Source organism: Desmodus rotundus, chromosome 13 (genome assembly GCF_022682495.2).
Source record: "Desmodus rotundus isolate HL8 chromosome 13, HLdesRot8A.1, whole genome shotgun sequence".
Lineage (NCBI taxonomy): Eukaryota > Metazoa > Chordata > Mammalia > Chiroptera > Phyllostomidae > Desmodus > Desmodus rotundus.
In genome coordinates, this window is record NC_071399.1 from 15359933 (window position 1) to 15504111 (window position 144179).

The window sequence follows — 144179 nt, forward strand, 5'->3', positions numbered from 1 at the left end:
TACAATTTCAGATTAACAAAGACTTTTAACTCCTAGTCAATGAATCTTTGACATCCTCCTATAAGCAGAATGCTGGGCTTGGTTTGTTTTCTGTTATCAATTGTCGTTGTCAGCGAATAAGCTGTTCTAGCCCTTCTGTGAACAGTGTATAACCCTGTGTTGTGTGTTTCAGACATCAAAAACCTGGCACCGTGCTGGGCAAGCACAAGGCACATGTCTGGGACGAGTTTCCCAGTAGTTGTTTTTGTTGAGTCTGTCTTCCTGAGAAGTCCTGTATGAGTCTGCAGTCACACCCAGAACAATGCCCCAGCCTCGAAACAGCACGTTCCAACGACAGGCCGTGAGAGTAACTTAGGTGCTTTCTGTTTGCTGTTTAGGGTACATACTGATTCATAAGCATTTCAAAAGCAAGCCTTGGACTTACTCTTAGGCTGTTGGAACTTGTGGAGCACTGAGAAAGCAGATACGGAAGCATTTAGTATCACCGCTCTCTCCTTTGGGGTGCGGGGCGAAGTATGAAAGAGCTGCATTTTATTTGCCCAGAAAAAAGAGTTCTCAAATACAGCTAGTCCTACTGGATCTTCATCTTCCGAGAAGATCTCAGGAAAGGTGTGCCTCCCGCTGCCATCCACGTTCACCGTCTCTATGGACTGAAGGATTGGAGAATGTCATGAGAGCAGGGAAGCATTGGCAACAAGTGCAGGCGATGTTAGCGCACCTCAGTTTCTTAGACACTAATTCAACATCTTCACATGATATCAACATGATAGGGGTGGACTCATCAGAGGGATTCATGGAGGTGAATGCCATGGAGGCAAAGCAGTGTGGAACTGCTTCTTGTACAAATGTATGCTGTACGAGAAGCTACTATAACTTACTGTCTGCATCCAGACATTGTACCACCCCCTTTCGTGATAGTCTCCAACTGCCCTCTGAGGTAGGATCCGCTCTCTTTTCAGAGAAGGTAATGAAGCACCATAAGTAGGCAAATCACAGCCAGCAGGAATAGGCTTAAAAACATGCCTCCCAAGCCTATGCTTTAGCCACCACGTCCTATAGTGTGATGCTTCCAAAAATGAAACAGCATGAACTTTAGTATTTAGAACTAGAAATATGAGTACAAGGCACTGAAGTACCAGAGTGACTGCATGCTTTCAAGAAGTGGTCTGCCACCTTAAAAGGTTTGCTATCCTCGCTACAATGTAGAATGTGACCTATACCACGAGGAAACTTCAGTGCTAAGTTTGACTGTAGAGAGTTTAAGAGAGCCACACTAGGACTCCCAACCTACATTGATCTAGTCTAGATCTGCACAAAATCACCGGTCAATTGCAGCTTGCTCTTCTCAGTTTTCATGGCCAGAAGATGCTTCACAGAGCTGACATAAGACTTAAGAGAATTTTGTACTTACCCGTAGTCATTCCAAGCCCCAGCCAAAAGGCTTTACCTTTGCCTCCGGAACTCTCTATAGTACCTCTTTATATTTACTGATCCAGTACAGCCTGCCAGTCATGTGGTCAAGTGTGAGTCCTACAGGCTCCTCCGTGTTTACAACTGCAAGCACCTTCCTATCAGAGCCATCCATCCCTGCAGTCTCAATGGTCCTCAGGCCTCTCTGACCTCGATTTACCCAGTACAAGTACCTGAGAAAAGCCAAGGCACAAGGTGTTAGAGAAGCCCTCAGGTGCACATACACTGTTCTGAACAGCCAGGCCCCCTCGGCTGTCTCACTCAGGCCTCGTGTCTTTGCCCTGCTAGGAACGCCAGAGATTTCTGCTCTTAGACTTTGAAAAGTTTGGCTCCATATGTTTAATTTAGACTTCAAAATTGAGAATTTTTTTAGAGCAAATGAGACCTAGGTTGAAAAGGTTGAAGTGTTCTCTTATCAACTCAAATATCTAAGGTCACCAATGACTTTGGATATACTCCAAGAGAAACACTACTTACTTCTTTGCAGGAAACACGATGAGCTGCTCTGGCACAAGATCCTTTTCCAAGATCCTGACGTAGCCTCTGCCATCACTTAAACCCGCACAGATGACCCTTGCAGAGCTGCTGGCCCAGTACAGCTGTCCCGTGTGCCAGTCCAAAGAAACACTGTTCACCGTTTTAAGTTCTGGGGACACAGGAGACAGTATTATGTTCCTGCATTCTTCTGCCCCCATCTTAGCTTGAAAACTGAGACTCAGACAGGACTTTCTATAGCTTCTGAGTTCCAGCTATTCAATGAGGCACAGAGGACACACAGGGAGTGACTGCAGGTTCTTCCAATGCACACCGGGCAGTAGGAAGAGGAAGACCTTAGCAGAAGCATAATCAAGGAATCCAAGACAGTGCAGCTTCAGGTTGGGGCAATAGAAGTCTCAGGTGAATTGTCACAAACTCCACCTCTTCACTGCTATCACAGGACTTCCTTGTGCCCAGGGCTATGCTAAACAGTTCTTTACAGGCACTGTCTAGTTTAACCCCCACACTTACACAGTGAGGCAAGTGCTGTTGGCCTCATTATGAGGGTGATTCAAAGGCATTAACAACTTATTCAAGGTCATAGACCTAGTGATGGGGCTGAGCCTAACCTTGGCCTGAGCCCAACCTTGGCCTGAGCCCATGTTTCAAAACTTCATTTAATTCTACAAAGCTCCTGTAGAGCATACAAACTACGAAGTCTTATCTTAAATCGGGATTTTAGGTACTGCCATGATTCATGGTAAGTGAAACACAGAAGAAGGTATCCAGATGAATACGTATGTTTTGTACACTATGTTTAAGTAGCTTTACGAAACTAAGGCTCTTAACATCAAGAAATATGCCCTGGCTGGTGCGGCTCAGTGGATTGAGCACCAGCCTGTGAACAAAAGGGTCGCTGGTTTGATTCCCAGTCAGGGCACATGCCTGGGTTGTGGGCCAGGTCCCCAGTACGGGGTGCATGAGAAGCAACCATACATTGATGTTTCTTTCCCTCTCTCTCTTTCTCCCCTCCCTCTCTAAAATAAATAAATAAAATCTTTTAAAAAAAATTTTAAAGAAATATACCTGGATAGAGAGGAACAAAGTTTGGCTTTCCAAGGACAAACACATTTAAGACTTCATCTACCCAAAAGTACATGCTTCGCTCAAGGTCATAGGCAACAGAAGTAGGCCTTGACTTTATAGGTATCAGAGTCTCATAGATGCCTGTTCTTCGATCCAGGACACCGAGCTCTCGATCTGCTGCTATCAGAATTCTAACAGCACCATCTGCAGTAGAAGAGAAAAGGACACATTACCTTGACACTCGCTTTCACACCGTTCTCTTTAACTAAAGACACCCCATTTCCCAGGCCAACATCTATTTATCCCTGAGGCCTGGACTAGGGCATATCCAGAGGAGATCTCACTGATGCAAGTCTCAGCTCCTCCTCTGAACTCCAGCACATTAAAACAAAACTTTGGAACTTTCTGCCTTATTTCATTTCAGATCCAGCCCTCCTCCTCACCTAGACAGAAGTCCACTCTAAGCTTTGCATGTAGCAGCCAAAGTAATTAAGGGTCCCGTCATTAGAGAAGCACAGGCCAGAGTAAGATTGCACGGATTGGGTTTTTGGAATGCTGGGGGTACAGCGGATAGAATGACTAAGTCATTTTAAAGACCCTTAATAGCAACTGACACTCAGATTGGCCAAGGAATGTTATAATAGCAGCTTTTTTATGGGAAGAATAAGGTCTATCACTAGACCTTAAAGTGAACCCTCTGTGTCACTTTTACCTATAATTACTGCTAAGAATGGCGCAGGGGAGAGGCTTTGCTTTGGGTAATGGAACTCACCTATAACTCGACAGCTGGTGCCATTGGAAAGCTGGTAACCTTGAATACACCCACAGGAGTAAGAGCCTGGTGTATTATGACACAGCTGGTCGCAGGGACTGTACGCCATAGAGCACTCGTCTACATCTAGTGACAGAGAGACAAAAGTTAGAGAAAGCCCAGAAACCCACGTGAGGATTTCTGTTCTTTTGGGCCACTTTTCAGAAGCTCCCTGGATATTCATTATGTGGAAATCTCTATGCCGTGTGCTGGAGTAGACAGCCCCTGCCTCCATAGAATCCCCACGATTATAGCTCAGTAGAAATGGCAATATAGGGACCCTAGTACAGAATACTGATCTGTGTTCCCCTAGCAACATTCTTGGGGGTGTGCCACTTGCCAGACCAGCCAGAACCTAATTCAGAATGACAAGTGTTAGGGCCTACTGTGCCATGGGATGTCTCCTGCATGGCGATGAAAAAGGCTTACGCCTCACAGGTGTAACTGGCAGAATTTAAATGAGGTGCTGCTACTTCCCCAAAGCCAGATGGCAGGAACCCTTAGCATATGAGTCATGGGACTAGGAGAGCTTGCTTTTTTTTTTTTAAAGCAGGAAGGAAAATGGTTCTTTGAAGGCACTGCCAGGAAAATGTTGTTCCTCCAAAACCATAGCATCCTAAAGTAGAAGCCTGCCTTTCCTAGCCCAGAAGGAGAATAATCCAAATATGACTGCAAGTCAAGCTCAATCACTACAACAAGCTGTAACCCAAGAAGGATGCTGCTGCAGGAGCCTGCGTGTGTGTGAAAAGCCCAGACCCCCCAAGGTCATGACCAGAAAACTGACTTCATACTTCTAATGAAGAATTAATAATTTAGTTATGTTACCTAAAATAGGCTATTGCAATTCCTGATGAATTCTTAATGGAAAAGTAATTGTTGAATGTAACGCTGATCCTGTCTAGTAAACCTGGGCCTCTCCTCTTACATCCTTTCTACCCAAGTGGCTAGATTGCCGGCGGAACCCATGGAGAGAGACGGCGGTCAGGGTGGCGGGATTTGAAAAGGAAAGGGATTTACCAAAGGAAAATCCTGCTCTTTAGGACAAAGCATCAAGACAATTAATGTCTACCCTCCTAATCAGATTTTAGCCTAAAATACTGCCCTATATTTTTAGGGACAGGTGCTGTGAAGTAACCACCATAACCTTTTCAGATTATTACTGAGTAGTGGTGCAGATAACGTGACATTTATTTTACTCACTCTGGCATCATAATCCCATTCACAAAGGGCAAAACTGACACATGAAGGACTGAGTAACTTATCAGCTAGAAGGAACAAGAAAGGATAAACACGAAATGGCTCTCACTTTGGAGTCCGCCCTGCCACGCATGCCACGGAAGACAGGCGTGGCCACGAACTGACAAGTTATTTACTCCATGGCAGAAACCCCTAAGCCGCATAAAAGAAACATGTTAAATTTAACATTTTCTCATTAGTCACCTCCCGTAATTCCCCCCAAAAGAGGATGATAACAAACATCGGCAAGGATAGAAAAATCGAGACCCTTGTGCATTGCTGGTAGAAATGTCACACGTACAGTCGCTGTAGGAAACAGTATGGTAGTCCCTCAAAGAGTTAAATTGAACACAGAATTTACCATACAACCCAGCAGTTCCTTTTCTGGTTACTCCCAGGTGTTGTGAACTCAGATACTTGTACTCCAATGTTCACCGCAGCATTATCCACAACAGCCAACAGGTGGAAACAGCCCGAGAGTCCGTGAAGATGAATGGATAATGAAATGCGATGTATTCAAACAATGGGATATTATCGGGCCTTAAAAAGAAAGGAAGTTCTGATACATGTTACAACACGGGTGAATTTAAAGACATGCTAAGTGAAATAAGCGAGGTACAACAGGACAAATATTGACTCTACTTATACATGGTCCCAGACTATAAGCAAACTCATAGAGACAGAAAGTCATCTGCTGAGGTAATCCGGGGGCGGAGAAGGGCAGCCTGAGGAGTGGTTGGTTAATGGGTACAGAGTTTCTCTGGGAGGATGATGAACAAGCTTTGGAAATGGACACTGGAGATGGTCACACAACATTATGAATGTACAAGACGGCACTGAACCGTATGCTTAAAGATGATTAAAGTGGTGAACCTCATGTTATGTGTGTTTTATGCAATACAGACTTTATTAAAATAGATGAGTCCAATGAAATCGGACCTCCACAGCTCTGGCCGTCGGGCTGTAGCTGCCACCCGGCTGCACACGAACACCGGACCCCCCAGCGGGTGTCACTGCACGGCCCCTCACAGCCCCCGTTGGCCAGAGAGCAGCGTTTACCTGGTAGAGAGAGGACAGTGATCAGTACAGGCGAAGCAGAAGGGATCAAACGTTTTATAAACCATATCGCGTCATAAGCCTCTATACTTGTCTGAGAATAGAGACTAATTAAGAATAATCTCTGACCTTGACCTCTTACCCATGAGTGCGGAGGCTTTGGGGGAAGACCATAGAAAAGGGGACGTGAGGAATCATGAAGCAGGAGTGAGGACTTTCTTTCCAGGCCGACAGTCTGGACAATGCCCAGTGTTGGCATCTTGTCCACCTACTGAGGGGCCAGCGACCTCCTCTCTATTTTCTCAAGTTTATGGGCAACGGGAACCCCTTACTTTGGGAATGGCTATGATCATTGACTAATCCCAATGAACTGTCTACACAGGACCAGAAACCTGAACTTTGTTTCACTGTTTATGTTCCTAGTACGTCTTTGTTCCTTTGGCAAAAAGCTTCCTTCGCAGCCTTGACAGCACTAAAGAGGCTTCATGATCCACGTCTAAGACAAAATTTGGGGAGGCTGAGGGAGACATGAGAAAAATGGCAAAATGACCTGGGGACAGATGCCCATGCTCCCTCGCCCCCAGCTCGAAGCAGTGGTGATTTTCACAGTGAGAACCACGTGTTTAAAAGCCGGACCCGCTCACTCAGTAGCCTCCTCACCTGGAAATGGTCTCCTTCGGTCTTGTCTTTGTTAAATCCTTGGAGAATCTGCCATTTTGTCTTGTATAAATGCTTTGCTTCTCGGTGGCTAAGTCTTTGTTCTTTATTCCAGAATTTTAGGAGCCACATAATTTGAGGTGTTTAGTTAGTCTGTTTCCCTAAAGCTACACCACGAGAATAACCCTCAAAGTTTTGCAGCTCAGGTGCCATTTGGTCACCCACAGGAGACCAAGGCCAATAGGGGGCTTGTAAAATGTAAGGGACCCATTGCTGAAGGACAATTGCTTGCGTAGGAGGCCCAGCATTCTCTCTCAGAGTGGACCCCCATGATAACTAAGGCACGGAGTCACTTAACCTCACTCTCCCTTCTCCCTCGTAAAGCCAAGCTATTGGCTTCTTACCACAGGTACCGGGCTCATCAGTTCCATCGGCGCAGTCCGCTTCCCCGTCACACATCAGGGGTTCCCCGACGCACTTTTCTTTATCACATCTAACCGTGCCTTCTGGACAGGACACTATGCAGGAAGGAAGCGTTCGTGTTCATTCTTGTTTAATTACGCGGGGAGTAGAAACAGAGAAGTCTTAACCATGGGTGAGGTGGCACTATTTCTACAACCCAAAGCAGGTCTAGGTAGGAGAGAAAGTTTTATTTTTTTAAGCAAAGTTTCCAGGGAATTGGGACTTAAGGCATAATAACAAAGATGTTAAGACCTCTAGGCACTGGATTGAAATGGTATTAAAACTGAATTGAAGTAGTATTAAATAGATCTAATTAAAATGGAATTAAAATCAGTCAACACTGGCCCTAAGACATATATGTATTCTCTTAAGAAACCCAGTTTATACTTTATTGTGGAAATGTTAGGGTCTGAACATAGTTGATACTGCAGAATTAACTCCAGAAAGGAAAGAGTGGATGGGAGAGAGGTTCACCAAGAAGTTGGAGATTCCTCCACAGTGTGCATGTGGGCAATGGGAAGAAATACGGCGCTCGCCAAGTTCTTCAGGGGTTTTCGCCTTTACTGAGGGATTGTCCCCTTCCATAGTTCGCTACTCAGGGTGGGAGGCTCTGGGCACTGGCCATGATTGAAGCGTGGAAACGTGGCAGGCACTGCTCCAAGTGGCCATTGCAGAGTTACTATCCGAGCACTGCTTTATGTTTCCACGGGTAACTAACTCTTGGCAATTGCTAGGAAACACCCTGTTTTTAGACATAGGATGTTAGTCTCAGGCACAGGAATTAAATAGCAACTTGCAGAAAGCAGCTCCCATGGAACAGCCTTCCCTTTTGTTTCCTTTTTTTTTCTTGTTGTTCTATTACAGTTGCCCCAATCCGCCCCCCACTGTTGCTCTCCCCTGCCCCATTCACACCCCTGCTCCCACAGTCAATCCCCACCCTGTTGTCCATGTCCATGGGTCATTTACACCTGTTTGCTGATTACACCCTTCCCCTTCTTTGCACCCTTATCTCCTCCCTCCTTCCCCTCTGGTCACTGTCAGTCTGTTCCTTGTTTCCATGCCTCTGGTTCTATTTTGCTCATTTGTTTGGGTTTTTTTTTCATTGGGTTCCTCTTATAGGCGACATCATATGGTATGTGTCTTTCACTGCCTGGCGACCTTCCCTTTGAGTGAACGGGGGAGGGCAAGACTCACCACAGAGGTCCTCGTCGGAGGAGTCACCACAGTCATTGATGCCGTCGCACCTCGAGCTCTCCATGACACACACCTTGTTCTTGCACCGCCACTGCCCGGCCAGGCAATGGTCCTGGGGGCAGTGTGCGTTGTCCAGCCCATCCTCACAGTCCCCGCAGCCATCACACAGTTCCCAAGCATCACAGCACTCAGAACTTCCTGGACACTGGACTTTTTGGTCTGGACATGCTGTCACCATCTCTAAGAGACAGGGTTGCTCAGTGAGACAGGAATGACGTACTACGGCCTTGTTTATTTGGGGGTTAACAGTTTGCTCAAGGACTTCGTCCATAGAAAGTCAAGACTTGGAACCCATGGCGGTCATTGGAGATACAGTCCCAACTGTGTACCCTGAAGTTTCACCCCAAAGAAGTTAGAAAAAAATAGTCAATTAAATTAATAATCTTTTTTTATTTTAGGTAATTTTGGAAAAATGGAGAAGTGGGTAAAAAAGTCATCTGTCACACCAGAGACAAGCGAACCTCTGGGTTTCACCCACATGGCGTAAGGCTATTTAGTGACACGCTTGTTTTGCCTAATGCTGTGGGTACTAACCAGAGCCCTTAAAAACAGCAAGCGGGCTAAAGACAAGCACTGTACATACCACAGCCGACCTCATCGGAGCCGTCTAAGCAGTCGCCAACGCCGTCACAGCGCCAGCCGAGAGAAATACATCTCCCGTCGTCACACTGCCAGGCTCGCGGGTGTCCGCCACACGTTTCCTCTGGGGCCAGCGGCAGCGTTGCAGGAGAGGCAGAAAGGAAGAGGAAGAGGCGCTTGTTAGGACACCAGCAGCTTTTAAATTTGGGCTTCATCTTCGCCACTTTCATCAGCTATGGAATAAGTAATTCCCGATTTGCCACAGGAGTCGGCCCCAAACTGGCCACTCCTGTCCATGTTACCCCTGACGATATCACAGCACCCTTACCGTACCAAGGGACGATCACCTAGCAGGTCAGGAAAGCTGATCCCCCTGCCCTCATTCTCCCAGACACTGTCGTCCAGCACCACTGTTGGTGACCATGGAAGCGTTTTATATCTGTGCCGTCCAAAGTGGTGGCCACTAGTCACACAGGGCTACCGAGCACTGACAATGTGGCTAGGATGACAAAAGAGCCGAAGTTTTATTATTTTATTTAGTTACATAAATTTAAATCATCACGTGAGACTAAGGGCCACCTTTCGTAGTTGATTTCTTTGACCCCTTTGATGTTTGGGATTATATTAAGATCGAAGACAACTGGGGAACTGTTAGTTTTGGGTTTAATTAGACCCTCAAATATTTCCACCGAAGTGTGCCTCCTGGCGAAAGCTGGGATATAAATATAAATATATAACATAAATATAAACCTGGGGGACTGGGGTGAGGTGTATGGGGCGGCACAGCACAAGGCATTTCTGCAGTATGAACTTTCATTCTAACCTGTAACTATTACTGACTTCAGTATCAAAGGTTTCATGTTAAATTAGTGTCAGTAAGTGGCCACCAGGAATACGTACATGGGGCATAGCAAAGGAAGGCAACTCTCACCAAGCACTTGGGGGTGTCCTCCTTTAAGGAGGAGTTTTCTCCCTCCGTGTTCCCGGCGCAGGCTGTGAGGCGCCTGGCAGGAGGCTGCCCTGGTACACCGGTGGGCGCGTGTCCCTCCTGGGGCTCTGAGCACTTCCGGCACAGAGGTACTTGAGCCTTATTTCCACAAGACATTTACCAAGTCTCCCAGGATGCTTAGCTTTCTTTGCAGTCATTTTGCAAAGTTGTTTTTTAGTGGTATCAAATGTCTAAGCACATAAAAGGTGAACTAGTTCCCCATACAGGACAGCAGTTGTGCGCACTGGGACGGTAAGGGTTTCCTGTAAAGGAATGTCTGCGATATCCCAGTGTGAGCCTCAAGTTAAGGTAAGGAGGCAGATTTTTGCTGGATTTTCCATCCCAACTAGCCTTCTATTTGTTTCTTTCACAGTGGTACCAACACTTAGAGAGACATTCCTGGCCTCACCCACTGAGTGCCTACAACAACCCAGAACACTCAGTAGTATTTCTGGATTCCCTTAAGAGGCTAAAACCACAAGAACTGACAGAGTCCCTGTCGGCCAAGTGCGTAGCAGTCAGGATGAGTCCCCGGTAGAGGAAGTGCTCACCACACTGCTCGTCGGTCCCGTCGGGGCACTCTCGCTCTCCGTTGCAGAGCCAGGCCACAGGGATGCATCTGTCGCCGCACACGGCTTGCCTCGTCCCGTTACACCGGGCTTCATCTGCATTGGGCGACAGAGAGCAGAGTGATGAGAGCTCCTGGCTTCTGTGGATACAAGAAAGCACCTGTTCATGATACGCTGCAGTCGAAGGTTGTTTTGGAGGATCTCCCTTCAGCTAATACCCAGGAGAACAATAAGAGGGCTCAGCACCCTAAAACCCACATGAGCTGGACAGTGTGGATCCTTGAGAACCATGCTTTCTGGTGTTTGGTGTTGTTGCTGAGAAGTGCCATTTGCCTCCATTTTCCTATCAGAATGGGCGGACTGACACTTGTTTAAAGAGACATACATACTTCTTCCAGCTCTTGTGCAGTCTTAAAGACTCCCAGTATGAACAGTTGCAAGTTCAGAGGTCTAAGCGCAAACTACCTGACTCTAGCTTACTTTTAGACATGTGTAGATGCATCTTAAAATGAGATTAGAGTTTTGGGTCCTACATACCATCTTTATAAGAATGTCTGTCATAGCCTGGTTATAGTATTTGTAAGTTTTCAGTTATTTGCATGGGATTGATTTACACTATCAGTTTTATTCAAGTTGTGAACTTATGTTTATCAACCTTGAATGATTAATGGTCAAAAAATAAGCCTGTTATAGAATATGACCCTCTAAGGGAAGCCCCAGGAAAGCCTGACTGTACATAATTTACTATACTGTCCTTACTTTCAAAGAGAAAAAAAACCAATCCTTGGTTCCTAGAAAACATAAGCCACATGCCCACACTAGTAGAAGTCTCTGCAAGGTGCAGTGAAGACCCGGCAGTCCTACTCCCGGGGGTAATTTGTGCGTACGGAATGGAAAGCCGTGTGCAAAGGTGTGTAATGGAAATTGACAATGGGAGTCTATTGTGTAGATATATTCCCTTGGGTAACGGACCATGTCTTAGTCTTACCTGTATCCCTGTAAGATAGTGCTTTTAGCATAATTACTCCACCTTTAACTTTTTAAGAAAGATTTTATTTATTCAATTCTAGAGAGAAGGGAAGGGAGGGAGAAAGAGAGGAGGAGAAACATGGATGTGTGAGAGAAACATCAATCAGTTGCCTCTTGCACGTGTCCCAGCTGGGGACCTGGCCTGCAAACCAGGCATGTGCCCTGACTGGAAATTGAACCAGAGACCTTTCGGTTCACAGGCAGGCATTTAATCCACTGAACCACACCAGCCAGGGCTCCATGTTTAACTTTTTAAAGGCTTATAAAAACATTTTAAACAAAATATTCAGGACATATTGGTTATTCATGGATAGCTATTAACTCTGCCATCTGCTCACATACCACCCAGGCAATCTCACCTAACGTGACCAAAACCATTAAACCGAGAGCAGATGACATTACCAACCATGAACATGGGGGCACCGGCCCAGTCGTCAGGCCCCCTAAGCTGGGGTTCTGGTCAGACCACTTACTAACAGCATGGCCTCGGGTAAGTGCCTTTCTCTCTCTGGACCTCAGTTTTCTTGTCTATAAAATGAGGCTGGTAAATGAATAATCCTAAAAGGAAGGTTCAAGGATTAAATGAGCACAAAGCCACTTGGCATAGTATCTACCACATAAATGCTCATAAAGCATTAATTCTGTTGCTTCCTTTTCCAGAGGATCCTTCCAGAAGGATTGCAATCATCCCTCAAAGACTCACTCTGCAGGGGGGTCACACCTTGAACATTTGAACAATATCTTGCCCTGGTGATTCTCAGTGTGGAGACCAAATGTGCACACACACACACACACACACACATTCTATACATTGTCTGCAGTAGTATGGACCTCACATACTACTTTCCAAATTTATGTAGATGCTTGCTGTGAATAAACAAGAAGCTTAGTTATAAACATAGTTATTTATGTATTAAATTTATGATAGCTTTCTCATAGCCTGTCAAAGCGTGTGCTGTTCCAAATTAGACAATATAAAGATGTCTTCGTAGGAGAAGACATTGGAATGCGCCGCTTAGTAAAAATACACGAGTAACTCGAATCCGATTTCAGAAATGGTGCAGGCAGACCCCACAGAGCAAGGGCACCCAGCCAACAATGGGTAGTTAGCACCCCTCCTGGAAAACAAACGACTCAGATGCTAAGTGGCACCTCCTCCAAACTGCTTAACAGCCCCTTGACTCAGAGAGGGTCTGCATACGCTGTACTAAGTCCGGCCTTCCAGCCATGGGGCCCAGTCAGGAGCACCTGCCAGGAGGACTGCCAAGGCTGCTGGTCAGGTGGTCTGGCCAGTGCTGGGCACCTCCTACACTTGGCTAAGTCACCAGCCACCGACCTTTGGGAGCTGTGGGTGTCTCAGTCCACCCGGGACTCTGATTCAGCTCTCCTCTGCTTTGGGTTCTGCCTAAACCTGAGTGGGATCAAGCGCCGATGGATGTGACTCCCTAACCGCACTTCTCCCCAGGGTCTTCCGGAGTGAGGCCCCGCTTCCCGAGGTCCCCAGTCTCCAAGTGGCTCAGTTTGCTGCCTGGGAAACCCCAAGCGGCGAACCCATCAGAGACCAGGGATAGGAAGCGAATCCCACTGGGCCTGGACGTTGTGGACAGGAAGAGACTAAGAGGGCGGTGTGCCCCAACTCAGGTGTGGCGTGAGCGCCCTTTCCCACTGCTGGAGCACGGGTGGGGGAAGACACGGAATTCCTGCGCTGCGCTCCCCGGCCTCCCGCCGGCAGGAACAGGAGCTTAGAGAGGGGGCCACGCGACTCACCTGGCGGCCCCTCGGAAAGCCAGCCTCGCGCTCCTAGATAAAGGGTCACAGAGGACGGGGCGGGGGCACACACACAGCTAGGGTCCCCCAAGCTCTCCTCTGTCTCCAACCCTGCAGCACCCCGCAACCCGCACCCCATGCACCCTGCAGAGTGCGGTGCGGTGCCTCCCCGGGGCGCTCCCGCTCACTGTCCCCACTCACCGGTCCCGGAGCCCTGGAGGCTGCCCAGTGCGGCCAGCACCGGCAGCAGGAACAGAAGGAGCGCCTGGAGACCCATGGCCGGGGAAAAGACAGGACCTGGGGACCCCACGCTGGGCGCCGGCGCCTCGGAGCTGGAGCCGAGCTCGCTTGAGGAAACCCCAGCCGGGGAGGAGCCCGCGGGCGCCCGAGGCGGGCTTTATTCCGGCTCCCGCCGCTCATTGGGGACCGCTGGGTGGGGGTGGGGGGCTATCGGCACCGCGGCTCCTCGGGGATCGTCGCCTGGGAAGGAGCGGGGGCTGCAGGGACAGCGCTGCGTCTCCCGTCGGTCTCTCCCAGGCTCCTTGGTGACGAAGAGGGGCAGGGGCGCCGCGCCCCTCCTGCAATGGGACAGCAGACTCTCAGCTATTTCAGGGGCTGGCCCTTGCCACACTTAGGGGCAAGTTAGGGATGGTCGGCGACACTTACCTAAAGGCTTCTCAAACTTGTGTGTGCCTCGGAAGCACCTAGAAACCTCCTTAACAGGCAGGCTGCACTCGCAGATCTGGGGCAGGCGGGATCAGAGAGCCTAACAACTGCCTAGGTGATGCTTTGGGTGCTGGTCCTCAGGCCGCACTGTGAAAAGCAAGGGCTTAGTAGCTTCCCAGCTGAGAGCATCACTGTGTGTGCCTGCAGGTGGCTGGGAACCTCTGCCCCTGCTTTCCCAGCAACCTAGGCCGAATTCAGCCTTCCTGACCCTGGGTCTGCAATGACAGCTCCCGGACATCAGTCCTCTTTGCTTGGTGATCAGCAAACTGTGACCACAAAGGATAACATCCCCGAAGCCCTGAGAACACCTTCCCCCTTTCGGTGTGAATCACTGCCAGGCCTGGGCTGCTTCAGTGAACACCTGGACTCGGACGTGCACAGAATCTGACGGGCCCAAACCGGGGTCAAATTTAACCCCTGCAGCGCTGTGGACTTCTGGGACCGGAAGAATGTAGAGGTCCTGCTGTCCGAATGCTGCCGTTTAGGGCTGAGACAGACGATGGACGAGAGCGAGAGTCTGTGACACGTTTGCACAGGCGCAGGCCGCCCTCCCACGCCCTTACTTAGCTGAGCTGTGACATGCCTTCTGTCCCCTACACCAGGAGAAGGAAGTGTCAGATTCTTGGAGAGAACATGACAGAGTCAGAATTTAGAATGTAAATCTGGCAAGGAACATTTATAGTGCTTGGGAGTGAAAGGCAACAATAGAACACCAGGGGAAATGGAAACAGAGACGTGAATTGCGAAATGCCTCCTCAGACTTTATTTGCAACACAAGACTCCGACAGCTTCCTCTGAAATCATGCCTCCTCTCCATGCTCACCGCTGGTCCCGTCTCTCCACCCTGTGAAGGCAGCAGAGAGCCATATGCTCCGGAGTTGCCTTCAAATCCCTGTCTGCTCTGTGCAAGCCCGAGGAGCCCGTCTGCCTCGCACAACTCTCCTGAGAGAGCATATTGACTTCCGCCGACGTGATGCTGCTTTGGAACCGTAATATTTCAGCTCCTCAGTGGTGTTCAGTGGCACAAATCGAGCAATTCGGTGTTATAGGAACATACACTGTTTTCCTCAGAGGGAGGAACTGAAGCTAGTGGTACGTACCTGGGTCTGGGCTATGAGAGACCTGGGTTCAAGTCTCAGCGAAGAGCGATTTTATGTAGACATACGGATGGCAGGTTTATACTGTCATACACAGTCAGCATCACTAGGTGTGTGTCAGGTGGGATTTAACCCTTCATGTGTTGCATGTCTCACCACTATGTTGTACTCCTGAAGCTAATATAATATTGTATGTCAACGGCCATTGAAAATAATGTTTTAAACTGTTAGCATCAGTTCTTAATGACCCCTACCACCTGAAGAAGCTACGGACATGAGTTATATAAATAGTAACTAATTCAAATAATGTTCGACCTTATTCTTTCTTAGTAACATGTGCTCTCTGTCTCTCCCCACATTTGACATTCCATCTTTTAAATCGACTGTGTCCGCCTGTTGGTAAGCAGGGTAACACCGGTCCCCCCGAAAATTCACATTCTGGTTCCCAGAACCTGTGACTATGTGTCCGTACAGGGCAAAAGGCACTTCGTGGGCATGATTACATTCAGAATCGTAGCCTAGGGAGAGTCTGCTGGGTTGTTGAAGTGGACTGAACGGGACCACAGGCATCCTTATGAAGGAGAGTGGAAGGCGAGAGTCGGTGAGGAAACTGTCAGGATGGAAGCAGAGGTCACAGTGATGCAGTCGGGGGCAGGAGGTCAGCAGCCGGAGACCTTGGGAAGCTTCTAGAAGCTGGAAAAAGCAAAGAAAGGAATTCTCCCCTATAGTCAGCCCCCAGAAGGAATAGAGGCTCCCAAACACCCGGATTTTGCCCCGTACTGCCGCTTTCAGACGTCTGATCTCCAGAACTGTGAGGTAATAATACATCCGTTGTTTGAAGCCACCGTTTTGGTCACGGCTCCAGCAGCAACAGGGCACTAATACAGATCCCTGCGACCTTATCCATGTCCTTCTCCAAGGTCACTGTGCCCTCCTCTGTTCATCACACTTGTCAGCAGCGGCAGAGTCGTGGAAATGTGTGTGTTTAGGGGATCATCATGAGAAAGAAAAAAAACAAGAAACCTGTTCAGAGTGCTTGTCTGGGCCCCCGTGCCTAACAAAGCCTCACCGTCCTCGCAAGACCTGACCATCTCCCATCGTCCATGGAGCCTCCGCCACAGGCCTTACCTGTGCTCCGCGTCCCAGCACTGAGGCTTGGCCTTGGAATCTGGGCCTCACAGCAGTGGGTCTGTTCATTTCTTCCCTGGGCCTTCGTGAACGCGGCAAGTATCACACACCTCCTACGTCTCTCTCACATCCTCTTAATCAAATGTCGTCATATAGCATAAAAATTCACTTCCTTGAATTCATTCAGCAGCTTATCCAACACAGCCTATGTTGTAAGCACTGTTCCAGGCACCGTGGAAACATCAGAAAACAAGACGGTCAAAACTGTGTACCTTCCTAAAGTGTACCTGCTAGTCATGGTAGTTGGGGAGAGTGGGGGGGAAGACGGATGATCGACAAAAATAAGCTAGTGCATCTCAGTTTGTAATAAAGTAATAACTAACTCTCGTGAATCACTAGCTCGCACGGAGAAAAACAAGACGGAAGAGAGAAACGCGGAGTGCTGGTGAGGGCAGGGGGAGAGGCACAATTTTAGACAGCTGTCAGGAGCGAAGGTTTAAAGCAGAGAAGAGAAAAGCTTTGACTCTGACCATGAGGAAATAACGGGCTTTGGAAACACCCGCCCACCATAAACTGCTAGAAAATTGCACGAAATGTAAGAAAGAATTATTGGAGATACTAGACAACAGGAAAACTCGCCAGGAGAGGGGCAACCAATGACATGAGCCCCATGATTGGCCAGACGTTCGGCCTGAAGGCAGTTTCCAGGCTGGGGCTCACACAAGGGAGTCGGGGTGGGGGAGGGAGCGAGGGAGAGAGGGGGCGAGAACAAAGAAAGTTCTGCTTCTGTTGGTGTCGTGAGTGGGGTTCCTAGGGTTCATGGGTTCACCCTTTCTCAGTGAATTGAACACGTACGAGTGGGAATTAAAGCGTGGGAAGGGACACACAGGCAGTTAGTTGTGTGGGTCGGCCAGAGCTTTCTAAAGTGAGGACCTTCATGGGTGGGGCAGCCTAGCCCTTTATCTGGCTGTGTAGCTGGCAATGTGTTGGGTTTTTTATTTTCTAGATAAATGTCTTTGAAGTGGATACCTCAGCAACCAAAAGCTTCATGTCAGGCACTTACAATTTTAAAAAAAGTTCATTGTCAGGAATTTACAGTACAACCAACCTTGCATTCCTGAGATAAGTGCATCCCACTCAGTCATAAACGTAAATTTGTACTAAAGAAACAGAGTGTGGCTAACGAAACACACAACTGACCCGTGAGAACACAAGAGCGTAGGTAGCACAGGACATGCACCAAACAGTAGTGAGCACTGTGGTCCCTGTGGATGTGTGTGCAGGCAGAGATTCCTGATAAAGGAGCTGATAAACGGCGGGGTAAATTGCTCTAAAGCTTTATGCCAATGTGGATACTAAAATTGTTTTTTGGTGTTATATGTATTTTATTTGCTAACTCCGTAAAAATTGCTGACTTCTCTGTGTTTAAGGATCGTGAGTCTCCATGAGTGAGCTGATTCACCGGCACCTCCTCTCTGTTGGGCGGGAGAGCGGAGGACTGCGTGGGTGCCCGCGTGTGCAGCTAAGAGCCGAAGGGAATCAGTGCTGAATGGTGACTTGCCAAGAGACACTAGCCAGGAAAGATTTCACAGAAGAGGTAAAATTTCAGCAGCAACTGGAAAGAAAAATGCTACAGAAGATCATTTAGGTAGCAAGTTGTGTTCGTTTTCCTCGCCGTTGCTCGCCGTTGCTCTGACCGTGCGGCAGCCTAATCTCTTCGGAAGGACCCATCTGTGTGAGTGTGAGTACCAGAGAGCCCATTCCCCAGGCTTCCCTTGCTGGTGTCCATCTAGGCCACCTAATGCACAGACTGCTGATATCATCTGCTGTGACAGGAGACCTTTAGAAAACTGCTGGGCTTGTGCCATCCTGAGTGACAACCCACTTGGTCACCAATGACAGGAGCCATGTGTCTTGGGGAGTCTCCACTTCATGGAGTCATTTGTTTTTGCTCCTTCCTCAAATTTGTGTCACTTACGATTTCAGTTTAAAATATTTCACTTTCTGTTTCTCCAGAGCCGTTAAAATGAGTCACCCTAACTCCTTTCGGTGTGTTTCTGCAAAGAGTGTGTCCCAGGACTCGATCTGAGATTTGAGTAAAAGATCTTGAAGTTACAGAGCAGACAAAATAGTGAGAACCTCATTGGTGTTTCTCGGTTAGTCTTTACTTTCAACAGAGGAGTGCAAAGGGCAGCATGAAATCATCACCAGCTGGAGCCACAGAAATGCAACCCAACGGCTGCAGACCATGACCGTGTCCAGGTGTTCTGTTTACATATTAAGTTTCTAACAGGAAAAACAGCATTTAGCGAATTTCCTCTGTATGACACTAACCACTAGTTTAATCCGATGTTCACCTGTGATCCCACCTTCCGCCCGCTTCCTCTCTCTCTCGAAGCGCCCCCTCCCGTCTGTCCGCTGCACCCCGCCCCCACCCCCCCCACCCCCACCCCCCAGCGCCAGCCCTCAAGCTTCACACGCACCTCAGCAGTTGGAGCTCAGCACTAAAATGTTCCTGAGCCATCCATCTCTCTGCAGCTGCTCTCTGATAAGGGTGCAAGTTGTCATACAATCCCTCGCACTTAGTGAAGGACACATATTGGTTTACTCGGCAATATTCTCTCTCTGCTTCTTTTAACCAAATACTGCAAGATCGTAGCTAAGAAAAAGATAGAACTGTTCGATTTTATTAGACTTTTGAAAGTATGCTGGATAACTTATTTGCCAGATTGTGTCTTCCTTCCCCCTATCCCACCCCCTTTCTTTTCTCCTTCTCTTTAAATTATTTCTTTTGTGGTGGTCATTTTTGTTGTCTTGATTTGGTTCTGGTTTAGGTTTGTCCTGCTAATATTTGAGCATCAGTCCGCATCTGTTTATAGAACAATAACAAAAACCACTGCCCAGTAAGACCTGAGCAGCGAAGTGGAATAAAGCAGAGGCTAGAAATGAGGAGATCTGGGTTATTTTTCTTGCCTTCCTACTTATTAGCTCACTGACATTTATTAAGCTTTTTAATAAGCTCTTTCATTCAGCTCTCTGGACTCCAGATAACAAATCAGAAGGTGGAAATGTGTCTTCTCTCAGATCTTCTAGGAAGAATGGAAAACAAATCCTGAACACTTTTTGGAGGTTTGCTTATTCTCACAGCAGCACAGACAGAGTCGATCTGGAATGATTTTAGATGTAGTAAAGCACTGAGCAAACAACTAAACACGCTGATATGTTCTCAGCCACGTTCTCGCTGTGGAAGAAGAGACATGCAAACATGACTTTTGCCGTCAAATCTGGCACAATTTGAGCGCCAAAATCATTGACAGTGCATTGCACTGAAGTACAAACCACTGAAAACAAGGCTTCATGAGCCAACAGGTTAATGATAGGCAGATCGGTAGATGACAGAGAGATAGATACGGGTGACAAGGGAGGGCTCTTGCTTACAGCAAAATGCCGAGAGCTGACTGGCAGATGTGCAGGGCGTGAAAGAGCTGGGAGCCCAGTGCGCTGCAAACATCGTAAGCAGTGACTGGGTCACAGAACCGTCGTCAGTGGTTGATATTGTACATCCAGGGGGGTGGGGGATGATAAGGAACAGGACGGTCGCTTGCCAGTAAGGTGTATCACTACAGGTGCTTATTAGCTGCAAGGGAGAAGAACAAAACCATCATCAAACGGTGGAGAACCAGACAGCAGCCTGTGCAGGTGGCCGAAGTCAGCATCACCATCAGCGGCACATGGACATCACCTGAGCGCAGGGCCGATCTCCTGAGGGGAACAGGCTCAGCGGAAGCAATGAGCTGAGAGGGCAAACGCTGAATCTGAGCTCAGCGGACTCATCAGAAAACCGAAAATAAATGACATTCTATTTTTTAAATGTCAGGGGGACTCTACTGCTCCAAAAATGTTAATGTCATAAAATGCCAAGAAAGGCTGTGAGCATTCCGGACTAAAGCTGGCTAAAGAAGCGCAACTATATGTGGTACCCACACCCAGACTGCATCCTGCCCGGGAGAGAGGCGGAGGGTGCGCACAGGACATTAAGCCAACGACAAAACGTGACAACGGACCACCCATTAGGTTGAAACGTTACAACAATATCCGCTTGTTAAACGTAACTATGCTGTGGATATGTAAGAGAATAGCATTCTTCTTAGGAAACATACTCTAAAGTGTTTAGGGATCAGGACATATGAGGGTATATATGCAAGTTACCTTCAAGTTACATCTATGTGTGTACAGAGAGAGAAAGCAAAGGATAGAAGGAATCAGGGTGAAATGTTAACAGTATGCAAATCTGAGTAAAGGGCATTACAAATGTTCTTCGTACTGTTTTTATTTTTCTAATTGTCAAATTGTTTCCAAATATTTTTTCTTAAGTCATGACTACAAATACTAATTTTATGAGGAAAGTGTAGGTATTAGGAATGGAAAACGAATCAGGAAGACAGCAAACACATCGCTGAGTCTCAGGGTAGTGGGAGGGAGGGTCGATGACGTGGAATATTCAGGGAGTTAAGTGACTATAGGATCTTTATTGAAACAGACTTCTAACTTTAAACATGAGTCAAAATATAAGAGCAATATAGTAAACTGTGTATGGCTTGAGAGGAAGGAGGGCAGGGAGAAGAATTTTTAAATTAACATCCTGATTAATTGGAAGCAAGTGGGAAAGGGGGAAAGCATGAACACCAATTGCTTCAATAAATAGCAAACAGAAAGTAAGAAGAAGGCGGGCAGGAAATCAGACCTGTCGGGAGAAACGTGGCCAGGCTGCTCTCGGCCTCACGGGGTAAGTAAGGACTCTCTGCTCTCCAGCCGAGCGCTCTCTACAAGACACGTATTTTTTAAAATTTCACGGCAAGTTTAAAAATGAAGGGATAGGTGAAATAAATCAGGCCTAGGGATAGGTGAAAACCGAATAATATCCCAGGAAATGAAAGACAGAAGCAATGGTCTTGATGTCATCTCTAGGAGATCCAAGGGGTTCACGGTGACGAGGAACCCTTCCACAGCTCCCGGCTCTGTTCGTCTCTAGGAGGGTCTGTCCCGTTTCCTTGGCAACACAGTCAAAAGGGGAGAATCTGGTCTAGAATAAATAACATTAATGATTGATGATGGCTGTCACAGGCTCTCATAATTTCAAAGCTCTCTGTCATTAAGTGTTGATTAATAATAATGTCCTGATACTGAGAAAGACATTCTATATATATTTTTTACATAAAGAAACGTGACTACACGATTCTTTAGAGTTTGTACTCGTGATATCAGATATCTTCGCGCTGAAGAACAGACAGGATGGTTTCAAATGGTGTGTTGAATCCACTAACATTATGGCTGCTGAAATCTTCAGGTCTTTCTGTAAGTCGCTGGAATCAGGCGGAGGAGACCCTAGCACGGGGTTGCTGGGAAGGATCGGCGGTTCTGCACGATTTGCGGTCGGGCTTCTCTTTCATGCCCGGGCTTCTGCTGCCACCTACAGTCTCAGTCTGGAAACAGCACCCTCCCACACCCCTGTTCCCGCCGTGGCTCAGCCAGCACGTCCCCGGGGCCGCGGGAGCCCCGGCGCAGACACAACACGGAGCAGAGGCTGCGAGGACGCGGGCGCCCCGAGGCTCAGCGGGATGCGTCATAACCTAACACCGTGGGTCTGACGTCAGCGGCTGCTCTTCCCTGTTCAGACTCCTCCTTCACCACATCGGTCTGATGTCTTCCTCAAACTACAAAGAACGTATCAGGGGTCATGCAGACCTTTCTTTTTATTGCTATTCGTTTCAGAGTCCACGTTTCCTTCTTTTTTCCATTCACCGTATATAACTTCAGCTGCGTTCATGTGATTACGTCACACACTGTTGAAGGACTTTTCTGGGCAGCTTCCTTCTTCTCCTCTGTTTGGCCTCTCCCTGTCTACCTGCCCCTCCGCGCCCTTCTCGATAGCCCCACTTAATTACAAATGTTCCCTTTCGCACCCCTGCTTTTATAGTCACATGTGGGCGTGTATGTGTACATACATACCTTTTGGGGGAGAAAAACTTCTTTATGTGTGTGCCTATAAAGTTTTCAGGCTGCTGTTTGTTTTTACCCTTTGCACACTCAGCGTCCAAAGACTGGTGGCTGGAAGGGTCCAGAACTGAACTGCTTTAACACCTGCCCCTGGGCAAGAGCTTGGAAAAGTCGCTGGTTAGATTACTCTCTTCCTAAAGATCTTCAGGATCAAAGACTTGGTGACAGACCCAGACAGTCGAAAAAATTTCTGTATCTTGTCTGCGAGAACAGGCACAAAGATGTGTTCTTATATCTAAATATCTCTCTCCCTCCTTTTAAAACCCATTTTACAGAATAAATACTTATTGGATCCTCTGTTCTTAAACTCCTTAAAACTCATTTGAGAAAACAAAGCCTGTCCTAAGGCAGAAAGTGATGTTACTCCATGGGGATTCCAGTGGTGGCAGCAGCACAGGCTCTGAAGTCTCACCCAGAACTTTGCAACGCCAGCTCCACACCTGCTGGCTGTGTGGCACTGGGCCAGCCGCTTCGCCTCGCTGAGCCTTGTGTCCTTACGGACTTTTTGTCCTGAGACTTGAGACAATACATGCAAGGCACTTAGCAAAAGCCAGCCCCTCCTCCCCAGCCCTCCCTCCTCTCTCCTTCCCCGCTGGAGTCTGGGCCCCATCTGGTCTGCAGGCTCCCTGCCCACCCCCACTCTCTCGTCCATCCTTCACACATTCCCCCCACCCCCCATAAGTCTCTTGCACATCACATACTATCTTGGTGTCTACTTCTCACAGGCCCCCAACTGACATAAGGGTCACTGAGGGCCAGAAGGGACATAGATGGCTCCAGGGAAATAGACGTCACTGGCCAACCCGAGAGGAGCAGGAGTCCTGCAGACCTGTGTCACCTCCAGAGCAGCTCTGGGTGGGGGCTTTGGACCATCCATTCAAGTCGGGGGTCAGACTGCAGAGCAGTCAAAGAGGCTGGGTGCCCTGGAGCAGTCAGTGGGGGCTGCTGGGGGGCTTGTGCCAGAGGAAGGGGAGGGGGTGAAGGAGCTCAGGAAGTTCGCCCTGCCAGCTTTATCTTTCACGGTGCCATGCAAAACCCTGTCTTCTGTCAAATGAATTCTAAGCTTTAGCAAGTGTTCCAGGAAAGGTACCTCATCACACCTAACCGAAGGCTGATCCCAGACACGTGAAAGTGTGATTGCCGCAGAGACGCCCAACTTAAGAAAGAACCTGTAATGTAAAAAGTCCGCGAGGTTTAATTGGGGAGAAGAGCCCGATGATCAGGACACTGAACCCATAACGGAGGTAAGACCGGCGACCTCTGAGATCCGCTGAAGCTCCGCTCACCCATACTCCTCAGCGTTTCTGAAGCGGGAGTGGCGGCGAGACTTCAATCTCTCATTTCAATCCCTGCAGACGCTGGGCTAGTTTTATTTGGCCAATTCTTGACATCCCATCACCAAAAAAGATTTATAAACAAATTTGTCTTTCTTGTCCTATGAGCCTTTCCATTTCATCAGCTGTAAATAATTGCAGTTAACAGTTTATACTGAGGAGTGTTTGAAGAGTTGTCAGTAAGATGGGCACTTTATTGATTTTTCATCCCTGAGCCTCATGACCAACAGGTAAGAGCGCAGAGGCTCAACCTGAAAGGAGCGGTAGCTCCCAGCTCCCTGGCCTCGGGCTGCAGCGTCCGTGGCTTCCCTCTGATGCTCCCACGCGCAGCGATTACCAGGGGATGCGGGGCAGCGGTACAGACAGGTTTAGTTGCTCTCTTAGTAAGTCATCAGGAAACCCTCAGAACAGCCACCTGCTTCTTTAGAGATGATTATCGAGCCCCCCTCAATGGGTAGAATGAGGTGCCAGATTGAAAAATAAAAGGAAGTGAAAATCCGCGTATTAAATCATGAAACACGTGTCGCCCCGCCCCTTCCTCTGCCCGCTGTATCCATCTGCAGGCAGACCTACCGACCCCCTCTGGCAGGAAGCCAGAGACATGCATCCTTGTCTGGAGGGATTAACATCAAGGGGTCGCCCCATAAAGCAGTGAGGCCCCTTGTCAGTCAAGCTGCAGTAAAGCCCGCCCGGCACCAGCCTCACGAGACACACGACTTACAGTCAGCTCAGAAATGTGCCTCGCTCATAAGTGTCAGGCATGACTTGCCAGATATATGAGAAGATCTCACACAAAAGTAGAACAAAAGAGACCAAAACAAACACATGGAGCCAGAAGTTCAGAAGAAACAGCGACCGTTGTGCAGGGAGCAGAAGGAAAAGCGATGCACGTGCTGAGAGAGATAAGCAATACGGCTTCGCTGAAACGAGAGCACCGTTAAAACAACAAAAAACAAGGAAAACTTTAGAAATTAAAAACTGCCAGCCAGTGTTTTTTATAAGAGTTGAAAAAAAATCTCTCAGATATTTTTTTCATGATGACAGGAGATGATAGATAAATAAATTAGAGGACCATTGCAGGAGGCGCAACAGCAAAATAATCCGGGGGGGGGGGGTGAAGGAAGGAAGGAAGGAAGGAAGGAAGGAAGGAAGGAAGGAAGGAAGGAAGGAAGGAAGGAAGGAAAGTTCGCACAAAGAAAATTATCAACAACAGACAGAAGAAACTTCCCCAGACTAAAGATGCAGTTCTCCCGATTCTGGGCCCACTGAGCTCCTGTGACAATAAAGACTCACAACACATCCCCCATAAACTTTAGAACTAGGGATAAAAAAAAGCTAAAGATTTCCAGAACCAGGATATAGATCTTAAAAAAAACCAACAACAACAACAACAAAAAAACAGGAATCCTAATGGCGTCAGACTTAACCTCAGACTCTGGAAACAGGAAAACAATAGAACAATACCATTACATTTCTGAATTAAGGTGACCTTTCACCAGAAACCAAGACCCAGCCAAACAATCAGTCAAGTGTGAGGCTAAGGGCAGTGCAGTGTGGCCTCGGGCTCCTACCAGTGAAAACAATAGAGAGGCCACAGCTACGGTGAAATAAAGCACAGCTCCCACCCGCAGGCCACTAACTCCCTTACAAAGCACAGACTCGGGGATGCTGTCTCATCGTGATCCATTTCTAGACTTTCTGAGTTACCTGGGCTACTCACTGCCTTCCACATGGCAGATATCAACAAATAGTTTTTGAATAAGTAACCAAGATTTGTAGAATGACTTTCTAAATGATGACATGTGGGGCACTTTATATATAATAATAATAATTTAGAATATATATATATTACATTAGAGAGGAATTAAGTATAGCATAGCCAAGACATAGAAAATTGTGTATTCATGAGGCCAAGTGGCTACTTGTTGGGGCATCAATATGCTGATTAACGTTTAGAAGCCAAACCTGGAAATCCTCCCCACTAGTTAGGAGTTTGGGTAGGGATCTCCGTGAAGGACAAAAATCTTGCTAACTTGTTAGTCAAGTGCCTGGGAATTTATCCTAAAGGCCTTGGTACTACATGAGTTAAATTACCCACTGGAAGCCTAATTAGTAGCTGAAAATTCTAGTGGGTAAAGAATGCTCCCCACCTGAGAAGCGCCCTTTAACTTGAGTGCAAACAGCTGCAGGGAATGTAGCTATTTCTAGTTATAACCACTAGATGGCAGAGCAGACCGCAAAATTCTCAGCAGTAGCCAGCAACAGCCACCCCCGCCCCCCCCCTTCCTTGGCTGTTAATCTCCGAGAGAAGTTTGGTTAACACCAGAAATTTGTCTGGAGGAGAGTTCAAGGTCAACCGCCATTGCGAGAGTAACTCAATACCTTAATTTCACCCTTCTTTCAATTTTACACTAACAAGTACTTTTCAGAAATGTATTATCTGAGAGAACTGGCTTTTGAGAGCCAATTGTATTTTCAGGAACTAAAACAAATTTTTAAAATTACAATTAGATTATATAAATGTATAATGATCTCTATTACATTTAAACCCAAGACAATAAACATTTGAAACTCGTTTTATTACATTTTATTATTCCCTGTGCTCTTGTGGTTACTTATACGCCTACGGTAGCCATACAATATAAACCCTGTAAAACGGGTGCTACTGCAGATCACGTCCCAGCTCCACATCCAGGGGCATCAAGCTGACAATCTGAAATTGGCCACTTTGAACCTGGCTGTGGAAACTGGCAAATGCTACAAATCAGCTCTTTGGGGGCTGGTTGTTAAGCATTTATCGAATACCGGTGGGTGAGGAGAAGGGAAGCTGCCGGTAAATGGTGCTGGGAAGCAGGGAAAGCAGTTTGGCCTGACAAGTTGCTTCCACTAGTAATTCAGACTCAACAAGATGCCGTAGCTCACAGGTGGCAAACACCAGGCCCGCGGGCAGAATCCAGCCCTCCACCTTGTTTCTACCCAGCAGCAGTGCCGAGCTCTCACTTAACTGTTAAGGAGTAGTTACATTTATACAGTCCTAAAATTACATTCGTCCCTTTGAAGGCAACGGCGAGGCTGACGTGGCCCCCCCAGTGAAAATGAGTTTGATACCCCTGCCATAGCTGAAACCGTTTACTCTGTGGTCAGAGAGAGGCTTTGCGTCTGTGCTGTGTCATTTCTGTGCCGTGGGCCTTGGGCAATTGCCTCTTGGTGCCTGTCTCTCTGTGAAAGGATCTAAAAAGTACCTACTTCATACAAGTCACCCTAGCATGTGTTGGCTCTTATTATTGCTAAGAGGCAATGGAAGTAATTATGATGCGAACAGCACAAGCCTGCCTGAATTCTAAGATCCGAAAGCCGCTTACCAATCGTGTTGTATTTTTACATTTATGTCATTTCAGTTTATTTTCTGGAAAGAGATGCGAGACAATGCCACAATTCAATACCGAATAATAACTGCTTGCTATCACACATTCCCTTTTTAACTTTTGGGAAGTAAATTTAAAATCTCCAGGGTTTCAATTCCAAAGGCTTTTATCCTTTCTTAGATATTTTGTAAACATGAGAAAATTGGTTGGGTTTTCCCAAAGAGTGTACCATTAACCACGAGTTTATTTTGCATTGTCTGAGTCAAACAGAAAGGCAGCTCAGAAACTGGGTCACTAGACACTTTTTGTCTCGTTCCTCTAAATGAGGGATCATGATTTTTTCCCACAGTTAGTTGAGTGTGGCAGGCTTTGGGAATAAATTCAGGGCATTCTCTCTCCGAGTGACCAAAGGGAATGAGAAGAATCCAGACTAAATACACAAATCACAAACTACACACTCAGTGTTGTGCCAGGATGAGCGGGATCAGTGAATCTGGGTCACGAGCGGCACAAAATTGAGGCCATCTGTGGGTCCTTGGTTGACAAATCCCTTTGGAGCACCTTGGAGCACAGTGGAGAACCGGGCCTGCTAACACGTCTTGTCTGAGGCCAGAGGAAAACCCAGAGACCCACGGAGGTCACGTGCAGCCGGCAGAGGCTGTGAGGTGCCTGGGGCTGTCAAATGCGTTGCACACTCCAAACGTCAGAGCCCGGAGGGCGGAGTTTTCTGTGCACACTGGCCCCTCCCAGCTTTCCGATCCCTTTTCGATCAGCCAGTGAGTCTGGTACTCATTGGCTCTAGTATTGATGCCTGACGCTGCGAGAAGTGCTCCTTCAAATTTTGTTTTTAAGAACTATTACTACACAGAAAAGAATACTTTTCCAAGGCACCCAAGATGGTCCATGAGTCTGTACCAAATAATATTTGCTTTAAAAAAATCAGTGACGCCTGGACCATGCAGACAGGCTCCCTCAAATTCATCGCTCTGGAACGCGTGTGCCCCTAAAAAATGGCAGGGTGTTCCCTCGCACATCGCCGTTTTTAGAACTCCATCTGTCGTGTGATGTCCTCATCGCCTCCGCGGGGAACGTGTCCCGTCCGAAGCCGTGGAGACTACAGCTGTCCTACAGTCAGCGTCCCATTCGGGACTATTTCGGCACTGCCGCAGCTGCGGGTACCGCCCGAGGGTGTGACCTGCCCGGGGAGAAGCGTAAGGACCAGGCAGCTGGCCCTGGCAAGGTGCCATCCTAACGGCCCGGGGGCCACCGCCCCCGCTGGTGCTCTTAAGGTTTTAAATATACATATATTATAAAAATAAATACGTGCTCGTGTATGTGTGAAATATAAAAGCATAGAGATTGATTTTATTTTTAAACTTTCCTCCCAGCTTGATAGAGATGTGATTGACGTTTAGCGCTGTATACGTGTAACAACACAGTGATTTGATACAAGTTGCGCCATGATTACCAAAGCAGGGTGGTTAACGTGCCCTCCACCTCACATACTCCCTCCGCTGCGCTGGCGCGGGCATCTCCCATCTCCTGCCCCAGCGACGGCAAGTCCACAGCACGCGCTCGTTGTTGCCACCACACTGTGCGCTACAGCCCGAGAACTTACTTACTCGCCTTTGGGAATAAAAACTGGAAGTTTGTGCCTTTCCACGGCATCTTCCCATCCCCCCACCCCCAGCCCCGGCACCCCTGTTCTACTCTGTTTTTGTGAGTCTGTTGTTTTAGATGCCACATCTAAGCGAGAACGGACAGTATTTGCCTTTCTCTGACTTACTTCACCTTGCTCTTTTAGCTAATTAAGCGAACCAACGCTGGCTCAGGACGCAATCCAGCCTCCCCTGCGGCTGTCAGTCTCCTCACCCTCTAATCTGCGTCGCTCTGGGCCTTTCTTATCTGTCTTGGACGTTTTTTGAAGCGCACGGGCCAATGACCTCGTAGGGCAGTTTTGAGTTCATTGCTTCTCCGTGAGCGGAGTCGGGCTGGACACCTTTGGCAGGGACTCCGCAGAAGGGAGGCAGTGTCCTCAGGGCAACGTGGCAGGAGCCCACGACTGGTGACCTTAACTTTGACCAGCTGCTTAGAGCCCTGTCTACCAACGTGCTCTGGTGTGAACGAGACTGTTTATCCTTTGTGACTGAAACTGTCCTGTGGGGACACAATGTGAACACTATGTAAATGTCCAAATAATCGTCCAATTTTTACCTATTATTTTTATCACCCTTCATGATGTTTGCCTGAATCGATTACTATTGTAATAATTCCAACCTGGTGATTTTCTAATTCCATCATTCCTTTGTGTTAGTTTGCATTCTACTCTGAGGAAGTGCTTTCCCTCTTTCCCATCTGTTTACTCACTTATATTAGTATCAATACCATGGATTCTCGTTTTAGTTTGAGTTATAAGCTATTGGTTTCTCTCTCTTTTTTTTTGGTTCTCAAGTTGCCCCAGACGTGGTCAGTGGGAGCCCCATCCATCTGGACCCCTGTGTCTTTGGGGTATGTTCCATTAGCCTTTGAGCTCGTCCTTATTTGCATAGCAAGCTGCTCCAGCCCCTGGAATCAGCCAATTCTCCAAGGAACTCTCTCTCTCTCTAGTGGAGCATGGTATGTAAAAACCCAGTCCATTGCTACTGGGATATCATTGCTTTTAGTCACTCTCAGCAAACAGCTAGGAATATATGTCTGTGTCCTGAGATTCACATTGATTTCCATATCTATATATTTAGAAGCCATGCATTTATACTCATACTTCAGATTCCAATACAGCACCTCCTTTTGTGAATTTGGAATTACCACTGTGGAAAAAACAAACTTAATAACTACCATAATTGCCAATAGTTTTTGTCTTTAGCCTGAGGGTATAAAATCAAAGTACTGTGTTTAGAAATTACATGGTTGGTTCCCTATGCACCCTGTCTGTGTGATTGTTGTTTATTTAAATAGTATTAGGGTTGTTTGCTTCTTTTCATTTATATTTGCAGTTTTTATTCCATATCCTCATTGATTCTACTTATTAATTCTTTTATTTATTCTTTGAGTATGCGAAACAAAAACATGGTCTTAAAAGTCACTGCTTTTTTCCTTTAACAGTATATCCTGGAAATCACTCCATATAAGTTTATGCTAAGACCTCCATTCTTTTTCATAGCTGCATAGTACTCTATGGTGTGGGTGTATCATCATTAATTCAACCTCTCTCCTGTTATAGCCATTCAGGTTATTTCCAATATTTTGAAATTACAAACAAGGCTGCAATGAATAAACTTGGACATATGTATTTTTGTTTTGCTGGAGTTGTATCTTCAGGGTAAATTCTTAGAAGTGGAATTGCTGGGTCAAATGGTAGTTTTATACATAGAGATGTAGCTAGTGTTTATTGGTAAAATCCCTTCCAAAGGCGTTTCACCTGTTCTATCCCACCCAGCAAGGTATGAGGATGCCTGCTTCCTGCAAGTTCTCTAATGGAATGTGTTGCCACACTTCTTAATTTCCACCAATCTGATAGGTGAGAAATGACAACTCAGTGAAGTCGTAATTTGCATTTCCCTAATTTTGAGTGGGGTCGAATATTTTTCACATTTAGCCTTTTAAAAGGTTTTTTGATAAACTATTTGTACCTTTTAATCTTTTATGATCTAGCTTTTGATCTTCTCTTAATTTTTAAAAAGTTTTTATATATTAGGGACATTATCCCTTTATCTGTGATAAATGTTGCAAATATTTTCTTCTAGTTTATCAGGTATAGTTTGATTTTGTCCTTTTTGGGGGGCAAAAGATTGAACTTTTCTCTTTTTTTTTGCTTCTGTATGTTGAGTCTTAAAAAACCTTTCTTCGCATAAATGTTACGATAGAATTTATCTCAGCTTTATTTTAGTACATCAATGATTTTATTATTATAAAATTCTGAATTTTGTATCCTGTTTTCTAAAGGCGACATTATATATGAAGGCTTTCCTGTATTAATAAAAATTCTTTAAAATAAGGTTGTAAAATACTGCATTTTCTTTGAGTGGATTGACTATCATTCGCAGGAATCCATGTGGATAGCTTCTAATGTTTTGCTAATGTAAATAGTGCTATCATGACATCTTTATGCACGGGTCTTTGAACAAATCTCTGCTGGTTCCCTTAGACTACAAGTCTAGAAGGTAGCAGGCACGTTCCTGCCTGTGTCAGGTGAGTGGGGAAGTAAGTGATGGCGCCCCCACCAGCGAGTACCACTCAGACACACGGCAATGTGGGTAAACCTCACAGTAACTATGCTGAGTGAAAAAATAGAGACCAGAAAAAAAAGAGAGAATATACTGTATGATTTAATTTACACAAAATTCTGAAACTAGAAATCGATCTATAGTGACAGAGAGCCCAGCAGTGGTTACTTGGGGATGGAGGTGGGAAGATGGGGAGCTCATGAAGGCCCACGAGAAAGCTTTGGGGCCCTTCTCTTGATTGTGACGATAGCTGCATGGGTGTGTATGTGTGTTAAACCCACCAAAGTGTGCACTTCACAGACAACTTCACAGATAGATCAATAAACTCTGTGCTGTTTACTGGATGCCAATGATACCTCAATAAAACTGTAAAACCAAAAAGATAGAAGGCCAAGTGGTCCTGGAGGAAAAAAAAAAAAAGCAGGCAGACCCTTAATACCTATTGCCGTTGCCCCCGGGCCAGCCGGACCATCTTACACTGTACATAGGTCGGGTGTAGAGGTGATTTTCCACAGTCATTGCTAGTTGGTCTGCACAATCATAAGATTATTCTAACATGCATTGTATTAATAATGCAGCCTAACATTTTTGTATGTATATTTGCTGCTTGCATTTCTTCTTGTGTAAATTATCCAAGGGCATCGATCATTTTGCTAAATTCAATTAACTTTTAAGATTTCTTGTTGTAGTACACCATCTCTTCACTTTTGCATGTTGCAAATATTTCTTTAAATTTGGCTTTTACTTTCTTATTTTCTCTGTGGTATTTTTAGATGGACAGAACATTTAAAAGATGCGTATAATCAAATGTGGCGATCTCCTTCGTGGCCCTTGTTAGAAAATCCAACCCAGTTCTGAAATCAAGTAAATATTCACTTTGTTTGCTTAGTGTTGATTCAATTTCAATTTTTTACATCAAATCTCCTTATTCCCCTCTGGAATTTATTTAAGTGTATGCTAAGAAAAAATAATCTAACTTTTTCCCCCCATAATTGGTAAAACATATTACACTTTTGGTGATATTTCTAAAGAATAAATAGGCATTAAAAATAAGGCTTCCTATTTATAATGTCCTGGTTTTCCTATCTGTAAGCTAGGTATAAGGATTACCATCTCGTCATTGCATCAGACACGGAAAACATTAGCCCAAGTCCTATCAGGCTATTAGTCCTTACAGGCAAAATGAGCATTTTGAGAAGAGGAAATGAAACCCTGAAGCCCTGAATGAAGGTACCAACAAGGGCTTAAATGAACTATATCTGCAATCCATCTGGGGCAAAATGAAGCTCTCTGGGGCCAATGTTCTCGCTGGCGGCATTCTCGATGCTATTCCTGAGCATCTTGTTCTTCCCTTTTCCAGGCCCTGGATGGACCATTCATCAGACACAGAGGAAGACACATCTGGTCAGCTGCAAGACAAGGAGAGTACGAGAAGGAAGTGGGTAGTAAAAGTCACCAGGTTAAAAAAGAAATCTACAAGTGATTTCACCTGCATGAATTTGACTCGATTTCCCCCTCTACATGCCATTCTCCTGTTTATTCCTTAAACACACACATTTGGGTTTTTTTTTAAATGATGTAGTGATGTACTGACCCTTACAATTTATTAAATATTGTAGCTATAACCCTTGGCACCTAATATGCAAAATTTCAAGTTTATATAAAATATAAATTAGAAAGTATGCTCCTGCAAAATTTTCTACTTTAAGGTCTTTGCAAAGAGTTAGTTCTGATACATTTAAACTCTGACCCAGTTGACCAAATGCCATGTTCAAGGATGCAGATAATGGTGTTCATGTCATTGTTTGGCTTTTAGTCCATACACAGTTGAACTTCTCCTCAGGGAACACTGTGATATCATCTTTTTGACCTTCATCCGGAGAGCATGTGGTCTGTGGCCTTACTGCCTTAATAATATAGGAGCCCTTTATGACATTTTATGATCACAGGCTTGGAAAACCACTGGTTACATTAGGCCCTTATAAAACAGTCACAAACAGGGTCACTGCCCCTGTCACAAAGGCGCTACTGCACATGACCAGCTTTATTAGCATGTCCAGCCCTGTGGCCCCCGGTCCTCTTCCTCCTCCCATGCCCAGATTTGGAAGGCTCCCCGGGGGCTGATGGTGCTGATGTTATCACATTTGCAATCATCAGAGCAGTAAATTCTGTGCGTTTGGTTTTCTCATTTGTGGTGTGTCTGCAGGGAGAAATGACTGGTGGTACTAAGCAGGGAGACGAAGCCATCTCAAGTGAGGGAGGGGGGATTGTCTACGGGACACTCGGGTTTCTTGTAATGACATTGTAATTTCAAAGTAAAGCTTATTGTAGGTAATTTGAAAAGCAGAGCATAATATGAAGGAGGAGGGAAAAATAGGTCACCCATCCTCAAAACCTAAAAGTAGCCTCTGTTAGTATTTTGGATATTTATAGTATTAAGAACCAAACGAAAAAGACATTTAAACCAAGATGAAATATCTTCCCTCTAATCTTGAAAAGTCACAGCCACAGGTCTGCTTGGAGCAGATCTCGCATCTGGGTGCTGTCATTTCAGCCACGTGTTCACGCAGGAAACTTGCGTTTGTCTTCCTGCATAGAACACTTTTTTCACATGTGAGTTTTTACAGGGCGGTTGGGAAGTTTGCGTTTGAGGATGGTGACCTGTCATCTCATCTGGAGAGGCTCGCTCTCGGGCTGCATTCCAGAGAGCTGTGTGATAGGACCTGAGCCTCTGTCCCTGAAGTGCCGGCTTCCCTGCCCTCTGCGTGCTCTCTGCAGAGCGGGGGCCGGGTGGCGGGGAGGAGGGGTGGCTTCGGTGACATTCTCATTCTGTGCATTTGTCCTCACATGTGTTGAAAATACATTAGCTATAAACCTTGCAGCTTCGTTTTTCACCTAAAATTATAACAAAGATTCCTGTATATTATTATAAACCATCCTTCAGGAGCATTATTTTAATGATGTTTCCTATTATAAGTTTATACTTTATGATTTTCTGATTGTTGCCTTAAACTTTTATGAGAAGCATCCTTATCTTGACCATAACTCAGTGACGTTGGGATAGATTCCTGAGAGTGGGGTTACATTTGGACACACGGGCAGCTTTTGGTGGCCATTCCTAACCGGTCCCACTCCAGTGCCTCCGTATCGGCACACGAGTGCAAACGAGGCAAAATGGAAGGGCGCGTTATCTGGGAAAGTTCTAGTGCTAGATGGCACAACTCATCAAAAATAAGATGGTTTACTGACATGATCCCTCTTAGTATCCTGATAAATAAGCACAATTCCATTTGGGTTCCATCTGCGGAGTTTGGTCTCAGAAATGCCTCACAGGCCCTGTTTAAAAACGTGGGCTCCAAGAGCAGCATCCTCGAGGCACCCTAGGGAGTGAACATGTCTCCACCAAACCCTTGCACAGAACATGCATCATCACCCAACCTGTCCACTTGAGAACCTGAACATTCAGCTCTTTTTGCTTGCTTTTACAAAGAACACTGTGATAAAATCCTTGAAGGCCAGTGATCCCACGAATCGGCTCATTAACTATCTCAAGGCCTCTGCAGCTAAGACCATCCCTAAGGGATCTTCCTGATTCATGTGTGAATAAAAGGAACCAGTGCCCCGTCCCCATCCAAATCTCCCATTACGGCATGGCAGACACAGGGTTAGTCCCAAGGAGAACCAGGTCAGAACATGTGTGTGGACCAGTACAATTAGAAAAACAACCCTAATGTTGACAGGTCAGCTCCAGTAATTTCGTAGACATGGGACGATGGCCTTATGAACCGACATGCATTCTATTCAACTGTGGAAGGGATCTTGAGCCATCCCTGGGTACACGGAGGACCAGTCTGTGGCCTAATGAAGTCCAGTGGCGTGGGAAAGGTTCTGTGGCTAGTCGGTGTCTATCTGAGTCTCTACCCAGGACATCTGATGGCAAGCTCAGCGCTCTTTTGAATGCTGCAGTAGCTGTGTCTCTGGCCCCTGTCCAGGGGGACTTGGTAAGGTCAATGGCATTTGGCAGAACTGGTGGAGTAGGAGGCCTGGCCAAGTGAGAAGACATCACTCTTTATTTATTATGTTGCTACCACCTGTACGTAAGTAGTGGTATTTTCTGGTGCAGCCCAGACACAGAAGGTTATTCACTTGTATTCATTTGTATCTCTTAGGAGGTAATAAAATTCATTTAAGAACTCATTTTCACAGCCCCTTATTTATAGCAAGCCCCTTATGCATGAAGGAACCACTCCAAATCAAGATTCTTTCCCGATGAGACGCAAACCAGTCTGCAGTGAAACATGTAACCAGGGAACTGTAATTTCCTGACCTCAACATCATTAAACCTCATCAAACCATCCCATTAGCTGGTTTTCATGTAATTGTATAAACACAGTTTTGCCACTTCAAAGCACTTGGAAGTATTTCATTTTGCCTTCTTCCTAGCTGGACAACCCGGACCACATGCCAAGGCTGAAAAAACAACCAGCTCGTCTGTCAACTCGTGATGTTTTGGGCTTGTAAGAAGGCAGCTGGACCAAAGGCTTTAGACATACATCATTTCTATTTAACTCTAGGAGACAGGGTGATAATGGGGAACTCAAGCTCTTGGGCTTGGATGTGGAAGCTGGGAGTAAGGGAAAGGGGTGAGTGTCCTGCTCATTTCTCCCTCCCTGGCTCCTTGGAGGTTGAATTCAGTTCAGCTTAACCAATATGTATCAAAGGGATGCCATGTGGAAGGTATGCCAGCATGGCAGACGTGCGAACTCGTACAGGAAAGAGAGGTTTTGCCTGAGAAGGCCTACAAGGAGGAACACACTTAGCAGGCAAAGCGAATTCTATGGAAAGGACCCACTCTGCACAGTGTGAGTCAAAAGCACATAGGCAGGGGCTGCAAGCGCAGGGCACGGGCTGGGGGTGAGTAAAGCCGGGTGAGCAGTGCATGTTATGGTCTCTGGCCGTGTCTGCCTTACCTAGTACTGCATCTCCAGAGCCCGCTCATTGAGGGGAGGAATTCCTAGGAAAGAGGTGCTGCTTCAGCTGGGTATTTTTGGTGCAAATGCAGGGATCCCTCCAGGTTCCCTCAAGCAATGGGTGGGGCTCAGGGGAGGTGGTCATTTTAGGAAAGTATTTGGACTGGAACAATGGAGGCAACTCTAGGGACCTGTTTCCAGACCCACTCACAGCGGGGTGGTCTCCAGGGTACCTTTCTGTGTTGTTGAATCCTCCGCTCCTCGCCAGCTTCCTTGGTTTCATCCAGGTCTCTGTCCATCTTAACTTTGTCTGGAAGTGTCCCTAAGGGCCACTCTGACCCCTCTCTGCATGTCACCACATTCTTCCTACTTCTGCCATGGGTTGTCTCCGTCCTTCCCATGTCTAATCCTAGGAGTGGGAAACTTTCTGCCTGGACAACTTTTGCACACCGGGCCACCGGTGCCCACACCTACTTTGGCCAACGATGTGGCACGGGGAGCGGGAGCAAGGGTGACACCCTTAGATTTGGGCATAGGTGCACTCATAGTCTCAAGTACCCCTGTAGACGGAATAGACTTCACTTAGATTTATGCCAAATGACCAAGGAATTGACCTGCATGCAGGGGGCACTTGTGACCGGCTTTTATCAGGGCTGCTGGCGCTACTTCTTTCATGTCCTCAGTCTCCCGTGACATTGGCCAGCAGCCTAAAACCTCCTTGCCCCCAAATAGCCTCCTTTATTTTAGTTTTGTAATAAACAACTTGATGAGTCTTTTTGCTTGAAAGACTCATCGCTCCTTTCTCAATCTGGCAGCATCACTCTGCTCTTGTGCTCTGCGGCTTTCTAACGCAGGCCGTGCCTTCAGCTTCGTAACTGCAGGTGGGCCTCATCCAGTCAGGTGAAGGCGCGAACAGAACGAAAGGCTGATCCTTCCCCCGGTGAAAGAATTCACCTGCTAAACAGCCTCCAAACTGGGACATGAGCTCTGCAGATTCTGGACTTGTTGCCTCCCCAGTCAATGAGCCAATTCCTTACAACAAATCTCTCCCCAGTGCATGCTATTCATTCTGTTTCTCTGGAGAATCCAGCCTGACTCACTCCCCTAAGAAACCCTGCGCCCACCAGCAGTCATCCCCACCCCTTCCCTTCCAGCCCTCAGCAAACGCTCTGCATTTGCTCACTCAGGAAATTTCATAGAAATGGAGCCCAATACTGTGTGGTCTTCTGTGACTGGCTTCTTCTACCTGGAATAGTGGTTTTAAGACTTCTCCAAGTGATAGCATGTATCACAACTTTATTCCTTTTTATTGCCAGATAACATTCCACTGTATGAACAGACTGATATTTTAGTTCTCCATTCACCGGTGCATGCACATTTGGTTTCTTTCCGCTTTCCGGCCACTATGAATTGTGCTGCCGTAAACATTCATTGACCAGTTGTTGAGATAGACACTTGCCTTCATTTCTCTTGAGTATGGACTTGGAGCGCAGGAGGAAAACGTTTAACATTTTGAAGAACTGCCGAACTGTCTGCCAAAACATCTTGACCATTTTAGCAGCAATATACAAGAGTTCCAATTTCTTCACGTCCTCATCAACACGTGTAAGTCACCCCTGCGGGATGACACCTGACCAACTAGGCCACACTGGCCAGGGCGATGCACTCATATTTAATGTCATTAGTGATATGGTTAGATTTACATCTGCCATCCAACTTTTGTTCTCCATGTCTCATACACTCTGTTCCTCCTTTCCTCCTTTATTGCCTATGTTTGTATCAAGCAGGTATTTTCTAGCTTAGCATTTTAATTCCTTCAATGATTTCTTAAATATATTTTTGAATTATTTTCTTAAGGAGTGCTCTAAGTCTTAACAACATACATCCTAACTCACCAGAATCTACTTCAGATTTATACTACAAGGGTCTTCTAAAAAAGCATTAAAGTTTTCATAAATCAAATCAACTTCCACACTCAAATTTCAAAATATCTTTGACTGTGTTAAAACAACATTTAAGGGTACAGCAAACTGCCTTGTCTGGTGTGGCTCAGTGGACTGAGTGCCGGCCTGCAAACCAAAGGGGTACTGGTTTGATTCCCAGTCTAGAGCACATGCCTGGGTTGCGGGGCCAGGACCCCAGTGGGGGCACGTGAGAGGCAACCACACACCGATGTTTCTCTCCCTCTCTTTCTCCTTCCCTTCCCTCTTTGAAAATAAATAATTCTTAAAAAAAAGAATACAGCAAATGTATTTTAAAATTTAAATTTAAGAAATACTAGTTTTCCAGTAATATTTCTTCTAGAATCTTCCAATAAATTTTTGTGGCAGGAATTTTTAAACTGGGGGGAGTACCTTTAAAAGCTTCTGGGTCCCTCGGGCTCAGTGGAAAATCACCTGGTCTCTGCAGGTTGAGACTGTGTCCCTCCATTACCCAGGCGTTCACATACCCTTGTCAAAATTTTTGCCACATGTTCACAATTTTTCTGTGTACCACCTGCACTTACTACTTAAGATTTTTCTTTCTAATGTATTTTAAGTATTTCTTTCTAAATGTATTCCTTTTTAAAGCAAACGTTTTATCACTAGTGCAAATAACCAATTAGAAAATACGATGTAAACAAAAATTGTTAACTTGCTAGATACTGTCAAAGACACAGAACTGGAGGCCTGTTTTCTAAATTTAAAGGGAGAGAGAGAGAGAATTATGCCAATAAGTAGAATAAATAAGGTTAGTTGTAGCTGGTCTGTGCTCACCAGTGCTAGGCACTGTAGGAGGTAGACTGTTCCCCCCACTTTACACACGAGGAATCGGAGGCTCCAGGTAAAGAGCTGACGGAGCCAGGACTCTCGTGGTGGCAGGTTGGAGTGAATGCTCTTAGCCAGTGTGCCCCCCCGGAACATAACAGGCCTGCAAAGAGAAGTGGTTCTCTATCAGTAGATGTCACAGTGGCCTCTCGGGCTGCACTGGCGGGACACGTCCTGGTATGTCTTTAAATTAACATCTGTGTCCTACAGAAAGCCTATTTTTTAATCCAATCACATGATCTCTCTTTTGATTGCATTGTTAAAACTCATTCACATTTGATGTTATTAATGATATGGTTAATGCAAACCTCGTGGGGTACACTTTGGGAATGCTGGTCTCAGAGGATGTCCACAGACAACTCCTGGGAAAGGATTCTCCCCACACTCATGCACGTGGAAATGCTTCCCCCACACTCGGATACACGTGGAGATGCTTCCCCCACACTCAGATACACGTGGAGATGCTTCCCCCACACTCATGCACGTGGAAATGCTGCATTCCACCCCCTTTGGACACTCACAAGTTATATCAGCATCTAAAAGGTTCTGAGGCCTGTAGCAACAACACTTACACAATTTATTTAATGCAGCATTTCTCAAGCTTACTTGATCTTAGAACCCGTTGGCAGAAGAATGAGTATTGGTATCTCGGGAGACACGAATGTTTCATGGAGCAGTTGGGGAATCACTGCTCAGTGTTTATAGAATGAAACTGATGTCATTCAAAGTTCTTTCTTGTATATCAAGACGAAGATCTTTCCCTTACTTGTGCTTAAATATTCAAATAGGGTTTCTGTTACCAGGTGACAGAAACCAGGTGAATCTCCTCGTGCCCTCATATCCAGATGATGTCAAAGGGTCATCCACTTCCTAACACCTCTTCCAGGTCCTCTCCCTGCTCAGGGCAGCAGCGGCGGCAGCAGGTTCTAGCAGGGGGTGTCGCTCTTGGCTCCCAGGACCAGGAGGTAACATAAGCAGGCACAGGCAAAAGCAACCCTGGGCTTCTGAATTCAGCGCCTGAGCAACCACCTGGGTACTCAAGCAAACCTGGAGTCCACTTCACAAAGTTCACAATTAAGTAGGAGAAACAGACCTGGGAGGAAGCAAATCAGGAACTTCGAATTGTCACCACAGACACATGGCAACCAAATTTAGAGAACTCCACAGGTTCCCGGTAAAGGAGAGCCAAGCCCACAGTGGTGGCTCTGATCACCAGGAGAGACAAGGGGCCGAGCACTGGGCCCCACTCACCTGGACCAGCGGGTAAGGGGAGGCCCGTCCTCTCCTGCCACATGGGTTAGACATTTCCACTGGCACAGGTACACTTCGATTCAGGGCTTCCAGTGGCTCCACCTACCTTCTCAGGGGTCTCACGGTGAAGCTTTCCTGGCCGAGGGGGCCCCTTCTTCCCTGTGTGCCCCCATGTCCCAGAACCCCAGGGAGGGACTTTTCTGCTCTTTGTCCCTCCCTAAAGGTGTGGCTTCAGCAGGAAGCAGCCACATGCCTTTCCTTTCCTTATCAACTCAACCGTCCTTTCAAACACAGAATAGAGCCTCTGACCCTGGTACGGGCAGGCCAGCTCTTCCAGCCTCCCCAGGCGTTACAGGGAGGTGGTGAGGATTTCTGCTAAGAGCCCAGGGAAGGGGAACTTGCAAACTTATCATACATCCATAACTTTGATTTAGGAGTAGCACAGATCACTGAAAAAAGTATCTGATTTAAGAAACCAGAGCCAATATGATATTCAAGAGTTGAATCTCCAGCCTGGAAACAGAGGGCAGAGACTTAAAGTTTTCCTCTTCAGGACTCAAACCCCAAACAACTGCCACCATCCACCTCCCATAGCTCAAAAGTGACTTAACTAAACATATAAAATAGTTATTCCTTAACTGATAAAACTAAAACTAAAAAAAAAGAAAGACAAAAAAACCCAGAGATAACTAAATTCTGGAACTATAATCACTTGAACATTTATATTTTTATTGAAGTTTTGAAATTTTTAAAAAATTTCTGCCCAGTTATGACAATTAAATAGGAAGCCATGATTACAATTCACGAACTGTGGCCTGAAAAAGAACACACACCCCATCAGGAATGACACCGAACCCTTTTCATTTTATTCATTCAAAAGCGTCCACGGCGCAAGTGTCAAGCATGAGCACTGTCATTTTTTTCATGGAGGGGAAACATTTATTCTGGCAGCACTTTCACAATTCCAGGAAGTGGTTTGATACCACAGGGTGCAGGAATAGAAACCATAACAAACTTGGAGGGCTTTTTTTTTTTTGCAGGCCAGGGACTACTTGCTGGAAGACTCCCCTTGTGCTTACCGAACCTCCTGTCCGCCTCGCTGGCTGAATCTTCCTGGGCGCTGAAAGAGGACAGACTTTCCCACCCAGACTCGAAAATTCCTGTGGAGCAGAGTGTTTTCTGTGTCTTCAACCCTCCCCCCAGCCTGAAGCAAGGTCTCAAGCTTTTCTGGAGCTTTGGTCACATGACCCTCTATCACGATGACTTTTACTGAACCACAAGGGACACCAAGATTCCTCCTCGCTCTGCTTCTCTAGGGTTCAGATGACAGCACAGAACATCACTTGTCAAAAGAACGGCCGAACTTAAACTAAGAACTAAGAACTTAGAACTTATGCCCACAGCACCAGCACTCACTTTGCAGGGCACGTCACCCACAGGACACTCATTTTTTCATTTAATATGGTCCCTTGGAGAATCAGCTCAGAGTCACACACGTAAGCATCTTTTCAAAAGACAGGTCAAAATCACTTAATTTGACAGTTTAGGACCTGTCTCCGGCCAATTAAAAAACTTCCCTGCCCGACGGCCTAGGGGTCCACAAAGCACTGAAAGGCTAGCATTCGGTTCACACTTACACATCTGCACTCTCACACGCACACACGAGGACTGCAACAAAAGGACCAACCCGGTTATTCCGTGACCGTGGTTCCAAAGACAACAAAATCGTAAATCGGAGGCGTCGTCTTCAAGCGTTTAAAAGTGGAGAAATAATCTGATTCCCTCTGACTTTCTGATCCTAAGACATCGCACTTCTTGAACTGCAGGTTCTGGAGTTAGGAAAGTTCCCTCCCGGGGCACAAAATATTCTACAAAAATCACTTTGTGATTTTTTGCGGTGTAGCCGCGTGCTTGTCATTTCTTGTACAAATCTGTTGAGGCTTTGTATGCTGTGGCATTCCAAGAGGCAATACTTGATAAGAGAACACCACCAGCTGACTCACTTTTCCTGTCTTACACTGGGGGGAAACAGCCTCACACATTTGCAGTCAACGCGCAGAGGAGGCGGGTGTAAACAGTCCCTCACATCCCTGGGACTACAATGTGTTACTCCTGCAGCCCGTGCCGTTTGGCCCCCTTAGGGGTCGAAGAGAAAGCAGTATGTTTAGTTTGCTTTTTAAGTTTTGCTTCATGGAGATTTTAAAACAAGGCTTTTACTGGTTCTTGACAGTAGACTGACCAATCAGAGGTCCTGTATTTATAAATGACCAACGGGGGATTATGCTCTCCAGTTTGGCTGTTCACTGTCTTAGGGTCTGACAGCCAGATGTGGAGGGCTTTCCAAGTGCTCTGCTAAATTGGACAGACTCTGTTCTTGGGGGAAAAAAAAAGAAAGTATTCATTATCAGAGTTCTTTGCATGTTTCAGAACTGACTGATTATCTGAAGCTATGGAAAGACTCAGGTTTTCCATGGGCTCAGTGAGTCCTTTTGTCCTCCTCTGCTGAAGAATCCCAACACCAGCCCTCGATCTGTGAATCACCCAGTGACAAGGCACAGGCAGCAGGGAAGCCTGGGGCAGGGAACACTCTGCTCGGCAGTGACATATGTATGGGCAGAGAAAAGGAATAACCCCCGACCTTGCCCAACCGGCCCCGTGCTTTACGGGAAGGGTCCTTTCATTAAAAGAAGGAGAGGAGGCATTGCCTGAGGTGCATCTTGAAGATTCTTGCATATTATTGGCAACCTCTAGGAACCAACACTTATTCCATGGGCAGAGAGAAATCTTTTTTTTTTTTAAATCTGAAAAGGATTAAAAAATAAAGAATGAACAAATAGGTCTTATGCTAAAGTAAGAAATCAGCCCCATCTTGGCACAGTTCTCATGCAGAATATTGCACCCAGTGTTAACTAATGCTAGAAGCTTCGAACTGTATAAATTTAAATGTATTTGCATATTATAAAAATAAAGATAAACATATACATATTTTACACTCGTTACGGAACAGCAATGAATGGTCAGTCGACCCCTCTTTCACATTTAACAGAACTGAAATGTGCGTACTCTGGACACTGCCGCCTGTACTGGAACTATGGCTTGTGTGTGCACAGAAAACAAAATCCCTGAGAAGCCATTCGACTTTTTTTCTTTCCTTTTCTTCAAGTAGCCCTCTCCTTGGAGGATCACAGTTCTGAGGTTCGGGTTGTGAAACATTTGCTCCATGTTCTCTCCCTTCCTCCCCCCACCCCTTCGTGACCTCGTCTGCAGGCCAGGTGTGCTCCTTCCTCTGAAAGCACCTGGACACCGCGCGTTTTCAAGTTCACGGAACACACTTGGGAGCGTGGCAGGTGTACCAGGAAGGAAAGATGGTCCGGGTGAGTTCTGATGCTCTCTTTTCTCCACGGAAATTCCATGGCCAGAAAGGTCACTGGTGTCTGTGCTTTTCGCCAACGTTCTTCCTGTGTGGGTAGATGAGAGGAAAGCCCAGAAATGACCACAGGTAATGATTCTCACTTATAAGGACAGGGGGAGATAGTCTGCATCTATTTTTGCAAAGATTTTTCATTTCTATTTCTAGAACTCCTTATAAAAATGGAAATGCCAGGCAACTAATGTTCCTATAAAGGAAAGAGTCTTCTTACCGGAACCTGTCAAACGTTTCTGTTTGTGACATGAGGTTCAGACATACAGACGACACCGACTAGATAGAAGCACTTACTCCACTGTGGTCTCACCCAAGGTCAAACCCAGAGCTGCATCCCTTCCAGAGACTCACACAGACACATAGAGGCACTCCCTAGATAAGCCTCCAGGAGTAGGAATAGATACTAGAAAGTACGGCTGGATGTCTATCCGGACCAAACAGCGTGATTTTGCTTCAAGTATTATAAGCAAGGCTGTCAAACTCAACTCTGGAGTTGAACGAATAAAAATGAAGAAACTGCTGTGTCTTCAGCTAACTAAACAAAGTGACATTCAATTCAGACAAAATGATTCCAGGAACAAATGGCAAGTGTCCCCATCCCTTACTTCAGCTTTCCTATAATGAGAAGCAAAGTGACATTTTAAGAACTGTTTTAGCAATGTTGAATAAAACATACAAAGACATAAAGAGTTATGATCTGCTTCCCTCACCCTCTGCCCTCCATCTCTCCTAAGGCTACTTGATTTGGGGGGAACTGATAATTTAGTATCTACTTAAGACATCTCTCCAGCCCATAGAAGAATCTGCTGTGCATAACATTAATAATAATATCACCGAAAATAGGCACCTCCCACTTACTGATGACTTACTACATGCTGGGAATAGCGCCATCCACTGTCCTGCGTTATTTCACGAATCATCAGCTCCTCTTTCCTACCAGGCAAGCGCCACCTTCCTCTGCATTTTACCAAGAAGCAAACCAAGGTTCCAAGAGGTTGAGTCCCTGGAGGGTGCACCCCAGAAAGTGGCAGAGCCAGGCCTTCAAGGGGGTTATCTGACTCCACCCCCTGTCGACAGTGGGAATATTCTGGTCCCCAAGGACGGTGCCCTGTTTCTATGGCCCTCAGCCAGGAGGACTCTTTGAAGGCCTGTTAATATAGCAACTTCACAGTGGAGAAAGGCTTGAAGACTGCCTCAAATTCAACTAATAATGTAATCCATCTCACCGTAAAGAGGATGGCAGCGTGAAAGCACATGGTACAGCCAACCAGTTACCTTTGGAGGTGGGATATGCGGGCTCGTGTGAGGGACACACTATGTAAGTGCTCTTCTCACTGACTCTAGCAACCTTCAGAAATGCACAGCTTGTCCGGCTGTCTGCTCCCCTGAGCCACACGCAAGACTGAGAAACACAGGACACCCCGACTGAGGGCGCCTACAGGGAATATTCCAGTGTGGAAGGGCGTAAAGGAAAACTGGTTTGAATATCCTGCCACATTAATACCACTTGTCACGTTTGGGCTCTTACAGAAAAAATATCTACCAGGTCACTACCCCTCACCGCTTCCCCATCTCAATATACTTGTCCTCATCCATCAGTCCAGATCCACTCAAATTCCTCGACCTTCTCCTGGTTCTGGCTGGTAGCATTCTTGTTGTCTCTTCTCTGTGCCTACAAGACTTTGGTGATACCTCTGTCACAGCAGGGATCATATTTTAGTTGTAATTACTCACAGGGTTGTTTGGCTCTATCTTCGGTTCTCATTCTCCCCAAGGAGGCTATTCGATTCCTGAGGACAGGGTCTACTCAGTTATTTCTGCATCCTCAATACCTGGCCCGATGCCCAGTAGAGGGCAAATACTCAGCAAAGATCTGCTGGGTGAATTATTAATAAGATGTGATGAAAGAGTCATAGGTAAAAAATAGCCAAGCTACTATGAGCTCATTACTATAATGGAAATGTATATATAAGAAGTACTGAAGAGACATGAAGAGTGACCAATTGTAATTAGAAGGGCTGGGGATGGCTTTTCAGGAGGTAGCCCATGACCTTGGCCTTAGGAATAATGGGCCTTCACTGGGTAGGCAAGAAGGAGTGGCAGCCAGCTGAGGACTGAGACCCAGCCAGGGGCGCAGCATGGCTGACGCCGCCCACAGTAAGACAGTATTGCACGTGTCAGCAAGGAGGCCAGGGTCTGATTGGGAGTCGTGCCACGATTTTGAACTTGAGACTATAATCACTAGGATGGCATTCAAGATTTTAAATAGGGAGAAAAGGGATAGGGTCTGAGTTGAAAGATAATATTGGTTTGAAGGACAAAAAGACTAGAGAACAGGAGGCCAGTTGAGACTCAACCACAGGAATCTTGGCAGACAGGTGGGAAGAGGGAAAGTGTGGAAGCAGACAGGCTCCTAACTTCATAGGTGGGTGCAAAGCACAGGCTGAGGAAGAGCTCGGGGGGGAGGAAGACAATAGTTCGCACCTATGAAGCCTACAAGACATCCAAGGGGGCTGCCAGGTAGGAAGCTGGAAAGACAGGCCTAGAGATGAAGGCAAAGGTGAGCTTGGGGGTCCCAGACCCAAATCCTCTCAGGCTACTGAGCATGCGTTTCTAGGATGCAGCAGAATTGTTCAAGGTATTCCGAAGCTTAGGCTGACACTGAAGCCGTACCTTGATGTACTGACCAGTTCTTTTATGTCCTGCGTTCTGAGGCTTTGGCATCCGGGGCCCTGCTGCCCCTGGAGGGTCTGCCCTCCCAGTATTGGCCGCTTCCTAGAGACAGTCCAGCGTGAGCACGCCTCTCAAATATTGTACAAACCACTGGTCCAGAGCTCACGCCCTAGCCACCCCCTTTATCAGCCCTCACACACCTGCCCTAATCACCCCAAGCGCCTGGTACCAGCAACCAGAGATAGTCCCTATGCTCCGGAGCCCGCCAAAACTATCCAAACTGGCTGGTCCTAAGCCTGTTCCCCCTGCCTTGTCCCTGACTTACCACAGAAACCACAATACAAGCTCTTGCCCACAGTTCCTCCCTCTTTCTCTGCCTCATGATGGTCCCGGTGTTTCCCCATGTAGCCCCCCCACCCCCACCATGGCACATCGGTCCTCTAAGGACATGTGAGTAATAAACTGTCTTTTCAACAGCAGCCACTTCCTGACCTGTGGGCCTCACTGTACCTCCAGCGTTCTAGTAATGCGCACGGTAAAACGAAGGTGAAAGGAAGAACCTGCTGTGCAAACAGCACCGACCTGGAGCCACGGCATGGATTTCAGGCCGAGCTGCGCGCTCAGGAGCTGGGGCTGTGGGCACATGGCTCTGGGGCTCAGTGATCCCTGCGCTTGGGACTTGTGGGGTTGCTGGGAGGAGCAAATGAGTCGGGGGTCCCCTCTGAGTTTATCCAGGCACAGCAGCCACATGTGACTATAATATGACAGAAATGCTACCACACGTCTCCTCCTTAGCTCATGAAGACTGAGCCGGGGGCTGGTGTTCTCTGAGTGACTGGAGGCAGCCTTACCCACCGCCCTTCATGGGCTCTACCCGGACCCCTGCATGGTCTCAGAGGGGCGTGCACGTCGACACCCTCCCCTGCCTGTCTGTCACTCACGTGGGCCTTCCTTGGGCAGGCACCTCACTAATAAGCTAAACACTGCTAGTAAGTCAGAGGGTGGCTTTTATTATGCAAGTATCTCTATTTGCATTTTGAAATTTTGTTTTTTGTTATTACTTTTGTATGTCATTCACAGTGTACACCACTAATAATTCTGAGTAGCAATGACAGCACCTGAATTTACTGAGCGCTATTTACTCAGTGTAAGGAATGATGCTACATGCTTTCCCTGCAGGAGTCTCTCTGATGGCTCACGGTGACCCCACGAGACCAGCGATTCTGTAACCTGCACCTGGCAGGTATCTACCCCACAGCGTAACAAGTCGGGAAGCTCAAACTCGGGAAGTTAACTCCAGAGCCCATCAAACTGCCTGGAGAAAATAAATACAAACACTGCTTTTAGAAAGCTATTTGCTGTGCTAACCAACTTGAGCTTTTCCTGCTGTTATCATAGTCTTGCATAACATTTGAGTAATTTTTTAGATGACAATTTTCCTGCAAAGAGCTGATTACTGATATATGCAATATAGTAAATTAGGCAAAAAGAATCAAGCATAAGGATAAGTTCTCTTATCCTTAATTCCCAAATGCTTCTTGATTCTGGATAAATAAAAGATTTGTCATCTGTCCTGCTCTAGAGAATCTTTTCACCCCAAACCCTACCCCGCCCCGTTTTCCTAAACTCTTCAAGTCCATAGGGAGCCCTTACCTATTTAAGAAACCCTGTCTGCTTTCCAGAGACTTACCCTTAAAAACTGGTGCTCCCAAAGTCACAGATTGGACACAGTAAAAACGATGGCATGGGGGAAAGTAGCACTATCTTTTCCACTTAATTTCCTAAGAAAGTATGGAGATACCTAAGCAGAGAGGGAATAAAGTCCAGCATCAATGCGGCTGATGGGGGGCTGAGCGATCAAAGAAACCCTCCTCCTCCTCACCTGCGCAAGCGGCAAGGCCACGAGCCCCTTCACTTTCTGCAAAGGACAAGCCAATCGATGCAAGTCCACACGCTGCACAGGCCACGGGGGGCAGCCTACCCCGCCCTCCACGTTTCAAACGTGGTCAGTGAAAAAGCCTCTGCTGTGATAGATAAAGCCACATTTCTCTCACTCCGTTGTTTTAAAATTTTCTTTTATCAAGTTCGTATTAATCTGAGTGCAGTTAAGCATACACTGCCTGCTTATTTGGTGAGATAAAGGCCACCAAGTCTTCATCCTACTTTTTCCTACAAGGCGATATCAATAATATCCGCATGTCACAACAATGTAACTGCCAACCTTCCTATGCGAAGTGACCACCATACATCTGAGAATACGTAGAGCAGGCAGAGTGGGGACTCTGGGGGATCCTGCCTGAGCGGGAGCACCACCACGTACACACAAGGACCCCGGGTAAAAGGGCAGTTTTGAAACGCGGGGTCTTGGCCTTGCCTTTGGTTACTAGCAGCACTTTCTGGGAAAGGAGGAAGCTTAGCTTGACAACGTTCAACCCAGCCCCCCCCCTCCCACTTTTTTCTAATTCTGTAACACACAACCTGCCAAAATCAGAATTAAGTTCCTTTTTCAGCCCCACCGCTCCACATAAGATGGAGCCCAGACAGACGTGGACCAACCACACGAGAGAAATGGCAACTGTCAGGAAACAAAAGTGATATATTCCCATTTCCTGAGTGTTCGAGGGTCAGGCCATTGAGAACCCACATGGAAAAACGCGGGCTGCATTCCGGTGTGCCTTTAGGTAAAACGTTTTCATATGCTCACCTGTTGCATTCTGTCTTCTAAATGAAAATCAGCAGCTAATTTGAGTACCTAGCAGTTTTTCAGAATATATACTTTAACTGGTAGGAGACTGACTTGTTCTAAACCTCTTTGGAAATGAGAGAGAGAAACATTCTACAGGGCACCTAAAAATGAGATGCGTAAGCTGCCCTCTACCCAACGCTCACAACTTCCCTCGGAGTTGGAATTTTAAGTGGCTCGACCCGCAGAGCAACAGGATGGAGACAGGAATTCACACATAAACATTTTTAAATAAAATTTTAAAATCGTCCTTCTACTTTCTCCTCGCTTTTCCCACTGAAAGTGTATGTTTGCCCCTTACGACTCCTAAGGTCCAAGGCTCAGCATCCCTGCCTTTAAAGGCTGGGAACTGGTGAGGCTGCCATTCAGGAGTCCTGGAGGACAAATAGAGGAGGGGAGGGATGTGTTCATTCACCAGGTGGTAGAAATCCTTTCACAATGTACACATGTGTGAAATCGCCGTGGCGTACACTTTAAGCATCTCACAGTGTTACCCGTCAGTTATTTACCTCGTAAAGCTGAAACGAAAAGGATCAGTGGTTGCTCGGGGGTTAAGGGAGGGGAATAAACAGAGCAGCACAGAGGACTTTCAGGGCAATGAAAATCTTGGGGACGACACTGTAACATGCGTGATATACATCGTTACACATGTGTCCAACCTCACGGAATGGACACCCCCAAGAGGGAACTCTAATGTGAACCGTGGACTCTGGTGGTGATGTGTCAGCACAGGTTCATCAGCTGTGACAGATGTCCCACTCTGGTGGGGGTGTTGATGGTGGGGAGGCTGTGCATGTGTAGAAGCAAAGGGTATACGGGATCTCTCTGGACCTTCTGCTCGATTTTGCTGTGAACCCAACTACTCTGAAAACAAAGTCCATGTTTGAAATTGCTCTCCCTGTAAGCAGTTCTAATTCCCCTGTATTGTCCAGTAAACAGGGGGCTGCCAGTGGGGGGCATGAGTCAATTCACTGCCGTTTGACTAAACTGGGCCAGGATTAACAGTGTAACAGTGTTTATAAGAATTTCTTTAAAACTACAGCTCTGTTTAATACCCACACAACAGGCAGCAAAACCATTCCCGAAAGCGATACTGAAAATGTGCCCTGACTGCAGGGAGCTAGGTGTCCTATCAGACACAGTGACTACAAGTGGCCAGGCGTTTCTCTTTGGAGCAATGAAAATGTTCTAAGATTAGATTGTGTTGACAATTGCAAATATGTTAATAATCATTGAGTGGGCCAGTGTGGACCTCAATAGAGCTTTTAAAAATGTATCGAGGTCTGCCTGAGTGGCTCGCTGGGCTGGAGCATCGTCCCATACACCGAAAGGTTGCAGGTTTGAGCCCTGGCCCAGGTGTGTACAATCTTCAGACCAGGCAGGTACAGGACGCAACCGATTAATGCCTCTCTCTTCCTCCTTCTCACTCCCGTCCCCTCAAATCAGTAAGCATGTTCTCGGGTAAGGATTTGTTTTAAAAAAAAGTATTGGAGTCTATATCCGTAAGGAAGTCAACATTTTTTAGAGCAACCCAGCAAATCTGCTGCTAGATGAATTTTCATCTCATCTCCAATGCAAATATCCTCGAGAATCAGCCCAGGATAGCCAAAGTATGGAACTCACTTACATCTCTAATCTGATACAATCAGCCAAGGGGAGGAGAAGCCACTCAGCACCTCAGTTTCTCCCTGGAGGGTAAGGTGCAGGAGGAGAGGCACTTCCTTTCATTCAGGACGTGTAACCTCTCCCCAGGGGAACATCTATACAGACCTCAACCACCAAACACTGAGACAAGTTATGAGAGTAAATCCCATTCTCTAAAAAGTCACTACTTACTCTTTATTCTCTGTCACGCCTGATGGGGGAATAAGACACCTAGAACGTTTAAAGAATGAGCAATAGAGATGCTTAAAATCCATGAGGGATATCCAATCAAATAACAGCACCATTATTGAGTGTGTGATCCAAGGCAGGCACCTGAATGACAAGCCTCTAACTTGGCCTACAGAGGAGAGGAGAAAACTGGTCAAAGAGGAGCTTTGTTTTAAAATGTCGTTTTAAAAATGTCATTTTAAAAACCACCCTGAGACCCAGATCAGTGACCTGAGAGCAGGGTGACTAATCCATGCTCCTGGGACAGTTCTGGGTGATGTCCATCATCCTGGCATAATAATTATGAACAGCCAGCCTGTCCCTCTCGGTCCTTCCCTGATTCGCACAACAAATTATACGTTTGGCGCTCAAGGTGTACTGCAGGTGGGACGGGTCCTGCTGATCCCAGCAGCGTGGATCGGCTTGGATCAGCTTGGCTCGGCGCTGCCAATTGTTTGTTGCCCAGAGAAGCTCTCCAAGGCCCCCTGGCCAGGGAGCCCGCCCTTAGAGTCACCCGTCTGCACGTTACGGAATGACATTAGCCAACGACCACTCTACAGTGACCTGCTCCAGTTAACTTCGCCGGGGTCGCAAGGCCAGGGCAATAGCCCCAGTCTCCCAATCTCCTGTGCCTGCTGGGACCCCAGTCTAACTCTCAGGCTCAGACGTGTGGCGGTAAGACCACCTCCTGCAACAGCTTTCCTCATCGGTCTCCTAAATCTCCTCCTTCCAATACGCTGTCATCTGCTTGTAAGTTAGACCTCCCCCGGGGCCTGGCCTGGAGCTGTTTGTTTCCACAGATATTGCTTCGTTTAGGTTTGAGACCTACACTCCAAACCTGCCAACCATTGTATGAGATTTTAAAAAAATCCATTTCAAACTAAAACCATTCACACAGCTCGGTCCAAAGCAGTTCCGTCCTAAAGGCGTTCCCTCCAGCATCTATCTCGATGTCCGAGGCTAGGTGGCTCTGATTAGCCGGGACTTCAAAGACTTGTTCGTTTAGGTAGAATAACCTGTGTGTGAGAGAGAGGGGCCGACAGCGTGTTTTCAGGTTGGTGCAGGTGTCTTTCTGTGGCAGTACAACAAGGAGCCCACGGGAACACACCGATGACGCTGTGGTGCAGGGCCACACCGCCGCCATTTCTGTGCAAGTGGATACGGTTAAGTCCCAACCCTATCTTGCCTAGTAAATGCCACGTGTCTACGGCAAAATAGGGTAACGTCTCTCCTGGCTCAGGAAAATTCTACACCAAATGCAAAGTGTATTGAAGATCTGGTTCTTTCCATTCCACACGCTGCTGTTTCTGTAATGCCTCCTTGTCCTCACCCTGGGGTATGTGCAAGAAAGAGACCAATTCAAAGAACAGCATGGTTTCTGTTGTTTATATATTCAGGGCAGGGAGTTTTCTGGTTAACGTGAAGTTACTATGTAATCCTGCTTAATATTTAAGAAGCACTTCAACATTTGACAGTGTCTTTGGGTCATCGTCGTGAGGAACTATGGTATTTACATTCGCATTAGCTAAAATAGTATTCTGGACATGATGGCACGAGGTAAGAGTTTCCTCTGAGTGTTCAGTGATATTTCCCAGGAAAGAGAGATTAGGGGTGTTTTGTCTAATGAGTCACCCAGTTTGGAGAAAAGGGACAGCAGTCTGCTATGGCAGTTGCTGAGGAAGGCCTCCCCCCACCCCAGCTCTGCAGAGAGCACGCAGAGGGCAGGGAAGCCGGCACTTCAGGGACAGAGGCTCAGACCCTATCACACAGCTCTCTGGAATGCAGCCCGAGAGCGAGCCTCTCCAGATGAGATGACAGGTCACCATCCTCAAACGCAAACTTCCCAACCGCCCTGTAAAAACTTACACGTGAAAAAAGTGTTCTATGCAGGAAGACAAACCAAGTTTCTTGCGTGAACATGTGGCTGAAATGACAGCACCCAGATTCGAGATCTGCTCCAAGCAGACCTGTGGCTGTGACTTTTCAAGATCAGTGGTAAGATATTTCATCTCAGTTTAAACATGTTTTTAGTTTGGTTCTTAATAGTACAAACACACACACACACACACACCAGGATGAGTTTTATCTATAATACTAAGCTAACGACATATCCCAAAGTTGGTTCACACATAAAAACATCCTCGGTCATTTGGGGGCAGATGAGAGCAAACAGCGCAGCCTCCTATGATCAAGGACTGATAGAGAATCAAAGATACAGAGAAAAAATAATCTACCCAGATTTTCTGTGAGCTTGTTTTATTTACTGGGCCCTCACTGTTCCTTGAAGTGGAGGCCCACTTACTTCTGCAATGATCAAATGAAGACTCTCCATCAAAAAATGCTCTTTTGTTTGGTTGTGTATATCTGCCAATATACTAAGTGGTATATGGTATATAAATGATATCTCAATAAAGCTGTTAAAAGTGCTCTGGCTTTTTTTCAGCAAAAGTTTTTAAAAAATCACAAATAAGAAAAAATTAAAGCTCCTTGTTTGCTACATGAGCCATGGAGGTGATTTCATCCAGATAACTAGGTCCGCTCAGGGTGGGGATGGGGTGAGGGTGGGGGCCCTTTTCAAGGTCTGCTGAGATATACTTTAACTTGGCTTTTTGTTATCGCAACTACTGAGGCAGGATCGGGACTGAGGGACCGGGGCCGCCACGGTTGGAACTCACTTGGAACAGGGGCTGATCACAGTCGGTGTAGGTGGGTAAACCAAGGCAACGTTCACTCGCTCACTGCCGTTCTTGGGGCAAATGATCTCTGCCACGCCCTCCGGTCTGGGTTGACTCAGCAGCTCCCCTGCAGGAGGAGAGAGAAAAATGCATTAATGAGATTTGCCTTCACAATGGGACCAGATGACAGAGAAATACAGAGCTGGGGTTGAAGGAAGCAAGGAGAGGGCAGGTAGTGAGGAAGCGTGGGGTCCACAGACAACGGGGTCCACAGACAACAGGGTCCACAGACAACGGGCCCCAGAAACAAATGTGCAACCGGAACAGCAGCCTTGGCTTGGCTCCCACACTCACTGCCGAAATGCTCATGGGCATCACCATGGGGAACATCCCAGCGGTCATGGCAGAAAGGCCCCTGTTCCAGACAGAGACAACACCTGCCAATATTCTCCTCACCTTGCTTTTCACAGACTGACTCTGGACACCTTTATCTATATGTCGGGCAAATGGAGCCAGGGGCCCCAGAGCCTCGAGGAACACGGGCTGCCAAGGACGTGGATGGGGCAGGTGGGATGTGGGCCTTTTAACAAAGCCCTGCAGGAAGGACCTGGAGATGCAGCCACTAAGGTGTTATCCAGGTAAACACCCAGCTCCGCTCCGTCAAGAGGATTTCCTGGGGAGGTCTGTGTGCGGATTTGAAAAGACCAAACAATCCGATCTCATTGTCACAGGGTCTAGTAAAAACGGTTAACTAGCATAATGGGTTAACTACCACAACGCTGCAAGGAAATCTGTGGACTCTACATGCCCCGGATAGAAGTTCTCTCCAACTAGATCATCAAATCCCTAAGAGCAGCAATGACTTCCGTTTGTTCCTTCCTGTCCGCCCTCTTGCCCAGTGGCCCTTCCTCTCTGGCCACAGCCAGCGTGGTGCTCTCGCTCCAACAGAGCTCAGGAGCTTCTGGCTGATGACGGTGCCCATTATTGCCTAAATTCGCCTCCTTAAGCACAGGAAATCAATAAACCAAACCACGGACACAGAACGCACGCTGACGGGAAAGAGACGCTACTGAAATCAAAGCCAACTCCATGGTAGCCATCACTTGCACCGCCAATTAAAAATTCTAGGGGCCCCACGGTTTACACCAACATGCGATGACACGAAAATCCTCTGCCTCAAAACCCCGTGTCTCTGTACGCCTCACCTTCAGCAGAACTCACAGTGACAGTCTCTTACGCCAGCACTGAACCAAGAGCTTGAAATGGACTCCTCTTTTCATCTCGACCACTTCCCTATGGGGTTCACCCCCACTTTACAGACAGGAAGCTAAGGCTCAGGCAGGCTATGTGATGCACCCCACGCCAAGAGCTAGCGAGTGGCCGACCTGGTATGTGACCTTGGGGACCCATCTCACAGGCGCTCACCCTTCGCTACTCCCTTCTAATCCTCCCCCAAATGTGGGCAGCTTTTTTATATCAAAACACATCTTTCCTGGAAGAACAATCTAACAACACTATTTTTAAATAATGAACTAAGCATTGATGTGTCTTTTATGAAAGACATTTATTTCCCAATCTGAGCATTTTTACATGGCTTTGCACAATAGGAATCAAATGTAATTTGAGTTCCTTAACCAAACTCCTGCAAACACCAAAACTTACTGCAAAATTTGATTTACCACGACTAGCTCAAATGATAGATATCTGAACTATATCAGAACTATACTCCAGTACCAGTTAAGAAAAGACCCCAAAATGTAGAAATGCAAGTTAAAAATGTAAGGAGTAAATGTTATTATCTAAGTGGAAAAAAGAAGCCACAGTAACAGCATGTTAGAGCTGGGCTGAAACTGGGAAGTCATCCAGTCCAAACAGCACTTTACGAGTCGGAAGCTCTCCGGGTTAAACAGATTTGCTCCGAGGCCCACAGAGAGAGCAGTGCGTCTTTACACCAGCCAACCCACCATTGGCCACAGAGCGAGACCTGCCACAGGAAGGTGCTCTGAACGCCCCAGGCCTGCTAACAGCCCTGTCCTGGGCTGCCCTCCCCTGATGCCTCACCTGATATTTTCAATCTGTACTTTCTGTCCCAAGAGTGCCCACAAGGCCTGAACATAGCCTGGCTGGACCTCTCTGGTTGCCTGCGTGCCCAGGGCGCAATGCAGGTGTCAAGCCTGACCCCAAGCACCTTCCCTGGCATCAGCCTGGCTCAGTGGGCTTCCTTGCTGGGCATGTTGTTGGTGTTGGCGAGCAGGTCAGATGGCAGAGAACTTAAAATAATTTGTAGTGCACTATTAAGCATTGGTTATTCATTTATATCACACCAGCAGCCTTACTGTCCCTGCCCCCACTGCCCAGACCCCCAGCCAGTATCATGCAGCACCAGGCAGCTGGTCTGGTCCAGGTCCTGTACCTTGGAGCGTTGCCAGCCACCGAGACAGAGCACACTCGTCGGAGGCACCACGAAGTTCCATGTATGTGAGAAATTCACCTGGCACTATAGAAAACTGAGCAACCAGCAGAACAGGTCACAATCTCCGGTACAACGGTGCACTCCGAAAAACTACTGCGTGCTGACAGTAATTTGGGGATTTAAGAAATGTGCCCAACTGCTCAGTTAAGAAAATAACAGAAACAGCTTTTTCCTTTCCACACAAAACCTATCTTATCATGAATACAAAGCATGGTTCATAGCATGTAAAATAAAATAGAAGCTCATCGTCTCAAATTTCTTTAACAAAACTTTGATTTTGAACTACAGTACAGCTACGCATTGAGTTCTACCTAGGGAGCCCTTTCTGGGTATGAGGCGCTGCAGACAATGAGGGATGCAGGGGCCCAAGGGAAGGTCTCGGAGGTGGAAGGCCTCAGCCTCTGCAAAGTCAAGTAAGCAAAAAAAAAAAAAAAAAAAAGACCCTCAGTCCTGCACCAGGGGTGCCTCCCAGGAACATTGTATGAGATGCTAGAGAGGTCATGAGAAGGACAGGCTGATACTAATTTGTAGGATTGGAAAAGACCTTGAAGTGGGGAATATTGACTCAAAAGACCCAGAAACATTCAGATCAGAATGGAAAATAATATGTGTGCTTTGCACTAGGACCGTGATGTCGTGCAGATTGACTTGAAAACACCAATGAACCTCAGAAGAAAAAAATAACCCCAATAGCAGCTAGTACTTACTTATTGACCATTTATTATGTGTTTTTACCATTTACCATAATGTATCATGTCAGTCCTCATCACAGCCCTCTGAAGTAGGTATAACTATCATCCTCATTATAAACAGGAGAAAACTGAGGCTCCGAGGGGTCACATATTCAGCGGTGACAGTCACAAGGAGGGAGTGGCAGTGTCCGAATCTGAACCCAGGACCACGTGACTCCACTCTTATCCTCCGTTACTGAGTAATGTCCTGTAGCTGGAATGTCGTGATGATAAGTTTAGATAACACGTGGAAATCTCAACATTGTATCTGGCATGTAGTATATTCTTGACACTATTATTACAGTGATAAGATTTTGTAAAAGATAACTGTTCCAAATGTATAGAGAATTCCCATGAATATGTGATTAGTACCCAGATTCTTAGTGGTAAAGCGATACACAAGGATTAGGCCATAAATTAAGTGCAAAACACCACCTCACCAGAAATTTTAAAACTTCACATGAAAAAAATTTAGAACTATTTACATGTCTCACCACTAGCAAGTACAAAAGATAAATCCCTAAGTTACATTTACCAAAAGAGAGACAGAGAGAGAGAGAGAGAGACAGGAAGGAGTATACATGTAACTTGGTATATTTCCAGTTTCAGGAACTTGCTTCAAGAAGTAGGCCTGGCTTTCTGACAATAATTATACAACGACAACTCATAGCAACACTGTTTATAAAACAGTGAAAACTTGGTAACCCTCCCAAATGTAACAATGGGGAAATGATTAAACTATGACACATTAATCAGATGGAATTCTCTGTCATCATTAAAAATTATAAGACTGACATTTCAATGTGGAAATGTAAACTTGCAAGTACATTCTAATTAGAAACATAAATTGACAGAGCAACACAAATGAATCTAGAGTGAAATGGGTCATTCCAGATGAAGCGGTCCTGAGACTGTTGGTTCATTTTTTGTTTGAGTGAGTAATAAAAAAGGCTGAAGTATGCCAGCGGTAACTGCTGGCGCTTTCCCGTCTGCTGGAGATTTTCTGTTCACACGCAGCTACAATGTGACCAATCTTCCTGATGACCCGGCAATGTGGCCGGGGAAGCACTGCCACATTAGCTGAAGCCGTGTTAGGTCCCTGAACGGTTTTCTTGTGCCGATTAAACGTATGGAAAACTGGTCTTAATTACTCTTGCTCAAGATTTCCAGCATGAACATGCTAGCAAACTCATCAACTATCCGACCCCAACCTGTGAAAGAACACGCAGTTCTACTATGATTTAAAAAAAAAAGCAACCAAAGATAAGTAAAACGAGCTCAACTTTCTCTGCTCATCATCAGAACTCTCAAATATTAGACACATGTGAAAGTACTACAGACTTATCACACTGATGACCCAAACCACAATATTAAAAGCCCCAAAACTTTCTTTCCAGTGCCAAAAACCCCACTTCCTACTCCAGGATAATGATCTCAGTTATGGCCACCCCTCCAAACAGCAATAGTAGTCTTGAAATTAAGACAGGTATATAGGTTCTATTAAATAAGGTATCATCTAGATGTGCTAAGGCCTCTTTCAGCTCTAATATTCTAAAGCTCACGCCCCTCCAGCCCGAAGTGCACTGCTGTCTGTTAATTGAGTGTGACTCTGGTTGTGGCTCAGATGAGACACCAAAAGCACGTGTCCCAGGCCTCCTCGGGGCAGAGGCCACATCCTGTGGACCCGGGGGCAGGAAGGTCCCCTACTTTGCAAGCCCAGCAGGTTATCTGAGACAGCAAGGACAGGAGAATTCCTTGGTCACCTTTATATGGAACAGGAAAGCCAGGTCTAGATAAAAGGACACTTTGTCTTCAGACAAAATAAAGTCCAGAAAGTACGTATACACAGGAGAAGTAAACACTGAACATTTAAAAATGTGCCCCTGGACCCACTTAAGAGCAGAGGCAAAGGAAGCAGAAACAGCGCAATGACGTGAGACCTGTTGTTAGAAGACCTCTGGCTGCTGTGCAGAGAGGCGAGCGGAGGGCAGGGACACCATCAGGAGGCTCAGGCAGAAGCGAGGACAAGAGAGGGTGGAGACCTGGTCCGGAGAGGCACCGGGGAGATGGAGAGACCCAGTGTGTTTTGTGGACAGGCAACAGGTCTTGCCAATGAACTGGATGTGGGGGGTCAGAAGCAGAGAAGAATCAATGGCAATTCCAAATCTTTGGTTTGGGAAACTGGCAGATGGTGATACTATTCGCAAGACTGAAAAAAAAGGTGGTTTGCGGGAAGGGGAGAAATGGAGAATGACTGTTAGACAGCCATGGGAATAGGTATTGTGTAATTACATGTACTATTGTGAATTTCCAGGAGAAGGTGAAAGCTAGAGGTAGAGATTTGGGAGGGATCGGCCAATTAGGTGATATTTAAAGGCATAAGAGTAGATGGCATCGCCTAGAATAGTGAGTAGACAAGGAAGAGAAAGGAACCGCAGACAAAGCCCTGGGGGGGCTGAAATTTAGAAGCCAGGAAGCGGGAAAGAGACCAGCCAGGAACTACCAGGGGGCAGAAGGGAAACAAGAGTGTGGCTTCACAAAAGAAAAAAAAAAGCAATCGGCTGTACCAAATTCTGCTGAGCAGCCCAGCAAAATAACCACAGAAAAGGGAGTGCTGGGTCGTGAAGTCCCTGGAGGCTTTGGTAGAAGCAGGCTCAGCAGGAAGGTGGGGGTGAAGGTGTAAATGAAGAGTCTGCTGCCTCAGTAAGGAATGGGAAGTGGATGGAGACCACAGCCAGAGACGCCGCTTCAAGACCTTGCGAATTATGTTGTATCTGTCGCCTGTACTCTGTGAGCTCGGGATCCCACCATGGAAAACAAGAACTAGGAAACTGGACTTGTTCTTCTGGGTTTCCACCAAGGCTCCGTGTGTGAACTACCAAAATGAACGGGCGGGCAGATGGAGGCGCGAGTGAATGAATGAAGAAGGGAGGGACGAATGGAAGATCCCGAGACTCAGGAGACGAAGAAGACGAAGGACCCTGGCAGGCGATGACTGGACCGTCCACTCCTTTTCTGTGCTGGGCTTTATGAGAAGACAGCCATCTGCATGGTAGGCGTCTCCAGTTTTAAAAATAGTAACAGTGAAATAACAACTGTTTGCTACTTAAAATAGGTTTTTATCAAAAATGTGAAAGCAAACTGAAACCCTTTAATCACACTAACCAACCTGACGCACTTGCTGGGCCTAGAAACAGTAGGACGTAGAGGACTCTCGGGACAGTTGGCCCTAGCTTCACTCCTGATGAGATTCATTGGCTGTGCAGGTGAGTCAGGGTCTCATCATGAGACAGAAGGCACGGGGGAGGCCTCCTCATACAGGTCTCATATAAACAATTAGAGACTTTTTCACAGGAAGTTATTATCCAGAGGAAAGAGCACTCTAAAGAATATCCTAAGGCTGAGGCGGACTATCTAAGGAAGAAAACCTTGGATGTGGGGGAGCCCTCCCCAGACCCGGTTGGACAGGGCATGGCACAGCCCCCTAGATGGTGGAGATGTCGGCTGGGTTTCCCCAGGCCAGACCAGTTCACAGCCACCCAATGGAAGCTAGCAGGGACCTGTCTTCTGGGGGCCAACAAAGTTCCCAGGAAAGCTGGGTGGGGTGCCCACAGATCCAACAGGAATCTTCCAGGTGGGCCGCTGGGAAGTCAGCTGGCACGCCCATAGATGTTGTCTGGAACTGGGCCACGTACACTCTTGGGGAGTTCTGGCATTTAGGGAGTGGTCCCCCAAACTGCAGGGATGCTGTGTTCTCTCTGTGAGCAGAGTTTGCTGTCGGTTCAATTAGTTCCTCTTGGAAATGAGTCAAACTGATAGGACCTCTTCACTAGCCATATCCTACGGGATGAATTCCAAAGGCAGCTGCAGAAACGTGCACCATCAGAAACCATGAGCCTTTTCTAGAACTGCATTTTCAGTTTCACCACTCAGCCCTGCAATTCTTCAAAAGGTCAAAATCCAGTGAGTTCTAAGCAATTTACCAGTGTCCAACCATTGGTAGAATTCTCAAGTCCAGTTTTGATTCTGAATGCTGGGGTTTCTTTTTTAAAAACACTCGGAAATGCTCTTGTGTGCCGTGATCTTTGGGGACAGTTTGTAAAGTCTTATCAGTAAGACAGTATAATCTATAAGCCAAACAGAAGCAGGCCAATGGGGCTCTTAAAGACACCCTTGAACTAGGGGCAGAACTCAGTATCTATCTTCTGTGAGTTTGCACAGCCTGGTCATCAGCTACACTGTAAACAAACTAAATTTGAATACTTTGCTTCAACTTCTTCCCAACATCCTCCAAAATGGTGGTAGTGGAGACAGTTACAGGCAGAAGGAAAGAAGAAGATCACACTTCGACTACCTCTATGACTTACAGTGATCCCCACCTGCGAAGTCCTCGGACTCTCCCGATGGATAACGCAACTGACATGCCACAGGCCCCACGTGGGCACAAATGACAGCTTACATTTTTCCTCCCATGGCATCTGCGGTGAAGAAGCTGAACTTTTCCTCGTGCAGCCCAGTTCCTGACAGAGACGAGGGTCCTAATAGTAACATCTGCTTATCATTACATAAAGCTTTCTTGTTGTCGTTGGTCTGAGGGACAGAAGGTGACTGGGTGTCTCAGGTACGCTAAGCCAAAAAGAGTGGCGTTTGGTCCATGGGGCGCCTCCCTGATCAATAACCACTCAGGTCTCTTCTGGATCAAAAGAGTTGCAACCTCAGATCAGAGCACCTCTTGCAAAGCATCTGACTAATGTTCAACCCAGGAAAAGAAATCTGCATGTTTAGTCCTGTCCTTCCTATGATAAGCTGACACACTGCTTTCCAATGTCTCTTTTTGTTTGTTGGTTGGTTTTATTTGCACACATCCAACTTTCTTTCCGACTGCTACCTTGTGCTTGGCTATTTGAAATTCCCTCTCCTGCAGCCTCTCCCCCTCATTCCAACACCTGCAGTGGAACGAAAGCCTCCCCCATGCTGTTCTGCCTAGACCCTCTCCACCTGCTGAAGAAGCCTCAGATCTCTGTATTTTCTGAGTCCCCCAGAAGTTTCCTTCCCCAAATCACAGCACTGGGATGAAGAGAAACTTTGGGAAAATTCCATTCTGAAGTGTGAGGCTCCCACTGACAACAGAATGAGTATCCCTGGGACCAGAATAAACAGCCAGGACAGCAGGTGAACCTGGCTCGTGTGGCATTTATTAGCATGTAGGAGAAATTACTCCAGGGAAGCTGCAGGAAGCTAAGGCGCCTACCAGGAAGGGTTTTGCTTTTGATTCTAAAAAAGGGAACAATAGCAAAATAAAAGGTTTCTGGATATCAAAGTTCTTCCTACTTCCTGTTCTCAGCATCTTCATCAGTTTCACATTAGACCAGATAATATAAAAACTGCAATAACCACAAAACAAGAAATCCTGTCTTTAGATTCTGTATGAGGTTTTTCTAGAAGGTCTAAAAATGAACCACCCTGCGTCCTACAAATATAAAATCATGAGGCATCACTTGAAGCTTAAATGAGGTGGTTTTATGACAAGAACGCCTTCGTATCAACGGCAAACACGCTCTCAAAGCTCACTACCCAAGAGAGGTGGGGAGGATTAGCCCTAAAAGGTACAGACAAATCCATGCAAGTAAATCAAGAGTGGGTCACGAGGTGAGAAGGGAACGCTTCCTTCTGAGGCTGAGTCAGACACAACATCCAAGGCCTCCTACGACACTCTTCTCTTAGTAATGACAAAGGAATGAAGTGAATGAATCATTCCCATACACACAGGGCGGGGCAAAAGGAGGTTGACAGTTGTTCGTATGAAAAACCATACAATAATTAATAGTACAACAGAAAACTCTGTGTCTCACAACTGCCAGCCTACTTCTGCCCCTCCCTGTCCACATATCTCACTGGGGGCAGGGCCAGGAGTCAACTGACTCAGCCTCCGTTGTGCTGCGTTGATCCTGCACATAGGCACAGCCTTCAGAAAATGCATGCAGGTCCTATGCCACCCTCTCCCCACTGACCCCTGAAAGGTCAGACAGCATCTGACCCAAGTCCAGGGTGATTCAGGACAGAGGGACAGACCACCCTGCCTCGTCCCACCATTCATTCGCTCCACCTCGCCTCCCCTCAGATGCGTGTGCCTGCCACTTGGACCCATTTTCATTGCTAAGGGTTTATATAAATACAAATCCACCCAAGAAAGGAAAAATATTTCCCTTTTTCCTGCTCTGGATAAAGTTCCAGCAGACTTGGCCAAGGATTAGACATGCTTCACAGATCAAAGTGTGTTTGGGAGAGCAGGCGGGAGGGAGATCAGAGCCCAGGCCCAACCGGGCCTTCCCTTTCTCGAAATGCAAGTCAGGATTAGGAAAAGCCCAGCCGCTGGAATGAAGTGCTTTCAGAAGGCCACTCTGTATTTGGATGGCCTGTCACCTACTTCTTACTGGAAGTGGTTCCAGGCTCGGAGACGTTAATGCAGACAGCATAAAAGCATTCAGACTAAAACTGTCTCCCTCCAACATTAGTTTTCTTTTCAACTGAAAATGGAAGGAACTTTTATGACCTCAACTGAAATTCGAAACACAGCTCGAGAGGCCTTATCAAAAATCTGCCTGATTCTGAAATACTCAGGGAGCCATTGGAAGTCCTGAGAAATGATCAGAAACCGTTTATTTTCTTCTTGTCTCCTAACAAGGAAGATGACAAGAGTTTCTGCAAAGTCATTTTCTCTGAGGAAGGGAAGGAGGAGGAAAGGGGTCAATGTCGGGCTGGGCAGGGGGAGCTCAGGAGGGCCAGGCAGATGAGAGAAAATCCACAGAAGGGAGAGTCGGACAGGACAGCAGAGCCTTAAGGCTGCAGGGAATCTTGTGATGGTCCGGCTTCCTATTTCGCACGTGAATAATATCTATTCACGCATGCATAGCCCAGCAGCACAGGGGACGTGGTCCAGCTGCGTCCTCTCCCAACAGGAGGTTTTCTTCATCTACTCCCCCACCCAAGCTTCATTCCCAGAAGGTCCGGCCGGGAATGGAGGCCACTTTCAACAAGCAAAAAGCATCTTGGATGACCTGGAAAGCAGTACATTGCATGAACAATCAAAATTGAGGTCTCCTTAGCCTCTCCAGCCTCTTAAAGGTTGTAATTATGTACAAGAAAGAGTTCTTTGTATGTCGCTTGCACTCCACCTGTGAGCCGGTGCAGCTGGCTTCCAGACTGCAGCCTACACCCAGACAGACAAAGAGAAGGGCACAGTCACGACAGCATCAAAGCCCGTTACCAAGTATGCGAGGGCCAAATAGGACCAGCTTCATCGGAGGCAGGAGCAGTGCCGCAGGGGCCGCTTCTGGGGGCCGCTCAGCACACAGCGAAAGCCCCACCTCACGAGGCCATTGGCCTCGCCACAGCCTCAGTTTACCTCCAGTCCTGAACTCTTGCCAGGACATTAGACTGAGATCAAAAACATCCACTAAACATCGCCACCTGGATGTCAATGTGTCTGATCCAAGTTAAACTCTTCATGGCCACTGGGCCCGTCCCCCAAAGTGAGTCCTTTCCCAGGATCCCCCACACCTGAAAACATCCACTCCCTTCTTCCAGTACCTTTGGACAAAAACCGCAGAGTCGGGCTTCCCTCCACCTTTCTCCCACAGGCACACCGAATGCTCAGCACGTCCTGCTGCTCTGCCTTCAAACCCACGCCGCATGTGACCCTCCACCAGCTCCCGAGTGCACACGCAGTCCGTCTGGACTTCGGCCAGTCTTCTGGTCCCCACCGTCCCTTCCCCACTGGAGCCAGAATGCAGATCAGGTCACGTTATTGCCCTTCTCAGAACCCTCCAACACCTCTTTTGCCCCTCAGAACCACCACCCCGGGCCCACAGCAGTCTCCAGGGCCCAGTGTCAGCTGCCCCTGCCCACCTGCTGCCCTCGCCCCGTCTTCATCAGGCCCCAGCCTCACGGGCCTCCTTGCGCAGCACAGTCCGACCTCAGGACCCATCCAAACACTTAGCCCGCACCCCACTATCCACCCCCCCTACACTTCACTGAGACCTCTGCTCAAATAGCACCACCTCACACAAAACTTCCCTGACCACTCTGTATAAGGCAGCACTCCGTCTCCGCGTCAGTCCACGTTCCATCACCTGCTTTTTCTTCCTAGTGCTTGTGTCCGCCTGACGTAGATTGGTTGACAGCGTGCCTCGTCTAGAATGTAAGCTCCACAAGCGCGGGGGTTCCCTTGTTCGCTGTTGCAGCCCAAGCATCCGGAGCAGAGCCGGGCACACAGCAGGCGCTAGATAGATGGCAAATAGTGGAACTGACCATTGCATGTCGAAACAGCCTAAATGCCCATCGTAGATGAGTGGATTAAAAAACCGTGGTACATTTGCACAGTGGAATACTACACAGCAGAAAGAAAGAAGGAGCTCCTACCATTTGCAATAGCATGGATGGAACTGGAAAGCATTTTGCTAAGTGAAGTAAGCCAGTCAGTGAAAGACAAATATGATATGACCTCACTTAGACCAGGAATCTAATGAACAAAATAACCTAATGAGCAAAATAGAACCAGAGACGTGGAAACATTGAACAGACTGACTGCTGCCTGAGGGCAGAGGGTAGAGGGATAATGGTGGTAAAAAGGGGAAGGGAACAGTCAAAAAACATGTATGAATGACCCACGGACATGGACAACGGTGTGGGGATGGGCTGTGGTGGGGGGCTGGGGGGAGGAGGGCAAAAGGGAAAAAATTGAAACAACTGTAATAGAATAACAATAATAAAAAAAATTAATAAAAAAAGAAAAAATAACCCACTAAAGAAAACTAGGTGAAGGTCTGAACAGACACTTCACCAAAGAAGGTGTGCCAATGGCCAATCGGCACAGGAAGAGATACTCAACTCCATTAATTATTAGGGAAGAGCAAACGAGCCCGCGTGAGACACCACTCACACCTACGAGGAGGGGAAACCGCCTGCACCCAGAGTCAGAGCGTGTGGAGGGACTGGCACCCCACGCTGCTGGCGGCACTTCTTAGAAAGTTGAGGTATACACCTACTAAGTGGTACGGCTCTTTACTCCTGGATATTTACCCCAAAGAAAAGAGAGCATAAATACCTCCTACGACTTATACATGAATGCTCACAGCAGCTGCATTCGAAGTGGCCCAAAACGAGCAGCAACCTAAATGTCCATCGAGGTGAGCAGGTACCCACCTGTGGTGCAGGGTGCAATGAAGTACCGCTCAGCAACAAAAGCATGGACTGTGGGCAGGAATGACGCAGTGCATCTGAAAATTGCTGTGCTGCGTGAATAAAGCCAGACCCAAAAACAGTCCATACTGTACAACTCCCTTCTATGAAACTCTAGAAAGGGCAAGGTAATCTACAGTGACAGAAGGCCCATCAGTGGTTGCCTGGGGTAGGGGTGGGGACAGAAAGGGACAAGGGAGAGGAAAGACAGGAGTGAGCGAGAGAAAACTCCTGAGGGAGACGGAATAGTTTGTTATCTTGATCGTGGTGACGGTGTTACGGGTACATAAAGATGTCAAAGCTTAGCAAAGTGTATACTTTCCGACTGTGCACTTCACTGTAGGCCATTACATCTCCACTATGTCTCAGCGCAAACCAGACGGAGCCCTACAGTCAACCAAGAACCCGAACCATCACTAAGAAACATCAACTGGTGTCACAGCACGGGCATCCTTCCCAGGCAAACGAGAGGCCTGACAGATTTCCAGGAGGACAGATACTGTTACCATATCCAATGAGTCTCAGGCTAAAAAATCCGGGCATCTCATAGGTCAATCCACAAAAGGCAGAAATGCCACAGACGCATATATGTTTGCTGAGATACTTTTTTCAACGTATGATTATTTCATTTGTGCCTCACTGTGATATTTATAAAAGGGAAAAAATATATTCTTTTAGATGAAATTCAAGCTGCAGCTATACTCAATCACGTAGAAAGTTCCAATATTAACAATACTAGATACTACCTAGTACCTAATAATAATTGGTAGGTGGTGCTACCTGCTAAGAGCTATTGAATTAGTAGGCCAGAGTAGGCACAGAAAATTGGTGGTTATAAACTTCCAGGGAGCAGCAAAGACACGTAAATGCCCCAATGACCGCCTCTGAAGGACACCATGTAAGACCTAACACTTACGGCGGGGTAAGTCAAGGTAAACATACTCCCAACCAGCTCTAATCAGCGAGAGACGTACAAGCGTGGCTTCTTCCTCCTCCTCGTCCTCTTCCACTTCAGGAAATTACTCTCTGCCTATTGCAAGGTTGGAAGTGAGAGGTAAGTTATAGTTCATCCAACCCCATCCCACCAAACATCCAGACGAAGACAAGGCTGAGGGAGAGAAGAGACAAGGACACTGGTCCCTTCAGTCTGGAAGCAAAAAGTAACCTAGTGGCCACCTCACAAGATTAGCTCAAGAGGGCCCCATCTTCTCTCCACCCAGCCTGGGAACCATACCGCTTTTGATAAAACGAACAGACCATAATAATCCCTATCATCTATGACAAAATTTATCCTGGCTTCTACTGGAAGAAAAAAGCTCTTTGCGTCTTGAGCTGAAAAATGGCACCAAATCACATCCAAGTTCTTTCACCGAACCTGATGTGTGTCAGGGGCTATTAGTTTAACAAAGCCACTTGAAACCAGAAGTGGAGGCAGTTGCCAGCCTACATACATCTAACTTTTAAACGTAGTAAGTGGCCCATTCCCTACACAGAGATGTCTGTAACACCTAGGCAAGCCCTCTGTCAACCTTTGTCCTGTGTCCTCGGTCCCAGCCGCCAGCCTCACTGTAGCCATGTCCCACGTAGTACAGCTCTTCACTCTTCAGTATTTACCCAAGAGAATGTGGGAGCTCTCGCCGCTCCTGTTTTCCTTACCGCTGTGGCCCTGGCCCTGTGGACCGAGCGCACCGAAGAATTATGGCCACTGCCCTCTGTCAGAGCATCGTGGGTCATATGTGCCCCTGTGGCTCCATCCACAAGCAAACGCGCCTTCACAGCCCCGCTGCTCTGGGGCTGTCTTCTCCCTTACAGGTAGTCGACAAAAAGGAACTTCTGGAGCACAGCCCTTTGCAGGTTAAGAACCATCCTTATGATCCAACAGCAAACTTCCTCTTTACACCCTGCAAAGGTATTAAGTGGGACTCCTGAGGCACAAGCAATGTCAACGTGATAGGTCAGCCATAGGCCTAGGTCACGGCCCAATGAAGCCCCAGGTTTCCCGCAATGCAAGAGCCACAGAGATTTCTAATTGAGAGAGAGAGAGGAAAAGAGAGAGAGAATGAATCAAAAAGAGCACGAGTTCTTTGACAAAGTCTGAAATCTGACTTTCCTCCCGGCATATGCACTGTGTGACCGAGGGAAAGTTACTTAGCCTTGCTGAGCCTCCTGTTTGTCCCCTATGAACTGTGGCTAGTGTGTCTACACACACACAAACACACACTTCACAGGAGTGCTGCAGGAAGTCAGTGATGCCATCTGTAGCTGACCTAAGCCTAAGCCTAAGCCTGGCACATAGTAGCATCTCACTAAACGTTTATTTTTTCCTCAGCTCCTCCTTCATCTGAAACAGAAAACCAAGGTTGAGAGATAAGTGCCCATCAGGGGAGTAGCAGGAAGGCCCTGACGTTCCCCATGCCTTCAAGAGTCCCCGTCGCCCAAGGCAGAGCTGCTTCTCTCGGGAACACTGGTCCTTTCACTCACTTCGGAAGGAAGTGCGCATTCTACCTCCCCTCTGGAGAGAAACGTGACAGTTCCGCTTCAAGATATTTGTCCTATGGACATACCATACATGTCAAAGGATACAGCCATACGTACTTCCTTCAGTACTGTTTCTAAAGCAAAAGACCAAAAAACAACTCAAGTGCTCATCAATAGGAAGCTGGTTCAATAAAACCAGCTTATGCAACAGAATACTATACAACTGGTTAAAAAAACCAACCAGACAGCTCTATATGTATCAGTATATGACCCGTGTATAGTTTCAATTTTTTTAAAAAAGGATACGAAACAGTGTTTCTATCACGTTACCATTTTGGAGGGCTCTCTCTTCTCCACTGATACATATGAATACATATTTGTAAAAACATGCAGCATCTCTGCAGTGTCCCCATGAATCTGGCTAAACTGGCCGCAGGAGGGCAAGGGGACAGCTGTGGATGGAGAGGAGATTCCTTTTCCCCACAGAGTCTTTTGTACACTCTGAACTCTGCGCCGTTTACACAGACTACCCCTTAAGCAGAAAACGAAATAATCTGCTCCAGTGCGAATTTCAGTCTTTCCCCTTTTTTCCTCCCTAAAATGGCTTTCTTGTTCTTTTTCAAATCTTACATTAAATTTATTTATTTTTAATTACAAAAGTCAGCATGTGCTCATTTGAATAAGTAAATTGATATAAAACGTGTAAAGCAGAGGTATAGTCACTCGCCCCTTCTCCCCTTGGCAAGGATGCAGGGCGGAGCTGGCGGGCAGCCCTCCCTACCTTCCTCCTGCTCAGACATACTGGGAAAGTGCGTACCCTGTTCTTGCTTCCTCTGCTACCGGGCTGACTCATGCCACAAGCATAAGTGCCACATTCTTTTCTTTCATCAGACAGTAAGTTATCTGGCAGCCATCTTAGAGTGGGAACTACCTTTCTTCCCAGTTCCTTCATTCCTCCAATCTTAGCCTCTTCCTCCTCCCTGAGACTCCTCTGCCCACACACACATACACACAAACAATTTTATATAAATGGACTCATGCCGCATGTTAATTTTTTAATAGGGTCCTTTCTTCTGTTTGGCTTTTACTACCAACACCCCCATTTCTAAACAACCTCGCATCCCCTGGGAGGGTGAGTCTGGTGCCCACACCCCACCTGACCTGCTGGTCCTCGCTGGGCCTGCTTCCTCCTCTGAGGGCGGCTGAGGGCCAGGGTCGCCCTGGGGCACACTGCGGCCAGCTGGCCCACCAGGGAAACTGGGCTCTGGCCACGTGGGAATTGTGATTCCAGACTCAAGCCGAGGAGCCCTTTGCATCATGGAATTAAAGGATCTAAAAGGAGAAGCCACAGGAAGCTTTTCATAAACCAAAATCACACATTTGATTAAGAAAAAAATAGCACAAGTGGCAGAGAAAAGCTCCTCGGAAGCAAAGCCTCCTAGTTTCGGCATCCTGCCCGACCCATCTTCCTGGAAAAGCCAACAGAGATGAGCGTCCGATCGGGGAACTTACTTGGGTTCAGCTACACAGGCCACTCACTGGGGTCCAAGGCCACTCCCTGCCTGGCTTTGGCTGTGACTGGGAGCAGCTGAGGATGGAGCCAGAGTGAACTGCCGGGGGATTAGCGGCTTCTGTGCAGTTTACCGGAGGCCCGCAGGGCCCTGTGGCAGGAGGTCAAAGCAGCAGGAGGACAGGGAGAGGAAATGAAAGCTCACTGGCTGCTAAGCCCATTTCCACCCTGCATTTCTTGGTTCTTAGATTTCATCACAGCAAATTTCATGGAATGCAAAACAGTACTTAAAATCTTTGTGCACAAGCAAGATGCTGCAGAAACGGTGACCTCCCTCCCGAACGGAGTTCCAGTTCTTCTGTCGTATGGTCTTCAGGGACGGACACCGGGGTTACAACAGATATGGGTCAGTCACTGCTAATTGATCAAAGTTTGATTGATGACAGAGCTTCCTTTTTCTTTAAAAGGGGTGGAGGGGATGTTTCAAAACCAGCTAGTGAGGTTTAAATGTTTAAACCTTACTTTAGTATTTCTAAAGGACTTAAGCTAAATCCAAGAAATCCTCCTCAGACCCCAAGCATGTGAAGCTGTTAGTAGCTACCACGCAGGGTTTCAAACAAAGTTTTCATAAAATCCTACTAATCTCAAGCCTGAACTGATAGCTCAGGCGCCTTAATAGTAACTTCCACACATGTGCCAAAGGCAGGTGGGCCTCCCCAGCATCAGAGCACCTGGGCTTGTCAGGAGTACCTGACTCATCTCCGGAAAGCTCAGCCCCAGGACGATGGTACAGGGCTCACATGGTGGGCTGGCTCCCAGCGCCACCACCTCCCGGCAGCGGGACCCGGAGCTAGTGGCCCTAAGGGGGCGAGACCCAAGTTTCCACATCCCCAAGGTTGTTGTGAGGACTGAATGAGACCCTATACAGGAGCATTTCTCACAAGACTGGCTGCCTCTCCCAGCCTCCTACAGCCCCTGTGCCCCTGCTCCCAACTAGACCAGGACGGGCCACCTGGTCGTGGGCAGCCAATTCCAAAGTGTGGCAGGAATACACTGTGTGGTGAGAAAAGGTGAAGTAGGTGGACCAGAAGGCTGCCCTGGGAATTGGAAATGGGGTGAGAGACAGAATTAGTGTGTGGGAGTGGCTGAAGCAGAGAGGCTGGTCTGAGGAGACGATGAAAAATAGAGCACGTCGTTAGGGAGACACAGAAATGGCACTGAGAGGTGACCACACCTGAGGTGGAAGGACAGAAGGTAGGAGGGAGAGTAACTGGGAGACGGGGGACTGAGGTAGGTACGGGGGACAGAGAGACAGAGGACTGGGACCAGGTCAGAAGGGTGGAGCTGAGAGCCAGGGTGACAGACAGAGAGAATAACAAACAGGACAGGAGATCTGGGGCAGGAGACGCAGACAGACCCTGGGAGAGAGGGACAGAGTGACACAGACCAGTCCCAAGTTCCAGTTCACATACGGAAAACCTGCACTTTGCTTCCTTTCCTTGGACTCTGGGATTACTCACCTCTTGACATAATCCTGCTTTTTCCCCCTTAAATTAGCTCAAGAGCTCTGACTAGAGCATAATCATTAATAAATGGCTTTTTATTGAGCATATCCATTTCTCCCATTAACTATAAATTATTATTTGCAACTGATTATTTGCTCTAATAAATTATTATTAAAAAACAGCTCTTAAAACCTTGACTTTAACAGTTAACAGCGAATTTCTCCGTATCCAGGAAAACGCTCTGCCACGGCTGGGTGAGCGTGTTTGCAGGGCAGGAAAGGGCAAGGAGCAGGTGTGGAGTCCTGGGTCCAAGTCCAGGGCTGCGCTAGCTCCCTGCAAGGTCCAGACAAAGCGCAACTCCTCTGGGCCTCAGTCCTTCAGCTGCAAAAGGAAGAAGCTTGAACTGGTTTATCTCCAAGGTCTGTTCAGCTCAAAATAGGCTGTTCCAGCTTAACTAACATACTGTGAAAATGTGTTTTCTACTGAATTTTCTAAGCTTCTCAAGTTAAACTCTTTGCAAATTTAGCATGATTGTAAAGCAATCTCTTAAATAGGCCAAACCAACATGTCCTGGGTTGTCCCCGGCCACCCTTCCGCCACTTCCCTGATTCCCCACCTGGACCTTGGCCCCAAGGGGCTGCATTCACATGGCACCCAGGAGAGTGTCACCCGATCCACTTGTTCTAGAGATGTGCATTTTCTTATGAGGTTTGTTTTAAGTAAGGCACAAAAACTGTAATGTTATATGTAAACTTAGATATTAACAAGTTTAATGGCATGTAATATTTTAAATGTCTTAATTTAACCCTAAATAACTAGTACTACTAATAAAACACAGGGCACTTACAAAGCAAAGCTCCCTAACAAAGTTGATCAAACCACACAGGTAACATCTCCTTAAGGATCCTTGTTACAAGTAGCGATGGCGGCTGCACGAGGATATTCCTTTTTGTCGTTTCATGGGAACAAACCCACCGCAGACAAAACACTCACTCACTCCCCTCAAGTAACAATGCAGGAGGCAACAAGCTAGCAAGGACGTTGTCGGACGGCCAAGTTGAGAACCCTTACTGAGAAAGGGCAACGCTAAGGCCCAAAGCGTTTTCAGTAGCTCACTCGAGGCTGCATGGACTGAACAAGGAATAAGAGGCCCCTGGTCCCATTTCTCGTGGCTCCACCGCGTCTCCCTGACCCCGATGACACCACCTTACCTCATATCCTCCCTGTGAACAGTACAAAAGCCTTGACCTTGCTCCTCTGATCCTAGACATGTCACCCTTCCACTGCTCCACAGTACCAGGAAACACGCCATCCTGCTTTGGCAACCCTACGTAAGATTTCCTGCATTTGAAGAAAGAGGGGTGTGTATTCTGTATCAGTGCTGGAAATAAAACCTCTCCTCCGTCTCAGCAAGGCATGCAGTTAAAAATAATCAAAGCCGGGTTGTATGATGAAAGAGGGAAATGAAGAGCAAAGCCATGTGAGAGGGGGGTGTAAGCAGGCTCTTCTGTTTCAATGACTGATGGAAGTAACAGGACAGGCAGACATTGGGTTGAAAGGGCTGCCCCGTAGGAAGCACTGCCCACCCTCCCTACTTCTGAGCCTGTAATCTCAGAGATCAAGTTTGAGATATTAGCACTTCCTCACTACACAGTAAAGCATTCAATTTCAAAACGACTTGGGAGGCCTGTGTCATTCCAATTAGAAGCCCGTCTCCTACAACTGCTAACCGGCGTGGTCCGCAGCAACAGCACCTCGGCCCCTGGGACTCCGTTAGGAATGCAGAACCCAGGGCCGCACCCCAGACCCCCTGCAGCCACAGCCATTGGAACAGGATGCCCAGGGGACCCCAGGGCACAGACCTGGTTGGGGAGCACTGACTGAATTCTGGTTGGCACTTGCTTTTCACAAAGAAATCCCCGGATGCTGCCTTGTATGTGTTCCCAACGCATGTTCTAGGACATAGGGCCACTCAGAACATTCCCCGTTGTCTCTCAGCTTTCTCTTGTATTTTGGAAATTCTGACTTACAAATTAGGATGGTCTGAACCAATATAAAAACAAGAAAGTAGGCATCTGGTTTGCATGCAGGAACGTAAGAGAGAAAGGGGGTGTGTGTGAGAGCAAGAGAATTAAAAGGAGCGAAAGGTGGGTAGGTGCAGGGTAGACGGGACAAGGCAGAGAAGGGGAAGAGGAGAGAGAAGGGAGGGTAGAGGTGTGGTCATCCCTCAGCCCTTGGACTTGAAGACTTCACCGTATGCCCCCTCCCTGTAAACACCAGCAAGGTCATCCATATTTCATAGACTGAAATGAAAGACTAGCGTTCCTCTTGAATTTAGCTTTTACACTGAGGTCAGTGCTAATGAACCAAACACAGAAGGGAATTCTCTCTCTGTTTTATCATTATCTGAGGCAGAATTAAATTAAATAGCAGGAATCTATTTTATAAATGATTGTAGGATCCACTCACTACAAAAACCTGCTCTTCCCCAGACTCTGACTGCGTGGATGGCATGCCGAAAGCCGTGGAGGCACAGCTGCTAAGCAGCTGGAGAAGTGCGGCGACGGAGAGGAAAGGAAGCCTGGAGTCAGAGAGGCCGGGGCTGCAGTGCCAGCCGCCCGCTCACCGGCAGGGCAACCTTGGGCTCAACTTGTCAGTCTCAGCTTTGTCATTCAAAGAAACGGGAGAAGTCAGACCCGATAACTTCCAAAGGTCCCTCCATGTCAGCCCTAATAACCACAAGATTCTAAGTCATATACTCTTTGTCCCAATGTTACTACATCTCTTTAAAAAGGGGAAATAGCCCACAGATGTTTTCACCAGATGAGGGCTTCAGATGTGTTATTTGTGCAGTCTGGGAAACAGTACAGCCCTCTTCAAAACAGGACTCTGTTCATGATTAACCAGATTTCTTTACAGAAATACAAATAAAATATGCATGGGCACATACATCACTCCTGTCATTGTTTGAGATTAGCATGACTCTGGCACCAGCTTCCTATCCAAAAAGATCTAAAACGACACAATGCGGCTGGCTGCCACCCACCGTCTCTATCATAATCCAGGAGGCTGGCGCAAGGTCAGGTCTCAGCCTCGGGTGCCTCCTGTGCAGATAACCCCACGCACCGCCCCTCACTCCCTGCCCTCTGACTAGATTTCCAGACCCTGGACCGAGGGGGGCCGCCTGTCTCTCCTGCGTGTGCGTGTCTCCTCAGTGCCCGGCACACACAGGTGCACCGCAAACACCGCTCCATAAGCACATTTAAGTTCCAACACCTAAGAAGGCCCAAATACTATCAGCATAACAAAGCACCTCTTGGGTAGAATTAAGAATAACAACCACTCCAAAAGATAGAGATAAAAAGAGAAAAGAACTCATTTCACTTGGAATAAAAGGAGGACCCTGATGGCATTCAACAGACTAAGCTATAACCTCCCTCAGCATCTTGAATGCAGATACGTTCGTTTCCCCTTAAAGCCAGGAACAGAGGTTTAAGCTGGCTGCTTTCATCCATATGCAAAAAAAATGACGTGGTGTTTGTTGCTGTTTTTTACGTTGTTTGAACTGCCTTTCCTTCTCAGGTGCAATCGGGTGAACAAATAAAGCTTTCCAGGCTACCTTTGTGTGGAAGTCAGAAACAGCTCCGGTAAAAAAGAGAGAATAGAAAAGCTTCGTTTGCAGTGAATGCAACTTACTGGCAAGATTACAACTGACCGGTGACACACCCGAAAGCCATATTCCTTTGTGGCGACATCAGCCTCACCACACAGCTCGCCAGGTAGCCACGGCCAAACCTGGGTGCGCACGCAGCCCGAGCCAGACACGGGAACAAGGGCTCATCGAAGACCCCTGTGAGGCTGTCGGGGGGGAAAAGGTTCCCAGTTAGAAACCTAGAGTTTAATTAACCTGCCTGGTAAAAGAGCCTCCTGCTGGGGCCCACATCCTAGTCCTGGGGTGGGGGGCTTCGCCCAACTAGCCTTTTCTGGGCTTTACCGTGAGTTTTTCTTTCCACCACTTCATGTTTCCATATCCACAGTTAGTTTTGCCCTGAGATTTATTAATATAAGCACACTGATTCCTTCTTTTGGAAAAGCACTGGGAAGATTTCATGAGACAAGAAGAGCTTTTAAGAACTACCATAATAAAAAAAAACTAGACAGGTCCTACACTTGACTTTTGCTTTTCCCCTCAAAGTCTCCTCTCCCTGTCTTTCACGGCTCAACAGATGGCAATTCCAGCATTCTGGTGCCTCAGGCCAAAAACCTTATGTCTTCCTTTACTTCTTTTTCTCATAACCCAGAGCCGACCTGTCAACAAACGCTTTAGCTCTGTCTTCCAAACAGATGTAGAATATGACCACGTCTCACCCGCTCCGCTGCTAGTACGCAGTCATTCCCGGGGCCAAAGGTCCACGCCTGGACTCCATGCCTGGACTGTGGCACCTGCCCCACCTCCCCTCCCTGCTTTCCCCCCACCTACCCACCACACACCCTCCACGGCCTTTTAAAAATATTTAAAATTTTCTCAGCTCAGAACCCCCCCCCCCACTGGCTTTCCAACTCTCAGAGACTCGGTGAGAGCACAAGCGACTCTTAATTTTCTTTCTGCTTTTATGCGCTGCAATAAATATGTTGTACCGGCCCTGGAAGGAAGAGCCACGGGGTTTCCGATCTTTGTTTCCAATGAACTCATTAGAAATGACGTGAGAGAAAAAGATTCTTGGGAGTAGAAAATTTGTTTAAATTACAGAGAGAAAATATGGGCTAGAATAGGAATTCATTATTGATAAGACAGGTAGTGATTATGCACTGAGAAATAGAACAACCTATATTTAAAATCGTCAGGTATTAACCACCTGAATGAAGACTCCTCATCACATAGGAATTGTGCAACCAATTTTGCAGTCAATTCCTTGCACATTCTAGACCTTGAGAACACGTGCGTTGATTAAAATTCTGTCGTCATAAATGGTGAAGAGAATATTTCCATCCTCAACCACTTCACACAGCAGGTGTCGAAAGTCAAAGGAGGGCATATCCCGCTTAGTATACTAAGGACAGCAATACTCGTGTAGCTGGAGTAGCTGAGTAACCTCAACTTCCCACCACATTCATGCGTAACAAACAAATTTGCAGACGTCGAGGGCGTGTATATCGGGCGTGGCACAAACAGGTACGGTATCTAGAAAGCCTAGACAGATATCCCTTCCCATCTGGGGATATTTTCCCCCCTCCCGACAAACGGTGAGAAAGGACAAAGCACAGCCCAGACACAGGTTTAACTGGACTGCTCAGAAATTCACCTGGGGTGCACGCTGTCGGATACACTGGCTGATCCCTTTGCCTCTCCACCCCCCGGGGCTGGACTCAGAGGGTGTTCCACGTGACACCAAGAGGCTTGAAACGGCCACTTGTGTCCTGCTGAACTCTTATCTTTAATAATTTCCAGCACATTTATCCTCACAGCACCCCTCCTATGCTTCAAAGAAAGGATTATGACCCCAGTTTACACACAGCTGAACATGTTGGCCATTTTGAGGGAGTGACTCTACTTTTCATTTTATAAAGAGCCAGTCAGGCTTAAAAATGAAAAAGAAGCCATCCAATTTCCTTCCCTTCACCATCTCAAGCAAAGGAATAAAACTGAGAGCCATTGATGTAAAGAGACACAAATATAACAGCAAATGGAACTCAAAACGTCCTCGTTAAATCTGTGAAATTGAAATATTAAAATATTCATGAGATGAAGGAAGCCTTCTGACTAATAACAGAGCTGGAGAATCATTTTGAAACAATAGTAAAATATTTAACAGAGAACTGAGGATGCTTTTTGGTCCTTAGACTAGGATTTTCTTTTTTTTAAGCAAACAAATGAAAAACACAGACTACTATAGCAAGCCACCAGCCCACAGGCTACGTTAAGTATTAACTTAGAAATGAACATCCACAGAACTGCTTTTACCAAATAAATCACAATGTCAGCTTCCACCCAGAAGAGTAGTTTTGGAAAAAAGTGCTTAAATCAAACAATCATTTTCTTTATGTGTGTGTTTGGTGCAGGGAGATTTCCTTCTGATTTCAAACCACCCTTATACTGACTTTCCTCTTCAAGTGCTAACTGATTGGTTTTACCACTTCCCCCCAAATACCACAGTGAAGGCACAGGGCCGAAAGTAGTGCAGCGTGCTGGAACAGCTCCGAAAGTTAGCAGTTCAGTGGCGGTTCTCTCTTCATCCACCCACACGTGAATGTGTGTGTACATTCTGTGAGTACTATTGATTACTACAATGGCATAGTAATACAGCAAAATAACATAGAGTAATATATTAGTAGTATACATGGCTAAATGGTAATATTACATATTTTTTCTATGTCAGGAAGAAGAGTGTGGGTTTACTATAAAGACATATCCAGTGGCACATTCACACCTTCCCCGTGCCCTCAGAGCTCAGCCCAAGGCCGGCACCAGAAGAGGCTCCCGGGAGCTGCAAAGGCGTCTCCTGGACACAAAGCAAGGGGCGGCTTTCCTGCGGTTAGGGGAGCTGTGCTTTCTATAAATAGACTTCCCCTTTCTGTAAACTGCAAACAGGTAGGCATAGAGAAGCTTCACTTTCTAGTAAGAGCAGCTGTTACCTCCACTCCCTTTCTCTCAAAGGGAACCAAACCCTGGTACAGCTCAAAGTCTCTGCTGTCTGGCACGACCCACCCAAGGAGAATTGCATTTTGGGAAAAAGTGCTTTCCTTAAACACTCTGAGGCACAAAGCAACAGGTCTCTGAAGGAGCCAGTGGACTTTCTCGGGATGGTAGAAACTTTCAGAAAAACAAAGCAAATTAGTTCATTAACCTACTAACGACAGAGTTTGAAATCCTTACCTTGTGTAACCCCGACAGCTGAAGAACTATGCCTGCACCAGTGAAGATAATTGTGTACGAACCATCTATGCTTGACTAGGTTTCAGGCAACACAAACTAAAAATCAGATTGTAAACTTTTAAATCTCGGGGCTACTACCAGCTATTAAGCTAGTTGGCACTTACAAACTATTAACTCTTGACTCTACCTGTTGGTAAATGCCCACAGTCACTTAAAGTTCTTTTTCATTTACTGAAATGCAAACACTTTAACATGGGTGTGACAATACACACTAATAACTCCCCACTTTTTTATAAAGTGCTAATAGCAACAGGAACTCTAACCTGGAAATACTTCCCACATTAGGGAGGTAGACTGCGGTGCTAATATTCCTAGTGTACGTCCAATTGGTAGCAGAAGTTTTGAATTGAAAGAGACTCTAGAGATCACTTAATCCAACCCCTCATTTTAAAGATCAGGAGACGGGGCCAGAGAGTTTATTAGTAGAAATATCAAAAGACCCTAGCGTCCTAGGCCATCGCGCTCCACACCAATCTACACAACCCTGCACCACCCAGGCAATTGCAACAGAGCTCTTTTCTCTCTCGTCCGTCTCCAACTTGCCACTCCCTCTTCCAGAGGGTTCCATACACATCCCAACAGCCCCATCGAGGGTTGTACCGCCCTTGGAACCAATCACCTACAGCCGATCAACTTGGCCTTAGAGTGAACCTCCTCTTCTTCATAATTTAGAAGTCTGGCCTAAGTTATGTATATATGTCTCCCTCCGGGGCTGAGAAGAAAATTCCAGCGCTAGATGAATTACTGAAAATGAAAAGTACAAAGTCTACTGTCCTACTTTTATGAAGCTTGGGTTGTTTTCAAGCTAAAACTCTACCAACAGGAGTCTGCACCTTTCATCTGTGCCAGGATTTAGACCTGAGTGTCTGAATAATGGGAACTGGATTGTGCCATCTGATCCCAAATGTTGATATTTAGTATTCTTCCAGTGCTTCACAGTGGCACAGTTTCTGCCACTTAAATGAGTAGGACTCTGGCAAGTGAGGAGGACACCAAGTCTCACGGGGACACGCAATGTCAGCCAACAGCTGCTCCATGGACGCAGGAACAGGTGCCGGAGAAACCTCCTGAGAGGGAGGTCCGGAGGCCCCGGAACGGCCTCCGCACACTCCGCATCTGGGCTTGTCATCTAAGCAAGACACCTGATCTGCTTGGCAGTTTAGCCAAATCCATCACGTCACATGGTACCACAGAATGGAGTTTTAATGTGCTCTTAAAGGACCAGAAAATAGAAAGTTTACAGGACTTAACTACTGTTGCAAAATAGATGGAAACAAAACTGTTCTTTAATATTATACCCCTCCCCTTGCCTTATTTTTCCCTTTCCATTCAATAAGGAACACTTTAACCAAAGAATGCACTTCACATAAAAACAAATACAGGAAATGAATCTGAAGAAACCCTAGCAGTGATGTTAACATAAATGGGAAATAGGAAGTTTCGATGCCTTCCACAAAATAAAGGCTTTCTGGCCTATGAGACTTCAGGACTCCACATGACCTCCTTTCTCAGTGATAGCAAATACTTTCTTTTTCAATTTTATTTATTTTTAATATGCATTTTTTAAATTATATTTTATTAATTATACTATTACAGTTGTCCCAATTTTTCCCCCTGTGCCCCCCTCCACCCATCACCCGTCACTCCCTCAGGCAATCCCCTCACCTTTGTTTATGTCCATGGGTCATGCGTATTGTTCTTTGGCTACTTCAATTCCTATATGTACTTTACATCCCCAGGGCTATTCTGTAACTACCTATTTGTATTTCTTAATCCCCTCATCTCTTCACCTATTCCCCTACACCCCCCTCCCATCCGGCAACCATCAAAACACTCTCTGTATCCATGATCCTGTCTCTGTTCTTCTTTTTCACTTAGTTTTTTAGATTCAATTGTTGATAGATATATATATTTTTTGCCATTTTATTGTTTACAGTTTTGATCTTTTTCCTAAATAAGTCCCTTTAACATTTCATATAACAATGGTTTGGTGATGATGAACTCCTTTAGTCTTTCCTTGTCTAGGATGCTCTTTATCTGCCTTTCAATTCTAAATGATCACTTGGCTGGGTAGAACAATCTTGGCTATAGGTACCTGCTTTTAATGACTTTGAATATTTCTTCCCAATCCTTTCTAGCCTGCAAAGTTTCTTTTGAGAAATCAGCTGACAGCCTTATGGGAACTCCCCTGTAGTTAACTAATTTCTTTTCCCTTGCTGCTTTTAAGATTCTCTCTTTACCTCTAAACTTTGGCATTTTAACTGTGATGTGTCTTGGAGTGGGCCTCTTTGCATCCATCTTGTTTGGGACTCTCTGGGCTTCCTGGACTTGAGTGTCCATTTCCTTCACCAAATTAGGGAAGTTTTCTTTCATTATTTTTTAAATAGATTTCCAATTTCTTGCTCTTTCTCTTCTCATTCTGGTACCCTATGATGCAAATGTTGGAATGCTTTAAATTGTCTCAGAAGCTGCTTACACTATCCTTGTTTTGAGCAATTCTTTTTTTCTTCTTGTTGTTCTGATTGGTTGTTTTTTACTTCCTTATGTTCCAAATCATTGACTTGATTCTTGGCTTCATCCACTTTACTGTTGTTTCCCTGTAAATTGTTCTTTATTTCAGTTAGTGAATCCTTTGTTTCTGACTGGATCTTTTTTATATGCTGTTGAGGTCCTCACTAAGTTCCTTGAGCATCCTTATAACCAATGTTTTGAACTCTTCATCTGATTGATTGCTTATCTCCATTTTGTTCAGTTCTTTTTCTGGAGTTTTCATCTGTTCTTTCATTTGGGCCATGTTTCTTTGTCTCCTTGTTTTGGCAGTCTCCCTGTGTTTGTTTCTATGTATTAAGTAGAGCTGCTGTGACTCCTTGTCTTGGTAGCATGGCCTAATGTAGTAGGTGTCCTGTAGGGTCCTGTAGGGTCCAGTGGCACAGCCCATTGTGTGGGCTGAGTTCATCCTCCCCTGTAGTTGAGCCTTGATTGCCATTGGCAGGTCAATGGGAGGGATTTACCCAGGCCAGTCAGCTGCAAAGACTGGCTGTGACCACTGACCACCAACCTCCACCCTCTGTGGAGGATAGTTGTGCAGGGGCAGGGTGGTGGTGCTCCGACAAGGTCTCTAGCTGTCCACTGAGTGCACAGGCTTTGGGGTTTCCTGGGTGATGTAGGCCAAGTCCAGCCCCCACCTGTGTTTTGCCCAGGGCCACCCTGCCTGGGTTATAAAGCATTGTGAGATGGTTGTTACTTATGCTGGACTTGGAGAACCCCAGGTGAAGCCAAGCTGTGAATCTAGGCTGGCTGCTGCTAGTGCTGGGCTCAGGGCCACTTGGTAAGAGGAATGAGGGCTGGGGACACACTGAGCAGCATATAGTTTCTCTGGGCGCAGTTGAAGCTTACGTATAAATCCCAGGTCACCAAGGGCATCCCCACAAAGCATTGAAAGCTCCTCTGAAGCCCCTGCAGAGCCCAGTTTCAGAGGTGCAGGGAGCGGGGTGGCACCAGCTTTCTCTCGAGGAGAGCCAGCAGCAGCGCCAGCACTATGTGAACCACCCCCCACCAGTCGCCCTCTCCCCCAGGGAGCCAAGGTTCAGAACTGCCCGGCACGTTACACCTGTCATGACCCCTTAAAACATATCACACAAGGCTTTGTATCTAGCATCTGCTGGTTTCAGTGGCTTCAAAACCAATGGAAACATTTTGTTTCCTTTAAGTTCTGTGTCCTCCCTTCACTAAGGCTGGGATTCCAACCTCTGTGGCCACTTGCCACCAATGCTTTTAATCACCACACATCGATTTGGTTCTGAAGTCTAGAGAAAAAGCTTTCTATTTTTGTTTACTCTAATAGGGTACAGGCAACAGAGTGCACAACCCACCATGCAAAGCTCCAGTGTGACTGACATCAGAACGAAATCTGTTAACTGGCTTCTTACATTAGGCCCTTGTTGTTTTTAGTCCTGATGAGACAAATTACATTCCGGAAAAGGGCATGGGTCCTCATTTCCAAATACTTAGTTTGTGGATGGGAAGATGACCCAGCACCCCAAAGGAGGGGAGGTCCTGAGACTACTCTCAGCAGCAGCGACTGCCTGCCTCAGCCAGCGGACCTGCTCTCAAGCCCCTGACCTCACCCCTACAGCTCCACCTTTTCCTGCTGTCAACATGGGGATCGTACCACCCACTGGTGCTTATTTAGTTATATTGTATACATGTGCTGACCCATGCAAACACACCCACACACCCCACAAAAAAACAGAAACTTAAAATACCCCATGCTGCTGTAGCTTGCTCTGAAGGTCTCTCCCTCTAACTCAGCAGATGACAGACCCCCGTCCTGCTCGCCCCGGCTCGCCTTTTGGGGAGGGCAGGGAGCACTGGAGGGTTGTACAGAGAGAATCAGGAACCAGAGTCCCATAACCCCAGACAACTCTGTTATCAGGTAATATGTACAACGTCCCAAGATGGCTGGTCACTGCTGGATGAGGAGTGCCTGGGTCTGAGGGGGCAGACGCACTAGCAAACCCACAGATCGGGTCCTCACTGTGCATTTGTGTTGTCCAGGCTACCCAGTCATTGTGGGTGGAATGGTCCATCTTCACTGATACTGTTGGTGAAGGAGGTAATTACTCTATTTGCAATTCCCATCCTACGTTCCATGGAAGAAACCAAGCGCAGTGAACACCTTGGTTTGCTTTAGTTGTGATCACATTATATGATTACTCCATATCGTTCAAAAAAAAAGTTTCCAAGTAATGAAGTCTATGTAGGGTTACCCGATTTAGCCAATATTGTAAAAACACAGAATGACCAATTAAACCAGAATATTGCATGGGATATATGTATATTTATATTAAAAAGTGATTTGTTGCTTACCTATTCTAAAATTCAAACTTCACAACATATGTATAAATGGGACAAATTTAGGATAAAAGTTAGTTGATGTTTATCTGAAGTTCAAATTTAACTGAGCGTCCTACATTTTATCTTGCAACCCTATCACTGCAGAAGGACCTGGGAGAACAAAATGAGTAAGACGCGGCCTCTACCTCCTCTGGCTGGTGCGAACCAGACCTGAATAAGAACAGCACAGGTTCCAATGGAGGGTCAGAGGTGCTTACCAAGTGCTTTCGGGTACACAGGCAAGGGAGCCATCAAATCCGAATTCAGAACCTGAGGTCCCTATTCTTCACAGTGAAAATGAACATTATGGAATTTCTTGTTCTAGAATTCTCTATATCCTACAGATTCTATAATCCTGATTCATGCACTTGCTAGGTGTCCTAAGTGCTCTTTCCTGGTGGAACACCATCCCCCTTCAGGAGTAACAGCCACCGCAAAGGCGTTCTCTGACACTTGCCGAGTTAGGGAGCCCTCTCCTTACCCCACAGCTGTGTTGGTAACCCCACATGAGAGCAGACAGCCATGTGGTCTGCACGCAATGGGTGAGGGTCATCTCAGGAAGGGTCATCTGGGTAACAAAACCGGACTTTACTAATGCCGCGCATCTTCACACGTAACTGGGACAATTGTGAAGATCGTTCATTATGCTTTCTGCCACTGTGTCCATCTGAATCAAGTGACTGCACGGCAGTCTGAAAGGAGTAAGAGAATACCAGCCACAGAGCAGATAAGCAAGGACAGGTGAGAAAATGCACGGACTTGTGTTCACTGCCACATGGTCCGTACTGGCATGCTTTGAGAGCCAGCGTGGCTGGAGAGCTGGTCTGTTCAGGATCCAATGCAGAGGAAGTCCTCACCATTGCTGCTGAGATGAGGGATTCCCCACATACTCCTCATGTGCATAGTTCTGAAAGCAAGATTTTGGGGCCCATATTTGGAAAACTAACTTTCCTTTTATATCTGGAGCTCTTTTTTGAGCCAGTAGCTAAGAAAGAGCCGGGCAAGGCACAGAGTGGACTGGTCAGGTGAGGCCAAGCTGGAGAGACCTGCCCCAGGCTCACATTATTCTCCCTTCACGCGCTCGGCCAGGCGTGATGTGCAGAGCTGGCACGGAAATGGCTCTTGCCTGAAAATCACCTGAACCATCTCATGAAGAGCTGCCTCATTTCCCCATGATTTCAAGATCATGGGAGAGAAAGCAAAAGGGGGGTAGGGAAAAAAGGAAGCAAGGAAGCCAAGGAATAGGTGGTATGGACCCGTTCTCTTCTAGGACTGCCAGAGACCACAGAAAAGAGGGCATGGCCACTGCCAAGTGCATTCGGTAAGGCTTTGGGACCCATGGTGAGAAACCTAGGACATATTTCATATCAAAGACATTAATTCAAAAACTTAAAATTGGATCATTAGCCGAATATTACTTAACTTACAAGATCTCAATGTGCCAGTTTTAAAACTACTAACACTTTCAGGGTCTGGCTGGTATGGCTCAGTGGTTTGAGCACTGGCCTGAGAACCAAAGGGTCACTGGTTCGATTCCCAGTCAGAGCACATGCAGGCCAGGTCCCCAACTGGGGGCATACGAGAGGCAACCACAAATTGATGTTGCTCTCCCTCCCTCCCCTTCTCTCTAAAAATAAATAAATAAAAATCTTTAAAAAGAAAATACTAATACTTTCAAAAATAAAATTGGCCTTCCATTCCTCTCCTACTCAAGTCTGCACCCCCAGCACTGAGCGCCATCAGGTCACTTAGCGCCCCCATGATGTCTGGCCAGCTGACCAGTTAGTGGACGGTGTCCATGAACGTTCGATCCTATGAGCCTCATTCCCTACCATGGGCACTCGTTGGTTTACTACTGCACACAGGAAACTTGGCAGCCACACGGTTTTGTTTACACATTTTCCTAACAGCCAAGGGGATTGTCCAGGTGATGCAAAGAAATAAGTACACTCAAATTCTCACCTTTCACGGCCCAACATTAAACCTTACTCAAAACAAGACGCTTTTACACGTCAGAAGAGTAAAAACACTTCCACAATATATCAACATCAACAACAAAAAGGCTAACCTGGTTATAATTTTGTTTTCAGGGCAGTGCAGAAGAAAATATTTTGAAAGCATTGCCAAATTCTTTTTAAAAAAATTGTGAAAGGCCCAAAACTAAAAATTCACTCCATTAAACAAAGCATTAACACACACACACACACACACACACACACACAAAACCCTGTTTCAACGCAAGGCAATAACGGTTTAGATAAAAAGTTCATAAAAGATTAACAAGTAAATTCCAGATATGGCCGCACTGTTTAACTATTAAACAGTCAATCCAACACAGGACAGGTTCACTTCTAATTTGATATCCCTGTCACGCCTCTGACTTTACAGTGAGATCTTCCAAGTCAAAATATGCCAACGATTTCTGCCTTGAAATAAATAGGTGAACTTTCTGGGTGTGGGTGCTTTCCTCTTCCTATCATCCAGCCACAAATGCCCTAGTCACCTCAACCACGTTTAAGAGTATATGTATGTAATGTACACATAAAAACATACATCTGTGTACAGCAGCCCCCCCCCCGCCCCCATCCACGGTTTCACTTTCCATAGCTTCAGTTACCCGCAGTCAATCGTGGTCCCAAAATACTAAATGGAAAATTCTAAAAGTGAATAATTTGTAAGTTTTAAATTGCACACTGTTCTGAGGGGCATGATGAAATCTCGGGGCACCCCGCTGCACCCCACGTGGGACATGACTCACCCCTTTGTCCCGAGTACCCACACTGTACACACTCCCCACCCACTGGCTACTTAACAGCGGTGTCCAAGAGCTTGTGTTCCAGTGCCCCCGACTTTACTTAGCAATGGACCCAAAGCGCGACAGTGATGATGCTGACAATTCGGACATGCCAGAGGAGCCGTCAAGTGCTTCCTTTAAGTCAGGGGTGTCCAACCTTTTGGCGTCTCCGGGCCACACTGGAAGAAGAAGAGTTGTCTGGGGCCACGCATTAAATACACAAACATTAACGAAAACTGAGGAGCGAAAAAAGGTCCATGCATAATTTTCATGATATCCACCACCACGAATAAACAAAAAGTCCTCACATAATAACCCTACTTATGCACTGACCCTCTCAATAATCTTTTAAAATCATCGAGCAGGTCCCAAGTTTGTGATCACTAGTATAGAAGATGTATATATCTGAGCAATAAAACTAAGTAAACTAAATTTACAATTTTGTGTTGGGCGGCATTCATAGCCATCCAGGGCCATATGTGGCCCAGGGGCCAGGGTTGGACACCCCTGCTTTTGTGATAGTGAGTATAGTATGTAAAATAAGGTATTTTAAGAGAGAGAGGGAGATCACACTCACATAACTTCTATTATAGTACATGTTGTAATTCTTCCATTTTATTATTTGTTGTTGTTAATCTCTTACTGTGCCTAATAGCTAATGGTAATTAAAAATTATCAATTACTACACTTTTTTAGCTAACAGGTTAAAAGCCCAGGGATGTGATGTGGGCTGAAGAAGGAAAAAGACCATTTGTAACTTCCTGCACTCACGGCAGGTCTTTCTCATCACTAACAAATGGAATTCTAGTTTCTCCGAGACCCAGGCAGTTAGAAGGAGTCTCTCTCTCTCCCGAACCCTCGTGGCACTGTGTCTAGATTCATTGGCAATGCACTGCAGCTGCGCACGAGCTTTCTGGACCGAGGACCTTGAGGACAGGCTCTGAGTGAGACTCCCACTGAAGCTCCCTTGGCTGGAAGACCCCAGTAAATCCCTGCCGAACAAAGACAGGACTCAGCAAATCAACAGCTGCTGCCTTGCCGTGCGTGGACTCTAAATGTTATCCCATCTCTTTACACTGCATGAGGGCCGCGTGGTGTCTTTCAGTGAATAATATCGACAAACTGAGTTAAACAAGTTTTCCGGCAAAGATTGTTTCTGTCCAGCTAGTATGAGCTACAACCAGCCCAACATTTCCAGCTGACTGTGAGCGGGAACTCTGATGTGAGAGGCAGTTCTCGGCAGACTTGGACTTCCCAACAGAGGTAGCCTAGGCCTTGGATGCCCCTCAGTCCCAACTGCTGGGATCCTGACCTGACCATCCTGCAAATGATCCTCTTAGGGAAGATAACACAGCTTGCCAGCCCACAGTGCAATCCAAGAGAAGCCCTTCCTAATTAATCCGGATGGGCCAGGCGTGACCTCTACCTGGGAGGCTCTTCCCTCATGAAGAAGGCAGTCACGGTCACTATAGAAATAAGCAATGTTATAAATGACTAAAATAAGCAATGTTACAAGTGGCTTCCACAGAGAGTCATCATTACTGCAAGTATGAAATTTAAACAGTACCTTTGGTCTCATACTCAGACCCTAATGGAATCTTCATGGGAGGGGGAAAGGGGCAAAAAGGACACATTAATTCTCCGCTGCATCCCATGTTTTTAAATCTCTCTAAAGGCAGCTAGAGTCCAGAGAAAATTAGTGGGAGCAAACATCACGAGCATGTTCTTAACCACTTATTCCAATGTATTTTGTTTTACCATGATTAGGTTAAAAAGTAGCTAAGGCTTAAACTGTTACTATGCAGATGGCGTAAATATCTTCCTGGGTGCAGGGAGGAGGAAGAAGGGAGCAAGAAGACAACTGCTTTAGAGCTCGGCGGGGGGTGGGGGGGGTGCAGGATGAGGTGTGCCCACGTTCTGCCAGGTCATTAGCCCAACCCGCAGCTGTTAACACCCCGGGGGCGGCTCCTCCCACTGCCCCCCCATTCTGCCCTGAGGCAGACCAATCTGATAATGAATAAACAAAACCAACTAACAGAATAGGGCGGCAAAAAAGGACCTTCCTACACCAAACAGATTTCTTTAATGGATTTGCTTTGACCTCTGCTTTTACAAGCACCACCACGGAAAATAAGCTAGAACAAAAGAGGACTCGATAAGCCCAGCCGTAAAGAACTCCAGGGCGCACCGCATGCATAATTCAGGAGGCAAAGCGAGCCGACATCAGCGTCAGGCACCTCTCAATATTTTAAAGTGGTGAAAGGTTACCAGATATTTATAAAGTCTCTTAATGCTTCCACACGACCCTTCCAAATTTAAGAAGGGGGGAACTTTATCATTCTGCAAATGACATTACTTACAAACGGGAGGCTATAAATCTGCTAGAATTCACTTGGAGTCCATTATAGGAGGGCGGCTAAGCAACCCTAACAAACCAATTAAGTCAGCAGGCAGTATAGGTCAGCCCTGTAGAAATGAATCTTATCAAATCACTTCTGCTTTCCGTTTTAAAAACAAGAGCCCCAGATTTCTTTCCACTGTGGTTAAAATTCATCCCACCCCATCCACGCATAGACAGGACTCTGAGGCCCAGAGAGGTTCCTTGGCTGGTCCAAGCCCTCGCAGCCAGGCAGAGGCCAGGACTGCTCCTGCTCAGCGTCCGCCAGTGCTTCTTCCGTCCCCGGGACCCGCCCTGGGCCTGGATCAGGAACTGTGGGAATCATCTCAGGTTCCAGCCGATCTTCCATGCTGCCGCCCTCAGTGTCCTAACAAAATGCAAATTGTATTTGTCCCCACTTAATCCTTCAATATTTCCCTCTCACCCGAGGAAAAAAAATCAAGTCAAAATAAACATATTTTAGCTTTATATAGAGCTGCCAAGAGTTCTGTTCTGGACAAAAAAAAAAATGTTAGCTCACAGGGTAGATAGGCTAAAAAGTATCTACATGGAATGTACACTTATGAGGAAAATTGCTGATTCCCAGTAATCCGGCTAACCCTCTTCCCCTCACCCCTCCTCCATCAGTTCAACGGCCCTGGTGGTTGGCAGAAGGTCCCCTAGCATCCCTCTGCTTTGCTGGAGACCGGCTCCTATCCATCCAACCCCACCCACCGGCTCCAAGAGGCTCCTTCCTCAGTCCTCGCCTGGCCCCTGAAGATCGTTTTATCTCAGCGTTTATTACCCAGCCGTGCAACTGCAGGCTGCTGCGTGCTCCCTTCTCTAGACTGCAGCTTCCCGGGGCCAGGGCCTGTTCGCCCCGACTCTCCGTGGCCTGCCTGTGCCTCCTCATTGCAAGTTTCCAGTTAATGTCTGCCCAGAGTTAAACACATGCCTTTCACACATGCCATTCTGTTTTTCATTAAGCCAACCACCCAATTTTGACAGGTAAAACACTCTCGTTTTCCTGAGAGGCACTATATACAGGGTGCTATCTAGAGGACATCTATCCTCTGTCCCCCTCCACAGAAAACTATGTACACTCCTTGGGGTGCAGACGTGTCCCATCACAGAAATGAGCTGTGTTTGAGGAGGAGGAAGTGGGAAGCTATTCATATGTTAAGTAGTGCACACACCCAGATTCCAAGCATTATCAACTTATCTGTGTAATTCCTGTCATTTGTGCACTTGTGTCCTTAGAAGGCCACGCTGTGTGTCTGCACGGCCCCAAACAAAGCCACCAACACACCACCAGATTCTTCAAAAGCAAATATTGATCTACAGCTGAAGACACAGGATTCTTTCCTAACAAAGAACAACGCGGGCCGTTTCAGTCCCGATTCTCCTTCCTGGTTTTACGGGGATTGGGGTGGGGGGCCGACTTTAATGGAAATGCCCCCACGCATTCGAGTGAACATGCCTTGAGTCACAAATGGCATGATAAATCAGGAGATTTATGAACTGTAAAAAGGGACAGCGGGCATATTCCTGCCTTCCTGGGAACACCTGGGGCCAACTGCACAGCCCTTGATCACTTCCTGGAAGCAGTACCTGTTTTTTTTGGCTGGGAGACAGTATTGTAACAGCCCTGGTAATCAACCAGATGCTGTCATCCCTGCTACTTGGTAAGCTTTTCGAGCCGCCCCCTGTCGCACACAGAAGGCTCAGAGGGAGGCAGAAACAGTTCTCCAGAAGTGGCCAAGCGGTTCACACAGCCCTAAGGAGCTCTGGCTGGCTGCAGTGAAGCCTGGCCCAGTGGCCTCAGATGCAAACTCCTGAAATGACCACGCAGAAACAAGTGGATGCCCTTCTGCCTACACCGAGAGAAGAAGATGGAAATACTGCAGCAACCAGAGAGGATGTACATTGTATCAGAATGACCAGAGGGTGTGCAGGTGTGTTTTTCTTGGGGAGGGGGAAAGGCATACACAGTCACAGATGCTTAATAAAAGAGAAAATTCAAAAGAAACACCTGCCCCAACTTAGAGGGCCCGCCACCTGGGGGTAAGGGGTGTCAGCAAGGGGACAGATGCCTCCTTCGGGGGCTTCGCACCCCGTATTTCGTTACTGTACTCTGGGCACAGAGCGACCCCACTCTCAGCTGACCACGGTGCCGTTTCGGGCATCACCGTGTGCTGGAAAACTCACGTTTCCCTGTCGTTCTTTCCCACGCAATTCTTGAGCAACAAGCCCCCTGAATCACAGGCACCACAGCTTTCCCACGCAGAAGTGTGGCCGAGGTGAATCAGGAGAAGCCCAGCAGATACATATTTTTAATGCCATGTTTGGAAACGTGGCTTGCTCTTTCCTCCTTACTGCCTGCCTTGCTTTGGACGTGTAGTATGAGATGGAAGCTTCCGAAGCCAAACACTTCCACGAGCTCTGTGAAACATCTCTTTCTCCAAGACCCTCTTGGGTGAAATTGTTAACTTTAAACAACATAGGCAATTAAGTATCTTTTAAACACAAAAGCCACTTGAACAGGATTTAATTGTTTACTTTTTAACAGGCCAAACACATCTGAGCGTGCTGAGTTAGACAGATTCTTTACTCGTTACACTCACAGAAGAGCAAACGGTGCAGACAACCTCTTACATTTTGAGCGCCTACTAGCACCAGGATGCATCCAAGGCACACTTCCTGAGCCTAGCTCATCAAGCTGCGGCAGGGGGCTCTGAAGGCTGGTCGTAGGGCAGAAATAAAAAGCGCCCTGCTGGCCCAGGCGGATTTTCCTTTACCAGACAGTTGGGGTAGAAAGGCAGAAGCAAGGTTTCGAGTCAATGAAACACAGCTCATTAGCAATTGTTTTTCATTAATTCCTCACATCAGCGCAGCATTATTCTATGCCACTGTCTTATTTTAACCAGTGGTGTATTTATTGGTACACATGTAAGATTTGTAATTATCGCTATTTCTAAACATTACATCACATTATAATGGACGAATTAAGCTGTGAAATGCATAATTACGCTGAAAAGGATGCTTTCAATATGCATCACAAAAGCCAATTACAAACGATTACTCTTATTTTAACTCACAAAGTTAAGCCTTTATAATTCCCAAGCCCCTGTTTAAGCCCTACCGTTCTGACTCAGACATTTGTCTTTTTTCTAATTGCATCTCCTCAGTGTTCTGAGCACAGAGAGGGAGGGATTGAAGGAAAGAAGACTGAGTACTGAAAGGGACTGAAGGAAAGAAGACTGAGTACTTCTCCAAATTCTACGAGGTGGAGACCTTAGCTTAATATCTGTAAAAGAATCTGGAAAGAACCAAAAGTCTGTTAATGTAGAACTAACTAAACAGTACATCCATTGGTAAAATGTGACATATATGTGTGTATATATAGATGTATAATTACATACAGGTTTGTAATTGTTCACATAGAAGTGTCTTCAGAATATCTGAAGTGACCAACAGCAAGGCACAGAATGGTGACTACGCATGATCTCTTCCAGGCTAGAATATAAGCAACTATGTTTTTCTTCCTGAAAGAAATTCACAAGAAATACTTCACAGACGAGAAGACAACCTGGGGAGGGGACCACGAACGATGGGCTTTTGCTTCTGCACCTACCGCCCAAGAATGGATATTATTTTTTTATTGCCAGTCAAGTTTACATGGGTAGAGAGATTATGGTATACTGTGTGATTCCTTTTGCTACATCTTTGGATTTAGAAAGATAATAATAATATTCTATTTAACCACAAAGGAAGCTACCAATAAATTGGACTGATGAAATTTAAAACTTTAAAACATGTCTTTAAACATCAAAAAGGCAAATAAGCTAGAAAATACCTTACATATGATAAAGGCTATCATCTTTAATATGTAAAATGTTAATAAAAACTGAACTCTGCGATTATAGGAAGTAATCCTATAATGTGATTTAAAAAGTACCACTAAGATGATGTCAAAAGACACTGTCACACAGCTCAAAAGAAGCAACCCAAAGAGGCAACATTCACGGAGGAGAACATTCACTAATTAAAATCTGAGTCATCTGTAAGATACTGCTTTCCATTCATTGTTAGTGCATTTTTTAAAGGTTTTATTTATTTATTTTTAGAGAGGGGAGGGAGGGAGAAAGAGGGGAAGAGAAACGTCAATGTGTGGTTGCCTCTCGTGAGACCCCCAGTGGGGATCTCGCCCACAACCCAGGCAGGTGTCCTGACTGGGAATCAAACCAGTGACCCTTTGGGTCACAGGCCTGTGCTCCGTCCACTGAGCCACACCAGCCGGGGCTGTGCGTGCAGTTTTTAATGCTGGTACCCAGTGCTGAGGAATGCAGGGAAATCAACCCTGTGTGCTCTGCAGGTGGGCGTGTCACGGAAGGCAACGTCACCGTGGACTGGGCCTCACACAGGCTTTGCCTTTGACTCGACGACTCCGCTCCGAGGGTTACTGCCCAAATTAGAGAGAGCTTCGATGGACAAATACACTCATCACAGAATCACTCTGAACAACTAAAACTGGCAACGACCTAAGGGTCCAATGGTTGAATAAACAAAGGTAAAAATCCCTTGATGTACTATTTTTTAAGCATCTATAATTACTGTGAAGTTACTAATAACATGAAACCATATTCATGAAGCTTAGGTTTAAAAAATAATATTTACATTATTTATACAATACTGTTATAATTACATATTTTACTAAACCTAATCTTAAGGGTAAAAAATTAAAAAGAAATAAAGCTGTACATGTACTTATGTTATATACCAGGTACGAGTGGTTTTTTACTTCCCTCTTTTTTTTCCCTTTACCCTCCAAATTTGTATTTGTTTTAATGATCAAGGAAAAAAGCATTTTTAATGATATCTATAAATAGGGATCACACTGTACTATTCTGCTATGAAAAAACAAGATATTTTATCCATAAGTTTATCAGATTTCCAAATACAGAGAGGGACAAAAGTAGGTTTATGGTTGTTTGGAAAATAATACAATAATTAATAAATAACAAGAATCAACTCTGTGTTTTGCATGCTCACAACTGTAAACCTACTTTTGCCCTACATTGTATATGTTTAAAGCTGAGCTTTCTGGAATAATTGTAGGAACAGCAGCAGCTAACGTCTCTTGGGCGCCTGCCATGTGTCAAGCATTGTTGTAAGCCATTTACGTGTATTAACGCAGTCTTCATGACCTCCGCATGAACTAAAAACTATTAGGATGCCCAAAGTCACACAGCTAACAAGTGGTGGAACATGGATTTGAACCCAGCGGTCTCCCTCAAGAGCTTTTGCAACTAACCACTATATGATAATGTTTCCATTTCGAAATGCAACACAAAATCCCAAAGGTTTCAGGTCAACCTATAAAGTAAATATAAATAAAATATAAAGTAAAAATGTAAAGTATCTTACACTTCCTAGAATTTCAATTACAATGCAACTAAGTATATTTTGATAAACTTGAGGCAAGGGATACAAGAAAGCTCTCATATTGTGGTAAGTAGGGTCCACATTAATGAAATGAATAAAAGATGGTGCTTCACTAGTGCAAAATTAATTTTTAAAAAACAGTAATTTTAGTCAGTCTGTGGTATCACAAAAAAAGCATGGGGTAAAGACAGTGAAACTCAGTCTACAATTAAATGCTAATTGTCTTGTAGCCAAATTCGCCTTAATCACAGGATCAGTTATGGTTAAAGCATAAAGGAAGGAAAATCGAGGTTCTTGGATACATTCCCAGGGATTACAGAGGCATGCGGCCACCTGGCTGGTAGAATAACCAACACTCCTCTTCTCCCCGGGCTCGGGCGTGGAGGAAATTTCCAGCGGCACACTTAGACATGGAGCTTCAGGACAGGTGCGCCGTCGGCCCACCAAAAACTTGAATGTGAGTCTGAGCAAAGCCCTTGACGCTACCCTTATGTGCTTCCAGCCGTAATTCTCTTCCATCGTCTCAACAGAGCCCTGCCTGATGGGAAAGGCCCAGGCTAGGACACGGCTTCCACAAGTCTGGTGTAGGAGCCAGCAGTGGTCACTGGCAAACTTTTACAGTCCACACATGTAACTTAAAGAAAGAAGCCTCTTCCTTATGACACTGGCCAAATGCTGAAATGCTTTTATGCACACATGCCCACCCCTAGACAGGGTACGTTGAACTACCTGTAGCACTGCTCCCCCCACCTTTTAAAATGCCATTCTAATTTGAAACGCCTTTCCCCCCTTCTCCATGTGCTTAACTAGAGATCACCCTTTGACACTCATCTGCTGGGTGGCCCTTTCAGAAACCCCCTCCGAGACCCCACCTCTCCCCTGCACCTGACCATGACCTTCACTGACCTCCACATGGGCAGTTCCCATGCATTACCAGACCCAATGTGCCCAGCACTCAATGATATGGAACAGACACATCTAGGAAAATGCGGGGGGCAGGGGTTGTGTACATTGGAAGGAGTAAGCAGGGCAGCACGGTTGGTAGGAGCAGAGGGTCTGGGCTCTAGTCCCACGGTGCTCTAATTCTGGGGAATTCACTTAACTTTCTAAACCTCAACTTCTCCACCCCAAAATGAGGACAATGCTAATGCCTAGCGCCTGGGTTTCCTGGGAAGATTGAGAGAGATTGCCCATAAGAAGCACTTAGCACTGTCTCTAGAACAGGATGAGAACTCAGCAGTCGCCACGTTCATATTTTTCCCCAACCCTCGACTCTCAGCAAGACTGGTGTGATGATTAATACACTAATAACCCTTATGGCATGAAAAATGAGAATCTTACTGAAACAATAATAAAGTTGATAAGTCAAACAACAGTACCTAGGAGAAATGACATTTTCCTGATTGTATCTCTTCCTCCTCCATTCCTTTCCTTTTTAACCCCCTCTTTTCAAAAAAAAAGAAAGGAAGGAAGGGAGGGAGGTTTGTTCTTCTACCCCAAAATTCACTAGCACAGTAACAATGAACTAATACGATGTTAATTTATGTGCTTCATTTTAGCAGTGGGGAGGATCTAAGAAAATTAACCCTTTGATTCACTCAACATTTAATGTGCTAAGAAGGGAAAACCACCCCACTGACGCGTCCGTCATCAAAGAAGTCTCTAAGTAGCAGCCATACAGTTTCGCGATGACAGTGTCCAATTTAATTTATATGGTCTTTGGAGTCAGCGTGCACTCGGCCCTGGGGTTCAGGAACCACCGATGGCCTCAATCCCTCTCCAACAAAGGCAAATCCATAAACAACTCCAAGAAATGTAAAGCTTCCTGAAAGAGGAGGCATTTTTTCCATCAAATTGCCGATTGGTTTTGGAAGTTGATAGAAATCCTGAGAGGCAATGCATGTTCCTGTTTCAGCATCCTGCCTTTTAAAGATCTGCCTGAGAGTTCTCGCAAACAAACGATCCACACTGCAAATCCATTGAAAAGCATGACCTGGGCACGGCTTTCCACCCAGCTCACCTGCATCAAGCAAATTCAAAGCTGTGGCCGGTTTTTCTCAGTGTGATCATATTTTTTTCCAGGAGATTCAAAAGTTTTTTTTCTTCCAGAAGTTACTCTAACATGCGAATGATTTTCTCTGTATATGGTCAGATTTCATATATACAAGATTCAACAATTACATCAACCAAAGTCCCTACTCAGCTCCCCGTGGCCAAGGCTGTGTGTTTTATTTCATTCTTCTAAAACCCCCAGTTAAGTACAGACCTCTGTATACAGGTGTTCAGCAGGGAATGACAGAACCCAGCTATAAATGTATGGTACACTGTGGTCTAATTTGGCAGTGACCTCATTTTGAATCAGTGCAACCTCCAACCCCCTCGTCTCTCATGTCTGCCTGTGGCTTTGCCAATCTCTCGGCAGCTGTACTCAACATTCAGGTGCAGAAAAGCACGGTGCAGGTGATAGCGAATGCACAGTACTTGTGGCTGCTTCTCTTCTGTGTGCTCTTTAGGTGTCAGACTCCCATAAATCACACAGGCCATAGGACAGACCAGAAGCCCCACGTCCTACCTTCTGCCTTCTCACCAACACTAAGAGGACTCCCTTGCACCCAGGTAAGATGGTCAATGATGTGGCATCTCAAGGCCTAGTCTAAAAAGCCCTTCTCTCCTTAAGCCATGCCCAACAGCGCTGTCCAACCCACAGCCCTGTCCAACCCACAGCCCGTGGGGCCACATGAGCCCAGGATGGCTATGAATGCAGTCCTTGCGCCCAACACAAAATTGTAAATTTACTTAAAACCTTTGTTTGTTAGTGTTGGTGTATTTAATGGCTGGCCCAAGGCAACTCTTCTTCTTCCAGTGTGGCCCAGAGACACCAAAAGTTTGGACACCCCTGCTTAGAAAGTTGTCACAAAAACTTTGCAAAGAATTCCCAGTCAATTCGCCCCAGGCAGGAAGCCACCCACCTCCTAGGCCCGTAGCCACAACAGGCGCTCTCTCGACTGAAAGGTGCGGTTGTACAGCACTGTGAATGCACTAAAAGCCATGGAGCTGTTGCATTTAAAAAAGGTTCAGCTGATGGTATGTGAATTTCCATAAAAGGAGGAAGAAGAGGAAGAAGCAGCTGGAGTAGCAGCAGTAAGCCACCCCGCCCAGAAGCAGAACAGCAAACACGCACCAAAAACCAATCTTGACCCAACCCGTTTTCCCTTCCTTCTGGCCCTTCTCTCAAGTGCTCTCGGGCACAGGTTTGTAAAAGCAAAGGAAGCAGCTGGAACAGCCTGGGTGCCTGGCGCTGACTGTTCCTTCCTGAGACGGACAGCCTCTGGGCTCCCAGTGCCCTGAGAGCCCACCCCTGGCTCCCACCATACCCCAGGCCTCTGACCTAGGCCAATTCCTCCCTCCAACTTCCTTTCTGCTTCTGTAGTCTTTGCCTTCTCTAAATCTACAGCTAAAAAAAAAAAAAAAAAAAAAATTGGTGGTGACATTTTTGTGTGGCATGGGGGGGGTGTTGTTTTAGTTTTTACTAATTTACTCTTTAAGAAACAAAGCTAAGAGGTTATGTCAAGGGAAGAAAATGAGGAAATGTTTTCAAGCATTCGGTGACAAAAATAAAAAGTAACAAAAAAATTTCCCCTCGCCCTTTCTACAAATGAGTCAGCCCTGCTTGGAAACGGTGTCTGAGAGTTGTTCTCCACAGAATACAGCCCGCATGGAACCACCTCCAGTTCAGTCCAGGCAACAACTCTTCCAGCATCTTCCATGAGGGCAACCCAGCAACCTTCACTCAGTAGTTTCTAGAAAGCAACGGCACGTGGAAGAAGGGAAAACAGCTGGCACAAACCATGGAAAACATGTTTCCTGCACCATCACCATCATGCCTTCATCCTCTTCACCATCTACAGTTTCCCTCTTTGAGAGGCCAACGTCAAGGATGGAGAGGGGTCAGGAAGAATAAGCTATGGAACATCAAGCTTTGGGGAGGGGGAGTGCGAAGGCTGTCTGTACTAGGGGCACTGAAGGCTTGAAAACAGTTCCTCATTTCCCTTCATTCCCCTGCCGGCTCATGTGCCCGCTGCCCAATTTCTGGAAGAGTTAGGACTTGGACACAGAGGGCAGGAAAATATGTACCAGAAAAATCATGTGGGAAAATTATATATGCCTACCTTAAAGTACATACTTTAAGATGAAGATCATAAACAATGCAAAAGGCACTTTGCCAAGGAATCAATTAAGAAACACCAGAATGTCCTGAGTTCTTTAAAAAACAACCACTGCACTTTGAGCCCTTCCCACCCATTCTGCCCTGCTCCAAGCAGACCCCACCTGGGGTGCTTTCCACAGAGCCTGGAAACACCAAGCGACTCTCCTCTCCACCACAGGCACAGGAGGGCCAAGGATGCAAGAGACAAGAGAGGGCAAGAGATGAGGACAGCATCTGTCTCTTGGTATTAAAATAAAAAATAGATAAATAAAAATAAAGGACACTAATGGAGAAATGCTCAGGCCCTCACAGAGAGAAGGAAGTTAGTGGGTGGAAGGAGACAGCAACCAGAAGTGGTCACTCCAATACCAGCCTCCACTCCCCACCTCCCCACCCCCCATATGATGGAGCAGAAGGCCCTCACTTCCATACAAACCCATGGGGAGTAACCGTTTTTCTCAACACATTCTCTCACCTAACGCCTGAAGGAACCCTGTGAAGTACACACTGTAAGTGTTTTAGGTGTTAAAACGAAGTCGGTGAGTAAGAACGAAAAGAGTGAGGTGAGGTTTACTGGGGAGTAAGATGCGCAGGCAGCAAAGTATGACATAAAACCTCTGTTACCACAAATACCTCCTCTAGGCGACCTCAGCTACCTGCCCAGGGATGGACTTGCGATTCTACTCTGAAGTTTAAAGAAGAGGCACCTACTACTTAGCAGAATTTATTCTCCAAAGGCCTTTCTCCGCTTTGAATTCTATCATTCACAGTACTTCTTTCCCCCGACTACATGACTAGGGTTTTGATTTTTATAGGAAACAAAACCCAGGAGAGTTCAAAGAGGATTGTTCACAAACCTAAAAGCCAAGAGGCATCAATATTAATAAAACTAAACTAAAAAGATATTTAATAACTTTTGTGAAATTAAAAACGATGACTAATTCGATCCAAACAACTAGGGCCATGCTGAAATGCCAGCAAGTCTAAAACTGAGCTACAATAAGACAGGAATTTTGCTTTGCTTCCGTGGTCAAAATGAAGGGCCTATTGGAGGAAAAGAGCAGTAATGCAGTGACGATGGGAACACTTGGGCATTCGGGGCAAAGGGAGAAGGAAGTTGGGACACAGGACAAAGCAAGGCCATCACTACAGCAGCACCTGAGAATTTGACAGAACATGTGAATAACAAGGAAGAAAGACATTTCTCACAGAAGACTAGTCCTTCAGCCAACATCTGAGACCCTTAGAGAAGCCACAAAGCCTCGGGCATGTCTCTCACTCAGAGGAAGCAAGCGAACAACCTAATCAAAGAAAAACCATGTCATACACTAACACCAGCAGAACAATGCGCCCAGTGCCTCAGAGAGGAACACACGTGCAAGACCCCGAACTTGGGCAAAAGACGTCAAGTTAATTAGGGAATGGAAGAAACCGTCTACAGACCACATACCGATTCTGTGTCTAATGCTTTGGGTTGCTTCCCAATTATTCTTAGAAAGAACCTTTAATAGCCCTGGCCGGGTGTCTCAGTTGGTTGGAGCATCATCCCATACACCAAAAGGGTGATTCCCGGTCAGGATGCATACTTAGGTTGTGTTGCAGGTTTGATCCGAGGTCAAAGCACATATGAGAGGCAACCAATCAATGTTTCTCTCTCTCTCCCTCAACCTTCCTCTCTCTCTTTCTCAAAAAAAAAAAAAAAACCCCCCCAAAAACAACAATAAAAACAACAAATAACATTTAATAATTTGGAGAGTAGGATAATCCATGGAAAAACTACACAGAGCCCAAGTTCAACTCGCTAAGATGCACTCTCCCAATTTAAAAACACACAGCATTCATTCAAATGCTTCAGTGGAATAGCAAAGTACTAAAAACTTGCTCCAGGCCTCTGGCCTAGCCTCCACGGCTTACTCAATAATCCACATATCCAACCTCAGGAGTACTCAGCTTTTCTGGTTTAGATGCTAAACTGATGGAAATGAACAGAAACGTAAATATCGCACAAGAAGAAACTTACTCCAGAAGATCCAGACAAGGAAGGCAGAGGGAAGCCTGGCTGTTGGGTGCTGGCAGTATGGTCAGTTCGGGCAGAAAGCAGACGAAGACTCACACACCTGACCTTTAGGCTCTTTACAGGCCTTGCTTGAATTTCCAAAAGCATCGCCTGTCACTCAACCCATTTGTCTTAGATGAAACAAATCAATAATCTCTCTGACAACATAATCAGATATCTTTTTTTTTTAAGAACTTTTAAAACCAATTGGTCATCAGCTGAGGATTTTCCAAAACATGGCATTTTTTTCATTAATCAAAATCCAAAAGGAACATTCTAGCACCACACTTCCCTAGGCCAACCACACTAGTGCGGCCCAGGCTAGGTTCAATGTCCTGTTGGCAGCAACAGGGCCGCCACAAACTTCCCACCAAATAGGGTTTAAAAATATTAATTCAACTTCGCATTTCTTCTGTACAAAATCAAGGGAAGCAGTAATTTGCTTTTTACTCTCCATGTCCCAAAAGTGAAAAAGAATTTAAATTCCAGTTTTTCACATTGTATCAAAATTGTTAGTTAACAGGGGAACTTGACACTTTAATAAAACATAAAACTAAGTAACCAACTTTTTCAATGTTTCTAAAAAGTAACTTGTTTTTGTGACTTCTTAAAAAGTTACCAATTGATCAAAGGTTTCTGCCAACTTAAGATATCCAGGGTGTGGCAGAAGTAACGCCCGCGCCAGTGTGGTTGGTAGGGTAATAATATGGGTGTGATAATTTATAGTTTCAATTTGAACATTTCACCTAAAATGTCATATGATGTGCTTGAGTATGATATTGTGATGTTACAGAATTACAGGCTTATGATTTTGTAATAAAAGATTTTGTAATTAAAGAGGGGCATTACTTGTGCTGGACTCTGTATTTTAATAATCTAGGGACTACATGAACATATTTTAAATGTATGCCCTAATTGAACACACAATATTATAATTCTGTTCCTACATCAGTTTCTAATTTTTAAATTATTTTAGCTGTTCCAAAGTCTCAGAAATGTGGCAAATACTAGCAAATGATGGCTATCACCGAAAAATATGAACAAGGAGAATGCACCTTTTTTCCCTTGTGTCATTGTGATGAATGTACTATTCACATATCTTTTTCTACAGCTTTTGTGCTCTCTGCTACTTTTAGAAGAAATAAAATTCTAAGCAAAGCAAAAAGATAACTTCTTTCTCTGACAACTTTAAACAGAACTGTACAGTGTCTATGGTACCAAAACACCTGATACCTTATTCCTATTCAACAATTAAGATAATTTTACCATTGTCAACCATTTATGTGTTTGTTATGTCGAAAACAAATCATCTCTTCCTTAGAGCTTGGGCTGCAAACCAGGTGTGCCTCCTTTGACAGGCAAATAGGCCCAACAAGAACAAGAGAATGGACTTGTTTGTGGAATGTATGACTATTAAAAAAAATAAACAGCTGAGGTTAGGGAAAAATAATTCCAGTCTCATTGTTTACTCTTCAAAGTTCTTGGAATTCCTCTGCACAGATCTTTTCTTGTTTAATAACCTATGTTTTCCTCTTTGTTGCTAATAACATCCGTTTCATTAATGTTCCGTCTGGACTAAGAATTGCCTTTAGGTAGCTCCTTCAACCAGCCACTCTGTGAATATGTAACTCTCCACCACTTTATTCCATTTAGTAACACAATAAAGAAGTGTCTGCTTGCGTGAAGAAAATACAATGGCAAATATAAAATGAACTGAAGCGCCTGCCAAGTCTCGGACTGTGACGAGCCACCAGACAATCGTACAGAATGGACAGCTCAGTCGGCTGGTAACTGAATATGGTGGCCTTTTCCAAGCTGAAGAATTAAACTCAGCCGAGATCTAGGGCAACGGGAAGATGTTACCTTCGGAAATATGGGTGTCTGATTCCTCACTGATACGGGGACAAAGATCGCAGTGGTGCGCACAGTCTTCCATTTCTCTCCTTCTCAATGCGCCCTGGGGGTGGGGGACCGAGGGGAGACACTGGCAATGACACCATCGTTAGGCTTGTCCTCAGGACACTCGGAATGCTGTTAACTGAGCCAACTCCACAAATATCTGAGTTGTGTAAAGAATTGCTCCAAAGAATGCCTTTCCACAGGGGAAACGGACACATAACGGAGACGCGGGATTCCAATTAACCAGGCTCAAAAGTCCCGGACAACGAGTCCTGGAGTTCGCTAGCACCAAAAAAACAAACCTTAAGCCATCTGTGAAGCACCAAATTGCCTGGAAATACCCGAGGAAAGTCCCCTCAGAGATCTTGTCTGTCAGAGATTCGTGCCCACGAGTGTGGTGAGTGAAACGGTGATCCCAGAGCTTAGTCATGCGTGAGACTGAAAGTTCCATCTTTACTAATCCATCACCAACACCAGCAGCATTGTCTTTACTAATCCAAACCCAGTTACGAAACGTTCTTCTCTGAAATTTCTTAAGAAAAGTGAGCAAGGATTTTTACTTTATGACTACACTCTGAATTGAAACAACAAACATAATGTATGACAAAAGACACGTCAAACTCAAAGCATCTCAAACCCTTGGAGATGTGTCTAATAAGAATTATAGCCCAGGCTCAGCAAGAGACTAAGGTCAGACACCATCTTCTGTTCAACTACCTGAAATTTCCTCCCATGAAAGATGGGCTAAATTGGGGAGGGGGGAAAAAGGAGATCCAAATGTCTTAACTAGAACTCACTCTGGAAGTCTGAATCTTCCTTGTAGGAGAGTGTGAGACAGGGGCCTGCATTTCATATTGCTTGCGTATTACTGCCTTTTGCTTGTCCCCAAACACCCCCTGTATTTACCTGGAGACGCTTTCCTGGGAAGCCTGTGAGGTTAAGCAAATACTCTTACAAATGAGAGACAAAGATCTTTTTTTAAACAAATGCATCTTAAATCACAGCACAGAAGAGCCACCTCCCTCTCTGACTTACCTGGGAAAGCATGTGGATTGGGCGACCCTCTCTTAAGGCACTTAGAACAGAGAATGTGCACGGTGTAGTGCAGTCCAGGCCATTCTTGAAGGAGGACATTCAGCTCCTCCACCAAGGGGGTTATGGCTTGCCATGCCGTCCATATATTTGGTAATGATGCGTGGCTGGCAATGGACAGAGTATCTGGCTGCAGGCCCCCCTTGGCAGGTCTGTAACTCACCACCACAGGAACTTTCCCTCTGTATGCAAAGATCTGAAGTTTCCCGTCCGACCTGTGCACCACATGGCTGTTGATCTGGACGCTGTAGCGTGCAAACAACCCAGGTGGAAAGGTAAAGGGAAAGCTGTATTCGATCTGCAACTGCTCAGCCACAAAAGACTGCCCGGCCAAGTTGGTCCCGTTAATCCAGGCCTCTGCGTGGGGCACCTCGTTCTGCACATAGCATGGGAACTTGTACCAGGCAGTGGACCCGTTCAAAGGCTTGCCCTTGGGTTTATTGAGGCAGTAGCAGAGTCCCATCTTCTCCAGCAGCTCCAGCAACAGCTGCAAGTCCTGCTGGGCCTGGACATGAGGCTTAAGCAGCAACCGAATGACATGGGCCGGCAAGAGCCCATGAAGCAGAAAGCCCTCCACGTAATGATGGAGCTGAGTGGCCCGCAGCAGGTCCTGGCTGGGCGTGGGCAGTGCCATCACGAGGGAGTTTTCGCCCTCACCCTCGCCCTCTCCGTTGGTCCCTAGGAGCAGCTTATGCAGCAACAAGGAAGGATCCCTCTGGAAAAAGACGTTGAGGATGTCAATGAGGCGGGTGAGGTTGTGGAAGACGTGTTCCTTGAGGGCCGGGCTGTCCTCAAAGTAGAGCAGCTTGCCGCTCTCGTGCAGATAGGACAGGGCGCTCTGCAGCCGGTCCTCCGTCAGCCCTGCCTGCAGGCCCAGGCGAGCCGAGTCCCACCAGCTTAGCCAAAGCCGTTGTGCCTGAGGTGGCTGGAAGTGCAGCTCCTCCAGCACCTGCCAGGACCGAGGCAGCACTCTGTGTAAGTTGGGGAAGATGTCCCGGTGCTCAGCTACCGACAGCAGCTTATCCCGAAGGCGCTGTAACTGGCGAGGGTCCCTGCAGCTCACGGGCAACACGGGGGACAGGATCTGCAGCCTGTGGTTGAGCAGGTACTGAAAGTGGGCCTTGCGCCGCCGAAGGTTCTTGTCTGAAACACCATAGTAGGCTGCATGGGGGCTGGCCGAGCGCAGCTCGAAGTCCCGGGCCAGAGCCTCGTCCACCACCTGGGCCAGTCGGCTCAGCCCCTCAGCATCATGCTTCTCCTGCAGGGAGATCTGGCGGTGGATGTCCAGACACTTCTCCTCCAGCTCGCGCTCCCCACACAGGTCTGCGTGCGTGCCCACAATGCACACCACCGCGTGAGGCACCCGGGCCCCCACCCGATGCAAGAAGGAGCCCACCGTGGTAGGAAATCGCAGGGGCTCATAGGTGGCCAAGTTCACCACCAACACATAAAGGGCCCCTGGGGAGAGGAAGAAGGGCTGGATCACCTCATAACTCTCATCTCCAGCTAAGTCATACACAATGAACCGCAGGCCCCGGGAAGCGTCGGCTGTCCAGCTGGTCACCTCTATGCCCTTGCTCACAGGAGTAGGTGAAGGTGGGTAGCTCTTGTCCTTGTCCCCTCCTTCATTTCCCTCCACTCTGTCCTCAGTGAGGCAGTGCCGGAGCAAGGTCTTCCCTGCAGCTTTGTGGCCCATCAGGAGCAGCTTGAGGCGGGGCTGCACTGCCGGCTGGGAATGGGCCAGCTCCTTCTGGTAGGCTGCGATATAGGGGATCCCCTTCATGCAGACCTCGTAGGGGGGCTGGATCAGTGGGTTGTCCTTGATCTTCCACAGGCCCACCCGGGAGAGCTGGCCAAAGTTGTCCGGCAGCACCGCGATCTGGTTCCCCTGCAGCACCAGCTCCTCCAAGCCGCTCAGCTCCACAATGGAGTCCGGCAGGTATCGGATCCGGTTGTTATCCAGCCACAGGGTGAGCAGCCGGCCTAGGCCCGAGATCAGGGATGGCACTGCGGTGAGCTGGTTGCGACTAAGGTAGAGCTCCTCCAGACCAGCCAGGGGCAACAGCGCGGCAGGGAACTCCTCAAAGAGGTTGGAGGAGAGGTTGAGCATTTTGAGCCTCTGCAGACGGCTGAACTGGGTGGGCAGAGCCTGCAGCCCGTTGTTGTCCAGCATGAGGCTCTCCAGGCTGGCCAGCTCACAGAAGCCGTCGGGCAGGGTGCCAAGCTCGGCCCCACTCAGCCAGAGAATCTTCAGGGCACGCAGGGCACTGATATCCTCAGGTAGGCCCCGCAGCCGGTTGCTGGACACGTCCAGTTCCTCCAGGGCCGCCAACTGCAGCAGCTGGCGAGGAAAAGCAGTGAGCTGGTTGTGGTCCACGTCGAGAGTGCGCAGGCGAAAGAGGCAGGAGAGGGAGTCGGGCAGGTGCGCCAGCCGGTTAAAGCTGACATCCAGCTCCTCCAGGTGGGCAAGAGCGCCCAGTTGGTCAGGCAGGGCAGGCAGCTGGTTGTGGCTGAGGTTGACTTTGCGCAGCTCGTGCAGGCTGCTCACCACCTCCGCGCCCAAGGAGGTCAGCCGGTTGTGACTCAAGTCCAGCTCCGTGAGGTGGTGGCCCAGCTCGGCCACCGCCGGTGGCAGCCGGGCAAAGCGGTTCCTACGCAGGACCAGGACGCGCAGGCTGCCCAGCGCCAACCCCAGCCCGTCGGGCACCTCCTCCAGGCCGTTGTTTCCCAGATTCAGCACCTCGATGTCTCCAATGTTGGCCGGCAGCACGAGCTGGGGGGCGTCGGGGGAGTCGATCTGGTCGGCCGCATCCCCAGGGCAGCCCCCGGCCGCGCTGAGGGTGAGCTGGCGCAGGTTGCCCCGCAGCTTCCTGGCACGCAGGGCGGCGTCCCGCCAAAGCCTCACTGTCTTCAGGTTCCCACTGTCCTTCCCAGCCATGGCGGGGCCCCGGGCCGACACCCTCGCGCGGGCGCGGGAACCACAGCTACATGCCGCGCTGCGCCCGGGCGCGGGCCGGTCTCCCAGTCCCTCTCGCTCCTCCCTCCCCAGCACGCCTCGGCGACCAGCGGCTGTGGTTCCTAGCGCAGCCAGCGGCCGGGCGCCCGCAGCTGGGGAGCGGCGGCGACGCGAGCAGCTCCGGGGGGCGCCGAGTCCGCGGCGCGGGGGGTGGCGGCGGCGGCGGCCGGCGGGGAGTGCCGCTCGCATTCTCCTTCCTCCCGAGCCATGGGCGCGCCGGGATGGCAGGGCTGCCGCCCGCTGCGCCGGCGGAGGGTGCCTGCTGCTCCTCCTCGCGCTCCGCCCGCCTCGCGGCGCCTCGGTACCGACTCCGGCCCCGCTACCCTCGCAGCCGCGGCTCCGCGGCCCGCAGCGGCGTCGCCTCCGCCAGCTCCCGGAGGAGGGCGGCGCTCGGCCCCGCGGCGGGCATGTTGCGAGCACAGGGCCGGGGTGCAGTCGGGAGGAGGGGGCGGCGGCGCCTCCTTGTCTCTGCTTCCCGGGGCCCGGGAGGGAGCGCGAGCGCCGCGTCCCCGGCACTGGCAGGTCGCGGTCGGGAAGCGACAGCGCCGCCCGGCGGACCGGCCCCCACGTGACCAGCGGCGGCCCCGCGTGTGGCCGGCACCGCCCCGGGGGCGGACGCCGGGCGCCCGGCTTGGGGCCACACGCCGGGTGCGGGCCCGGGACGTAGACGGCGATCGGCTGGGGGCGCGCGGGGAGTGGGCCCGAGGCCCCGGGGCCCTCTCGCTTGGGCTCTTCTTTGTTGACCCTACGCCTCTGAGGGTTTCTTTTCTTTCCCCGGTGCCAGCCTCGCTGTCTTCCCGTAATCCTTCTTTACCCGCTTCCCCTTCCACTCACCCTGCGTCCACACCGCAGTGGAGCCGACAGAATTCGGGGGCCTGGGTTTCATTGTAGGAGCTAATAACTGCACAAAAGGAGAAGTACAGGCAACCATTCATTCATTTGATAAATATTTACTGAGGCCCTATTTTGTGCCAGACCAGCTGGGACGCGGTCTCGGCGCCCCCGGGGAAGGCTTTGAGCAGGCTCTCAGCAGGCCTAACTGGGGGTGGGAGAGGGGTGGGGCGCAGGGTGGGGGACATTGTTCATAGCACCCTGTCAAACAAGGACCATCTCCCCAAAATGTACAGGGTTCGTTATGCTGTAGGCTCAAGAACATGGCAATTGTTTGAGGCAAAATTCACAGTCCAGCGCTCACTTATAAGGTTGCTATTTTCCGCCTTGAGGTCACATCTATGCTAAGTAAATAATTTCTTGAGAACTAACCAGAGCCTGAAAACATATTTAATCTCCGGTTATCGCCTCCATCACTGCCTCCAGATTACTTAATAATGAAGTAAATACTTTGCAGAGATACAAAACTGTGTTAATTGCTTAAATCCACCACTTAACACATTATGGCCAGCCCCCACACAGGACCTGTATCCTGCACTGTTATTTTATAGCAATAGTTCGTCTCTTCAAAGAGAGCAACGACACATCTCAGCTGGAAATCTATGCCCATGATGGTTATCAAGCCTGGCTCTGCATCCTTCAGCAGGAGGATTAGGAGATGGATGCTCTCACCCACAGGTGGGTCCTAGAGACCAAATGTGGGCATGATTCCAGGGAGAGCTGAGCTGTGTTCACCCTAAGGACTTAGGGTGGGCAATCATATTACCTTAGGGTTCCCTGGCCTCCCATCACAAGAAAAAACCTAAGTCATCTAGGCTGGCCTTTTTTTTTTTTTTTTTTCCAGAGGAGGAAACAGACCCAATACATTAAGCAACTTCCTAGCCAGGTAAAGAGTAGAGTCAGGTATGCGAACTCCCCATGTGGAGTTATTCCCCTGAGCGTGTCACCTGTATAGTCACACCCCAAATCTCTGCCCTTCAGCTCCTTCTAACTCAAATCTGAACCTCAGCCTGTGGAAGGAGACTGGAGAAGGCATTGGCTCCCTACCTCAAATGGCTGAATTGGAGCCCCAAAGTGGTTTGGATTAGATCTAAATAACCTTTAGAAGCCATCAGAAAATTACACTTCTATTTGAAATGTCTGAAAATTGTGCTCTTCCTCTTCCAGGAGATAATGTGTAATTTGCTTTATCTGATGAAGAGAGCTGGCTAGGACCACACAAAACCCTCTCTGAAGCACCAAAACCTGGTGTGAATGAGTTTGCTCGGCAGGAACACTCTTTTTGAGCCCCTCAGCTTGCTGTGTTGTTGCAGTCAATATCGTGGGAAGCCTTGTTGTAAAAAAAAGTCTTGTCCAAAGTTCTTTGAAAGTCAGATCAGGAAAATGCAATGATAAACTAAAAAAAATAAACCTCCAGCAGAAAAAAAAAAATGTGGCCAGCATGACTCTTCAACCCAGACAAGAAGGATCCTGCCCTGGGCACCCAACCTGGGCCTCCTCTTGCCTCACCCCACCCCTTGTGTTAAGGTTTCTGATGGGCCAGGGCACAGTGGACAAGCCCCCTCAGCCTTGTAGAACATGCTTGATATGAAGGACACTGAAATCCCTGTGCAAACAGCTTCAAGCCTGCTTGTGGAAGGCGAGGCAGTCTTTCACAGCCATTCAGGAGTGAAGTGCGCATTCCAGGCCTCTGGGGTGTGGACGGAGTTTGACTGTCCCTCTGTGCCCACAGGCCCCTTACTGTGCTAGATGGAGCCCAGATTAGGGTGAGAGGGGCCTGGGTGAACCACATTCATTAGCCTGATGTAGCACATTTAAACATTTAAGCATACAGTGCATGGGCCTTCATGTGTAGCCTGGCCCCAGCCCTGCATGTAGGGGTGGCCCTGCACCTGTCAGGGTTTCCATAAACACACACACATGCACACAAATCATCTCAGTTTGGAGAAGAAGGACTCTGATTATTTGAAGTTTTCTTGCCTTGGATATTTATTCAGTGCTATGGACCTAATCTATACTCTTTCCCAAATCTTTTCATTTATCCTGTTTTTCTGACTCTGAGACAGTTTTCATTTTAGCTGCGGCCATAGGATTGCAGGAACATCCCATGCACACTGACTTTCTCCCAGAGTGCGCACCCTCTGCTAGGGCACAAGTCTTCTAGGGGAGCGGGAGAACACACAAGAAGACATTGGGTCTTGAGCTAGGTCTTTAAAGATGTAGCGAGCTAGAGGGGAGGCTCCTCGGCCTCCTGGGCAACAGTTTTCCATTTAAATATCTGTCAGTAACACCTAGATGGGCCAGGTGGCAGGGGTACTCTGCTTTCACCCCTTGGTAGACTAGCAACAAGCTCCAAGGAAGCTTTCATCCCTGATTTCTTTCGCTCAACTTTCCTCCATCCTGATGGATGTTTTTTTCTTGACCTTGCTAACCCCCTAGCTACTGTCTCATTGCCTTACTTCCTTTCTCTGCCAAATATCTTACATAAGTGGTCTGGGGCCAGTCTGGGTTGTCTCCACTGGCTCCCTCCTTGGGCCCAGTAATCTGGCTTCCATCCCCACCATGCCAACCATTGCTCTCTAGAAGAAGGTCCACTCACCCTTTTTCCTTCCTTGACCTCCCATCATTGAAAATGTTAAACAACTTCCCTTGGAAACTTTGTCACCTCTATGATTCTAAGCAGGCCGCACCCTTTTTGGCTTGACTTTGTTGAAAATAAAAGTGGAGGAAATCAAGGGAAAGGCAGAAACAGGGGAAGGAAGGTACATCTTTTTAAAAGGTTTCAGGCTTGTTCCACAGAAAAGGATTAGAAATAAGGCCTGATTTGACATAGGACAGTTTAATAACAGGGGATCTTCAAGGTCGTGTCATCTAAACTCTTGATATTAGGAATGGCGGAGGTGTCTAAGAGTAATCACCAATAATAATAGCTAACATGTACTAAAGGTTTCCTATGTACTCAGGCAGTGTACTGTATGCTTTTCATGCAGTATTTCATTTAATCTCCACAACAGCCTTGAATAGCAGTTTCCATTATTGCCCTCCTTTTACAGATGGAGAAAAATGAAGACTGCGCCTATTGAGTGGCAGAATCCGGACTCAAAATAAGGCTGAGTCTAAAACTCATGTTTTCATCACTGTGCTATTTCTTGGGGGTAGGTGGGGGTGGAGGGAACGGGTCTAAGGTCGCTGTCAGCTGACTGTGTATTTTAAGCTGTAGAGAAGTGGTACCAGCTGGAGAGCAAGGTGATTCCGCGTCTTCAGCAGAAAGTGAACTTTGCTCTTGCACTGTGTATTGAAGAATGTCATACTGGACAACCCAAAGCTCTAAATAAATAGTATCCCCAAACTACAAGAACTGAGTTCAACATGTGTTATTAAATGTTACAGCAGGAAACAGCATTTCTCTGCCATTTGTAGATAAATTGTGTTTGATTTGTTTCTTTGTGTGCTTGTTTTAAAGAGAAAGGATTAAATACAAGCGTCCATAAAAACCTGTATTTCAATTAGAGGGCATTTCAGATCCTGTCTTTTGAGAAGAACATTTTAAAAAGAGTAGATGAAAGACTAAAATATCAAGCTAAGATTGGGTACAAATAATACATCTTTTGTTTGGGGAGCAGGGAGGGAAAGCTTTCCTCATCCTTCTTTCCCAAAGTTGAATAAATCTGCCTGGGACTCGCGGTCTGATTTGAATGAGAGCCAGATCCTATCAGCGTTGGCTACGAAGCCTGAGAGTGGTCACTTAACTAACAACAGGGAGCATGAAAAATGTGTCCAAGATGCTGACCCTCCCCCGCCCGCCAAGAGCAGAGGCAAAATTGTACCAATATGTCTGTTGTTTTTTCTTTCCCTCGCTCCACAGAAAACAAATTTATCTTGGAATGGGCAGCGTTGAATTTAACATTGGATCTCTTTGTGTTTCCAGGTCAAGCGGGAACGCACATGCTCCCCGCTGAGGAAAATAAACTGCAATGTATTTTTAGCATCCGTTGGAAGTATTTTCAGCTGAAGCCACACAGGATCCAGCCTAATTCTCTGAAGGCCAAAGAAAGGATTGGCTGCAATGTCACCTAGAATTCCAGAACTTGCCCCCCACTCTCCAAGCCGCCACCTTACCCCCAACCATTCACCACCCCAATCTTGGTGCAAACATTTTTTTTTTCCGAGAAAAAGAACGAAAGTCATTCCAGTGAAAGAGAAATGAGAAACACGTGGGAAATAGTTGTGACAAACGGAGCCAACAATAGCACACTGGGCATTCTGAGATGACGCAGGTTCAGAAGGAGGGCAAGGGGAGCACGGAGCAGAGAGGGTGCCCTCCCTCCCCCGTTGTGCCTGACGCTGGAGATGAGCCATGGACAGGGAGCCCCCAAGGGGTGCGTCTCTGTGAAAGGCAGAGCAGGCAGCAGGCCCGCAGGCCTGGCCGCTCAGCGCCGCAGTCCACGTGGTTCGGTGGGCTCGAGGGCGAGTGCAGTGTGACCTGCGCTACGCTGGCCGCGGAGTTTCAGTCTCTCCTCTGAAATGCTGTGTTTGCTCCTGAGATTTGGGGAAGTCAGATGAATGGTTTAAGACCTTCCTTATGTCTGCACAGTTTTGAAAAATATATCCCATTTTTTAAAACAAATGTAGGTAACCGTAAGCTTTTTAAAAATTTTTTATTTTTATTGTATTTTTCCATTACCATTACCATAAGGTACCCTTATACCTCCTACCCCCAGCAATCACCACACTGTTGTCCATGTCCATGAGTCCTTTTTCCTTTTTGCTAGATCCCTCCATCTCCCAACCACTCCCCCATAATTCTCAGCTTGCTCTTGGAGTCTGTCTCTGTTTTGCTTGTGAGTTCAATTTGTACATTAGCTTCCACATATGAGTGAGATCATATGCTATTTGTCTTTCTCTGGCTGGCTTATTTCACTTAGCATGATGTTCTCCAGGTCCATCCATGCCGTTGCAAAAGGTAAAATTTTCTTCTTTTGTACAGCTGAGTAGTATTCCACCATGTTAATGTTCCAAAGCTGTTTTACCCACTCATCGACTGATGGGCACTTGGGCTGCTTCCCTATCTTGGCGATTGTAAATAATGCTGCAATGAACACAGGGGTGCTTATCTTCTTTCAAATTAGTGTTTTGAGTTTCTTTGGATAAATTCCCGGGAGTGGGATCACTGGTCAAAAGGTGGTAACCATGAGCTTTTACATAAATGACCCATGGATACTGTGTTGTTTCTAAAATAAAAACAAAATCTTGAGTAGTTTCAAAATAAAAACAAAGTCTTTGGTAACATCCTATAACATTTATCATAAAGCACAGCATAGCATCAAAAAATGTGAAGTCCTCCCAAAGAACTATGATTTTGACTATTGTTATAATAAAACCATGTATTTATTAAAAGACAGGAAAGCCCAAGTGACCATTTATGTTCTTCTGGTACTTATTACTCTTGTGCCAAAAAAGAGAAGTTTCTGTTAATTTTTCTGTAGAACAGAACAGTAAAACCTGATTCCCTACCTACCTTACTTCCTCCTATGGAACAGTGAGATGACTTGAGGTGGTCAGGGGCTACGGTGTGTTCTTATCTAAGGGTCAGGGTTGGTCCCGACTTCATTATAAATTCATCTAATACTTACAGACGGCCCTGTGCAGGGTGCCTGAATACGAGACTACTTGAGAAAGCTTCTGACTCTGTTCTCATCCTCAGTGCTTTATGTAAAAAAAGAAAAAAAGACAGTAGTCTGGTATTAATGAAAACAGTCTTCAAAAGCTATGATCCTCTCATAAGTTAGAAAAATTCTATTTCAAAATTCTGACACATGAAAAAAGAGATTCTCAGGGCAGATTTAATAGAAGTCCAGATAAAGTAGCTAGCAGACAACTCAGCTTGTTCCTTTGTTCCCCAACTACAGCGGCTCTTCAGGTGTTAAAAACAATTTGAGGAAGCCCTTCCCTTCCTCTGTAAGGTACCACTGTTCCATGGGTGTGGTTGTTCTTGAATTCAATTACATTAGCACTTAATTTACATGTTTAAAACTAAGAATATTACATTTATATATTAGGAGTTTGGGGGTTGTTCTAGCACAGGATATTAACTTTATTATTCTTTTCCTTTCCTTTGGCTTTTTAAATACATTAAAAAAACCAAGTTCAACATGATGTACAAATTAAATGAAAATATGTCCCAAAGTAAACTGGAAAAATTATGAGTGTTCTACTTGGAATTTAGGTTTGTAGGAGAGGAAAAATGATTATCCCTTTACCCTTCTGAATTCTTGGCTAATACCTCTGTAATGAAAGACAGATCAGCAAGAGAAGAACAAACAGAAGTTTATTAACATATATAAACTCGTATACCCAGGGAAAAATGACTAATTCCCCAAGGTGACTTAGAAGTCAGGTTAAAGAAGTCTGCTCTCTCTAGCGGCAGGGGAGAGAGCATGAGGGCCCCTTATGGGAGAGTGAATGATCTTTGGGAAGATGAATGGGCCCTGAGAAGAATACATGGGAGGCACGATAGTTTGTGACAAGGTGTGTCTGGATGTGGCATCCATCTCTAGTCCTTCTCCTGACATGAGTCAGTCCTCCCTGGTTGATGACAACCCTGGGGAGGAGACCTGTGACAAGTGTGTTTCTTTTGCAGAATCTTTGGGCAGATAAGGAGAGTTCAGAGAAAGTGTCTCCCTGCATTTGCTGTTTTTTTAAGTGCCTGTAGCTCAAAGAAATCAACATGCCAAAGCAGCATGTGTTGAAGAGGCCTGTCTTGAACTCCTACAGTCATAGCGTGGGTGGCATTCTGCTACTCTTGGGTCCTGTGCCGCATCTGACACGATCATCTCCCCCTACTCCTTGTCGTTATTATGTCAAAGGCTTTTCTCCCTGCAAAACAACTGAAGTTAACTAGGCCTAAACCCTCAAGTTTTTTTCCCTTAAATTTCAGTATTTCCTTTCTTGCAGATGATATTCTTCAAATTTGTAGTTTTAGTTTATTTTTAAATTTCCTGATCCATAATATTAAATCTGTGATAGAAGTTATAGGGCATGATTTTTAAAAATACAGTGACTATGATGTCTGACTTGTTTGTATCCGTACAAATTCACAAACGCCTCTGTAACTGCCTCCTGTCCTCCTCTGCAGCAGCGGGCTCCAGACAGCCATTGGCACAATGCGACCCCACGCTCTTACTCTAGGTTCGTTAGACCCAGCTATAGGCGCTTAGTTGAAACTGGGCCAAAGTTCCTATCTTAGAATTTTAGATTTGGGATTGTGGGGAAAGAAAAATTGCCCTCTAACCTTCTGAGTTCTTGGCTAAGATTCCTGTAATAAAAGATAGATTTACAAGAGGAAAACAGAGGGGTGTATTAACATGTATACCTCAAGCATACGTGGGAGATAACCAGGGGAAATGAATGATCAGAACGCTGACTTACAGAGCAATCTCTGCTGACAACCTAAGAAATGCGTAGCGGAGGTCAGTCATGAGGTGTTGGAGTGTGGTGTTATGCACATTTAACTTACTACCTTCTCCTCCATTGATAAAGGTCTGAAACTCTCTCCAGGGACTAAATTTTGTCCTTTGTGGCAGAGAAGGGAGTAGAGACACCTTTGAAAATTTGTGTCCTGCTTTTAGGCAAATAAGGGGAAAGTAGGGTGCTTTTCTTATATCTGCTTCCTCTTAATTGCCCTTAGGCTCAAAATAATCCTTATGCCGGAGTGGCATATTCTGTTACCCTTCAGGACCGAGGAGACTAGGAAAGCCAGTCTTTCTACGGGCCCAGATGTTACATTCAAAGCCGGGAGCAGCTATCTCTAGATTATCACAGGAACTCGAGAAAAGAGAAAACCCAGTTCACCGAGGCGGGTGGGGGAAGGCAGAAATGAAACGATAGCAGATATGGGAGTGAGAGCATATTTCTTGGATTTCCAACAACATTTTGGTTTCTTGCCTGGTATTCTTGAGTCTTAGCTACGTCCCCTGCCCTGAAGATTTATAATAAATCCTCTGCTTTTGCTAGAGCACCCTTGAATTGGTTTCTCTTCTTTGAAATTAAAAAAAAAATCTTAGCATAGAAATTTTTATCTGGAAGTGAGTTTGCAATGACCTTCAAAGAAACTGGTTATGTCAAAGCAGATGGGGTGAGAAGTGGGTGGTCCTGGAAACAAAGAAGAGTATGTTAAAGTGTGTTCAGTTTTTATAGCCTTTCACGGAAGTGCAATGAGATCAAGAAAGAGAGAGGCTTCAGCCAAGGCTGCCTAGCCAAAAGCAGATAGAAAAGCAGAGTAAGAATGCAATTATGTACCAGAAGCCTTTCTGCCTATAGCCAGCCACCTAAGAATGCTCAAAGTCAGTCTAAAAGGCATCTAAAAAGACACAAATACAACCAGATTCTGTATTATAACCATTTTGAAACTAAAATTGTGTGTTTATTGAGGAAATGCATAATCTCAGCCGTTAGAATGGGACTATCTGGGAGAAACCAGAGGTGCTAAGGACTTCGATTCCAAAACGTCAGCTTTAACACCCAAAACCCTCCATATGTGCCCCCTGTACTTATCCCACCAGATAAGGGTGATGAGTTCTGCTCTGCTGTAAAGCAGTTCAGCTCCAATGGCACAAGTGACATTTCATGACACATTAGGGGAAAAGTGCCATCAGAAGTGAAAGAAAATGACGGGAAATATTTTCAATACTTACAATGTAGGGTTTATACTTAAGTTAAACAAGGAATCCCTGCAAATCAGTTTGCAAATGATAAATACCAAAATTAAAAAAATAAAACAGCAAGGAAAATACAGATAGACAATAAATATATAAAAATAGTTTAATCGCAAGAGAAATCGAAGCAATGCACATTAAAATAGGACTACGTTAGCCCATCACATTGGCATAGATTTTTTAATATAACTACCAAACTTTATTTTTTCCAGCTATATTGAGATATAATTGACATACATCTCTATTTAACTTTAAGGTGTCCAGCGTAATGGTTTGACTTATATATATATTATGAAATGACTGCAAAAAGTTCAGTTAGCATCCATACCCTAATGTAATTACAATAAAAAGAAATAGGAAAAAACTGTAAGTGTACAGTGTCAGCAGGGGAAGGGAGAGGGTACTTCTGGGTATTACAGCAGGAAGTGTTGGCACAACTCTGTGTAGGGCGTTTAATGATACGCAGCAACAGCTAAAGAAACGCACTGCTCCCGGGGATTGTTCCAATGAAATAGAGATCCACATAGAAGGGTATCTAGGGCGGAAAACTGAGAACGACTGGCTTTCCAGCAGCAGAGAGATGGGCAAGTAAATGTTGGCGTGCACATATCATAGAATCTGTGACCATTAGAAATTGTTTACCAAGAAAATCTAATAACTTCAAAAAATTCCTATGCTGTAACATTTGTTGAAAACATCAAGATATAGTTTTTCATATAATACCTGACCCTCTTTTAGTGGGAATAGATGCATGCATAAGGATAAGTGTATGTGAGTGTGTGTTTGTTTAAGTGTATATTCATAGAAAAAACCCTGAGAAATACATGTCTCAAATTGTCAGTAGCTGCTCTCTCTCTCTGCTGGAATTACAATTTTCTTTCCTGTTTTCCAGATTTTCTAGAATAAGTTTTAGCTTTTATCATTAGAATACATTATATTTCAAAAGAAATTCATGTATACAGGTACATATATTCTGTTCAAACAACACAAAAGGCACTTGTACTTAATGCTATATTTCTGTATTTTAATTGTTGATCTGTTTGGGAGTAAATACGTCCATAAGGAAATCCCTGTCTTTCCTGGAATACCAATCCAAGCTTCCTTCTTGGCCTCAACACAACCTTTATCCAGCACATGCAAGTTACTCCAAGTTCACTGCCTGAGACTCATAAGATTGAGGACTTTTAAATACATTCCACCAATGTTGAGACTCTGGTTCCTAGTATTACAATATAGAACATTTCCAGAGCTCTCACTTCAGGCCGCAGTAGTATTTGAACCAGATGAAATTCTGAAAGTGCTGTCCTCGCTTAACTTTAATCTTGCTAGAGAGAGCTTTCTGCCCCATCCCCCCTTTTTAACACCAGATTTCTCTAACCCCTCCTCATTGTTCCACTGAGTTCCTCTCGGAAAAGTAGGAAAATGCATAAATGCATCAGGGTCTGCTGCGGTAATGAGACCAAAAGTCCCAAAGGAGAGTTCCTGAAGAAAGAATTGGAGCCAGTGACCTGTATCATACTCCAGTTTGCCTTGACCTGGCATTTGAATGGAGGACAGAGATCTGTTCACATTCACACAGATATGCTACCAGAAGACGTCACGTGTGAGAATCTAAGGCATTGTGAGGGGCTGGGCAGGGAAATGCATTTAGGCCAATGGGGCCTCTCACATTGATTATCTCACTTAGGTGAGCTCTTATTTAGAAGTTTCATAAAGTGATAGTAAAAATCATTTTGCAACGAGAGTGAGCTCTCTCCCCTCCCTCACTCTGCGGCTATGGGCGTGTTGCATCACCGCTGTGATTCTCAGTCCCATCAACCGTAAGAGGAAGGAGTTGAATTACATCTGATGTTTAATTTGAAATCTACACCAGGCATCTGAAAGTCCATGAACATGTGAAATTATAAGCAAAATTATATGCATTTTTTTTCTAGAGGGAAGATCATAGTTTTCATCAGGTTCTTAAATCATGAATCCCAAGAAATTATGGCCTCCTGAAATATGTAATCTTTAAATATCATTCAACATTAATATTCTGATTTTCCTTTTATGCATATTTTAGATGGTGTTTTTACCTTATTAAAGGACTTTATTTTATGTTAAGTTTACTCAGACTTCAAATTGGTGAGGCCAGACTCCCATGAGAAGTGAGTACTATTATTTCCTTTCTCATTTACAAGGAGTTTTGCAGGGGTTTGTATATGTATGCATACACAAGAGCTACAAAATGCAGAAAACTTAATAGAGTAGTTAACCAGCTAGTATCTTTCATGGCAGTGATGGAAATTTTGCCACTATGTGAAATTAGATATAATTTCTTAGTTTAGTTGATATAATTAAAACATTAAAAAATTAAGCCCTGGCTGGTGTAGCTCAGTGGGTTGAGTGTGGGCTGTGAACCAAAGTGTTGCCGGTTTGATTCCCAGTCAGGGCACATGCCTGGGTTGCAGGCCAGGTCCCCAGTGGGAGCCACGTGAGAGTCAACCACACGTTGATGTTTCTCTCCCTGTCTTTCTCTCTCCCTTCCCATCTCTCTAAAAATAAATAAATAAAGTCTTTTTAAAAATAAATAAAATTAAAATTAATATATGTTAAGAATGATTTCACACAGTATCATCATCATATGATCCTGATTCTGACTTTAACGTTTTTAAAGAGTAGGGAGAAAAGAAGTTGCAAAAAGTCGTAGAACTGTAATTCCAAGACCCCAACCCCATCAATATACAATTAACTATAATAAATTCAGATTGTTCAGATTTCCATTTCCTGCTCGACAACAATAATCAAGTTGTCTGTTCACATCGGTCTCTCTGAACTGTGCTCACTCTTTCCAGAGACTGCACTGGAGTGACTTAACGAAGACACACAGCCTCTTGTTCGCCCGCGGGCTGACTTCAGGTGCTCTGGGGAACTCTGTCTGGGAACGAGCCCCAGCCGCGTCTTTGCCAGGGCACTGAATCAGCGTGCAGAGTGCTGTCCTCCTCCCGCCCCGTCAGTCTGGGCCCACGGAGCCAGCCTCGCTGGTCTGGGCCCTCAGCAATGATGTCTCACCCTCTGACAGATACCATCTCTACCTTCCAAAGAACAGCCTGGCCCTGTAACCGTGAAAAGCAGTTTGTTTTTATTTTTAAAGTGGTTAACTTTGAATTGTTAGAGCTCCTGTGAAGGTCTTACAAAGGGTTTAACTTCTGCTATTTGACTCTGACATTTCTCATCTCTTTGGATTTTGAAACATATCACTACCACATGTTTTATGGGCAGCTTTGCCTCCAAAGAATGAAGTGGATTTTTGAATAAAGACTGAAATAAAACAGTTAAAAAGAACTGTGAAACAACTGGATAAACCAAATGCGGTATATCCATACAATGAGATATTATTCGGCCTTGGAAAGAAATAAAGTTCTGACAGATGCTTCAACACGGATAAACCTTGAAGACGTTATGCTGTGTGACGCAAGCCCGTCACAAAAGGACAGACACTACGTGAGTCAGTTTACACCAGGTCCCTCCAGCAGCCACATTCAGAGAGGCCGAAAGTCGAATGGTGCTTGTCACACCCACTCAGGGAGGAAGCAGGGAAGAACTAGGAGTGAACGGGTACGAAGCTTCAGCTTGGGAAGAAGACAAACTTCTCGAGACGAATGATAGCAACAGTCATACAAGAATGTGAATGTGTTAATGTCACTAAACCGGACACTTGATGTTATGTATATTTTACCACAATTTTTGAAAATAAAAATTGTGAGACAACAGAGAAATCTGAACACTGACTAGAGAAAGAAAGTATTGTTCTTTTTTTAAGACTATGTCTTTTTAGAGAGACATGAAATATTTACAGATAAAATGATGTATTTGTCATTCGGACATAGAGGGAACAATTCTGGTTGTGAGTTGATTAAATTTATAAAGAGAAAGAATAAAAAAACAAAGCTGTAAACATGTATTGCTATTAACCTGTTAAATGAAACCAAAATGTAGATTGTAGATTTTTTATCAAAATGTATTATCCATTATATTAATATTTATTCTTTTTGTGTCTGAAATATTCAATATTTTAAAAAACTTTTTATTTTGATTATAAACATTTAATTCTTTCTTTGGTCAGTACATAGTCTATAACATGTAAACTTCTAGAAAGAATTCACTGTGTTCTTTTGAATGATCTTTCAGCTTAATTAATCTAGTTACTTGTTTGAGATCAGAAAGAAAATAGAAATTATTCCCATTTGAATTTCATTGCAGTGTTATTATTTTTTAGGAGTCACTTTTCTTACTTTGCAACTTTGCTAGATTAAGAAAATATTATGTAACATTACCATAGAATCTGCCTAAACACCGGCACAAATTTAATACTCATTTTATTTAGTTCCCTCATCCAAGCTCAGAGTGAACCTATGTGTGTATATATATGTATATATGTATATGTATATATGTGTGTATATATGTACTATGTACATATGAACCTATGTATATATAGATCCTCTAAATGGCATACTTCTTGAGAACCAAATTTGCATTTTTCAATCTAGAAAATAATGGGCACCCAAAAATATTTGACTGAGGAAAGAATATCCAGGATCCATTTTTGGAATTCCTTTGCTGACCTGTAAACCAACGTCATATACTGGGAAAGTAAGTCTAGGAATAGTACTTTAACTCATATGCATGGATTGATATTAATTTTAAATAAACCTCACTCGCTCCATCTTAGTTGTAGTAGCCTTTGTATTATTGTTTTTTTAAAGATTTTATTTACTTATTTTAGATAGAGGGGAAGGGAGGGAGAAAGACACAGAAAGAAACATCAATGTGTGATTGCCTCTCACCACCCCCACCCCGGGGAACTTGACGTGGCCCTCAACTCAGGCATGGGCCCTGACTGGGAATCGAACTGGCGACCCCTTGGTTTGCAGGCCAGCACTCAATCCACTGAGCCACACCAGCCAGGGCTAGCCTGTGTATTATTCTTGAAGCTCTAGAGCACATTTCACTTTTGGCTCCCTGTTTGGGAATCTCTCTCCTAAGATGTTTGCAGGAACCTCAGGAACCTCTTTCCCCCACTATTTCTTATAATCTCCCCTAGAGGCCTTCTCTAAGTACCCCAACTAACTGGATTCCCACTCCCACCCTGTTTAACTCTCTATTCCTTTGCCCTTCCGCCTACCTCCTCCCCAAGCACTCACACTACCTGGGAAATGTTTATTTGTTTGTCTGTATGTTGTCTGTTTCCCACACAAGATTATACTTCACAAGGACAGGGAATTTTCTTTCAGCACTGAATAGCCTAGGCCTTGGCTCGCGGCAGACTGCAATTGAACGTTTGTTGAACCAATGAATAGACAAAGAGTTGAAAATGAACATATGGCTAAAGAGAGTCAAACTTCTAGCTAGAACAATGAATTCAGTCATATTGCCAGCAAGCCCCATGGGAATTTTCATGAAATTCAATTACATGTATTTTTCCTCTTCAAAGTGCATTATAAATAATCGTTTGATACCTTCATGAAACAGATGCTAATAGTCCATTATCCAGATGGGAAAACTAAAGCACCAAAAACCTAAATCCTTAAAGGACAATGAGTGAGTCGATGTCAGAGATAGATTTAGAGAAGAATTTTAAATATTTCATTTTGAGCAACGGACTCCCCAAAGTCGTTTATCCATATCTTGTGCTTGTTACAACTCATTTAAAAGCATTTACCATTCCTGGATTTGAAAGTCTCTCAGGTAAGAAATCGGTTTGTTGGGACAGCAGGTGACTCCATTACTGTAAATGTTCTCTCAGGAACTTTTTCCTCCATCTGCATCCAGTAATTCACAAAGTAAGTTGCTATCTTAGCAGAAATATATAGTCTGTAAGTAATTTACCAATTAACGCTTGTCCCTCAGTTAGTTTTAAATGGATTAAACCTCCCCAAATCTATTGCAAATGTGGGAGAAACCTTTCATGTAGTGTCCATGAAATGCTTTCCCAAAGTCTAATTTCTTAAAAAGATTTTATGCATTTATTTTTAGAGAGTGGGGAAGGGAGGGAGAAAGAGAAGGAGAGAAATGTTGATCAGTCACCTCTTGCACGTGCCCCATCCGGGGACGGAACCCACAACCTAGGTATGTGCCCTTACAAGGAATCAAATTGGCGACCTTTTGGTTTGTGGGATAATGCTCAACCAACTCAGCCATGTGGATCAGGGCTCAAAGTCTAATTTTACTGTTGATTTTCAAATGTTACTAGAAATGGTATGATCCCAAAACTTAGTATGCCAGAAGGATCACCCAACCCCATTTTTTATGCAAAACTCTCTTAGGTAGGGACTTTAGTTCTCAAATTTGTCTGCATATTGGAAGTACCTGGAAGCTTTACAAATACTGACACCTAGATTCCACCCAGAAATACTGATTTACTGGATCAGGGGTGTGGCCTGGGATTTGAAAGAGGATTCTAAAGCATATCCAAGATGGAAGAACCTCCTCTGACTGACCTGAGAACAGAATCCAGGAAGGAGGCCAAGCCAGAGGACCATGGATATAATAGCTTCTAGATTTTTATTTAATTCCAGCTATTTTCAACTATTTCAATACAGTTAAGGGGAAAAGAATGCAACATGACAACGACTGGGAAAAAGTGCATGAATCACTCCTTACAATGTAGCAATCTATGAAAATGTGAGCTCCAGTCATTATTCACCAAAATTTTGATATGCTACATGAACCATACGGGACCAAAGTGGCCATTTGTATGGTATGAACAGCCTCCAAATATTCTTAGTAATAAACAAAATTCACTTAAAATGTGTCACCTTTTATTTTGGAGACATGTTCTTTCATCATCAGCCACTCTCCTGAAGGGAAATGAATTCAGTTTTTCATGCCTGAAAGTTCTACCCATTCTCATACCTGCAGCTGAAGGTAACACAACCCTGCTGTATCACACTAGTTATTACTTTGAACAATTCAGATCCCTCCAGAACAAAGCCATTATGAGATTTATACCCACATACGGTTTTCATTCGTTTTCTATCAAGGCCTCACACTTGATACTTGTTTGGTTTGCTTGTTTGCTTAACTGTGAATGGTAACAAAGGCAACATAGAAACATAGATACAAGTGAGGAAAGAATTACTGAAAAAGAAATGCTTTTCTAAAAATCAGCAAGGAAAAAAAATTCAGGAACTCAGCTCTCAGAAAGCAGGGACTAGAAACCCTGCCTCTCTCAGTGTCTCATCCTTGGCCCTCATCTTGTTGGTTGCTTCCAGCACCCAGTTCTCCCAGAGCCCCTCCCTCCCGCCACGGGCTTGGGTGTACAGTCACTTGATGACTTAATCTCTTGGAAAGACTTATTTTCCCCACTCCGCTCCAGGCTGTTGGGCTTGCCTGTGGTGTACGTTCTCTGAAGCGAAAGAGGCTAATGTCATCATTTAGCACTCCTATTAAAAACTCCCTTAGTTCTTCCTGTTTAGTCTGGCTCACTGGGTGTCGCCCATTAAAAACAGTTTGGCTTTTGTAATCACAATTAGATCAGGGTGGTGTGACTAATCAGTCCGTTCTTGCAGCTCTGTTATCTTCTGCGAAGTGAGTCAGGCTCCACCCGAGCCTGGGCTCCTGGGTCACTCCCTACTCTCTGAAGTCCAAGTCTAGCAGCCCAGACTCTGGAAGTCTTCTATTTAAGAAAGGCTGTTTGTTTGCTTTCTAAAGACGTGTTCTATATGCCCTCTCAGGAGTGAAAGTAACTCCACAGGCATTTGGAGAAATTCCCACAATGTGCGCTTCTCTACAGAATGACTAGGGCAGGGAAGCCCCTTGTTCCCTCAGTTTGGGAAATTGTACCAATACTACAACTAGTTCAGGTCAACACAGGCCTATGGAGGGTTTACAATGTGTTAAGTACTTTTCATATAGCGTCATTTTAAAACTAAACTTTATTTTAGAGCAGTTCTGGATTTACAGAAAAATTACAAAGAGAGTTCCCATATATCCCACACTCCATCTCCCCTATTATTAGCATCTTACATTAGTACAATAGGCACATTTGTTACAATAATATAATGATACACTAATGTGTCAGTGCTGATGCATTATCATTAACTAACATCCATATTATTCACATTTCCTTAGTTTTTACCTAATGTCCTTTTTCTGCCCCAAGATCCTGTCCTGGATACATTACATGTAATCATCATGTCTTCTTAGGCTCTACTGGACTGGGAAAGATGCTCAGACTTTCTTCTCGATGAACTTGATCGTTTTGAGCACTGGTCAGGCATTTTGTAGAATGTCCCGTGATTGGGATTTGACTTTAGATGGGGGTCCGGTGTTCTTGAGAGGAAGGCCACAGAGGTAGGAGGCCATTGCCACCACATCGTGTCAAAGGGAGTGTGCATGTGTGGCAGCATGACTTATCAGCGTTGATGACGGCCTCGGTCACACGGCTGAGGTGACATTTGTCAGATTTCTCCACTGTAATTTTACAGCGACTTTGCCTCTTTTCCCCTCTCCATCTGCACTCTCCAGAAGAAGGCGCTGTGCACTAGTCACACAGAAGGAGTGGGGAATTATGGTCTACCTTCTTGAGGGCAGAGTAATTAATAGAAATTTAAGGATTTTTGAAAAAATACTTTGGCTTATAATCCCATAAGCCCTTCTTTGTTTATTTTCTTGCTCAAATTTTTCCAGCTTTGGTCACTGGAGACTCTTTTTTGTTGGCTCCTGGTCCCTTTGACATACTCCTTCATTGTGAATTTTTTTTAGCACTTCCTTAATTTCTGGCTTTATGAAATGCTCCAGGCTTATTGTGTATATTTCCTGCCCTAGACCTAGAATCAGTAATTTCTCTATGAAGCCCTGCTCATTTTATTGGAGAAAGATCAGGGTGATAGATATGCTCCTTGTTAGTGGGGTGTTTTTGCTTCTCAGTTGAAAGAGAAAGGAACTGTAAGTGTGTATACTAACCCATGTATTTACACATACACCAACATTCTTATACGTAACCATTGGTATCTATATTAAGCAAATCATGAGTTAATACAGATGCTCCCAACTTTAATCCATTGCCACATCAATCGTTCCAGCCAGCTTCTCGTGAGAAACCTGACTCCCACCACCCACCACTCATTTGTTTAATTGTTCGACCCCAGTATACAGGGTAGCAGCGTCTGACTTGTTGTTAAGCAGGACCCCGGTAGGAGGCAACTTTATCAACTGCAGAGGTTTTCCAGAGAGTTTGGGAGACATTATTCTGGATTGCCATGAGCTTTGCATCGTCCAACAATCCTGTTACCAAGGGAGAGGGGAAGAACCAATAAGGGAAGCCAATGAATGGTCTCCACCACAGAATGCATTGGAGTGGCAGGTCAGGGAAGGGAAGAGCACATTGATTTTATTCTGAATTTTAGCTGAGTTTCTATGACAAGTCAGTTATTTTCTTCTTCAGACATCAATCTTTTGATGCAACGCTCATTTCCTTCCTTTGCCACAGCACGAGTTCTGCCTCCTTTCAGCTTCCACAGCCATCACCAACACCAGTAGGGGAGAAACCTGGCCGAGTACATCACACACTGTGAGGCGAGGGTAATGGATGCACAGAAGTATTAGCTAGTTGTGGGGCAACTGAAAGCAGCAGAGATTGCAGATAGGTGCTGACCGACCCGAGATATTAATTAATACAGCAAGGGGAAAGAATTGTGGGTGATGGGATGGCTTTATCTGTGGACTGTCGGTCACGCCCATGCACCACTTTGACTGGTCTGTGCCTTCTGCTGATCTATTATCAAACAGCACAGCTGTGTCAGTGGGCTATTTTCAGCCAGGGGCAGTTGGCAATTCTGAAAGCAAACCCTTTCATCTCGCTCTCTAAGCTTGATCTGATATCTAGGAAGTACCGTGCCAGTACATGGGAAAGACCAAGTAACTCTACCCAGGAAATCTAAAGTTTTCCTTATCAAATGAGAAGATGCAAAGTTTAAGATTCTTGAAAAAAAGAAAGGGCGAGGTAGATGGAAGGGGGGCTTTGGGGTCCCATTCACCGGGGTTTGACCCCTAACTCTGCACCTGAATAGTTTACAACCCTAAGCAAATGATTTGCTGTTGTTTATATTAGAGATTAAATTACTGAATTATTAAATATAACTTGTCAAAATGATACAGTTTATTCATGTTTAAAATATGTGACAAAACCCATGGAATTTTGTTGCCCAAAGAGTGAGCCCTACTGTGTGCACATGTATAAATCCTTTAGGAGGTAGAGGGATCCCAGGATGGAATGCAGATGGTGACACAACTGTATCACAAGTGTGTGAAACCATGTCACCAGGGAAGGGGTCCGTCTAACCTGGAAGACTACAGGCCAAAGGAACCGCACATCAGCACTGCGCTCCAGTTGGAAGTAAGATGTGAAGCTCTTCGTAAGTGTCCTTGAAAGGAGGGCTGGACCCTCCTCACTTCTCCTCCTTCCTTGCAGAGGACTTGCTGCCTGGGCGGAGCGCCCATCTTGGACAGGAGGTGGAAGACGAGGGTCGAGGGTGATAGAGCAAGGAGGTAGCAGCCTGTCTTCTTATGATTATGAAGCCACCATACCAGCGGAATTTACATGAAAAGAAAAAGAAACCACTGCCTTGTTTAACTCACTCTTTTTTGACTTCCTGTCACAAGTGAATCTAATACCAACTAACACAGATTTTACTTGTATATTTTCCTCCACCAATTCTTCGATCCCTCAAAAAATGAGGTTACATGACTTTCTTAAGTACCTAATTCTAGCTAATGACAGGTGTGCAAAAAAGTGGACCTTTGCTCACAAAGATTATGCCTTTGCATGGAATAATAGTAATTGTTCAGTAGCATAATTAGTACCCTCACAAAAGAGTTGTTTAAACAAGTCAAACAATGTAAATTTAGCTTTAATTTCCTTTATAGGAAAAGTATACACTTAGTGGATTTTGTGAGAAATGCCAGGAAGTATAAGCTTTAAAAATGTAAAGCAACACAAAATAAAAACACTAGCATGTTGGTTTGGGAAGCGTTAAGTTCCATTGATCTAAAACAATGGAACTATTAAGAAAATAGTTCCTCATGAGTGTTATGTTAGAAGGCATGTTGTTTTTCTTTTAAGTATTTCCATAAACAGGCACTAATAGTCTAATACCTCCCTCTCTCTCTTTTCTCTTTCTCTCCTCACCTCCCCCACACCTCGGACATTTGATGTTACCCTGGATTTAGAAGTTATGAGCCCCTTCATGGAATGATACAACAGGAGAGGAAGATGACAGTTCTTGGTTGCTAGGTGTCTGTTTCAAAATGGTTACCTAGCAACAGTTCCAGCCCATAGCTACCAGGAGTAGTGCCAGGAGCTTACAGTTGAAAAGCTCACTTGAGCTACATACTTGCTCCATTAACTATCTCATCTGCATGGTTTTCAAAATGAGAATCACCTTTTGGTGTCATGAGGGCGGATGCGCAAGTGATCGTCTGTGTTACCTGTCTTGTCTCAGGTTGGGAGTGAATGTGCTCACTGTGTTTATACAAAACCACTTAGGCTGTGGGGGGAAATATCGGATAGTATTTGAAGACAAAATAAACTCTTTCTCAAAGTTCCTGGGTGCCAGCTATGGCAGCTATGTGAATTTATAAATAGATTTAAAGACGCAAAGTTCACTTTCAAGAAAGAAGAGTTTATTTAAAGCCACAGAATAACTTTGAAGAGTTTAGATCAGCATTAAATAAAATAATTTTCTCTAAAGTTAAGTATCATTCTAAGAGCACTCCAACTAACTCAGCCTCCCAAGCTTTTATCTATTTATGTTCAGTTCCTGGAAACAAACAAATACCTATAAAAGAAGAAATGCAGGATGTGTTACAGGGGTTGTATTCTTTGGATATCTATATCCTATCATCAAGCCACGGCACCTCTATTTCTTTTGTGCTAAGCCTCTCTCCTTGTTTACACCTATTTTCTATCTGTATTTCCAAATCGTAAAAATATTTCATTTGTATGATTTCTTTGTAAAGCCTTTGGAGATTCAACCTGCCAAAAGGAAAACCTCTCCAGAAGGTTTAACACCCATCACACATGCTGCATGGGTTAAGAAATGAGATTTCTATTAAAAATCAAATTGGCAGGGACTCAGATATTTGCACACCGGTGTTCACAGTAGCACTACTCACAATAACCGAAAGGTGGAACAACCCAAGAGTCCGTCAACAGGTGAATGGATAAACAGAGTGGGACATATACGTAAAATAGAATAGTATTCAGCCCTAGACAACAATGACATTATGACACACGCTCCAACGTGGATGAAACTCCAGGACATGGTGCTAAGTGAAATAAGCCAGACACACAAGGCCAAATACTGTATGGTTTTGCTCGTACGGAGTACTGAGAACAGTCAAATTCCCAAAGAGAGAAAGTAGATTGGCCATTCCCCAGGCTGGGGGGCGGGGAATGGGGAGTTCGTGTTTAGTGGGCACGAAGTGGCAGTGGCTGAAGGTGAAGAATCTCTAGAAATGGACAGCGGTGATGATTGTACAACATTGTAAAGGTGATTAACGCCCACCAACTGTTTACCTACCCGGGGTTAAAACGGTCAGCTTCAGTTATGCATATTTTACCACAATAAAAAAATGAAATGCATGTATTTGGTCCAGACCGAGTATTAACAGCGCCCCAGTGTTCTCACGGGAGAGACTTGCATGGAGAAAAGAGCTGCCGTGGGCATTGCCGCGAGGCACACCCATGTCCTGAAGGATGACCACATTATCGAAGCAGCAAAATCCTGCCTGGGTCTTGTGAGGAATTCTGACATCTGTTAAACCCAAAGTTAAAAAAAAAAAAAGTGAAAGATCGATTCTTTTGAAGGGACAAGGGCCTGTCAGTGTGTATTCTAACAAATACTCACTGTGTTGGTTTTCATTACCCTTTTTCCTTCTACGGCCAGACATTTCTCAAACTTATCTAGCCTAAAGGAATAAATAAAGTATATTTAAAAGTGAGCTACACTTGAAATTGGACTTTGCTATTGCTTCCCTTAAGCAGAACTCTCATAAATTATACATGACTTTTATAATTGATCCTGTTCAGCGATGTAATTACAATGCTTAATTTGCTAGTTTTCTCATCTGGGCCCTAAACTGGGGCCTGTAGTAACTGTTACATAGAGATACTGCCATTTTAATTTTAGTGCCACGGGTTAATCACGAGGGAATCCAAAGGAAGACCAAAATTTTAGGCTCTCTGAGTCACAACCTTAAAATGTATAGTTTTGATAAAGGTGATTCATATCACTTAAAAGCATGATTTTTATATTTTGATATGCACTTCCTTTGTGTTCTTGTTGTAAAAGTAAAGTGTATCTATTACAGAAAAATCAGGAAATATGTGTAGACATAACGAACCCTAGGGGCCCACCTAGAGCATGGCCACACAGAATTGAATCAAAGAAGCCTGGGAGGCTGGCATGTTGCCTCCAACGGTGCTTTGCTGATTACGTTCCATGTTCTGCACCCCATTTCCTGCAATTGCAGCCCCCCAACTTTCACTGTGCAGATCTATCCTATCAGAGGCTGAGCCTCATACACTGTGTCACCCAGGTCTCCTGTCTTTTTGCTCGTTGGGTTCAGCCAATGGAAGGACTAGCAGCCCCACACGCATTTCCAGCATCCCAAAGACACAGCTACTTCCCAGAAGAAATACAGTTACCTTACCTGAGGTTCCTCCAGAAGCAGATCTTGAAACAAAAATTTGAATGCCAATAGTTTATTTTGGAGGGGATCCCAAGCACAGTGGTAGGGAAAATGTGGAAGTGAAACAGGGAAGAGAAGAAAACAAACAAAAGGGAGTATTATCATGCAAGTCACCCTTATGGGGGACTGGTGTTTAACCTCTTGAGGGAGGTCTTGGAAACAGTGAAGAATCTGCAGCTTGGAGCTGCCTGGGGATTTGGGATATCTAGCTGTTGTTGACAGAGGGGCTGTAGGAGGACACTACATATGGGTCATAAGGACGAGAAGAGCAGGGAGAGATCGGGCGTGAAAAAGCTGTGTGATGATGTTGAACTGTACCCATTGGTTCCTCCAAAGAAGTTGCTGGACACCCAGTCTCAGCAGAGTGACAGGAGTTAAAGCAAGGATGTCGCAGAGGGGGAAGTGGAGGAAGTGGAGGTAATGTGAGTGGGCCATTCTTTCAAGAAACTTGATTTCAAAAGAGGAGAGAGTAAAAGGGCTGCAGCTAAAAGGCTATGGGGTTAGAACAATGCTTTTCAAACTGAGACCTTTAAAAGTGTTCTTGGTCCATAAGGCCTGAGAATTTTAACACACACACACACACACCCATATCCCTGGAATGCCCACTTATAACTGAATACTGTTCCAGGATTTCGGTTTCTTCAGTTATATTTGTGTTTGCAATCAAGTTACCACCAGGCTTTTAAAATTGGCTTTTGATCAGAATTGTTCATGCTGTACCAGAGAAGGGATGGTCTCCATGAGCGTGAGTGTGTGTTTCTTTGACGACAAGGAAAATCAGGACCCTGCCTTACGTACACTCTGCTGTCCTCGCTTTAGGGATGTTTGAATTCGATTGGACATCCCCAGTGGACACTGCGTATGTCCTAGAAAAGACAATGTGACTCAGAGAGAGCACAGGGAAACAGAGGGAATAAACTATGGGGATGAGAGATTGGTCCTATTAAAACTGGAGCACAGGCCGAAAGCTGAAGCTTGTACAGCTACTCCATCGCCCTGGCTGCTCCAGGGCACCTTTCCTGAAAGCATCTCTGGAAACTTCCAACCATGAACTGCTCAGGGACTTGCTTTTCAGAGAGGAATCACTTTTGTGGGTATGTAAGTGCGGGCCTCAAGGGGGCTGGGCTCCATCGTTGGTGTTGGAAATGGGGACACAGTAGCCAGATGTAAAAGCCACCTGTTTGGTCACCCCAGAGAACCTTCCTGTCGGAATAGGAATGCAAACCATACGTGTGATTTGTGTTTGTCTGTGAAAAGCAAAGGAGATCTACATTATAAGTAATCTCAAGATTTGATGTCTGTTAAGGAAGCTGAAAAACATAGCTTTAATGATTAGGATATATGTGTATAATCTTAAAAATGTTCAATGTTTAAAGGAGTTTTACAGAAAAACACACACAGGCAAACATGTAACCCTAGGGAAAAACACTTTGTTTTAACAGAACAACTATTTGCAACTTGTTATGGTCTTTCCAATCTAGATCTACATACCTAAGGTTTTTAAATCGTTGTGGTCGATGAGCTGAATATTTCATGAGTGACCCAAGACAAACCATTCTAGCTCTACTCGTCGGTTTGCTTATCAGCAAGTGGAGAGATCAACAGGGTAGTTATGAAGAACGGTGAGATAATGTAATATAAAAACAATTTGTGAACTCTAAATGTATAATTATGCGGTATAATACATGTGATTGCTTCTTATATGCTTTTCTGTGGGTCCTTTTTCATGGTTACATATTGTTCTAACCGAATCGCTATCATAGTTTATTCAACCTCTAATTGTTACTCATTCTTGCTTTTTTGCTATCACAAAGTTGATTATAATCATCTCTGTGGGATTAGCATTTTCCCCTTGCGAAATATCTCCTTAGGATGAATTCCTGGAACTGGGTCCAAATAGTAGCTGAGACAGACTTCCTCCTTTAGATGTTGTACATCTTCTTAGTCCAACTTTCTCCCCCCAGCAAGGAAAGACTTCAATTACGAAGCATCATAATTCAGATGGATGACAAAACTAAATCCAAACCTGGTAGTGGTAGCAAGTTAGCATGTATAAAACTACATGATCAGAATTGTCAAAAAGCAAATAGACTCAATTTTCTCTGATCCTGGAACAGGTCTCTTAATGGCTAAAAATCATCTTCGTTGAATGTGGCCACAGAGAGTAAGGAAATACAAAGCCCCTGACTTTGTAACCCTCTTTTCCTTTGTTAGTATCCTCTATTTACAAGGAACCTGCTGTTTAGAGGGTACATTTCTTCCCATCCGAGGCTCCAGGCATCTTTTTTTTTCAATTGGTTTAGATTCAGGGCAAAGTAGTTTTGGTAAAGGATGGCTTGTTACACAGATTTTAGGCTAAATTAGGAAAGTGAATTTTATGTTGCATGTATAAAAATACAAAAATATATTTCTCATGATTTGGTTCCAGCTTTCTGAAAATATTATCATAATATTTATAAATCATATGCAGATTCTTAGACTCCTGAACTGCAAATGTTTTTCACATCTGTTAACTGATACTGTTTTCTGGAAGTTTAAATGCTCGGATGGGCAAGAGTTCTCTCTGCCCAGAAGATTCCCTAGTGGGTTGACATTTTGCATTCTTCTGGGCCATTTCTTCAGGGACGGCTGCAGGAAGCAAAGAAGAAATAGCGAACCAAGCTACAGCAGTTCAGTAGAAACTTTCCCTGTAACATGTTTCAGGGGAATTTTACTTATGCTATTAAACGGTAAGCTCTGCTTGGCTCATTTTAGTTCTCCAGGCACTTTTTTTTTTTTAATGGCTTGAGGGGGAGTTAAGAAGAGGTATAAAGGAAAAGCACTGGCTAAGAGATTTGATTTATGGTTTCAGCTTTGCCTCTAACTAGCTATACGACCAGATCCATGGGACTTAACCTGTTTGGGCTTCAGTTTCTTTAAGTATAAAGTTGAAGAAAAGTATTTTTCTTTAACATTGAAGTATAGTTGACACACAATAGTATATTAGTTTCAGTTATATAACATGGTCATTCAACATTTACAGACCTTACGATTTGATCACCATAAGTCTTTAACCATTTGTCACTGTTCAAAGTTACTGTGATTATGGACTGTGTCCCCGTGACTTATTTATTTTATAACTGGAAGTTTGTACCTCTTATTCCTCTCGACCTTTCCACCCGTCTCCTCAACCTTGTGCCGTCCGACAGCCGTCAGTATGTTCTCTGTGTCTATGCGTCTGTTTCTGGTTCATTTCATTTATTCTCTGTATCTACGAGTTTCTGTTTTGCTTGTTAGTTTGTTTTGTTTTCAGACCCCACACATAAGTGAAATCATATGGTATTTGTTATTCTTTGCCTGACTTATTTCACTTAGCATAATACCTCCTAGGTCCACCCGTGTTGTTGAAAATGGCAATACTTGATTTTTTTATTGCTTAATACTATTCTGTTGTATTATTATATGCACCACATGGGAAGAAAAACATCCTGAGTCTAAGATCTGTTCCGGATCAAATGCTTTGTGGTTCTATATGGAGCGAAGGCCATTCCCCGTGACATGGTAATCCTCTAAGAGCCAAATAACTTAGAGACGTCTTTTCCGAATGTTGTGTTGTTGCTGTTGCATTGTGTGGATGTGTGTGTGGTGGTGGAGGGGTGAGTGGGAGGAGAGATTCTAACTCTGCATATCAGCAGTTTAAAAACTGGCTGAAAAAAATCACTGTGCGCTCCTGTGTTTGGGCGAACAGGAATCAGGCCACCCTGACCTCACGCTGCCACGGAGCCTGACTGCCAGGAAGCCCGTGGAGTCCAGCCAACACTGTGAGATGGCGCGTTTGGCAGAGCCGAGAGGAAGTTGGAAGGGGCTGTGCAGAGTTAATGCCTGTAAATGGGTGAGCACGGTGCTTGCCCAGGGTGAAGCAGGTACAAAGTGCTGAATTAACACCTGCCTTGTTGCTGTTATTAGCACTTTCAGAAATAGCTAGTAGAGTTATCTGGGGAGGGGGAAAATAACTTCAACTTATTCAAACTTCACTTCAGGTGCATTAATCCTTTTAAAAAATGAACTGTAGCCCTGGCTGCTGTGGCTCAGTGGATTGAGCACCAGCCTGGGAACCAAAAGATCGTGGTTGGGTTCCCAGTCAGGGCACATGCCTGGGTTGTGGGCCAGGTCCCCAACAGGGAACGCGTGAGAGGCAGCCACCCATTGGGTCCCACATGGGAGGAAGAGCAGCTTCAAAGTACTGTTATATGAGAGCCGAGTGGAAGCAAGTCCTGTGTCTCCCGAGTTTGCCCTTCCACCCAGTGGCCGCCTTCCTGTGCGGGCCCTTGCAGTCCCAGCCCTCTGGCTTACACAGTCGCACACCTCTGCTAATACCTCTTTCATTCATCCCTAAAACCTCTCTGGCCTGCCTGCTTATCCAGCTCTACATGTGGTTACTTCTTCAAACATACCCTTAGCTCCATGGAAGATCATTTGCTGTGGGCTTTCAAGTGCCTGTCGCTGGCTCTGCCTGGAAGGCTCTAGTTAACTCTATGAAACTGTCTGTTGGCCTAGTAAACTCATACACCTGCCAACCTTCGAGACTTAGCTCAGATGTCTCTTGCAGGCATTGTGTGGCTCCCTCCTCTGAGCTGCCTCAGCACCCAAGACAATGATACACTCAAGATACTCTGAGTCTCTTGGGGCCACGCATTTTACTTTGATTTTTTTATTTCCAGCACAGATTCTGACAAAATCCTAAGTGCTCGATAAATGCTGAATACAGAATTAGACCTAAATTCTAATAATGTCATCTTCAATTCCTGTTTAGAACAAGGTGAGGGGATTTAAATGAAAAAAAAAATTCCTTGTAAATGACATAAGGAAATTTATATTAAACCATGCTTGTATTTCAATTGGCTGCATAGAAACTCATCTTCAAAAACTCATCTGAACGACGGGACCAGATGACCCAGAGTCCCCTTTAGTTTCAAAGGTCCTACCTCAGAGAAAAGTCCCTCAACATCCCCCCCCAAAACCCCCACCATGAATTTCTGGTATATTTTCTATCAACTATGGGCTCATTTAGGTTATCAAGTTACTCTTTTAATATCTTTATTATTTGCTAGGAAGGCCTTACTTACCTAATTCTGTGGTGGGAGTTACTTTAAATAGAAACCCTCCTAGGAGATCACGAGAAATTGCAAGTTTACAAGAGAAGTGGGACAGACCCATGTTCAGGACAGTGAGCATTGGACGGAGGGCTCTTCTGTGGGGTGCAGGGCACAGCTCTAGTGCTCCTTGGTGCCCCTGAGCTGCAATCCACGCTGAGCCCAAACTCCTGGCCCCTGAAAAGCCAGTATCTGGAAAGAGCCTCCGGGCATCCTTGCCAGAAAAAGCTAGAATCAAACCCTGCCTCTGTCACCTACCAGCTCTGTGATTTGGGGTAAGTTACCTAACTTGGTAGATCCTCTATTTCCTCACCTGTAGAATTGGTAATAACAGTAACGGCCTCACAGGTTGCCGGAAAGGATTAAATGAGATGATGGGCTGAGTTCCTATCACACATCAGGTGCACGTAAGTGGGAACTGTCATATTTTTGCACGACTCTGGGGCCCCCTACACATCTCAGAAGTGGGTTTGGGTTGGCGGGTTATTGTACCTTGCCCCCAAATGGAGATGGGGTGGGGTGGGGTGTAGTTTGGTCATAGGACAGGAGGCTGGGGAATACGGCACACTGTGGAAGCCTGAGGTTTGATCTGCGGGGGGATGTGGTATTCCAAGAGCTGCAAGACAATCAAACCCACATCCTGACAATAAAGGCAATCATTCAGATGGGGGTGGGGCAGTGATGCTCCCTGAGCATCTGCATCCGTCCAAGCAACCTCTGTTCAAACATATCCCATCCACGGATTGCTGACACCATGGACCTATTTACATTCTGACCATGTACTATACTGATTGAATCATATTTTTATGTGCTTTACCTTTTCACAGAACTCAAGTATTATGAAAAGAGATATAACATCTTTAAATTGTCATGATAGTATTTATGGCAATACAGAGACAGGGAATCCACATCTATTCCTCCCCCACCCCGTCTCATCTCCCTTACTTCTTTAGTAACAGATCCCCAATTTTTGGTTGGTGCGTTGTAGTCCAGTTAGCAGAGGACATGCCCCAGGATCCTGTGTGGTGGCCTTGGTCACAGGACTCGGTGCTTGTGAGTGAGAGCATCGTGGAGTGCTTCCGCAGCGTGTGTCCTAGTGAAGAGAGTGTTTTGTGTTCATCGTCCTCTTCTGCGGCTGCCTGAACCACGGCTGAGAGGGCTGGAGCGCCAGTTACCTGGTTAGGTGGTGAGCGCAAGGGCCATGCCTTTGGAGATCCCGGAGCTACAGCCAGTGGGAGATTGAGTCCTTAATGAATCTTGGGCACCTGGCCACACCAACCCTGAATTGCCTGCTTATAAAATCCCTTTCAAGAGAAAATTGGCCAACTGTTACATGCAGCTGACCTAATATGGACTGAAACAAGGTATAGTTAAATTATGTTTATTTCATACTAAATTCACATGAATGAGGTTTAATCACAGATAATCAATGCGCTTATTCCATGATGATAAAATAGTTTATAGTCTACTAATTGTACTGAACTGCTGGCTGAATGAAACATTTTGATTTATAATGCAAAATAAAAAATGTTAAGATGGTTCAGCAAGTGTAGCTGATCCAAAAGGCCAAATTTAGACAGCAATAAATAGCCCTAAGCTTCTCTGGACACCAAAGATTTCCCCTTAAGGAAAACATACAAAAACGCCATAATCCAGTTAATGTAGAAGCATTGCCATTGGTTCTGTAGATTTTACTAGCTACTTTTGTTTTAAGTTTCAAGTAGATTTTAGCTCATTTATTGTGCCACAGTATAGCAAAAAGGAAAGTCTCTGTCCTAGAAACACATATATGTATTTTTTTTTTTTTTTAAATGAGCAGAGCGGGAGAGAAACAGAGTCAGTCTGGAGACTAAGGGAGAGGCCAGAGCATGGAAGATCGTAATTCTGGCCAGTAGGAAAACTGGGAAAAGCAGGACTTGGAGGAAGATGATGACAGCAAGTGTCCTATGTGCTCGCTGGGACACAGGGTAGTGATACCATCTACTTCAATCACTCACCATATACCGACGTGTCTGTCAACGGAAGACCGCATGTACGAGTGTGGTCCCGTAAGATTATAATGAAGCTGAAAATTCTTATTGCCTAGTGACATCATAGCCATCATAACGTCCTAGCTCAGTGCATCCCTCACGCCTTTGTGGTGACGCTGCTGTAAACAAGCCTACTGTGCGGCCAGCTGTATAAAATCGGAGTAAGATCGGTTACAGTAGCAGGCTACCCCTCCTAGGTTTGGGTAAATGCCCTCTGCGCTGTGTGCACACGGTGAAACCGCCGGAGGGCGCATTTCTCAGAATGGCTCCGTCTGAGTAAGGGATCTCTGTCTGCAAAGCCCTCGAATTAACTCACTCAGAGACAAGGTGCAGAAACACAGGGAGGGGTGTCCGGGCTTAGCGGGGAGGGGAGGGAAGACTATAAGGAACGGCAGGAGGCAGTGATCTGGGATGACAGAAAGGTATAAAATCCACAGGCCCGATGTCCAGGGTAAGCAGCGTTGGTCACAGTCTCCGGTCATGTTGATAACTAGCAGGAAGTGATTCAGGTGTTGCTTCTCTCCGTTACACTCTTTTGGAGAGTCTCTTCAGAAAAACACAAAATTAAGTTCAGGGTCTTGAAAAAGAGAGTGGCTGACTTGGTAGTGCCACCGTAAATCCAACTCTGGTCCTTATTTATACCTTAAAAACAATCAGAACAGGGACCATAGTAGACATACTGTTCTGAGGACTCTTCTGCTCAAATACACATCTTGGGTACCCTCCCCTGCCAATACATAGGATGCTGGCCCATCTTTTAAAATAATTCTGTGGTTGTCCCAACATTCATTATACCCTCATTGAGTGGTATTTAGGTCTTACTTCCACACTTTGATCTTCTCACTGGGGGACGCTTTACGTAACAGCAGAGTTTGGAATGTGATCAGTCCTAAATAAACACGTGTGAGATCGGGTCCACTGTTCTGAGTTGTAGAGTCTTCAGGTTTGAAGATTTAAAAGATGATGGTCTGTACTTCGAAGCTGCCCCTGGCTAGAGTGTTAGGAGAAAAAACACCACACTCCGCTGCTCCTGGAATCGTGTCCGTCCCCTGGATCTCCCTCCTCCTCCCCCACATCCTTCCCCAGCCTGGGTCTCAGTGAGGGGGGGCAACCTCCCCGAACGGGTTTGGCCGCAACAGAAGACAGTGTTTCAGGAATGTGCTCTAGATGTCAATGCACTTTTGGCTTTGGAGGGAAAGCTGCCTGAACATTCTTTTCCCCTGATCAATGATAGCCAAGCCCCAACATTAAAACTTGCAAAATGGTGGCAATCCGAGGGCCTTGCATATGTGTAGTGAACCTGAAAAACAAAGAACATTAGAAATGAACAAAAATTTCACAAGATCAAGGAGTGTGGGACTCTAGAAATAACTTTCTCCTTATATTCTCGTGTGGGAAAAAGAACTGTGAATATGTGCACTTCAGCTGGGCCAAAAGGCATAGCAATTCATCTGTAATTAGAGACATCCTCTAGAAATAATAAGCAGACAGAAAGGACCAGCAAAAAAAGAAAAGTTTCAATATCTGTCACCCCAGAATTGTGAATAGAGTTTTGGTGTTTTTAATGAGAAAATGTACATGCTCATTTCTAGAATAAGTCTCTACGGCTGAGAAAAATGAAACCCAGCTTACCTAAAAACACCTAGTTTGGTAGCAAGTGCTGTGTGCCCTGGTCTTGTCTGTTCCCCGATGACTAGACACAGGTTCTGAATCTACCGAGAATCTACCGGGCTCTGAAACATAAAGAAATATCGTTCCCAGCAGCATCTGGGGGATCGCACCACCAGCCAGAAGAACACAGGTGAACCTCTCCTCTCTGCTGACTGCGAGAGGGTGGATGTCAAGAAATGAACTCTTTGACCTTCGTTGGAATTCGTACTGCCTTTCCTAAAAATACACCCTGTTCTAGGGACAGCCCTTTCAGATTTACTTGCTCGTGTTCTATTAACAGTTATACACACTGTGTAAGTATATTATTGCTATGTAGCCCATGTGACTGATGAAATATTGACAGCATATGATTTATATGTGCCGAATAACACAGCTGGAAGGCTATTTGGCTGTAATTACTTAGAGTTTTATTACCCTTTCTGCGAAGGGGAAGTGTGAAAATGTGAATGCACCAATTTTTCCCAATTACTTGCAGTAGTTTCTGTAAATGTCTAATCCCTTCCTGCATTTTTATTAGCCAAATTGAAAGGGAAATGATCAGATTATTTTATAGATTTTTTTGTTGCACAAATTCAGATATTCTACATTAAAACACTTCCAATTCTGTATATATAACAGAAAATGTAGCTAAACCCATAATAACACATCTGCAAAAAGTCAAATGAGAATTTAATTCATGGTGTAATAATTTCCCACGATAGAAATAATCAAAATCACGAGATTTAAGTATGAGCAAGAGATGTGCGTGAAGACCACGTCTTGCTGGTTCACACCACCTTCACCCCAGGAGGTCACCACATTCCATCCCAGTACCCCTTCTGTACCATCCTGGGGCGGGCTTGCACAGGGACGTCACACCTGCTCATTTTGGGCTTATTGAGCAGAAGGCAAAAGCTTCTAGGAGCCCCTGCACCTGCGCATAAAAACTCTCTGGAGCACGACCGCAGCCTGCCTCCTGCACCACTGGGAGCCTGCTGTTGTTGATGCCTCCTCCTGCGCCAGGGAGCAGCACCTGTCCTCAGCCTAGAGGCGCTCAGCCAGGGACACCTCTGCACTCAGGGCCTGGGCCTCCTCTGGATCTTGCGCTCATTTCCCGGCCTCAAACTAGTGGCGTGTTCAGGGAGACCTGGTTCCTATCAAAGGCCCCACTAAACCACAGAGCTCCCCAGATGAAAAGGGCCCTCCAGGTGATATGCCACCAGGGTATCAGGCTGAAGTTGGTCCCAGGCCAAAGGTCTTCAGGCTGGAGCACCACCTGGGAGCCAGGCACGTGGCTGGGACCAAGGGCTAGGTGGCCATGGCACGTTTGTGAGGATGCTCTTCTCATTGCTTACAACTTCTGGGCTCATAATTTTGATGAACGCCTCAGTGATTGGATGAATGAGGGTTGGTATCAGGTACTTTTCCGTAAACAGGTACCAGTATCTCACACCCAGCTCACCTGACAGCCACACGCAGATGACCACTTGGGGTACATTGAGGGACACCTAGAAGCTCGGTTTGGGTGTGCATGTGAGTGGGGTCCTGGAGGTCAGGAAGAGGGGGACACCAACTGTCCCTGGTGGAGGGGGAAGTCCAAGGTGAAGATCTTGGTCTTCAGGTTCCTAAGAGAAGCAGCACACACTGTTTGGGGTTGCCCTGGGTTAGGAAGTGAGTCCATTGAGGACTTGTATGGAGGTGGACAGGAGGCGAGGGCTCTCTTGTTGGTGGTGATTGGCTGTCCTCCATGGAGCAGGAGGTCCACGGTGGAGTCCAAGGGACAGATCTTAGTATTAAGGTTCATGGGTAAACTAGGGCGCACAATGCTGGGACTGCTGTTCTGACGTTGCCCTCCAGTCGGTAGAGAGTCCACTGAGATCTCATATGGCAATGGCCAGGGGGCCAGGGCACTCTCATTGTTGCTCAGCAGCTGCCCTCTGTGGAGCACAAAGTCCAAGGTAGAGACCAACAGGCCGATATTGGTCTTAGGTTTCCTAGGTGAACCAGGCCACACAATGCTATGACTGCTATCATGTAATGGCCCTCAACTCAGTAGGGAGTGCATGACAGCATGTATAGAAGTGGGCAGGGGTCCAAGGCATTCTTCTTGTGGATCAGTGGCTGTCCTCTGTGAAACAAAACGTTCAAGGTGAAGTTCAAGGGGCAGACCTTGGTTTTAAGGTTCCTAGATGAATGAGGGCACATGATGCTGTGACTGCTATTCTGAGGTTGCCTTCCAGTCAGTAGGGAGTCCACAAAGAACTCCTATGGTGGTAGCTGGGGTACAAGGTACTCTTGCTGTTGGTCAGTGGCTCTCCTCTGTGGATCAGGAAGTCAGTCAAAGGTGAAACCTAGGGGGTAGAACTTGGTTTTGAAGTTCCTAGCAGTCACATGGTGCTGTGACTTGTTGTTGGTTCAGCAGCAAAGCTCTATGGAGCACACGTCCCAGGTGGCGACCAAGGGGCAGATCTTGAAATTCGGTTCCTACGTGAGCGAGGGAGGGCACGTGATGCTGTGGCTGCTGTTCTGTGGCTGCCTTCCAGTAGGTAGGGAGTCCTACAGAACCTTGCATGGTGGTGGAGAGTGGCCCAGGGCTCTCTCGTTGCCGGCCGTGGTCTGCCCTCTGTGGAACATGAAGTCCAAGATAGAATCCAAGGGGGTAGGTGTCTTCCCGAAATGGTCTAATAATACAGTGATGTTCAAACTTGAGTAATCAAGATGGCTTTTAAAAGAAAAAATCCTCCTAGAGGGTCAAAGAACCAGTGAAAAACAGCAATATTTCACGCTACAAAAAGCTGTTCAGTTGTAAATGATCACTGCAGAAGCAATGGTTTTAAGGAGTGCTTTTTGCAACTGGATCTTCTAGAGCCCCTACTACTGCTATTGTTTCCCCTCATGGAGTTTAGAACTTGTATTATTCCCTATTCCCACTTTCCCAAAACTGCAGATGTGCTTGGCAGGACAGGTACCTGGTAACTTTGGTTACCAGGGAGGAGAAAAGTCGCTTCCTGGGGAAGGGATGACATCACCAAGAATGCAGTGAAAATGAGAGAATACAAATGTGGCTGATGGAAGAATCTGCAGTTGGAGGTGAAATTAGTTAAGCCGCCTTCCGAATGCTCTGCGGCTCCGGAGTGACATAAATGCGTTGCTTACTTAGTGTAGCTCCAGGGACCATGGAACTGGGTAACATCTGGGAGAAAAGTAATCAAAACACTCTCTCATCGAAGATGCCAAAAGGGGAATTTAAAATAAGTGTTCTATTTGACTTTTATTTCCAAAAGCATTTTTTATAAACAAAAGCAGAACACCTTTTTAAAAATAAATTATTTACACACATATTCCAAAATATATACAAGGTGGGGCAAAAGTAGGTTTACAGTTATTCATCTGGAAAATAATACAATAACTAATAAATAATAATGCAAGAATAAACTGTGTTTTACAGACTCACAATGTAAATCTACTTGTGTCCCACATTTTTATAATAATTAGAATTAAAACATAGCATTCTCCGCAGGCAATCTGCATGAGGAGAGAATGCAGAAGAGGTGTGGAGACAGTGTGGGGCGGCAGCAGAGAGCCCAAGTGTGTCTGTGTTCAGGGAGTCTTTAACAGCCATGCCTGGTTCATAAATGCTGGTATCGAATTTACTTCTGATGCGTAACCTCTTAGTTACAGATTCAGCAAAAGAGCCAGTAACCAATTGTCAAAAATTGGAAGTAAGCAAGACACCCTTCAATAAGGGAATGGATAAATATACAATAGAACATCTATACAATGGGATATCATTTGGTGATTTTTAAAAAATGATCTATCACGCCACGGAAAGACACGGAGGAACTTACACGTATAGGTGAAAGAAGCCAACCTGAAAAGGCTGTGTACTGCATGGTTCCAACTCTATGGAGCTCCGGAAAAGGCAAAACCGCTGACGGTAAAAAGGTCAGGGGGCGCCAGCGGTTGGGGGAGGAGTGAAGGAGCGAGGGAAGAATTCGTGGAGCGCAGGGATTTTTAGCGCAGTGGAAAGATTCTGTATGATACTGTGCTGATCAATGCATGCCATGCATTTGTCAAAACCCATAGAACAGTACAGTACAAAGAGTAAACCCTAAGAGAAACCATGGGCTCAGTTAAAAATAATGTACCTGGGTCGGTCGGCCAATTGTAACAAATGAACCGCACTAAAGCAAAATGTTAATTGAGAAACTGTGGAGAGGGAAGAAGGGGGCACATGGGAATTCTCTGTACTTTCTGCTCAATTTTTCGGTAAAGCTAAAGCTGCCCCTTAAAAAGTTAATTAATTTTTAAAATAACTTAATGCCATTTTAAAATATTTATATGTAATAAATGGCCAGTAATAACATGATGCGATTACAAACTGGCATTTCAAAACCAAGTCTGGACTGTGATGCTCTAGGCCATGTTTTTACAAGGTAAAGCGCAAGAATGCTGTTCTTCGTTATCTAGTTTGAACAGCCCTCCCGGGCCCCTTTTAGGTCCTCCCTTGGGAGGGAGCTGGCGCGCACATGGCCAGCGCTCACCTCGCGCGCCCTCCACCGACCGCCAGGATCCCTTTGGTTCCCACCAGGATGCAGGACACCGCGGGCAGCTCCAGCGACCTAGCGCGGGCCTCTAATGCCAGGTTATCTCCGGGGACAGACACGCCGTGCCTCCAGCGCACACCACAGCTCCCGCTGCACATCCCGACCCAGCCCCACTTATCATCAGCACCCTGTGCCCTACGATGGGTCACGAGGATGCAAAGGCACTAAGGGAGGTGGTCGGCTACGAACCCTTCTCAGCGAACAGCGACTTTGCCTACAGCGTGCAGGAGCCGGTGGCCCGGAGCACGGAGAGCGCTCGGGCGGCGCGGGGCGGGGCTGGTTTGCTTTTCCAGCTGCCCAGGTCCGGCTTAAGCGCCTAAAGCCTCAGTGTCAAAGACGCACGTACCCGGCGCTGTGGGCGTTCAGTCTGTCATTCGTTAGCCTGAGTAGTGGTGCGTGCGGCCTAAAAAATAAACCCCCACTTCCCTTGAGGGCATTGGGATTTATTCCATTTGAATTGCACAGATTGTTTGCATTCCTTGTGTCTTAAGTATTGAAGGCTGAAATCTGCTTCTCAGCTCTTTGCTTGTATTTGTTTTAGTGATGGACTCAACCCTGCGACAGGGCTGCTCCTATGGCAACTGCAACAAAACAAGCTCCGGCTTCCACCAGCGGGGGAAAGGAAAGCTCCCAAGAAGGCAGGCGCCACAGCCAGGGGTGTGATCTCCCTTTTAAGGCCTGGTTGGGAAGGGAGAGCCTGATTAGCAGGCCTTGAAGAAAAGCCAGTAAGACAACGATGATTTCGTGACAAATTCTGCACCGTGCTAACTCAGCCGAAATTTTTCAAAAGCATGGCTTATCCTTTGTGTTGAAAGGAAATATTGAAATTCCGTGTTAATGCTTATTTCAAACAGTCACATGGAGGGACAATATTCCACCTTAGTTCATATTCATATAATTGCCTACACTATCCTTGATGTAATTGGTATATATTATATGTAATTGAATATATTATATGTAATTATATACCAACTGCATCAAG

The 144179-nt window shown here is 45.9% G+C and overlaps 2 protein-coding genes across 3 annotated transcripts; both read right to left on the reverse strand.

The window, feature by feature from the left end:
- Nucleotides 1-3925: 3925 nt before the first annotated feature.
- LOC123479958 (very low-density lipoprotein receptor) lies at nucleotides 3926-13765 on the reverse strand. Its single transcript, XM_071220197.1, has 8 exons — nucleotides 13643-13765; nucleotides 10628-10741; nucleotides 9093-9212; nucleotides 8450-8689; nucleotides 7198-7311; nucleotides 6020-6139; nucleotides 5045-5109; nucleotides 3926-3931 (listed from the first exon to the last, which is right to left on the reverse strand). Exons 1-8 carry the CDS (start codon nucleotides 13716-13718, stop codon nucleotides 3926-3928), a joined length of 855 nt encoding a protein of 284 aa, XP_071076298.1. The 5' UTR covers nucleotides 13719-13765.
- Nucleotides 13766-32400: 18635 nt separating this feature from the next.
- On the reverse strand, nucleotides 32401-106987 carry MFHAS1 (multifunctional ROCO family signaling regulator 1). 2 transcript variants are annotated; one of them, XM_045197186.3, is made up of 3 exons: nucleotides 103367-106987; nucleotides 53787-53913; nucleotides 32401-32780 (listed from the first exon to the last, which is right to left on the reverse strand). In XM_045197186.3, the coding sequence occupies exons 1-3, from the start codon at nucleotides 106626-106628 to the stop codon at nucleotides 32777-32779; spliced, it is 3393 nt and encodes a 1130-aa protein (XP_045053121.2). In that variant the 5' UTR covers nucleotides 106629-106987; the 3' UTR covers nucleotides 32401-32776. The 2 variants fall into 2 exon arrangements, with proteins under 2 accessions (XP_045053121.2, XP_024418521.3); XM_024562753.3 differs by lacking the exon at nucleotides 32401-32780 and adding an exon at nucleotides 41108-43857 and having other exon boundaries at nucleotides 103367-106986.
- Between the last annotated feature and the right edge of the window lie 37192 nt (nucleotides 106988-144179).

What these genes read in the sequence shown, in the direction of transcription:
- MFHAS1 (XM_024562753.3), bottom strand. Translation starts at nt 106,628, where the DNA reads ATGCGAGCGGCACTCCCCGCCGGCCGCCGCCGCCGCCACCCCCCGCGC. An exon ending in CAATCCACATGCTTTCCCAG is followed by an intron (nt 53,914 to 103,366) that starts GTAAGTCAGAGA and finishes CTCCTCCTGCAG; the next exon opens with GGGAGCTGCTGAGTCAACCC. An exon ending in GTGATCAGCCCCTGTTCCAA is followed by an intron (nt 43,858 to 53,786) that starts GTGAGTTCCAAC and finishes CTACCCACACAG; the next exon opens with GAAGAACGTTGGCGAAAAGC.
- LOC123479958 (XM_071220197.1), bottom strand. Translation starts at nt 13,718, where the DNA reads ATGGGTCTCCAGGCGCTCCTTCTGTTCCTGCTGCCGGTGCTGGCCGCA. An exon ending in CTCCGATGAGGTCGGCTGTG is followed by an intron (nt 8,690 to 9,092) that starts GTATGTACAGTG and finishes CCTGTCTCTTAG; the next exon opens with AGATGGTGACAGCATGTCCA. An exon ending in TGATGAGCCCGGTACCTGTG is followed by an intron (nt 6,140 to 7,197) that starts GTAAGAAGCCAA and finishes TCTCTCTACCAG; the next exon opens with GTAAACGCTGCTCTCTGGCC.